Here is a 135957-nt window from a genome sequence, read left to right as displayed (position 1 = left end):
TATGTTTCTCAAAAAATATCATGTAATTTAATTCAATTCAATTCAATTCAACGTTTTATTTCATTTTTCGACAAGAACATATAAACATCAATTCCAAACAATTTTCCATTTGTATCATGTGGAATTGCCAAATGAATGATACGAATAATAATAACACTAAAAAGAAGAAGAAAGACAGGCAATCATTAGAGCTATAAAAAAAATGGGGGGATAATATAAAAGTATATCTTCATAAAAGTATATCTTCATCTTCTTTTGGGCGGTGAGTTGGCTCAGTCGGTAGCGCGTCTGCCTCACGATCACGCGGCCCGGGTTCGAACCCGAGTCTGGACTGAGCAATGTTGTGTGTAAACATACCGTCCCCTCTAGCAAGAGGCAAAACACTCTGTCCCTCGGATAGGACATAAAATGGAGGTCCCGTGTATGAGAGAGTTACCGCTCATGCACGTAAAAGATCCCGCTTCATTCATTCATCGCAAAGAGCAGGGTGTCTAACCCGGTGAAGTGGTCCCACCCCACAACCAACTGGACCCCGTGGAAGACCAGCTTAGTGTAGCTGAATATGGGCTATCCAGCCATCTTCACAGATGGAAAATGAACAACAACAACAACAACAAAATATTTAGACTGCTACAGTTCGACAGGAATGCCCACTGAACCTCAATGGCACAAATACAGGCCATATGCAAAGTTGCAACCCAAGATATAAAACCTTGGCATTTTACGTGGGACGTTGTCGTCATTGTCCTTGGGGGATACAGAGACACCTCGAGTGCTACACGTTTCCAGATACCGGACAATTGGGACAGAGAAGCTTACTCTGATTTGTCAGTTGACATTTGTTCAGTGAACTGTTGCTATTTCTTTCTATGGCTGCTGACTCTTTTTCTTAGTTAAATATGGAAACAGTAACACCGTTTCCACATTTAGCCTTGCCTCATCTGCATTTTCTTCAATATATCACTTCACATGTGACCAACATTCTTTGACCAGTGCTCACCACTGTTTCTCACCTGTTGCAAACATGCACCGCTTAGCGCCATTTTGCATTTTCTTGTTAGCAATAGCATAGACCTAATATACACGGACTGTTCACGGCAGTCTTTCTTTGATGTAATCATTGTCGCCAACACATGATTATGTGCATCTTTTATGAGTAACATTCAGGTGTCTGGACAATAACGATTGTGTGATCATGTATCGTCACTAACAAAAGAATAGTTTCCCTCATTTCAGTCTTGTTTTACTGATGAGCCTTTTTCAGACGTAAATGTCTTTGTCTGGACAATAACGATTGTGTGATCACGTATCGTCACTCACAAAAGAATAGTTTCCCTCATTTCAGTCTTGTTCCACTGATGAGCCTTTTTCAGACGTAAATGTCTTTGAATAAATATAGATGATGAGGAGCAGCAAAACCTGAGAACATGACAAATTTTGTGTCAAAAGATGGGTAATTGCTGATTTGCACATTTTCGCACATGCATAAGACCTTGCATAATGGCAAGATACCTGTTCTCTACCATTACCGTCCCTTTTTGCTCTGGAATAAGCTGTGGAAAAGTGAGATATTGAGATCACAAATGACAATCATTCTCCCAAAATGTTAGCTTTCTTTTACAAACTGCTTCTCCCAAGCGAAATTGTTTGAGGCATGATTTCCTAACATACACCACAACTGCACATTCACTTTACTTTATTTTTGTGAGATATTTTCTTTTGCGCATGTAGTTACTTGTTCTTCTCCCGGGTTGCTGGCGGTGACGATCATGGGATCAAAGCAGTGAAGCATGTTAAAAATGTCTTTGTGGCACTTTCGAGAGTTACAGGTGCATGAATTAATTAACGATACAATGAACGTCCTTAGGCGTTTTCACATCAGCCCGATGTTTCGAAATAGCATGCTATCTTCTGACTTGGGAAATTAACCCGATCACAAAATAGCGTGCTATCTGATGTGAATACAAATTAGCACGCTAATTTTATCGCTCTGATCGAGAAAATTTCTCAAGTCCAACTCGGAAAATTTCCGAAAAAGCGTGATAATTTTCGAACTAGCGCGCTATTTGATAATGTAAAATCGCCTCAAGAAATTAGCGCGATGCATCCCATCATGCCTACCATGTGTGACCCGACCGGAACGCATGCTCAGCTGTCGAATTAGCTCAAAAAAATTTCGAGCTAATTCTCTTCGGGCTGATATGAATAGGAAATGAAATAGTGCGCTAATTTGCGATCGCGAAATATATCTCGAGCTTGGATTTTTATCGGGCTGATGTGAAAACGCCTTGTGATTAGGTCCATGGCAATAGCAAGTAACAGGTTGTTATTAACAAGTGATCAATTCAAGAGTCAGTAACAATACAAGACATTTTTGATTGCAGAACACAAGCAGATATAAGCTTGGAAAGAGTCATGTATGGCAAAGCTTAGGTAAAACATGCACTTTCAAAAAACTGGAATTAAATCAAGTGACTATGATGATGAAAACAGAGTGTCAATAAATTGTTTTCTGATATCAAAGTCACAGGAACAGGACTCTTAGAGGCAGAAAATGTAGTGCCCAAATTCATTTTACTTTGTGAGTTTGGAAAGCAATTCGATCCAATATCTGACACTTGTCCTTCTGAACACAGGTGCATGGAATAAGTAGCAGAAATGGAGGATATGAAAAATATGTCACGGTCTCTGCAAATCTAAAATATCCTCAAACTTTGACACTTAAACATTGTTACACTACAGGTGGCACTGCACTATCCCTACATGGGTACTGCATAGAGGCTGCATACTGATTGCCCAACAATGGGGACCGCACAGTCACCACACCATTCCTTTGCAGTATCTGCATGGAAGATGCAAAGGGCTCAACATATAGTTTCTGTGCCGAGGCTGCGGAGACTGCTACTGCAACCGCACTGAGGTTTGCTCAATTTCATTCCAATCTCCATGCGGCATCTGTATAAAGGTGTTACCACACTCTTACGTCCCTTAGGGGCCATGCAAGAAATGGCACGATGCTCACAGACAATGTGAATACTTGTACCTCCAATACCCGCCCCCCCCCCCCCCAAAAAAAAAAAACAACAACAACAACAACAACAAAGAACAAAAAACACACACCAAAAAAAAAAAAACACACAAAAAAAACCCCACAAAAAATATCAAAAACATGCAGAGAAAGGTAAAAGATATTAGAGCATACTGCCCTGCCCTAAACAGCAAAGTATTTATTTGCAGCCTTCTTTATATTGGTGAAGATGTCTAAAGATCGTGATTACATTTTAACAATGATACATTTGAACAATGATGCACTTTTTGACTGTGACTTTATCATAGCTTCCAAGCATGAAAATGTTTCTGCCATACCCCTCATGGATTCTTTTCCTTCCAATAGCCCTTCCCTCCTGAACCATTCATTGGGATTATGCCAAGAATGCACAATATTATTTTCTCCTTGAACCGTTTTGCAGTACTTGGCCATATCAAAAGCAAGGCATCACACATAGGGAATCAAAAGGAAATAAACTATTACAAGACAAACACACTACAGTGTATGCATTCTTTCAGCAGATGTGGTGAATACACCATGAAAACTTAATTGATATCCCACAGTTGGTTTCATGTAACGCATTCCCCATATTTGCTATTCAACTGGTGTGTATGTGTGTGGAATTCCCAATGAAATGGAAGCCTTCAATATTGTGGCTAAATTCATGGTATGTGTGGTTTGAATATGAGAGCAATTAATGCACACGTTCAATGTACTATGCACCACATGTACTTTCTAATCTCTTCTTTGACGGCAGTTATAATTATGATGCCTGCAGCATCAAGAGTAAGTGCAGCCACATCCCGCAAGTACTTCAGAGTCAACGAGGAAAAGCCCCACGAGTACATCCAATCAATTAATAGGTATTTAGTTAAAAAATCTTTAGGTGAATTCAAATGGAGGTCTGCCCTTTTAGAATATGAAGTATTTAACATGAAAGAGTAAAAATATAAATTAACAAAAACTTAAACCTGGCTTGAGAAGTCTAAAATCCTATCTATTTTGCTTTGTGTTTTTTTTCTCCTCTGATCCCTAGTCTTCTCAAGGATACACTAAATTAATGCAGTCCACAGAAGCAACCAGAATCTCGATACACTTTGGTTTTTCATCACTTGGAAATTGCAAGGCATGTAGTTTGAAATGAAAAACACTTTCTGCAGCATTGTAAAACAGTAAGTTCCCTCAAAAATCCAACACATATCGACTATGTACTCCATTTTAGGAAGGGTTTTGAAAGATTTTGGAACTAGAAAAGCACTCTGAGAGCGCAGACCTCTGCCAAGCAGCTGCTTTTCACCGATGATCTTGCGCTTCCATAGTGATCAGTGATTTCCATCCATTACGTATGCATGCTGAAAATTTGCCATATTTCCCAATATAAAAGCCTTTGTTGCGTCATAAACCCTCTATTGTGTGGCTTGCCTCCCCCTAGCAGAAACTAGAGCACGCACTTTAGTGTGCGTATGAAAACCTCAAACATGCGTACCTGGGACTCCCAAGTTCATTGACCCTACCTGCCAAAATATTGAAAATCCTGCATAAAATCCATAAAAGTTTCCGGAACACTACCAAAATTTAATCATCTGTTCCTTTTGTCATTCTCAACCTTTCCTGCAAGTTTCATCTAAATCCGTTCCCAACTTTTCGAGTTATTTTGCACAAGGACAAACAAATGGTAACGAAAACATAACCTCCCCCTTGGCGGAGGTAATGGATGAGATAAATCTATGAATATGCAAATTCAATCCATAAATATTCTGCCAACGATAAATAATCCATGGATAAATTTCGAACGACATGCATTTACCACTTACTGTGCACGCATACAGCCTGAAGAACTACTTGTGATGCAAAAGAGCTGCTTTAACAAGTTTTGCCTCAGATCTTGATATTACTAATCTTGACTGACATATCATGTCGACCTTGTCCATCTAGCACTTGACTACATTAAATATTCAAAGTCACTTTTGTCAAAACTATTTGTCTGTTGGCCAGCTTTTGGGCTGTTTCCATCGTGTCCCCCCCCCCCTTTTTTTTTTTGGTAACCTTAATGGAGCAAATGAATTAGCATAGTAAAGTGTAGAGTCTGGAAGAATTGTAAAAAATACTGAAGTCATGAAATTGATAATGAGCCATGATTTCATGATGATGGGAATGTACCAGGCATTTCAGAGGATTTTTTTTTTCTTTTTAAGCAATGGTTTGCTATTGGAAGATTCCTCCAATTGCACAGAGACCCAAGATTTAACCCATTGAGGACGAGACCCGTGTATACTCTGGCAAGCGTCTATGGGAAATGCGTGCTGTAGCAAAATCAAACTGTCCTTAACAAGTTAAGAAGCTTTTGCCAACTTGAGGTGGTCAATAGCTGTGTCTGTAAAGTTAAGCTTCTTGATAAATTGATTCATAATTCCTAAAGCTGAAATGTTGGAATGGAAATGCTCAATGAAGACAGCTTTAAAGCATTTAATACATTATGATGATTCACATAGAAACGCCAGAGTTTGAAAAATGTAAAATGACCGAATATGTTTTCATATGTCTCATAATATTTTACGATTAGTCACAGTTTTAGTTTGAGCTTGTATTACTGGAAAAGGGAAAAGACAGGAAATTTCACAATTTTAAAAATTATCTCAAATCCACCCTAATCATCCAAAATAACGAAATTGAAGAAACCACCTCTGTTGCACTTCAAGAATGGAGCTTTGCAAATGGAGCCCTTTGCCTCTGAAAGAAAAAGAGTACATTAGCTGTATTGTGAAAATAAAGAAAGAACAAACCACTATTGAATGAGCACTGGAGTGATTTGTTACAAAGTTTCTGTAAATCCCCTGTATCTCCTTTCAGTCCAATTTCATCTTACTTTAATCTAGGATCTTGAATTATCCTCTTTTATACGGTCGGACATTTATCACCTAAGGCCAAACATCATCAACTGCTGGAAAGATTTAAACCAAACCACGTTATTACATGCTGTCATTGTCAACCAAGGTCCTAGAGGCTTGCCTAGATGCAGCTTACTGCTAAACTGGTACATCTGTCGGTAATGCTCAGGTGGATTTTCGTGTCTGGGAAAGGATAAGTGCCAACATATTGGGGGAAATCTTCTCCTTAAGGAGATAACTTCTGGCAGGTCCACACATGTGAATATTTCTACAAAGAACTACAAGAATGAGGTAATGACCTCTACCATGAACTGAAATGTGCTGACAGGGAAAAATGAAACCTCGTTCTTAACCAGTCAGCATCTTTTTTCTCTTTCTAAAAAGTGAAAACGAATGCCACATTGATATGGACCAAAAACAAGTAACATAACTCCGCCCCCCCCCCAAAAAAAAAAAAAATCCACACACAGACTACACTAGTTTAATAAAAACCAAAACTGAGATACGAAAGTCTTATGAAAGACTGCACAAAATGTTTCAATGTCATATAAAGTGTAGTTACATGTGTTTTGTAAGATGGTAATATTGGCCACAGTCATGTATGCAAATTAACTGCTCAAGGAGATATCATGGCCTTAAAAGTCTCCTGAAGTTTTTGATCCCAATGAAACTTATGAACACACACAGACACATAATCTACATGATAGGGATGAAAATCTGTTATTGCAATGCTGCCCAGTCTCTGGGAAAGCTCACTGGAAAAAAAAAATACTCAGATTTAAAGGAAATTTCCCGGAACATTAAGCATAAGTTTAGATACAGTGAAATACTCAATGAAAGTTTGAGGAATATCAGACAATTTGTTGGAGTTATGTAGCTCTGAAGCTTTGTTGATTCGATATTCCGCACTGTCAAGAAAAAAACTCTAGCACAATTTATGATGCCAGAGTGGTAAAGCAACATCAAGAAAATATAGATCTTTGAAGAATAACAGCTGAAGTGTCCATCATTCCACTAGTTTTTCCATCATCTTGAGTAAATCAAACTTTGAAAAAAATGCTGGCAAAAATTAGTGCTATGTGTTTCACGAAAATGAAACTCTGTGACAGAGATGCCAAGTTCAAAAAACTTTTTTGAGTGAGATTTTTATGACTCGGCGTCTCGACGCTCGCGCGCATGCGCACGCGAACAAGGCTCCCACGGTAAGGAGCTTTTTGAAATTATTATCTCTTCATGATGCGATCTGACCTATACTTAAGTGACTATTTTTTACTAATTTTGAAAGGCAAAAGGGAAATATACCTTCAATTGCAACTATCACTCTAATCCTTTGAGCTATGCTCCTTATTTTTGGCCCAAATTGCAGACTTCACCAGATGCGTGAGAAAAATGGGTGCCATGCGTGAAATCGTGAGACAGACCCTAAATGCTTTAGTCTCACGCAGAATGCGTGAGACTTGGTAGCTCTGCTGTGAATGATTGGATTCGTCAAACTTTAATACTGTAAACATATCTCTGCAAAACAGTACAATGTGATTATCGGTAAACCACTTTTGAAGTGGTTCACCAGCATGGTGTTATTTGTTCATAGATATCTTGATGATAAATATTTTCATGACTTCTGAATGCTTGATTGTTTCCTCACCCATTTCTTCACAATAATTCATTTCAGCAAGGAAAGAACAGACAAACTAATGTATGCCTGAACCATGTGAGCACTCCATCTGTAGTCCCACCTATAAAAGTATCTGTGCAGACTCACTGGTAGCCAGTGAATACATTGGGCATTGCAAAAAAGTCACAGGAATAGGAAAACCAAATTGAAAATATCAGCCCACACTGTGGATAAATATTTCATTAATGTGCAATTCCATACCCTAATCATGTTGGCTGTAACAACTAGAGTAAATCAAATTACGAACATAATGGAAGTTTCCATACATTCCAACATGAAATGAAAAGGTCATGATATTTCAATATCTAATCTGTTTTCACACACACACACACAAAAAAAAAACCTGACGTTCATTGAAACCACATATGGTGATTGGATGAGGATACGGCATCACTGTCTAAAATATTTTTCACTGACATATTAAAACCTCTTTAACTGAATTGGATGAAAAAAAATACATGTGTCCACAGAATTAAACAATTGCTATTTTTGTCATGACTAATGTTAATGAGTTCTGCGGGAGTAAGAATTACCTGGCTACTACATTCATGTACTATCCAACGGGAGACTTGTGACGTACTGCAATCACCACATGTGATTCTCACATGCTTACTTGCTTACATTCTTACGTGCTTACTGCTCTTTCATGGAAATGGTGAAACTGTCCATCCCTCCCCCTCAAGAAAAAAAAGAGCAGAAAATACAGTTGTAAAAAAAAAAAAAAAAAATCCCACTTTTTAAACTCGTTGAGGACGAGTTGCGAGTATACTCAGGCAGGTGTCTAGATGCAAAATATGTGTTGTAGCAAAATCAGCCCATCCTCAAGGGGTTAAAGTCCTATATCATTAGTGATGGTTCTGTTTTTTCTTCTTGAGCTGTGCATTTGATTCTGCTCAATCTATTACAATTCATAACAACTTGAACACGGAGTGGAAAACCCCTTCAGTACTTTCAATATGTGGTCAAATTATAATGACAATATACATGGCTACTTTAGAACATTCAATGAATGAATTTGCTTGATAACCAGAGAGAGAGGAAAAAAAAAATCAAGCCCGGACACAGAACAAGATAGTTCTGCTACTAGTCTAGAGTAAAATGAAAATGGTTCTTATGTTGTGCATTTGCTCGTAGATAGAGTACCACTCATTTGCCTTAATATACGTATCATTATTCCACGTAACTTTGTAAGTAACTGTTTTGTGACAAGATGATAAATTGGCAATTTGGGTGTCAACTAATTCACAGTGATGCTAACACACCTCCATCCACAGCTCCCTTTGCAACCAAGAGCTACAACCTATATGAAAGCTAAAAGAAGATTTCATTATCAAGAAGAATGCAGTGTAGAATCCACACATAGGAATTCCTGAAAGCACCATTACAATTATAAAATCCCAAATCACCAATTGCCTGCCTGTCAGACAGAATCTCTAAATGTCACTCCCACAGTGTGGCATCGTTTGTCGGTAAGACGAGTCAAAGAAATCTATTCTTTTTTTTTTTCATTTCACGTTTTATTCAACGAGACGAGATGAGTCTCATAAAATACTAGCGTCTGAAGAGATTTTGCGGTGGTGCAAACTGAAATCAATCTCAACGTGTTGCATCAACAAGTGATAAAGTGATAAGACAAGGTCAAGGAGGCTTCCTTTATCCAATGCTATCACTCTCCTGCAACATAATGCGGTGGTAAACAAAACTATGACATGAACAAAAAGAAAGAAAGAAACAAGAAAAAGGACACCAGCTCCAACAAGGAGACAAGAGCAAAGCAAATTCTCCAGGGAGGGTAGTCGTAGCACTTGAGGATCCTTGGCAAAAGATATAATGACTGTTGTATTGGACAGGAGAGAATTAAAGGACAAGTTCACCTTCATAAACATAAGGATTGAGAAAATGCAACAATATTGGTATAACACATCAGTGACAGTTTGAGGAAAATTGCACAATCGATGCAAAAGTTATGAATTTTTTAAATTTTTGTGTTGGAACCGCTGGATGAGGAGACTACTACAGCTTGTGAGTCATATGCGTACAACAGTATAAAGAAAATGTAAAAGAAAATTCAACATATTTTCACTTTTTTGGCATAATAAAAGTGCACTTGACTTGCCTCTTTCTAAAGGCAGGGGGAATAATATTACCCATAACATTTGTCGGTAACAAGTCAGGGGAATGTGTACTTTTTTCAAAAGATGGAATTTTGTGAAATTCTCTTAATATTTTCCTTATATTGTTGTACGCATGTGACATCTAAGTTATTCATACACTGGAGTAGTCTTCTCATCCAGCGGGTACTGCACAAAAACTTCAAAAATTCACAACTTTTGAACGGATTGTCTGATTTTCCTCAAACTTTCAATGATGTGTTCTACTAATATTGCTACATTCTCTCAATCCTTATGTTAATGAAGGTGAACTTGTCCTTTAAAGAACTAGAGTGTATCCATTCCTTTAACCCATTGAAGACAAGCTGATTTTGCTGCCGCACACATTTTCCATAGACACTTGCACTGGTATAATAAGATAATAAGTAGAGGAAAATGGCACATACTATACAGAATTGTGATAGCATCAAATGAGACAAAGATATTTAGAAAATTATAGGATTTTGAACATGCTTTTGATATCAAAATAATGATACTGAAAACAAATACACTATTATGCATATTTGACTCTCTGGTCTACTATTGGTTTGTAAACAACAATATCACTGACTCCTTTTGTCAATAATTTATAAGACCCTTAATTTGAATTACATTCGTACATTTACTGTCATAATTTCTGATTTGTTTAAGCTGGAGTACAGTGTGGTGCATTATTTTTTTCTCCTTGAATTCATGTCAATATTAAGGAAAATTTAGTACTTTTTGTGCACAAGTAAATGGGAGTCTTGCTGAGCTGAGACATCGTTGTTTCTACTTTGCCTCTGTTGCTGTGACCCACATCACTACTACTGCTACTTCAAAACTGGAAATTCCTTGACTCTTCCTCATCTTTAGCCTGATTTCATTGAAACCACAATACTCTGTTTTCTTGAGTTTGTTCAGTTTCATCAGTTTCATTTATCCTGTCCGAGTACATTTTGTTCTTCAAGGCCTCATTGAGGCACGCAGCAGCAGGCTCTCACACCCAATCAACCACAGATATCCAGGGAAACACTCTGTTGGCATGCATGCACATGGTTGCCAACATCCACTTCCCACCCCACACTGTTATCAGCTGTGCGCGCTCCACATGCAGGAAGAATTGATTGATTGAACACTGATGCAAGCGGGTGTGTCGGCTGCAGAGAGATCACATAATATCCTTGCACCTCCTCACAACCTACACTTACCCCACATGGTATGAGACCTTCACTAAGTAATGGAAGGATGATTGGTCATCATCAACCTATCGCCTAAAGCTCATGCTTATCTTGTTAGAATATGAGAGCGATGATGAAAGGGTGTGACCATTTCTAGGAAATGTGAATTCCTGTTTCCACCTCTCTTCCCCTCATCCTCCCCCCCCCCCCCATAAGAACAGATTAGCTACAGAGAATAGTGTTCTATCCCCTTCTTCTTCTTCTTCTTATCCGTCTTCTCTTCTTCTTTTTCCCTTTCTTCTTCTTTTCACACAACACACATCAATGGTAAGCTGTGAATACAGGAATTAAGCCTAGAAACTTCTGGGTTACATACTTCAGACACATCAATCACTGAGCCTGCCACCCAAACTTTTCAAATGCATTTCAGCATAATTAGAGAGTCCCATGCTTGCTAGTATTAATGCTGAAGGTTTGAATGTTTTCATGATTTAAGCATATCATCCATGAATTAGTTTCTTTTGTTTAGAACTAGAAGAAACAATCATTTGAGGTATGGAAATCGTGGTCATATGTTTCCAAACGCAATCATTTCATTTAATCCAACAATTATACAAAATTTACTAATGGACACCACTCACTGATTCCATTCTTTCAATGGCATTCCATGGAGTAAAAAAAAAATAATTAATTTGATTTACTTCTAACCCAATTTAGTACAACCAGCCCAAGTCTGACCAGTTGGCTTAAATGATGTTATCATATTGATAATGATTTGGCCATCACACAAAGCACATATGCAGTGTGTCTTTATTGTTAAAGAATCTCTGAACATGCTATTCATGGCTACAATCACACTTACATCAGAGGATAGCACCTGTATTCGGTCATTCTAATTCTTCTACTTCAGTTATTCAGACAAACCGTCAACAGGAACCTCGTTCGACCAAAACAAATGTTAGACAGGACGCAGCCATGACATTTTCAGATCTCAAAAAAACATGCATCTCTCAAGAGGAAAAATACACCCACATAATGATAAAAATCAATTGCTCTTTCTCTATCCAGAAAATCTTGTTTCTTTGAAGTATTTGTCACAAAATGTATTCTATGTAATAAAGCAACACTAAAAGAAACTGGAACAAGACATGTCTTAAACTATTTTCTTTAAATTTTCTTTCTCTCTCTCTTTTTTTTTGGGGGGGGGGTTGGGTGGGAACTGGGAGGGGAGGGCAGGGCAGGGGATACAGCATGAACGTTTCATGTTGCACATAAGATGTTCTCTCTCTCTCTCCCTCTTTGTACATGTGTTTGTATATATTTATAGAATAAATCAACAATTTGCAAATTGTTCTCCTCTTCACCCACTTAATGTCAACTGATGTGCATGGTTAATTAAATGGAAAGGGAAACTCAAATCTAACCTGCCCAGAAACCACATTTCTGTGGATTGGTGCTAAATATATGTATCTTTAATCATGATTTTTGCCAAACACTATATGCATTATTTGTAAGGTAGAGTGAAAAAAAAAAACACCCAACTTTGGTCATTTGAGCCCTTTGTTGTTTAAACAAAGGATCTATACTATCATGGTTATGCGACTGCAACCACTATCACTGTTTTGTAAAATCATATGAAACATTAAAACTTAATGACTTTATTGATATATATGTCCGATACCAAAGACAAGTTTACCAATCTCCTTTAAATTACCAAGACTTTGGAGTAATTTCACTTTAAATCTCGGTAACTACAGCACATTGTTGATTTTTTATTCTTGCTTTGTACATACCATCTTTTTGCTTTTCATTTCAATGCAGACATAAAAAAATACCCAACAAAGTGAAGTCATTTGTAGAAAAACAAAAAGGGCAGTTCACACTCAGATGTAAAATCATGATTTTACTCATGATTTTACTACACAGTGAAAGCTGCTGTGCTTAAAGCCACCTCATCCTCGTGTTAGCAAAATCACACACCATAGTAAGATTTTCTGTTCAATTCATGATTTGCAGATATTTTCATATTTTCACCTAAAAAAAAAACACACACACACACACAAAACAACTTGTGAGTTTTGTTAAAGGGAAGCAGTCCTGAGATTTTCAAAGTAATGATAATTAAGAAGAGTAAAACACATAACCTTTCACCAGTTTATACGCGTGTAAATGAAAAACTGTCTCCGTACGCGATTTTTGAAAAATAATTCCTGCAAGCGATCGTGTAAGAGCCGGCAAAAAGATGCTACGTAGTGCATGCCCTACTCACCAAGTTGACAGCCGTGCCTCTAACAACCAATTTAAGTGTTAAAATGATTAGTTGCAATTTTATCATATAATGTGAAAGTTTGTGGTTTTATTATTTCAAACAAAATATTTCAAGCTTAGATACATAATTCATGAAAAATTGATATTGTTAACATAAATTTATACGTATTTTTAAACCAAATATACCATGAACTTGACATCAAATAGGCACGGTCCTTTTCTAGCTTCCGTCCATGTCGCATACTTCTTAGCGTAGAAACAACTCTCGCGCGCGAATTCTTACCATACTAATGTACACAGTGCTAGTACTCTGTCTAGCTGATTTTGCCGAAGATAACCTGTGCATGAGAGAGTCGAATTCTTCAAAGAAAATATTGTTTGTATCTCAATATTTTTGTAAGTAGTCAGATATCGCCTTTCCTCGACGTGAGCCGGGAAGGGTAAACACAGGGGGTCGTAGGGATATGATTTCGCTCCTTTTTGCCGTGCATGTCCAGTCGGCACTGGCAGCAGCTAGCTCAGTAGCACTGTACTGCAGTCCAACCCCGGCTGCAGCCCAACGGTAAATGAAACATAGCTAGCCACTTTCCTTACCTCTCTACGCTTTTTTCCCTCGGTTCTCTTCGAAGTCGATGCTCGAGGTGTTTCTGTTGTATAACTCATGTGAGCAAATGGTCAGGATTGCATCTGGCTTCAGGAGTTTTCTCGGTTTATAACCGGAGGGCCACAGCCTGCCGGTCCACGTAAAAACATCGCTTCTCAAATGGTCCACGCACAGGTAGGTCACAACACGATATCGAGATTTTGTAGGCCCTATGTTTCTTATGTTCGGCATTGTTGTACCAAGATTTCTCAGCTATACAGCTCACCTTTCACGATACTTTTGTGGGTCTGGGACGGAAAAAAGGATTTTCCTCGGAAATTTTCTGCACGATTCGAGCAAAACTACTGATGTAAGATAGCCTGACCAGACGACGCTGAATGCGGTCGCCCCTATAGTGTACTAGCAGGCCTGTAGCTAGCTGTGTAGCCGTTTCTACCTACAATCTGTACATACTAGAACGTATACATGAGCGGCGACAGGGCTGCAGCTGCGCTTGTGATAGACTGGAAAAGTATGAAGGGCAAACTGCGTACGGGGTACTGTATCTACCGTAGATCTAGTTGTACCGTCCACACGTATACTGTGCGACTATAATACACAATACACACACACACACACACACACACACAACGTAGAAACAATGTCAAATACTACTACACGTAGTAGCCATCGACGTCTTCATGCATCCGGGTAACTAGGGAGCGTACAGATAACGAGCAGAACACGGCTGGGAAGAGTTGTGCATCGGTGACGTCTGACTCTCCGCCAGGATTTGCTCATTAGCATATTCACCATGCAGATTCACACTTTTTCAACCAAAATTTACGAGCTTATTTGGTGATTTGAAAGTTCGGTGAAAGTAGTTCACTGGAGGTACCAACAACAACATATTTTTTTAAATTTCGTGAGGACTGTGTCCTTTTAAGAGTAGCTTCCATCAACTACTTGGTTAACTGCCTACAGCAAAATAGAGCAAATTGTGCATTTCCAGCACTGAAACAAACAAATAATTGTGTTCTCTATAAATTGCAAAGATGCGTTCAGATTGTCAAAAGCATGCACTTTGAGAAGACATGCTTTGGTCCTGATGCCAGAACATCACAATTCTTCTTCTTTTTTTTTGTCACTGTGAAAATTAAGAAACAGCCAATATTATAAACTGTATTGTTGCAGTTTCCAAGTGAGAACTTGCCCGTAGGGAAGAAACTCAACACCTGAGAGTGCACATTCCTGAGATTGAAAGCTTCTTTTATTCCCACATGATCAGATATTTGATTCACCAGGTATGTCTTTTGGGCTTACACTAAACATTAATTACAAATGTGAAGGGACTAAACATCAGGAAAAAAAATAAATGAGTCCAGTAAGCTGAAATGTGTCTTTCCAGGTAAAACTATTTGTTTTCTGAGTGTCATAAGCCTTTGTTTTTATTTCTAATACAGGGTATGAGTATTGTTTTCTTAAAGCATATATAGCACAGAAAGGTTCTAGTTTGTCTTGTTGCATATATAACATATCAAAGAATTGGATTCATGTCTTAACTTTGAGATCTTGATTTTTTTTTTTTCAAGCTGACAATACAGAATGCAATTTGGTCTTAAACCGCAAATGATGAATTATTACCAAGGAAGGAGTTTATGTTTTCATTGGCATTGGTTTGTTTGTTTATTTGTCTGTCTGTCTGTGTGCACAATAACTCAAAAAAGTTAAGGATGGATTTGGATGAGACGTGCAGGAAAAGATGATAATGACACAGGGAACAGATATGATTAAATGTTGGTAGTGATCTGGGAATTTTTATGAATTTTTGAAGGATTTTAATTTTGTTTTTTTGCAGAAAGGGTCAATGAATTGCTCATATTTGAGGTTTGCACAAGCACTCTAGAGCGCATGCTCTGCTCAGGCAAAGCACCGTGCAGCTGGAAGTTGATGACATAAACAAACAGCTTCTATATTGGGAAACTGGATGACTTTTAGCATGTGTGTATGGGTAGAAATTAGCTGCTTGGCGGAGATCTGCGCTTTCAGAGTGCTTTTCTAGTTCTAAATGGGAATGGTGATAATACCTATCATCCTTTGTCTATATTTTTCTGAAGTCAAGAGCTCTTCAAACTGAGAAAGACATCAGCTGGAGATGAGGTGAATTAATTTCAAGTCTCAAGACTTTACAGCTTGCATATGTTTAATGCCAAATAAATACACTATGCATTTGTGTTTCCAAACCAAAGTATTGATACATGTCTTAATGGAAAAAAAAAATCAAATCGAGGAATCAAATTTGATTTTTGAATTGTCTCTCTTTTAAAGCCACCATTTAACATTGGTAGCAGTGATTAAAAAGATATTTGAATAATCACACTTGATGCATATGTATTATAGTTCAGTTGTATCACAAAACACCTTTAATACCATACAAAAATTTGCAATAAAGTTGCAAATATACGGAAATATCATTAAGTTTCTCAATAAACTGTCACAGTGATTGTTTATTATAGAAATGGTTTTTAATAAAACTATTGTTTGCATTTTGTATCTTTAACAATACTTAACACTGATTACACTAATTTACATTTTATTGTTGGTTATTTTAATCCCCAAATCACTGTTATAGAACTTTTTTTTTCATCTACAAATGTTAGCAATGTTAGCATGGGGTTACTTATACCATGGAGCTGTTCCATGCCTAAGCTATGGATTCAGCCATAAAATGAAATTAAAGGGACTGTACAGTACTGGTTTAGGTGGGGATTCATGTTTTGAACATTCCTAAGTAAGGTACTGAGAAACCTCTTATGAAATATGAAAGAGCATGTAATTTTAAGAAATACTCAACGTATATTTGATGTAAATTGGTTTTCAAATGGCTGAGATATCCAGAAAAAGGGATAATAATAAAAGACTACAGGCCACGCCTTTTATTAGGATCTATTTGTTTCACCTTGTTTTTGGATATCTCAGCCATTTCAAAACCGATTTTCATCAAATAAGCTTTTGATACCCCTTAGAATCGCAGTGTCTTTGACATCTCATAGAGTGGTTCCTGAATATGTCGCAAAATGTTAAAAGCTAAATCCTCACCTCGACCAGAACTGTACACACCCTTTAACTGCCAAGATCAGCAGGCACAGACATACACTATATTTTGATTATGAGCAAACATAAATGTGTCACGTCAATGGAGGCAGGGGTTAATGACAGCAGCACATGGAGTGAGGGCTCAAATAAAAAGGTTAGGTCATTTATATCATCTAAAGACAAAAAAGATATTCCCCCCAAAATAGTGAAAGGTCATATGAAAAAAAAAAACTGTGAAAATGTAAATGAATCGAACCAAAGGAGAGAGAGAAAAAAGTTAATGAGAGAAAATTAGTTTCCAAAGTTTTAGCAAAACAGTAATGTCGATCACAATTACATTTGTCAGTTATAAAAGGTGATGATGTCAATATCCCACAAACTCTGCCTTTGGTTTGTACGTGATGGTAAATTAAAAAACTTCTGAATCCATAATTTACAGCTGGCAGTAACTACCCCTGATTAAAGTATTTACATGGAAACGACTAATAACATTAGTTTGATGTACTTGGGATACAAGTTAATTCATTATGTTGAAAACATGTAAATCAAATTAAGATTTGTGTTGGAGACAATAGCTTGTACTTATGATCATGGCCATCATCACTTTAATATCTAATGAAAACAGGAACATTTAGAACTTTGAACCTAACCTTCACTATTTTATTTCTCTGATTATGTACTCTTCATCACAGAGAACTTGAACGATGAGTGGAGTTTATCTCCAATGTCTTAAAACTGTACATTGAAACAGAGAAATGGGTGTTGCCCTGGATACAATCTGCTCCATCCTCCCTATGAAGCAACATCCACAGCCGATCACGGCCAACATCTCTCCGTAACCATGACAGTTTGGACAAACACAAGGGCCTTCAGGAATTGGGCAGCCTTCTCCAGACACATCACGCTGGGAGGTTGTCTTGCAGCATCATCCGGTGCTATGATCTACACCAAGGAACTGGGGCGATCCGCTCAATGATTACCTTTAACAAACACCATCTGTACACATGCCTGTCAGGGAGGCGTGAGGTGATATTGTTACAGTCTCTCTCTCTCTCTCTCTCTTTCTCTCTCCAATGGGACAATGGTTTACTGGGTATTTCATTCCTACAATTGTATCATACATGAAATATTTTCCTTTAGTTATATAAACAACAATATGTTATCCACAGATTAGAAGGAAAGATCAAGTGGGGAAGATGCTTCAAGGGATTATAATGGTCAGAGTAACATTCAAGCATTGTAAGGACATACAAAACCCTTCTTACATCCATAGGATAAGTCAATTGTGGGTTGTTTTTTTTTATGTATACCAACATTTTTCAGACACTCTTCGTATCAATTACAGCATGTATTTCAACGTGGAAGATCCTATCCCTTTTTTCCCACAATTATTCTTTTCCTGCAAATGAAAATCATGCGTAAAATCAAAGCCATGCTTCAAGTACATTTTTTTCACAAATTTGCTTGAGATTGACCCAAACAGTGGAGCTATATGGGTCCCAATCATGTTCAGTGTGAGGTTTGGTCAGAACTGCAGCTGGGGTGAGAGGTCATGGGCAAATTCCAGACCTGCACACACTGTAACTACATGACTACTTAGACCCCGTTTACAGTGCGAGGTGAGGCCGCGGCTCAGACGCGGCCGAGCCCACCTTCATTTCAGTGTAAACACGCAAAAGAAAAGGCCAAATGCGAGACCAAAATTGGCCTCGTATTTGGCCACGCTTTGGAGGTGGTCTTGGCCGCGGCTCAGCCGCGGCCGCCGCCGAGCCCGGCCTTTTCTCAGTGTAAACGCAAACTGGGCCAATTGCGCGTCCAATTTTAGTCTGGCTTCCTAACCCTCTGCCTGTACTATTTCGCTATTCAGGATATTAACCCCCTCAATGTCCAAAACTAGTATAGTTTAAGGTAGTTTTGTCCAGCAAAGGATTTTTTCCTTAGGCAAAGGCCTTTGCCCGAACGGTGACTTTGTCGCCACGGAATTCAGTTGGCAAAGGGTCTGAAAACCAGACGATACCAAATTGCGTTTGTTTACAAGCAGAACGCCACTACGACAAAATATTGAAAGGTTTGAATCAAAAGCGCGGCCGAGCCCGGCAGTGTAAACGGACAAAATTGCGGGGCTCGGTCTGGCAATTGAGGCTGGGCTCGGCTGCGGCTTGGCCGCGGCTCGGCCCAGCCCCCGCACTGTAAACGGGGTCAAAGTTTATTACAGTGACTACAAAGTTATATAACATGGGAGGAGCTATTTTGTGACCAATCACCATTTTATGCTCAATAACATGCAAATCATATTTAACTTGCAAACATTTAGCTTTGACAATGTCTCATTAACCTTCTAGGAGGTTGTAATGAAACGCTCAGGGCGGTGTCAAACTGACCTAAAGATTAAGTCATGAAAGTATACAAAAATACAAAATGTTTCTTATTACCAAGAGGATTTAGTTTTTCCTCCACACTGGAGAATAATTTTGGTATTACAGAAGAGAGAGCAGCTGTTCACTTCTATTGACTAACTGGAAAAATCAATAATGATTGATTGCAAGTCACAACGCTACCAGACAGACAGTGGTAAGATGATCTATTATCATCTCCATCAAATATCAGAAATTTCTGTAACTCGTTTTGTCCTCACTCTTTCTGCACTCAATTTAATCATTTACTGGCAAGACTATCTAATTCCCATAATACTTCTATTTCCTTCTCCCTTTGACACGCAGAATTACAGAGAAAAAAATACAAACATTAACTTTTCCATTTTAGACAGGATGCAACTGAAGTCAATAAAAGTGATATATTGTACATAATTGCACTACCAAGAAAATTACAGTAGAATGTTTTTCCACGCACAAAAAATGGAGGCATACACGAAGGAACACAGTTCATATCTAAGCAAGACAATGATAAAAATGATACCACCATGCCCCCCTCCCCCAAACATACACGAAAATGATGATGATTAACCTTTGGTTTTTACTGATTGCAATGTTAGATGGCATCTGCATCTGCGTCACATGGCAATGGTTGCTGAAACAAGCAAACAAACAACTAAATCATACATACAGGGCCTCTCAACTGATGAGGGTGGGGTCATTACACTAGTTGAGCAGTCAAGCATAAGCCAGCAGCCCAAAACACTGTGGCTGCATCACGGCACATTGCAGCTGAATTCCAGGCAAATGAAAAGTGATTTTCAATTACCGTATGCTTATCAGTGGATCAGTTTGATGTCTGATTCAAACAACTTTTCTTTTTTCTTTCTTTTTTTCTTGATCGTCCTTTCGCAATCCCGGAAAGCTTCAACTGTGGATGGGGTCAGTGCACAGTGGGCAATTTTCAATGCGTGGCGTGAATGCATGATGACTGCCATAAGTGCAGTATGCAAGCTATGCTACGTGTTTCCCACATGTCTGTCAGAATTAGCATACTTTGATATAGTTGCAAGTACATGTATGTACACCATCATCTGCCTCTACACAGTATTCTTATTGGGTAACTGAGATGCCTACATCAAATATTCAAGTGTAACAGCACCCAAGGCAAAGCCATCATCTGGGTCTGTTGCATAAAACTATGGTAACTCTAAAATCAAAAGTAACTCTGCAAATTAATGGTTATCATCAGCAATTACTTGGCTTTGACTGGCAATAAAGTAGTGATGTAATGGCACATGTACAGCATTGTAGGTACCATTGATTTCAGAGTTTAATATAATTGAATTGTAAAATTACCATTATGGTTTTATGCAACGGGGCCCTAGAGTTTACCTGAGTTGGTAGTATCCCTAATTCATGTTAACCCACACCACTTTTGTTTGTTTGTTTGTTTGTTTCTCAGGGAAGGGGGGTGCCAGTTTATTTCTTGCCCTCCACGTGACAGGCTTAACCCTAACTAGGCCGGGGGGGGGGGGGGGGGGGGGGGGGCCTCCGAGGCCCCCCCTCGACGTTCCGCGCGATGTATCGCAATTGCAAAAAGCTATCGCTGCGATGTTTCATGACATTTTTCTTTCGAGTCTCCCGCATCTTTTGACACCAAATTTGCGACGCCCGGGAACGCAGTTCCGAAGTTACGCATAAATATGTACATGCATGTCAGACCAAAATTGCTCAAAAACGTGAATTTGTGTACAAATTCAATGCAAACTATGTTTACAGGCAAATTTCATAAAAGCATGGTTATTTTGGTGTTTTATTGATTAAAATCAATGAATAACATATTTTCTTGTTCGGAGCGATGTCGCGGACAAATTTCATCGAAAAAACAATGAAAAACATGAAGTCGAAAAAACAATAAAATACTTAAGAATTTTTTCTGATATAATAATAATTTTTTTTATTACATTTGCTAAGGACACTAAAAAGAATATTTACACAAAAAATGTGCCTGTTTTGAGCTTTATTTAGTGATTCATACCAAATAGTCTGATTTTATGCATCATCATGCATAAATTAGCATAATTTAGCATAAAAGATGATTATTTGAAAAAAATACCTTCATGGGCGATCGCGCAGCAGCCCCCCCGGCTCTATCAACTACCTAAATAGCCCGGCCTAGTTAGGGTTAAATTGGCGAACAGAGCTAAACTGTGATGAATTGTTTGAACAAAGTAGCTCAAAAAACTGCTTTTGGTCAACTTGGATGCTCATATTTTGTGTCCCATTCTCCAATACAGCGCAGTATGACTGCCCTGTAAACATAACTGCGTAAATACAATGTATGCCATATGAAGCAACATTCACCTTAACATAATTATAGACATTCTTGAATGATGTGAGGGCTGCAGTATGAATGGGGCATAACTGTAACTGGCCATCCCCTTGGGGTCATGCTATCCAATCATCACTGGGATCTGTTCCTGCAGCTTCATTCCCGTTCAAAGCAGGAGATTTATGGGAATATCCAGTGATCCTAATGAATAGAGGCTCCTCGTTGACGAGACATTGATAGTAGAGTTGTGCCATCGCAGGAGATATTGTAGCCATGCACACACGTACTGCATTCAAAGTCAAAGCACAACTGCACAACTGCCATTCCACATCAAATCTTGGCGTTAAACTGAACAGAGCATCACAGCAATCACTTCACACTTGAGGTTTGGGATGGGATGGAGGAGCCATGATCTGGCTCCTGTCGCTATTCTTAAAGGCCTAGTACAACTGCAGGAAATTCTGTTCAAAGTAATACACTGCAAAAACTACTTTTTTGAAGCAGAAATAAGGCATATATGACAATGAATTGTACATAGACCCATTCGGTCACAAACACAATTTAAATTCTGTGGTTTTCAATTCTGTGGTTTTGCACTGAATGTATCAACAAGCTTTTCCTATTGATATTGGCATATTTTGCAACAGGCTTGCTGTCAGGTGGATGTGCTGGCAAGTACCAGTTGAAAGGATTATATGAATTATAGTCTTTATAGCACAGAGGCTTATTTCAGTGAATTTAAGACCCAACATACCTGTTGGTACAAATTACCTTTTTCTGCTCAAGCACAAAATGAAACTCCTTTCTGGCTTTAATATTGGTTTATGGTAATTATTTGACAAACACTGACATGCTTTAGCTTTAATACCATTCCTCCATGACATATGATATTGTGACCTCTAGTGAAAACAGTGTCCTCTTAAAATTCCCAGATTACTAGATGAAGTTATAGGCTATTTCAGTATTACACATGTATACAGTGCATTTTGTTTAAATTTGTATGGCAAGTGTGACAAGTACAGTTATGAGAACTGCAGAGATAATTTTTGCTTCCCATGATGTAAATTTATTTTTTTTTCTACAAAAATGTAGTCTAAAGCAGGTTTTTGTGATTTTGTATCATTTGTATAAAAGCTGGTGGTCATTATGAGGGTAGAGATAAACTGAAAAATGCCTGATTGATCATTTTAGGCAAAAGTGGCCTGTGTATTATGTCTACGGGGATTTCAGAATTCAGTATGGAATGGGTTAATACCATTCCTCCGGTAATGAACAACCATTCTCTCTCTCACAAACACACACACACACATTCTGTATGCTGACAGTTACTTGCTCATATATTCCTGATGAGCAACTTAATGTAATCATGTACATGTCGTGCATTTTCTTGCCACACAAGATGTTTCTAAATATTTTCCCCTTAAGAATAAAATGATATCAGCTTCAATGTAGCTTTTGCAAATTACGCTACATCACTTCTACTGTCCCTAAGCATTTCTTACAAAGCAACACTCCTCATGAAGCTGAGCAGAAAAATTATCCAAAGGTTGTTGGAAACCAGGCAGTCAGTGGCATATTGGGATGTACAGGTGTATTGATAGAAAATATCAATTTTCAATCACATTTTCCAACAGGCTAAATTCAAAAGGTCAATCATTTCTTATCAACTCTTATTCCAGGCAACAATTCTGCCATAAATGTTCATGACACATCATATTGTGACCTCTAGTGAAAACAGTGTCCTCTTAAAATTCCCAAAGTATTAGAAGTTATAGGCTATTTCAGTATTACACATGTATACAGTGCATTTTGTTCAAATTTGTATGGCAAGTGTGACAAGTACTGGTAAGAGAACTGCAGAGATAATTTTAACATCCCATGATGTAAATTCAAATTATTATTACATTTTTTACAAAAATGCAGTCTAAAGCAGGTCTTTGTGATTTTGTATCATTTGTATGAAAGCTGGTGGTCATTATGAGGGTAGAGATAAACTGAAAAATGCTTGATTGATCATTTTAGGCAAAATTAGTGAACTTCAAGCCAGTTTCTAATGACATTCTGCAACTAACTAAACCTTGAGGCTGGAACTGTACATGAGTGTGCTAGCTTGATGTAATTAAAACACTATGCATTGTGCATATATTTACAATCATATCCCAAACATGATGCATGCTTATGACATTCAGAACAATTCAAATTCAATGTTCGCAATGTTGCTAAAAGAGAAAGCTACGTGAACAGCAGCATCCATTTTCATTGTTTGATCCGTTCCGCCCACTTATAGAATGGCATACCAATCCTCATTCAGAACATGGACACACTCACATCATGTGGCGCCAGCAATTACCGCTTGAGAAAAGAAAGAAAATGCTTAATTGTCCAATGGGAAATGGAATCACAGCCCAAGCGTAGTCACAGTTGCCTGAGCTGCCGACACCGGTTTTGGATTCAGACATGTGCAAAATAAGAAAAACCCTCACGGGAACTTCAAATGGGAGGTGATCAGGAAAATGTGAGGAGAAACTACGTCAAAAGAAAAAAAATAGAAGAGATAGCAGTGTTCATGAACATTTTTTATGCATTCCAGGCTGTACTCTCAAAATGAGGAAAACATGGAATGAAAATGACTATTAGAACATTAGGTCGAGTATTTAGGATGAACTTGAGTAGGATGATTGCCTACGTGTAGTCATGCATGAATGCTGAAATAAAATTAAAGTAATAAAAAATTTATTGATTTATTGAACCACATTTTCCTGAATTTAAAGAGCAATTCTGTACACTTCCCATTGATACTGTTTGCTTAATATTATGTATTAAAAAAAAAAAGCCACCTCGAAAACAAAAACAAAGGGGGGAAACAGATTCTGTATCTCCCTTCTTCTTTTTTTTTCTGGGGGAGGGGTGCTCATGTAAGACAGTTCTGATCAGTTCGATGACATTTATTTCCCACAAACATTACACGTAAGTACAAATTACAATGTGATCATTTTGAACAGACTCTATTATCACAGCATTTCTATGAGAACCCCTGTTTTACCCCATGCTTGTTTTGACCATGCCAATGAGTTTTGGTGAAGAATAGTTGGTTTGATGGCAAATTGGCCACAGATATGCATTTGGTTTCTTTTGTTTAAGTGGCTCTATTCTTTAAACTATGGTAACTTTGCAAAGCCCCCCCCCCCCAAAAAAAAAAAAAAAAAAAAAATAGTTCAAAAAATTTCTGAAGCTTTCAGATTATCAAACAGCAATTGAAGTTTGGGTCAATTGGGAATGTAACATGATATCTTTATTGCGCCGAGTTTCAACGACACATTACTTCAGGGCAAATCTTATTATTATTTCTGTATTAAAGAAAGAGCTCTTATGTACTCTTGAAACAGGGATGAAAACCACATGTATCAAAAGCTGAGTTTGTTTATACTGGAACTTAAAATGCCTTAAAGGAGAATGTTCTCCCTAATTGAACAAGAGAAAAAAATATCACTGCAGAATCCTTTTAAGTAATGCCTGTTAAGTAATTGGGAATGTAACATGATATCTTTATTGCGCCGAGTTTCAACAACACATTACTTCAGGGCAAATCTTATTATTATTTCTGTATTAAAGAAAGAGCTCTTATGTACTCTTGAAACAGGGATGAAAACCACATGTATCAAAAGCTGAGTTTGTTTATACTGGAACTTAAAATGCCTTAAAGGAGAATGTTCTCCCTAATTGAACAAGAGAAAAAAATATCACTGCAGAATCCTTTTAAGTAATGTCTACGGATCATTACAGTAAGTAATCACTTATTCCTGGTTGTGGTGTTTATCCATAATATGAGAAAAAGGAGGGAAAGTGTTTAAGTCACATATACTGTTCGACCTTGATTATTCGGCTTCCTTTTATCCGGAAATCTCTGTTATCTGGACGCGTTCATGCAGTGAAGGACTTTTTTTTTTCATCCAAAAATTGAGAAAAAAACAGTGACTTTAAACTCAATTAAAATTTCTACAAAACTCACATATTTACCTACAATTTTCCCGACAGAACTTGCATAAATTCACACCACATTAATCATTGTAAAAGTAAGGGACTACAATTTTGCAAAAGGCTAGCATAGATTACACCACCGTTGCGGGGTACGTTACCTGCATAGCTGCCAGTGCACTGGGACTGCAGCTTGGAAGGCAGCTATACATTATTATAAAATGGGTTCAAGAATGTAGCCAATTGGAAGCGCTGAAATGAGTCACGTGTACATGCATTAATTTCTCACTAACATGCACGGCCTGACGTCACAATGTTTACACTAGCAGTGCGCACTCAATCAGTTGTTACAAAAGCGTCGCGCGCTACTTTACGCGCTGTCAATCCTGTAAACAACTTCTAGTTTGATCGAGCTGCCGGCCGGCCTTTCTTGTGCATAACATGTGTGGCGTACGTATACTTTTATACTTACAGTTCTTATATGTGCGGGATTTCCAAGTGCGACGTGCGTAAATGTTTGGGACGAACATCTTCGGACATCTTGATTCTTGAGCGAGTGCTACATGTAGTTGACTGGTATTGACCCACAAAGGTACGTGAAAAATGCTGTTAGTTTTCGACCCATTTTATAAAACAAATGATGCACAGGATTATTTTGTGGCGTTAGTGGAGATGTAGCGCACTCAAGGGTATTTACAATTGTGAAACATGCACGAGGCGAAGCCGAGTGCATGTTGCACTACATTGTAAATGCCCGTGAGTGAGCTGCATCTCCACTAACGCACTCTATCCTATGCATCATTTGTATAACATTGTGTCTCCCATATCTGGCCAATTCGCTTATCTGGATGAGCGCCGCTTCCGACATGGCCAGATAATCGAGGTCGAACTGTACTGAAGGCTGCGTTTATAATTTTTCCCAAGTTTGAAATGGCTTTCCATACCCACTATCAAAAGTTGTTTCCAAAGTCCTTTACAAACGTCTTCCAAAATACCAGTAAGTTGCATTTATCAACTCATTGCCAATAAGAAAACCGGCCATGTCACTGTGTTGCTGCATTGCGCCATTTGACCTGAGGAGAAGGGGTCATTATACAGCACGCGCAGCACAAAATTGCTTCAGAACGGCTTTGCGTTTCTCTCGGTTCTAGAAAAACGTTTCTGGCTGAAACCTGCTTCGGAAAGCACAACTTTGCGGTTTTCAAAAAGGCTTTCTGAACCCCATAATCAAAACAGCTTTGTGTTTATCATCTCTAAAGATATCCCTGAAAGCTTTTTGGATAACTTGTTTCTGCTGAAAGAAAGAGTTTATAAACAAACCCATAGATTCAGAGTTAGATGGACAAGATATGTCAATATTCTTTGGCCAACAATAGGTACATGGGTAGTTTCATCAGATTCTTCTGATAGTCTGCGTTGAACTTAGTTTTCTGTTGAACATAAATCTCTGATCACTGCAAAGGCTTAAGTCTTTTTATATCACTGATTCTATGCCACAAAGTAAAGTTTTATAGCCAAAAAATGTCGCAGTATTTTGATGAATTAAAATCTGCAATTAAATCACTATGCCATGCTGCAACCTCACTGTTTTTACTCCACATAGTATGGGGCACTGGATACATACTTGCCAACATTTTGAAATCCTGAAGAGGTAGATTTTGCGAGGGAGCGAAGCGACCAAACCCGAGCGCGCTTGCACGCGAGGGTGGGAGGGTGTGGGAGGAGGGTGTCCCCCCTCCCGCGGTGTGGACTTTTTAAGTTTTTCATTATAAAAATATTGGATTTGGTGCATGCTTTTTAACCTTTTTAAAGGATTCTTGGTATTGATAAAAAAACATATAATCCATGTAAATCTATGAACTATTTTGTAGACTATGCATATAAAAATAAAATCAGACATATTGGTAAATAATTTTTGTAGGCTAAGCATATGTGAAAAAGTAATCAAACATATTGTTATCACAAGTTACATAGTTTTATGAAAATACATGTATGTTTAATACAATCACGTACGTACACGGCCGCCTGGGATCATGCACACGTGAGCTACCAAAACATTTCTATTGTGCGTGGTTCTAGCTACACATATACGTGTATAAGTCTTGCACGCACGTAGATATGATAGAGACTACTCAGTGCGCCACTATACAGTGTGCATACATGTGTGCATATTAGAAGGCTGAATACAGCGTTTTTGAGGAACGAGTTCCTGGAAATCACTGTATTAGTATTCTAATTACTAGCTTATATTAGGGAATCAACGCACAATGAAGGGAAGATACGACTTCTATTTCATTTTATGGTAGGTTTGCTACAAAATCGGTAGATCAGAAGAGAAAATCGGTAGCCGGTCAAAACCTCTAAAAAGTGGTAGTCTACCGCCCAAAGCGGTAGAGTTGGCAAGTATGTGGATATCATGCCTAATGTTGTTTTACCTACCTGACCTCACAATTTCACGTAAGTTATGAACAAAAACATAAAACATTACAATCAAAATTAATCAATTACATTAATTTCAGTTGGGAAATGTCCCTAGATTTAATAAATGGCAGGGGGGGGGGGGGGGAAACAAAGGCAATGCAGATGTACTTGGTTCCAAAGACAGCTCTTACATTGTAATACAGTGCTCTTGTTCCCATGTTTGTCAAAGAGTGATCATACAAATTCACAACCACATTTCATAGTAATTTATATGGTGAGTATGATAAAAAGATTTATGCAATACTACCTAACTACTTTAAGTCTGGATCACAGAATGACCCTGATAGCAGACAGATGTAAATATCATGCCTTATTTATGCCCCATGTCATCAACGCCATCTTAGAATCAAGGCAACGGTGAGACCATGAAATGAATTGTTATTACAATCAAATGACATGCAACTATCAATTCACAACTAGTCAATGATGTCTTATTACACATGTCTGCTATCAGCATAAAAGTTTGCAACAGCTATTCCTTCTTTCCAGCCTAGCAAAATCGTTGTTCTGAGGGACCACTCATATTCATATGAAATGTTTATCCTCTCTATATTTTTTCTTCTGGGCAACCATGATATAAAGTGGACAAACTCCAAAGGTAAGACAGCTACAAGTTATTGTACAGTGCCCAGTTACTCTAGGCTGGTATTATTAACCCATTCCTCCCACAATTCAATAGGAACCTTCGATGCCCACAAATGAGATTTTTTTTTTTTTGCCGGTCACCTAAAAATGGACAGGTCAATAATCTGCCTTTGCAAGGCAGTCAAGCAGTACATGGATCCCCTTTCCACAATTAACTGCATGTGCCCGCGAACATTGCAAAACATCGATTGGATGTAGGAAATGAATTAAGCCTGCACAGGGCACTTTTGTTTTAAACACTACATAGAAGTACAAGGGCACCTGAATGGGGTCAGCAAAAGTCAATATATAGTGAGATCAGCCTTGATTGCTATGTACGTCTTCATACGAGTTTTATTGCATGACATCAACCTACACTGGAAAAGGTGAATCAGACAAAAACACACACAGCTTTGATACAGAAAAAAAGGAGAGATATTGAAAGATGAACCTGACCAGTGTAATCTTTTGATCAAAGTCATTCTTCTGGTCAACATAACACAAACATACAATCTCGACCACAGATGAAGACACTCGTGTCTACACTTTGGGAACACCCGTAAGGAATGGGTTAATTGCTGCAAAATTACATTGTGACACCTGTCAAATCTTACTTACCGGTATAGTGATGTTTTATCAGAATTTAAAAAAAAAAAAAAATTGGCAATGCCCATGACTTAATTTTTCAAGAAAGCCATTTGCCTTGATTCATTTTACAAAGGCCACCTCCATGATTAACTTGGGCACTGTAGGCTTGAGTTTAAATAATGGTAATTACCTCCGCCAAGGAAGGAGGAGGTGAAGTGATCAGTGAAATTGGTTTGTCTGTTTGCAAAATAACTCAAAAAGTTGTGACCGGATTTGAACGAAACTTGCAGGAAAAGTTGATAATGACACAAAGAAGTGTTGATTCAGTTTTTGTAGTGATCCAGGAATTTGTATGGATTTTTGAGGGATTTTTACAATCTTTTTGCAGATATGGTCGATGAAGTTAGGAGTTCAAGCTGCGCCGATTTGAGGCTTGAGATGACGTAAACAAAAGGCTTTTACTAGCATATTGGGAAATTCAGCAATTTTCAGCATGCATGTATACATAATAATGAGTGGAAATGAGCTGCTTATTGGCAGAGATCTGCGCTCTATGAGTGCTTTTCTAGTTATGAACAGCAGTGAGGTGATCATAACATATTGGCTACCACTATGACCATATGGGGACCTTCCTACTCATGAGGCTGGACTTTCTTAGTCTTGTGTATGTTTGAGTGCGATGCAATATTGCCACTTGTAAGGTGTAAGGTAAAAATGGTTTTCTTTGATTCTGCTGGCAGCATACTCTCATACATCTACAGACACTGAATTCTTCATTTTCTTTTTATTTGTGACCCTGCATCACAAAACCACAAAAAGTTGCCAGACATAGATTGCTAGAGAAAGGCAGATCTGAAAGAGCAGACTTTATGCTTGAAAATAATGTGTAACTCAATTCAAATGGACTCTCCCAAGCTATGTAAATATCGAAAAGAAAGCCATACTCTGGAAAAGTGTGTACTGAGAAAAGAGGCTTTAAAGTATAGGGTATACTCAAGCATTCAATCTTTAATATCAAGCCCTGCTAGCTGTGCAAAGAATGTGACAAAAGACAGGATACAAAACACCACAGCAAAACAACAATGAAGGAATAATTAGATAATATCTATGAAATAGACAAACACTGTAGTTTTTTATGGGGTGCCAAGTGTCGCATGGCCTATTTCGTTACGAAATCAGTTATTTCGTCAATGAAATGACCATTTCATCAACGAAATGAAGAACTTGACAATTTCTAGCATTTGATACTAAAATTGTCCCTGTAGCTCATATATTTTTTAAATTATTGCTGATTTAGGATTTTTAGGAAAAGTAACATTTTTCACGGAATTGCCCTTAACACGGATTTTTTCCCCATAAAGTCGTATCTGTTTGCAAAGTTTGGTAACCTCAATAAATGGAATTCTCAGTGAATAAACTTTAATGTCCTACAAAACAGCCTTAATTAAAATTGACTTATTCTGCCTGTGTTTGAACTACATATTTATCAAGGCCCATACTGCATCTAAAGGACAGAGCATTCACAAGCTACAAAGAAGTAAAACTGCTAAAATACAAGCAAATTAATTGTGAGAAATTTTAACTGTTGCCATGGTAGATACAATTATCACAGTCTACTCTTACAGCACCAGACCCCTTACAGGGTGGGGCTATGGGTAATTCATGATTGCACGTAATTGTTGGGGGCCCTTGCCACATGCATTATGTCACATGGCGGACGGAGAAGCAGCCAGGTCTACTGTGAATGCTGATGAGTGATGACTGACACAAAATCCAATTCCAAGCTCCAATGCACTTTGAAAATGCAATTCAGTATGATGATGTATACACTCTTCCATGAACAATGCAAGCTGAAATGGTGGATGGAGCCTAATTTGCTCCTCCTCCACAACCTCGCCCCCCCCCCCCCCCCCCCCCCCTTGACATCACCTTGCAATATTACTATCTGAAATAGGGTACTGTTGTCTGCACATCCTAATTGTCAATAACTGTGCAGGTAGCTGATTACTGATTAATGTCTAAATAATTCAAACACACCATACAATCAATGCAGTTTTGAACTTCTAATTTTCAGCAGTCACGAGCACAGCAGCCAACTTCCTTTTGTTTGCACCAATCGCGCAGTTGTATAGGAAACCTAAGACCAGCATGGTTACAATTACACTTGAAACAATTTTGTTATCTACAATGAAATACCCCTACACAACAAAATGGTAAAAATGGTAAAAATGTACAATCCAGACACTAATACTATAATTAAAACTGTGAAGACAAAGGTGATTCATTGATATTTCTTGATTTTGTTGAAGTTTGTAATCTTACAATCAATCAAGTAAACTACAGCTTGAACAATGTACATACTGTAAAACAAGAAATGTTCGCATGCATTTTAATTTCGTGAATTTCGCGAGCGCCAAGATTCGGGAAATTAAAATGCACGCGAAATCTCTTATCTACACTATATGCATTGAACGCAAGAGGCACTTCGCGAAAATTTCTTGCCACGAAAAAGGCCGTCGGCTCCAATTCGCGAAAATTTCGTGCCACGAATATATCATGTTTTACAGTAGCAGGAACAACAACTGCTAACTAAATGAGATCACCCCACTCTCAAGGTAAAAGCCCCTCATGATGTATATCACCAGGGTTACAAATCTGTTACTAGATAATGTGTCACAGGTGTTCACATGACCTCAGTGGTGATTATGTGACCTAATCTTATTGCTCATCTTGCTTAATTCATGGAGGATAGCCATTCCTATGTGAATACACTAAAATAAAAAGGAAGCATTATCTTTATATTCACATTCACAAATCTATGATGTCATCTACTTAGCATTCCATTAGTGATAAATGGAATTTAGATTTGATCAACCCCAAGGTCTATTCCTGGCTCTCTCTCTCTCTCTTGATGTATGAAATACTGTGGCAAGCATTTGATAGGCATTTCTATAAGTTTTGATTCTCTGAATGTAGTTCATGTGTAATTCAATTAATCATCTACGTATGTATATCACAGGATACAGAATGCCACAGAAATTGATTCCAACTGTACTCGTTAGACAGGAGATCTGTGGGTCTCACGCTCACCTTAGGTACCTTATCAGTATCACAAGTTCACCTTCCACGCATTCTTTACACTGGTAAAAATACCTGCAAAGTATACTGTATTTGGAAAATATGACAATGCAGTTTAAAGAAAAAAGAATAAAGTGTAAAAACTGGCCCCTAATTCAGTCCCCGCCCTACCCCTGGACTGATCATAAATAACCCTTGAAAGTACACTTTTAAAACCTAATGTATTTACTCATTTTCAAATTTTCAAACAAGAATTTTCAAACAAGATTTGTGTGAGCGTGTGTTTGTGTGTGTGTGTGTGTGTGTGTGTGTGTGTGTGTGCATGTGTGTGTGTGTGTACGAGTGTGTATGTGTGTGTGTGTGTGTGTGTGTGTGTGCAGGTGTGTGTGTGTGTGTGTGCGTGTGTGTATGTGTGTGTGTGTGTGTATAGATTCCAGGCTAATGCATTTACAAGAAGAAAATAATGAAAACATAAAAATTGGTTCCAGTTTGGTCCTCCCCCATGCCCCAGCCCCCAATCTGCCATGAACAAACTTGAAACTACAGTTAGCAATCTAACTTTTTATGGACCACATTGTAACTCAGCTTTGAATATCGCTTAAGGTTTGATAGAATAATATTTGTAAAGATTCCTTACTTTTGGGGTTTTGTTTGTCTCTTCCCACTATCTGTCCCACCCCAGGACATCATGCTCCATGGGACCCCCAAGTGGGGAATGGTGCCAGTTTGTAGAAAATATCTATTCTATCACCCTAGCGATAACATCTGCCAAGTTTGGAGAAAATTTGACAAGTAGAAGATGAAAATGTACAATTTAGGCCCCAATATGAACCCCCTCACAGGGCCCTAAGGGGGCATCCCCTGGAGCTGCCATGAACAAACTTGAAACTACAGTCATCAATCTACTTACTTCTAGCATTAACTCAGCTCTATCACTTCTGGTTCTAGAGAAGAAGATTTTAAAATATTCCATATTTTCTTGGGGGGGGGGGGGGCTGGGGCCCCATGGGGGAGGGAGCATGGTGCCCATGTGAACAAATTGAGATTCTATCTCCTTACGGTGGGATTTCACAGAACGCGAACGATTTGCGAAGGACGCGAATGACAAAATCCAACATTCGGAAAAGTTTTTCTCCGAATGTATTCCGACAATGATGCCGAAAACTATTCTTGCGCAATTTGTGCGAAGTTTCCACGACGTATGTGCGAACGTCGTGTGTATCATTGCTTAAGTACACGCGACGGAAATGTGAACAACGAAAAATTTTCAATAATCATGGGAGAAAATGTACCCAAGGAGAGGTGGAAGCTGTCTTGAGCTGAATTGTTTTTCTTTCCTCTATTTCTCCTTTCTTTTTCTCTCATTTCTCTATCGTGTGATTGCCTACATTTTTTTTCCTAGAACCTACGTGTATCGCCACTAGTAAAGCATTTGATTTTTTTTTGCAGTTCCTCCAACACATAATCTCTACAGTTCAAATTTTACATACTTTAGATTAATTCTAAGTGTATCTCTGATTTTTTTTTATATTTCTTTCTCTTTGATAGTCTTTAATTACTTTTGTTACTATAGTTGTTAAAAATTTTTTGATGTTTAGATGTATGCTTCGATTTTTATTTGTAGAAAACGTATCGTAGGTCATACATCCCCAAACGTGCGCTAAATGTTCGCGAGAATGTCTCAAAAGGTACAAGAACAGTTTGCGATTGCGTCGTAAAATGATCGGAAAAACTTCGCAGATTTCACGTAACATACGCGAGACATTCTCCAAAGTTTCGGAGTCTGTTTGGGGTTTCACGAACATTTTGCGAACATCGCGCGTGTCTTACGAAGGTCTTGCGCATATGACGAGGCTTTAAAGACACTTTCGAGAACAATTCACGAGCAAATCACGACCAAGTGTGTGGAAAAGGTTCGGAAAAAAATTTCAAACTTTTTTGAAATTTTCGCCGGAGTAAAAACGACATTCGCGAACAACTGACGACGCTTCCGAACCATCACGTTCGACTGGCGATCTTTTGCAGACTAAAATACGACTGCTGGATTTTGCCATTCTCGTCCTTCGCAAATCGTTTGTGTGCTCCGTGAAATCCCATCCTAAGGGATGCTACCTGCCAAGTGTAGTGAAAATCCGTCAAGGGGTTGCCAAGAAGAAAATGAAAAATAATTCAAAAAGTTTACACACAACTGATGCCAGACGATGAGTGATAGAATAGCTCACTTGAGCCTTTGGCTTGGGTGAACTAAAAATGCAAACATAAAATACTAAGATTTGAGATAAAGTTTATTTGGTTGTCCATTGGATGTATCTCCTCTTCATTACCTAACATTACCATCCACACAATGTCAGTAACAAGTTGAAGCAATGTGTCCTTTTTACACAAAATGAAATTTTGATTGCAGGGGACAGCATGACAACACACAACATTGCTTGGCTGAGCATGAACTCAAACTACATTTTTCAAGATAGACACACATCTGACTGTACCATTTTTGGTTACAGCTCGTTATTCTGAAGGTTCGTTATTCCGAAGGCTCTTTATTCCTAAGATTCCTTATTCCGAGGGTTCATTGTTCCGAATTTCATTTTCGGATTAACCAATCTTCGGAATAATGAACCTTCGGAATAGCGCCACAAATTTTCGGATTAACGAACCCTTTTTTATTTTCGGATTAACGAACCTGTAGGTATAGGGAATTTGTGTGTTTCGGATTGACGACCCTTCGGAATAATGAACCTTCGAAATAGCGAACCTTCGGAATAACGAACAGCACCCCCATTTTTTTCCACTGATAAAATGAAATTTTAGTAAAATTCTCACCATGTTTTGCTTTAAATATCATTGTTGTGAACTCTTGCAGTTGTCTCATCCAGCGATGATGGTGCAACAACGACTCAAAACATTCATAACTTTCTGATGGATTTTCCTCACACTTTAAAGATGCATTCTAATTGCTGCATTCACTCGATTGGCATGTATATTTGGGGAAACCTCCCCTTTTAAAGTAGGCTCTTTCATGAACACGAATTGCAGATCCCTGACACACAGGGCTCCATTTCATGTCTAATCTGAGTGGTGCCCACGTTTTGCCTCTCATCACAGGGGACAGCATGACAACACACAACATTGCTTGGCCGAGATTGAACCCAAACTACATTTTGCAGGATAGACACACATCTGCCTACAACACAGGTGCCAATTTGCCAGTCACAATTGTGGCAAAACAATCACTAAAGAGAGAAGGAGAGAGAGAGAAGGAGAGGGCTTGTGGAGCAGGGAGAAACTAGACACCCTATCTTCATTATACATCAAAAACAACTAATTATTGTAATTTCTTTGCATTTTCAATATACCCATTCAGATTGATTTTGATCAGAATGGCAGGGATGTTATTTCATTTTTATGCTATTCTTCAGACTCAGTGAGGGAAAACAGTCATCATGAGACAACAACAGTTTCTTAAAATCATACTTTAATAGTTGTCTGCACTTTTGGTCGCAACAATGAAATCTGGAATATCAGAGATGTTTTTCCTCACTTTTTTCGGAAAAGGAAGCAAAAGGGAGCTGTGCTTTATTGTGCTTCCCAAAATCTGGAGGCATAAGCATTTATCTAAATAAAGGTTAAAACTTGTTCCCACTCAGGTTCACACTTTGCATCACATTCCTATTACCGGCACTTGTGAAGAGTATGCTTGGATCCCTCAGTATCAAATAATATTATAGAGATCATTGACCCGTTGAGGACGAGTCCCGAGTTATACTCGGGCAGGTGTCTATGGGAAATGCGTGTTGGAGCAAAATCAGCCCATCGTCAACGGGTTATGTTCAAATGAAATGTACAATCTTTAAAATATCAATAATGAATAAAAACAACAACCTGCAGAGACAAAAATATTCAACATCGAGACTACGTATTATTGGCAGCTGAATAAAATGCACGATACTGACACCAGAAATATGACCCTAGACAGAAAGACAAGTTTGTATAACATCAATCATCACACAGCCATGAGATGCAGGCAATAACCTGTCTTACTGCGGGGACATGAGGGTGAATTACATGGCAGTATATGTCACTATTATAAAGCTAACATTAAACAGCAGCAATAAGACAGTGGCAGTGGCTCACAAAACAATCATAAAGAAACAAAGTAAAAAAACTACAGCAAGTTACTGCTTGACAATGGTGGCATTACAACGTATACAAATATGTACTTCTCCTGCTCTGTGCATAACTAATTCTGTCATATCTAAGGCCACGACAGAAATAATTATGCAGTGACTGCAGTAACATCAGGTTGTACACTTTATTCATTTTGATAGGCAATTACTTAATTCATGTCATAAGGGCTAGCCTATGTATTTTACTTAAGACTTTATCTAGTGGCACAGCAATAGCCTGTACTTAAAATACATTCCAACTACACAAGCAATGTAAAAGGGAAGTGCCAATAGGGAATCACCATTCACGCATTGTAAAAGTGGATATTTTTCCGTGAGTAATTCTTCAGGCTCGGCTGGGTAAGAAAATTTCACGTTTCTAATTCCGTAGAATCAAGACATTTATTACTGGAATGTATATGTCAAGCAGAAACATTTGCATGCTTTTATTTCTATTTTTTGAAAAATGCTCTTTTTTCACAATAAAATTGTTTTTATACCTATGTGAGTACTTTCGCCTACGACTGGTGGCTTCTTTGGACTGCGTCGTAGATGATGATTGTGAAAAAGGAACGTATTTCTATGAAATCACCAATCAGATGAACCTTTACAATTCAAGCTTGTATTTTTGTCTAGTTTCTGGATGGGCGAAATGAGCAAAGTTTTCACACTGTGAAAATGTCCACTTCTGCAGTAATCACAATACAGGACCACTGTCCCATTTTAGTTTGACCATGTCAGTTAATAAGAATGATCTCAATAACCAGACAACAATTATATCCTGATACAACTATGCCTTCTTCTGGCAAGATAACAACAGTAAGCCCTGGTCTGCTGTGTTGGTTCTTTTTACACTTAACACCCTTCCTCCACCCCACCCTCTCCTCACCTCTCATGCATCCCTTCACCCAATTCCCATCCCATAAAAAGAGCGAGCGAAAGGGAGAGTAGTTACTCTTGCCGTTAACTGCCCCTCTCCACTACTACCATTAAAAAAAAAAAAAAAATCAGTTGGTCAAAATTAGAATGAAATAAAATACAGTCAGACGGAAAGGAGGAGAAAGGTAATAAAAGCAGAGTAGTCTAAAACGTTCATCAGTCTGTCACTTTATTTGAACTCTCACCAAGAGGGTTTGGTTCATATCACTATATTTTGACAGACACCAGATTGCTCTGTGATGTGAGCCCTTGCACAACTTATACATGCCTGAAGAATGACCAGTTATATTATCTGTACTCATAAGATATAAGACAGTAGCTGTCAAATTTCCAGCGTACATCGCATAACAAATTCATCTCCATACTTCTAAATTTGTACATAGTGTTATCCATGTCTCAAACACAGAGCTTGATTTGCAATTCGTTTCTCTTGAGATGGTAGTATCTTGTTCAAGCCAGTGAATTGTACATGTACATCTTGGGCAATTCTCGGTAGGTTGACACTATTAACAAATCACATGAAACTCTTGGCGAGTAGAACAGTCCACCAAGGCAGGGAGACATGTGTGATGCTAGCCTTGCTTTTTACATGAGTCATTACAAATAAAGAAACAAACATACAGACCTACAAACACACACACACACACACACACACACACACGCACACGCACATACATACAAAAAAAAAAAACAGACTTAAACTGAATAACATTTATATGTATGAATACCAAAAAGCTGGCAATCTGTGCAGCTAACAGAATAGCAACAGCAGACTGCTGACTTTTCTCTTAAATCAAAATATAAATGATACTTATTTCATCACATAACTTGTTGTTTTCAATTGTGAAGTTTTCAATTGTGAAGTTAATGCAATGGTCACAAAATATAAAGCATATACAGTATTAGGGACCATGACTGGAAGTCAGGCTGTAAGTTTGGGCAAATACAGATTGCTGAAATGCAGGTAGGTAACCAAATGTGGAAAGAACTGATACATTTTTAAAAATGTTTTGGAGAAAAACTATACCTACTAAAGTGAGGGAAATTAGAAAAAAAAAAAGGAAAAAAGGAAAGAAGAAGAAGCATGATATGTCCTTGGTTCTGCAAGAAAAAGACTTTACGTGCACAGCAAACACCAAACATTTCACCAGATTAACATTTTGTGAATTGGGACTTGCAAGACAATTTCGCAAGTGGTTGGATTCTGATTAAGAATCAGCAACCAAATGAGAATGAGAATATCGCTCTGCAAAAAAAAAATAATAATAATAATAATGATAATGATACATGAATAGATAAAACAGCTAGTAATCTCCCTGGAGACAATTGTTAATCAGTTGCAGTTCTTTTCTATTGAATAGGTGTACTTACTCCTTGAAGAAGTTCTCTGGTCGCTGCGTGAATTCACCGAAGAGCGGGAACAGACCCTTAGTCATGTCAAAATGAATCTGCGCTGCTCCGCCCTCATTGAACTGACTCGTCAAAATTACCTGCCAGTCAACAACACAGAACAATAAGTGACCAACTCCAACATTTCTTGTCCTGTGAATTTGAACACAAGGGACAATGAGCTCCAACATTTGAGTGAACAAGTGATATATGTGACCTTGTATCACAAAACCAACTAAAATTCGCATGTGCTGATTTTGTGTGAGGACTGAAAATAGGTGAAACTGGTCAACCTAGCAAATCTTGAGTCTTTCATATTTTCTGAAAGAGCAAGTCTTCTTCTACATTATGCTAAAGTTTGGGATCACAAAATGAACAAGAAATTGTGTCTTTCACAGGTTTTCTCAAACACTTTTTTTTTTGTAGAATACGGTAATTAGGTGTGTTTTATACTTGTTTAACATCTTGTACACACTCTTCAATTTCAACTCCAATAACTTTAGAAAGGATAATGCTACTGCTTTGAAAGTTGGCATTAATCTTGGACAGAATATGTTGATAAAGCATGCTCAATTTCAGCTTAACCCTATTCTAACTGGGCTATTTGAGACCAAGTTTTTACTGGGGGGGGGGGGTATTTTGACCCCCCTTCAGATCTCGGGCGCCGATCGCGCAATCACCGCGAAATTTTGCCTGAAGATAGAGCTGGATGTCAACTACAAGATTACATGGTCATACAATAGAAAAATATTGGCTTTCTATTTTTAATAAATTAATTATGCAAATTTGTGCATGAAATCATATTTTCACCTATAACACCATTAAAAAGACTGGAGGATTGCTAAATTTTTGTGTCAGAATTCCTCAAGACACATCAAACAATTTTCGTGTAAAAAAATAGCACAATTGAAATCAGTTTCTTTTGTTTTTTATTGTTTTGTTAATTTCTTATATATTTTATTGTTTTTTCGACCTATTGTTTTCTATTGTTTTTTTGCCAAAATTTGTTGCAGGCACTTTTTCAGGCTTATCTACACTAGAATTGATTAATTTCAATGGTTAAAAGTTGAAATAATCTAATTTATATCAATTAAACCAAAAAACACAATTTGCATTGGATTTGCACACGATATCATGAATTTGAGCTGTTTTTTGGTTGACATGCATATGCAAAACATTACGTAACTTCAAAATGGTGTACCCGGACGTCGCAAATTTGGTCTTAAATATGCGGGAGACTTCAATGAAAAAAGTCATGAAACGACGCAGCAAAATTGTGCGCATTGCGAAATCGTGGCGTGAAACGTCGAGGGGTGGTCAAATTGACCCCCCCAGTTAGAATAGGGTTAATCTGATAATCTCTTCATTGTTGTTGCTCCAGTGGTTTACATCCTGTTTTTTGTCCCATTCATCACACAGCTAGCACAGTTTGGTGAAGATTAAGTACTTGAAAAGACTCTGTACTTCAGAGCCTCTTTTCTCGGTTCACACTTTTCTGGAGCGCGTGCTTTCTTTCCGATATTTAGAAAGGTTAGGAGACTCCATTTGAATTGAGGTATACATCATTATAAAGCATAAAGTTTGCTCTTTCAATATCTGCTCTTCAATATAAATCCATGTCTGGCGACTTTTGTTGGTTTTGTGAACAAGTGATATATATATCCATCACTAGGCTTTTTAAGCCTTTGTCTGCCATGGGCTTTAGGCAGTGTGCACACTAAGACAGTGCTATGGGGTTTTCTGTGCCAATCAGCACTCAGAGCACATATAGTCTTATGCCATTGTCTTCTAGAATCTCGTGATTTCCTTTAAAAGATAAAACATGGTTTCCATATGCCTGCAGAAACTGCCAATTTTGCCCTAAAATGGATACAACACAATCACGTATACTGACATGTATGAAATATTACTGTTATAACTTGATTTCAGCACGGTAATGACAAAAATGCAAAATGTTAGCCAAAAAGACATGCAAAAAACATTGCAATATGAGAACATATCCAATCATCATGGTTGTCATGTAACGTTTTATGATCAATTACAAATTGGGCCATACATGTAGCTGTATCCATCAATCTTTGTGTGGGTGTTAATTGCATACAGCTTGTAAGAATATACTACAGCTGCTAGGGCATGATCGATCATCATGTAGTGTTTTATTTTTAATACACAATACTGAACAGGGAGGGTCTGGTACTCTACAGTTATCCGGTAATCTAGATTATTTCACAATTTTTATCTCACAAAATTCAAAACAACTTATCATACGGCAAACTGCATCAACAGCCACAGTCACACTGACAAAAGATCTTTAAGTTTAAGATGACAAAGTCTTCGCAACCTTTTGTCGTCCATTCAGACTGGCAGCCAAACCTCTCGACTTTTGGATCGAGAAGTTTGGGTCACTAGTGTGCGTGTGCAAGAAAAAAGAAAGAATGATTGTGACTGAACAATACACTCCTGTTCCTCACAATGACCGTGGGCTTCAGAGACACCGTCTGCAAAAAGATGGTGGACTGGTCACATGACAAACTTTGCAAAGTTTTAGTTGCTAGCCTTCACACTGGCAAGAGATCAAGAAGTTTGGCAGGGGTGGGGGAAATACCCCCAGTTAGAGTGGGAAGTTTCAGGAGACGTTTAGCGATGAAGTTTGCAGTCACACTGGCAAATCATTGAGATCCTAAAAATAGCAATCTTAAACTTTTGCCAGTGTGACTGCCGCTAGTGAGACAAGTTTCTTAGTAGGACCTTTCTGTATATAGTATTGTATAAAAGAAATTCCCAATGGTGTTAGATTTGGTTTGAGTCCTTCTGAGAACTATATTTTACCTTTAAAGTCTGTGAGGATTCAATATGTCGGAAGGAAGAGGTCATTTTTGTCACTTATAGACATGGACACTGCATGAAAATCCTATCAGAGTTATGGTACAGTTTCATTTTCTTGTGGCCAACTATTGAAGAAAATATGTAATGCCAACTGTACACACATGAACTTGGAGACAAATTGTCACTAACATATAGATGAGATCATTTTCTTTTTTCAAAGAGAAAATCAGAGATTACCATACAAACAATGCTTGGAAAAAGTGAAGCTGACATGAACAAACATACAGTGTTCATCAGCGACAATAACATGGGTTATTTCATTGCCTGTGCTTTCATTTTGCATGTTATTTTTATCACTGCTGATTAGAGCCTCAGTGAACATAAACATTAGCTGAAAGACAGATATTTATAAACTCTTTAATGTGACATAACAAAGGCAACTGATTAGAAAATTGTGCCCTGTTTTTGTCATTTACCCACAATTAGTTGTAATGATTTTGTTTTGACATTTACTTTAGGCACTAAATTTAGATTGGTGGAAGCTATACATGTCCTTCTGAGGCAAAAACAGTAACAAGATGGGGTACTGTAATCATGTTAAAGTAGTCATTAGAATCATTACGAACAAAATATATTATATATAAAATGACGGAAGAAACAAATAAAAGCACTCACATAACAAGCTTGTTTCCACAAGGTCAAAATTGATTTTGTGTCTTTGACACCTTGATAAAGAAGATATGACTTCATATAGTATTGATCAGTGCATCACTTTGACAAACACATTAACACAAAATAGATTTCTATGGCACAGTCTTGTGGCACACTGAGTATAGGCACTTGCATACCAAAGAATAAATTCTGATGCAAACACAGTATTTATCTTTATTGTTTGAAGTAAAAATAACGCCATTTACCTCCTGGAAGATGAATTTGTTTAGTTTGCCAGCGATGCCTTGCCACAACTTGTCGAAGAGATAGAAAGTGAGTTGGTCTCGTATTAGGTGTAGTCTCTCTTTCAGACTCTGCAGCATGTCACAAGCTGTCACAGACAGTGCAGGCAAGATGTAGTCTTTTGCAGAAGGCATGGAAAACCACCTGTTGAAAGAAATTTATAATTCAGTCAAGAACAAGACATTTCTATACCACACCTAAAAAGATTCTAGCTGTCCAATTGGTCAATTGCTAATCATGTGACATGCATTTTTAAGTACCATTGCATACTGCCACTCCTGAGCACGCAATTTTTTTCAAGCAATTTTGGATATTATACGGCCAGAGTCAACAATTTACATTAATTCCTGTTTTAGGATCATGATCAACTCATATTTTTTGCACCATTGGATACCTATGACATCGCAATATACATACCTTTGACGCATGCACTCAACAAGTTTATATACATGTACAAGCGCAAACTCAGTCACTCATTGCTATTTCTGTCAATAACTACTAGTCACAAATATTTCAAAAGCTCACTTTGCACAGAACGGTGCCACAATAAAGTGTATGTTCATCATCTTTCATGTTACATTGTTGCCATTTCTGTGTTATATTCAAGAATCAGTGTGGACCATATCCACTGACATCCGAGGTGTTGCATAATACAATTTATAGTGTATAGAATGAACTCATGCAGTGGAACCAAATTTCACACTTGGTGAAAGATGAACTATCACATGCGTGACCACTCTCTATTTGTATAATATAGAGATATTGAGAGGACTCATACCTAAGTACATCTTTTGTGTTTTCATATTTCTCAAACTGAAGATGTGTCTTTTCATGTACATGCTTTCAAACAACCTATGAATCTTACACTCACAAAGCACCCCCACTGACAAAGAACAACACTTCATAACATACTATAAGTTCTGAGTTTTCCACTGAAGTCTAAATTTCCATATTTTAGGCTTCTCTTTGAATGTGTGCTTTAATACTAGAATGAATCTTTACTGTCAATACAAACTTTACGACGAAGTAATTCTATTCTGAAAAAGAAATTTGACCCTAAAATTCATAAGCTAATCACTGTAAGGCAGAAGATGCATAAATATGTAGTACGTTTCAATATAACTTTAGCCACTTCCGAGATATGGAGGAAAAAACTAGTTCAGCACTTTCACTTGATCTTAGACCTTTTGACCTTTGAGGCAAAAACAAAAGAAAAAAAAAACTTTCCAGAGAATCTCTATTAGGTTAAACATGCATACACCTAGTGTAGAAAAATAATAATCCTGCTGGCATTGCCTAAACATGAGGGAAATAGTAAAATTTTGAAGCATTGCCCTTGACCTTTGACCCTTGACCTTTGACCCCATGATCCCTAAATCCTCTCGATAATCACTGCCAGTCAGTACATGCATATATACTATGTTCCATATGAAGATACCTTGAACAATTTCCAAGTTACGGAGAAAAAAGTGAAGTTTTAATATCTTTACTTGACCTTTCGACCTTTGACCTTTGACCTCATGACCCAAACTTTCACCAGAGAATCCCAATTGGGTAATGCATGTATACACTAAGTTTCAAGAAAATATCTTCAGGCATTGCATAGGTATGGTGGAAATAGTGAAATTTTATGTATTTGACCTTGACCTTTTGACCTTTGACCTTTGACCTCATGACCAAAACTTTCACCAGATAATTTTAATTGGGTAATACATGTATGCAGTAAGTTTCAAGAAAACATCTTCAGGCATTGCACAGATATGATGGAAATAGTGAAGTTTTATGTATTTGACCTTGACCTTTTGACCTTTGACCTTGAGCATGTGCACCCAAAAGTTGATAGGCACAACTTCACCCCCTAATACACATACATGCCAAATTTCATTAGGATACCTCAAAAGGTTTTGATAGTTACCTTGTCCACAAAATTCATTACGGACGGACGGACGGACGGACGGACGGACGGACAACCCGAAAACATAATGCCTCCGGCACCACTTCGTGGCGGAGGCATAAAAAAAAAACTAGAAATGTCGCTATGGCGACTGATGCCTCCGCCATAATGCATGGTTCTCCCAATAGGTGTATAGTACAACGTCTTCACAAAGTGTGATGACAGTTTCACATAACTGCCAAAATATTGAAATGACAGGTTTGTCAGAAATGTCTTGACTGTTCATTTTCCTGAACTGGGTTTGCTATAATTGTCTAAGAGTGCAGGTACACATATTTGGGGAATTGAGAATTTTTACTTGAATTCTGACGGACCCTTTTATAAGTTTATGCATTGAGTAATTGCCAAGGTATGAAGAAAGAGTGTAATTACAGCATAAAATATATATATATATATATTTTTTTTTTTTTGGGGGGGGGGGGAGGGGGGCATTGAAACCTGGCCTTTGACCCTTAACCTTTGACCTTTGACCTTCTGGCTGGAAATTTCCAGGAGAATCTCCATTAGGTAATGCATGTATATATTAAGTTTTAAAACTAATAATGCAAGCATTGCATATACTAGTATATGAGGGAAATAGTAAAATTTTGAGGAGGCCAGTCAGTTCATGCGTATGTACTAAGTTCCATAAAGATACATTGAACCATTTGCGAGAAAAGTCATATTGCAACATTTTCACCCATTTTGACCTTGACCTTTGACCTTTGGCCGATTTCACCCAAAAATTAATCAAATAATTGCCTCATCATACTTTATACTTGGACCAAGTTTGGTAAAATTCCAGTCAATATTACTCAAGTTATCGCGCAAACGAAAGCGGACGGATGTACGTACAGACGTACAGAAGTACGTACGGACGGACGGACAACCCGAAAACATAATGCCTCCGGCACCACTTTGTGGCGGAGGCATAAAAATATGTGATTCAATGTTCTGCAGTTCCACATTCTAACTTTTTCTTTCTCTTTTAACAATTCTCACTAAACTTGTCTCTATCTCTGTCTATCTGTCTCTCTCTCTCTCTCTCTCTCTCTGTGACAAATGTAATAGTAACAACAATAGAGGGCCTCAGTCCCAAAGGCTCATTAGGCAACATTCATATTTGTACCAGTTCTTTTGATCCTTGCAGGAAAATACAATTCCTTTTTTTCACCCCATGTGTGTGTTTACAAATGTACTTGAAGTCATCTACCCCTTCAGAATAAATGAATACACTCTACCAGATTTCTAGCTTGCAATGAGGAGTAGTGAGAATCCTAACCACATTCACTTCTGGAATCTTTACCACTCAAACAAAAGAAAAAAAAACAAAAAAAAAATGGGGGGGGGAGGGCTTATTTGATGGCTCGTTCATGATTTATGCATGTGAAACTCATATTTTAGAAAGTTGAGAAACGAAAAGAAAATTAGACTGAACTGATTTGATTGATTTCATTAGGCCACTATGGAAGCAATGAATGCAACAATGGAACCTACAACTATTTAAAGGGATGGTATAGTTTTGGTTGAGATAGGGGGATTCAGATTTTTAATTTTTGCGAGATGACCAGAGACCACTTACATGAAATACTAAAGAGCAGACAATTCTATGAGGAATTAAAAGTTTACTTGATGAAGATCAGTTTTGAAATGGCTAAAATATCAAAATATAGGATAACAAAGTGGTCCAAACAAAAGGTGTGTCCCCCTTTTATTAGGAGCTCTTTGTTTTTGGATATCTCAGCCATTTCACAACTAATTATCATCAAATAAACTTTGAATTCCTCTTAGAATTGTATGCTCTTCAATATTTCATAATAGGTTTCTCATAATCTCCCTGAAAAGCTGGAAACCTGAAGCCCCATCTCAACCAAAACTATACCATTCCTCTAAGTCCCCTCTGAAGGGCTGGACACCAAAAATAAAGCGCCTTGCCTAGGGCCAGATCCACTGCAGATATGGAACTCACAACAGCACCCTCATGGTTTGACATTCCATGGTCTTATCTCCTGAGCCACAACAGCTCCACACAAGTGGTGTTTATTTTTAAATACCTCCAGTGGCATTCATCTTTAAATACACCGCAAGTGGTATTTATTTTCTCAGCTAAGGACATGATGCTATTATCCCAAATCAGGCCAGTGCACGCATTCTATAATGTGCACAAACAAAGGAGGCCAGCACATTTTCTGGGGTTTTTTTTTTTTTTTTTTTGTTTTTTTTTTTTTTTCATATGAGTGCATTCAAACTGATTGCTGTCAAAAAAACTGCTCCTTGCTGAAAAACATAACATGAAATACGGCAAATTATGTATCATTTTACAAAGGAGAAAAGTGTCTGTATTTACATGATTGTATGAATCACTAGCATTTTATTCATTCAGCAATGACAGCATTCAAAACAATTCTGAAACGAATGGTTGCATGCGCTTTTTAAAACTACGGGATATCCCGTACATGGATTCTGTGATGATTTGCATCAACTTCACCGCACCGTTTCTTAACAGTTGCCAGCCCTGACAAGTTATCAGTCTCTGACGATTACCACAGTAACAGTCAGTGAACAGAGCTTCTCAGCCAATCAAAACCAAGGATTTTACTGAAATTGTAAGAGACAGGCAACTTGTAAGGGTTGACAACTTTCATGAAATGGTGCCCTGGATATTCCACACCAGGCAAAACACATTGTATGACTTAAAGTAGTGAGGTTCTCATAGAAGAAGCCCCTGATCCCACTTACTTCTCTTTTTGGTAGTATCTGGCCTTCTCCTTGATCTCCATGACAACGGTCTTCTCTATGGTGGCAGCCATGTCTTCCCGGAGTAGCTCAAAGAGGGAGAGGATCTCATCAAACACTGTCCCTGACAGTGCCTCAGTGGGACTCTCATCCAGGAGCTACATGTATTAAAGTACAGATTACATCAATAATCATAGGATGATAATACGAATGGTGATAATGATAATTACATCAAAAAATCAAAATTAATATATGTAATGACCATAAAAAATATCAATATCAATAAATGTAATGATCATGGTGATGATGATAATAATCCCAACAATGACAGTAATAACGTAGAAAAACATTATCATGCAAAGATAATAAGTGATATGTAAGAACAATATCAGTAAAATATAATCATTACTTTGTAATCATTTTTTACTATCAATGAAATGACTAAAATCTTCAAAAACAAAACCACTGATAACAAATATTTATTCTACTACATTTCCACCACACTGTATCGATTGAATGCTCTCCAGCGTATTACCTAGGTCACAGGATGTGAACTCAATCAATAACTATCATGTGCGTCGTCTCTTCCAAACATGAAAGGAAGTGACACTGTCTGAAATAACATCTACAGCTGTGCAGATGTAGGACTCCCCTTACCGTGGGCAGACTTGGGGATTTTCCCTCGGCTAGCTGGGCGTTGAGCCTCTCCATGCGAGCCTGCTCTTTGGAAAAGTATTGCAGCTGAAGAAAGAACTAATGGAGAAGGAGGACGAAAGGATGTGGAATGGGTTACAAGGTGACTGTCTGACATTTAAAAAAAAAACTGTGACTTCTTGTTGATGTCATTGAATGGAAACACCATCTCCAACAAAGAAACAACTCATCATGCTACCTACAAGACAGCCCTATTTCCATTACTCTCCATGTGCTTTGTTATCACACAGTATGTACACATGTGTGTACAACAGTTTGCTAAATACGATAATTTGTTCCAGAAGAAGAACAAGAAGAAGATTAATGACTATTGCATAAAATGCAGTGCAATATCACAAACGATTGAATTCATATGAAGTGAGCCAAATGGTAACTGACTCTATCAAGTATGACATGCAAACACATATCGTTCTCCTAAACTTAATGTTATACGAACCATGCAGGCTACATACAGTGTACTCCTGTTAAAATGAATATGGTTATAACAAAATTCCAGTTATAACAAAGTAAATGTTTAGGCTGCAAGATTATCCGCTCTATGTTTTTTATTGTTTATTTCTTCAATTTCAATTTATCTTTGATATACAAAAGACAACTGCCAGTCCCGAGGACTTTGTTATACACGTAATGGGAGTCAACAGTACCAGAAATGGAGATTTTGCCACTACATCTTTCGTTTAAATTTCAAAGCGTAGCAGTGTTTTGAAATACAAACTCTTTCAGTTCATATGAAGCATGTTGCTATAGCGTTTTGAACTGACCGACAGTTTTTCAATGTCAAAATCTCCTGAACGCCTGACCACGTCTAAATATGAAAAATATATACAGTCAAACCTGTCTATAGCGGCCACCCGAGGGAAACGAAAAAAGTGGCCGTTATAGACAGGTGGCCGCTATAGACAGGTAATCCAACTTAATGTGCATTGCCTTTACATGTACATATATCATCGTTGGATACGTCGATAAGTATTTAATGTACATAATGTACTATGCGTAAGTATACACACGTGTATTTCATGCATTGAACAATGCCGGTGTTTATGAAATTGTTGCACAGTAGCATGTGTACAGTCGTGAAGAAAGCTTTACACTAGTGCATTATTATGACTGAGTAAGTGATGAATGCAGCGGTGGCGATCACTGAACGTTGCCCATAAATGTCTGGCACGGCCACAAATCAGAAAAACATGCTGAATTACCGGCTCTGTGGCCGCTATAGACAGGTTAAAATCTACCGCGGGAAACAAAATTTGTGGCCGCTGGCCGCGTTAGACAGGTGGCCGCTATACACAGGGTCTTTAACAGGGCTTTTCTCTCGGGGGGATTTTTCAGTGGCCGCTGTAGACAGGTGGCCGCTATAGACAGGTGGCTGCTAAGACAGGTTTGACTGTATATATATGTGACCCGCTACAACAAAATGGTCCTAAAGTCGCGCACGGTCGAAGCTGTGAAAATCGAGTTTTGAAGTCAGAGCATCAAAATTGGCCAAAACTTACGATTTTCTGAATTTGACATATTATTAAAGTCTGACATGTCTTCTATCATCTGTCTAAATTTTGAAGCAAAATGATGGAAGGAAAGACTAAAAAATAGCGTTTTTCTAGGCCATGTTTTTTTGGCGTTTCAACGAAGCAGAAACTGGTTCGAACATTTGGATTAAGCGCCACACATAGGCTCCGCCCCTAACAACGGCCAGAGTGATCTCATTGGTCAGTTTGCTGCTTGCCGCTAACCGAAGCGTGAAGCTCGCACACTGCCCAGTCGACTGGTGCGTGCTGGCGGGGTGCGCTATGCCCAGCCACTTCTCCTGGCCTCCTGGTCACTGATTGGTCGGTGAGGAGACCGTCGACGCTGTGTTTGAATGAACATTTCGGGGGTTGCTAGGGCTTACCTTCTATTGTCCGGAGGTGAATACTGACTTGTGTGTCCCTTGATCATGATTGCGTCGCAAGGAGAACTTTTAGGGCGCTTTTCTCGAAACAGTGATTTCCCAGACGTCTCGACATGCTCTTTTTTGAAACATCGATATCTCTGCAGCCGATTATTTTTATAAGATGTGTTTAAATATCAATTTAAAGCAGAAAGATTAGGGAATTGTGTCATGCAATTTTCAAATAATCGACCTCGCCCAACTTTAGGATCATTTTGTTGTAGCGGGTCACATATTTTTCAAACTTGTGTTTGTCTGGTGGCCAGCTTATTCCCACTTCTCTGACAGGTTTTTGGAATTAGAGAAGACAAATTATACATTACTTAAAAGCTTACATTCAGGAAAAATTATGGATACCTCAATCAGAAAAGTAATGTAACAAATCACAATGTGGGGTTGAGAGCATGTAAATGCGTAAGAATGCGAGTTGGCACGTCTATCACCGGTAATGTATACATAGCATTAAGTGGGACATTCAGTTTTTATGATATTGCTACCTGTTTGATTCACATGTCTTCATTTGGCCATTGTACACTATATCAACATGATAGATATGGATCTTTATGTGTGTGTATGTCACCAAATTGGTAAATCTAAAATCTCTGTACCAATGACATTTCAAGAAAGTGTGCGTCTGTGTGTCTGTGTGTGTGTGTGTGGTGTTAACAACGGGAAAGTGTGCATGCACATGAATTATGGCCAGAACAAAATAGCGTATGTGTGTGGATAGTGTGCGTTCTGGCAACCAGCTTCAATTTGGGATATTGTAGTGTTTAACTCCAGGTAAGCAGGGAAACATTTCACATCAGGCTTATGTGCCCCTTTGTTTAGAGTATTTAAACCAAATGAAAAAGCATCCTCTTAAGGCCCTACCCCTAGGGGTACATAATTATGTACCTTTATAGGGGTATATAATGCGCCTGCCTGTTCTGCATATAGACGAATAGCACTTCACACTTTTCAAATGAGGAAATGTGACCATTTTTACAAGTTACCTCGATTGTTGTGCATGCACCTATACATTACATGGAGCCTACCTAATTCTTTAAATACTAAACTGAATTTGAATATCATTTTTTTTATGGTTTTCAATTTCATTTATTCAAGTTAGCATAATAGAGAAAAATAATCATTTTCAAAAACAAACAATCATGAAATATGCACTCATACCTTGAAGAAACTATCATATCCTCAGTTGACACATCTTACAAGAATGTGTGTATGTGTGTGTGGGGGAGGAGAGGGGGGGGGGGGGGAGAAGGAAAGGGAGCAAAGGTCATGATGACCTCACCACTTGTTCAGACCACTCGGAGAGCACTGTGATGATGTAGTGCACTCCGTTGAGCATGGCCGTGTAGTGGTCTCCGAGGGGGTTGGAGGCTTCCTGCCTCATGACCTGGAGTAGTCTCACTCGGAAGTCATCCAGGAGCTCAAGCTGCAAGTCCAGGAAGCGGAGGTGGTGGGTGGGGGAGTCGAGAGACCTGTAGCGCTCTAAGGTGTGGTTAAAGAGATGGACAACAGAGACATGATACAAGTTAATATCCTACTGCTAAAGGAGAATGAAACCCCAAAATATACGATGATTAAGGGGATGCAGCAATATTACTGAAACACATTAGCAAAGATTGTTGGAATTGGACAGTCGGTTGAAAAGTTATGAATTTTTAAAGTTTTGGTGTCAGTATTGCTGGCTAAGACTGCAACAGTTTGTGACATCACTACGGGATAAATAGAGAAAATTCAACATATTTTCATTTTACTATCATAATGAAAGAGCACTTGACTTTCCTTCTCTGAGAAAGTAGGGGGAATAATAAAAATACCCTTAAGATGTGTCATTGGCAAGTCGAGAGAACATGTACTTTTCCTTTAAAACATATGTGACCAGCAACAACAGTTTCAGGCAAAAGTCAGGAATTCTGAAAATTCATTTTTTCATCGAATCACATAGCCCATTTCTTCAAGGTCCAGTTTACCTTTGGGAGCAGTCATCTGAAAAATGTTCAAGATAACGCCTCTCATGCATATGTGTAGGTCTCTTGTACCACAAAACACCCTCCCATAAAAAGTTTTGCAATAAAGCCTAAGATATATTAAAGGAAATGTCAGTATTTTTCTCAATAAACCTGAACGGTATACGGTTTAGTCTGGAAACATTTTTATTATAACTATTGTTCACATTTTCTATATTTAACAATACTTAGCATCGATTGTACTGATTCAAATTTTCACAGTGGTTGTTTCTACCCCTAACTCACATTTTAGAACTATTTTAAAGCACTAAATGCTGGGTTCTGTTTCATCTGCAAATGGTAAATTATGCCTTTAAGCTTTGCATTGATGTAAAATACTTGTATTCCTCGGTACTGTAAGTGGGCATATAAAGCGAAATGTAATTCACTTTTTAATTTATTAACCTGACAAAATTGCGAGAAAACAGGCTTTGAAGATTCACCTCTTGCTCAAAGACAATGTCAGAGCGGCGATGCGAGGTGAGAATCACCCACCCGTACGATGGTGCCAATCGAGATTAAGCTCCGCCTCTATCAACCACAGCACCTTCTGATTGGCTCACTAAGAGAGTCAAATTTCCCTAGCACCTTCCTCAGAACTCAGCATGCGGAGCCGAACACAATGGGTTTCTCTCGGGTTTGTTTACCACTACGTCTTTCAAGATGGCAGGTAAGATAATTGCAAACCTGCTGGTGTTTGAGTGTATACGTATGGTGCACACATTACCGAATGGCATCCAAACACCCCGCCTGTGTGTACACATAACAGGAGCAGGTGGCGCATTGTTTTTTTTTTCAAGCCATGCATGTGTAGCACTGTGCGATGGTGTTCATCATAGAAAAAACACACACACACATAACTACTTAGTTTGGCGCAATCTTGACGTTCAGTATCAATATTGGTCATTTATGACTGCTCCTTTTCTCTCCTCTGCTGTCTCTTGTGTCAACCTTCTGTCATAATCATTTACTACGAGAACACATTTTTGAGAATATTGTATGTTTTCTTTTACAAGATTATGTCATTTTGCTGCAATTGAAATGTGAGTTTTCGATCGCATGTTGCACCATTTGTGTGGCGATTTGCGACTCTGATGGGTTCAAACCATGTTCCCCATGTATCTGTTTTTACGTTGGAAGTTAGTGTACATTGTAGCTGTTCACTTTTTGTGTTACTTCCGCTGTCGAACATAGCGGTAGAAAAGCTTGGATAGTAAAAGCCAAAGATCGGACACTGCAGAGCGAGTGTATCTATTGTGGCAACAACAATGGAAGATGCACGCGTGGACAAAACATTCCCGAAACGCTGCGAGACGTGTCTCCGAAAGCCGAACTGTGTAAATGTGTGCGACCCACCAGCCAATCACACGCAACACGCCGCACCGTAGCAACAATGGGCACTTTGGCGCAGCGTTCGAATGAAGATCGAAACTGACAAGTGCGATCCGATATAGGGTGTTTAAAATTCCATTTTCGCTTGGAAAAACTTAATCTTATGCTACGAAATTTAGTGTAGATGTAGAAAACATATCAAGGATTCTATTTCTGCAAAAAAACAAAATCGACAAAAATAAAGGTCAAAATCTTCATACCCGACTAGGAGGGAATTTGCTCTTGCGACTATTGCCTGAAACCGTTGTCGCGGGTCACATATGTATTTTGTGGATTTCTCTCTATATTTTTTTTAACTGTTGTCCTGCAGTGACATCATGCCCTGTAGTAGTCTTCTCATCCAGTCATGGCTGCATCAAAACTTTGAAAATTCATAACTTTTCAAAATAGCGTTTGGTTTTCCTCAAACTTTGCTGATGTGTTCTACTAAACTTGCTGCATTAATTATGTCATTTTTTTGTGGGATACAAATAACCAACCAAATGCATGAACAAATGATCCTATGTGGATGCAGTGGACAAGGCAAATGCACGGTGTCATAACTACACAATGACATACGATGAAGTTTGCAGTTGAAAGGCCACATTCATCACCAGCTCATCTGCTAAATGCTCTGAGAGTAGACGGAGAGCTTATCTAACTAAAAACACAACAACAAACACAAGAATTCAGTGAAATTATTAACCCACACAGCTGGATTAGGGCAATAGGTTGGCATAGAAATGTAACATGGTATGATCAGTGATGGATGCTAAACCTATATATGTGCTCTAACAGCTACTAGTGCTTTACAACCCCATACACCAGTACAAACCACTGCAGGTAGAGAAGCAGCTTGACTAACCTGTAATGACTAACATGAGAGTCATGAATCCCTCTACACACTCAGGAACTTTTGACTCATCAGCCTCCATCATGTCCTTGTACTGGGACACCCAGGCTGATGACGAAGATAGCAACGTCTCCACTTTCCGTACCGCAACTGTGCATGCAGAAAAGACACAGAGAGAATGTGAAATCCAAAGCAAACATGAAAGTTCTGTGACATGGTACAACCACAAAACAATAAAAAAACGTTGTGACATTCTACCAGGGAGAACGGTACATGCCAGGAAGATAGTACTGGTGGCAAATGGTTTAGTTCCAATAAATGTTTGTTTGTTTCACTTCCATTTGAGAAGATGGCTGGATAGCCCATATTCAGGTGCAATAGCTGGTCTCCCATGGGGTCCAGTTGGATGTGAGGCGGACCACTTCACCAGGATCATAAACCCTGCTTTTGCAATGAATGAAGGACCTCCATTTTATGTCCTATCCAAGGACATGTTCCTTTATGTATTTTGCATTCTGTATTATGCCTCTTTATAGGGGATGGTATGATTACACACAATATTGCTCAGATAGACTTGGAAATCAAACCCAGGTCATATGGATTGGGAGGCAGATGCGCTACTGACTGAGCCAAATCACCACCCTATGCAGTGATTTTGTCAAGAATCATTCAGATATCTGAAAAGATATTTCTGTAATACCCACAAATATAGTGATGTCCTAATAATTTGATATAATATCTCTTTGCCCAAGTGGCTTACTCTGTTTTTCAATGCCGATCCACCGATCAAAGCAGGCTGCTTGAGTGAGGACATGCAGACAGCCCGGCTGTGAGGGTGGGTAGTGCGCACTCCGCAGCTCTTTGTCAAAGAGGAGCAATTCATCAATGGTGTGGCACAGGAGCTGCTCATCAAAAAGGAGTTCTGGGATATCATGCTTTAACTTGGCAGCCACCAGGTGCAGTAATCCTCGGATGAATTCCGTCTAGCATTACGAAAACAATAACAAAAAGTCAAAAAAAAAAAAGGAACAAAATGGTTATAAACATTTTACAGGTGAATGCTGTGCAATCCTGGTACCTTGATACACCACCAATGACAAACTGAATAAAAAATGCACACATTTGTGTCTACTGCTACAATTCTGCTTCTTTCTAGTGACATTTGTTTTCTGAATTTTGATTTGATTTGATTCACATATTTTTTCATGGGGACGCTTACGTACTGCAATAGAATGCATACATATTAAAATTATCCTATTTTCGATTTTTGTTCTTTTATCCTTTTAATACTCTTTATGAATGGGCAATGATGTATCATTACTTTCAGCTTTCTAAATTTGGAAGAGAAATAATCTTGAAGTATAGTAGAGTACCGGTTCATACTCAGTAAATGTGATTGGAATCCTCTGACTTGGGTAATTAACTTTTATTCGTTGGCTGTTCCCTCATGATAAGCCCTGTGCTGCAATACATTTCTGTGCTGTTTCGAAAGTCATTAAAGACAGATTAAAGAAAGTACAGGGTACTTCCACAACCTAATATTTTCACAGCCTATTCACTATTTCTACGATGGCATCTACCATATTAACACTCAGTAAGAAATGTCAGCATTACACTTTTCAAGACTGGTGCATTGTAACTTTGGACTGGGGTCTGGTGTGTTTTTGATATCAAAATCGTGATCATCTGTGATGGTCTAGGGGAAGATCAGGTGGCATGGGAGACGGGATGGGAGATTTATGGACTTGTATCATTTATAACTCCCCTTACCCTTGCATCAATTACTGCAGTCCCATCTTCATCCAGGATAGGTTGAATCGTCCGCTCAAGGAATTCTGTGTGGTCTCGTATCCAGTTGAGAATTTGTGTGAAGTACCATTCAGGCTGTAGGCATAATAAATGGAGAGAAATTACACATTTCACTCATCTTTTGCCATCCTGGCAAAAGTCGTCCTACCACTGGTTTCACCACAAGTGTTTAGAATCTCTATACATGTATCATTCATTCCTAAATAATTTTATCTTGTTTCTCCATCTTGCGGGTATCCATGCATCATGTCTCTTGATGGATCTGATGGTTTGGCCCTTATTTAGCCCTTGTTCTGAACCTTGTTTTGGCCTTCTTTTCTTGTCCACAACGTACATCTCCACATGCTTGGCACCATGCATTTGGTCGTAACTTGTCCAGCCACTGATCCCCCCCCCCCCCCCGACTCTCGGCAATAGGTCAGTTTGAACAAACTACTCTAGTAAAAACAATGTGACAGGTATACAAAGGAGCCACTGTGCTACAGTAGAGGTTGGTCACATTTCGGTCCCTAAACACCAACAGCTAATTTGAGGACTTCTGTACTAATTGGCAAAAGAATATAAATCAGCTCATGTGCCAATCAATAAGCAGAGCACATAGAGGGTGAACTTTAGTAAGATTCCTATTAATGTGACAAGTTTTCACATTTCATTCAATGTCAAATCAGGTCTAAGTTGTTGTTACTTGTTTTCTATTTGTTACATGGAACTGTTTCTCACAACTGAAGCTTGATAATCCCTTACAATCCCTCTAGGAATCTTACGTCTTCAGAGTCATCTTCACTTGCTGTGCCATAAACCCATAATTCTCAGGTGATTGATAACTTTTATATGCTGGTCTACTTCTATGGAATAAACTCCCACAAGACATTCATAATCTGTCCTCCCTTACTAAATTTCATTCAAAACCTGGTGATCTAGACAAGCATTTCTGTAAACGTTTCCTTCATCCTATTTCTCAGATCTCTCTTCATGCTTGCAATATGTTTTCTCTGCACCATGAGCATCTATTCACGATGGTTCAATGACATTTGCTCCCGTGACAACTGCTCTCATGAAATACAGTATCTGCATGCAATGCCTAGCAAATTCTACCCTCAAACATAATCTTAACCCTAATCCTAATCCTCACATCAAACTAAACCTAAAACCCTATCACAACCCTAACCATAAGTTCTTGGAGAAAATAAGACAAGAGCAATTGCCACAGGAGCAAATGTTGTGTCACCATTCACGATGAATACTGGCACATTGCAAGCGTTTGTATCATTATCATTTTCACAGGTGGGTCTTTTTTGTTCCCAAAATACTGAATAATTTCCCACTTGGCTACCATTTTCGGTGGCTTTTGAGGCAACAACACACTGACCTTGTCCAAGCTGTTGGTGAGTTTCTTGCCGTAGAAGTGATACTTAAATCTCTTTTTCAGCGGCTGTAGGAGTAGCTGGAGGGGGAGGAGGAGAGGTGTGGAGCCAGGGATGACAAGGTAATCTTGAGATGATTTGTCTTCCGCTGCAAGTGCATCTCTGCATTTAACATGTCAAGGATTTTTACGCAATCTTACATTTTTTCTTCATTATATAAAGGTCAGAACAGTTGTGATATATATATATAACTTTCTTTTAAAACCTTTTATGTGCTCTTGACATCAGCTGTAACTTGTCTGGCATTTCATCAGCATTGATCTATCCCTATCCCTCACCTGATAATCATTTAAGTTACCCCATGCATCAATGCCGAACACTATTTGAACAAAGGCCACTGGAATGCCACAAGGATTACTAATTCTTACTGTCTGACAGTCAATTTTAGAATGTCTGTACACACAAATATGCATTGTTTGTTTTATCATATCATACAATTTGCACATACATTCAGTAATATTCTTTCCAGTGTGTACTTTCTTTATTTTTTGCTTGTACACTTCGTACTACTAGGTATCGTCTTTTGTTTGATGGAAATAAAGAAATTGAATTGAATTGAATTGAATTGAATTGAATTGAATAGTGAAAGAAGCATGCCAGCTGTGATTGGCAAATGATAAACATGAAGGATTAGGGAATTACTCCATCATTCACAACCAACTACATGTAGCTTGGATTTTTGCTAAAACTGAATTGATTTTGCCATGAAAAGAAAGAACTGATAATACTTGAAGTATTTTGAATCTTTTTAAATGAATACTAAATGATTCAAGAGAGTTGACCTTACTACAATGTACATGCTCATACATCTGTTAAAATATTGGTGCAAAGACACACAAGAATAACACTTGCCATGTTTCAGGTACCTGAAAGTTCATTGCTGGGGTTTTGTTGAGCAAGATTAATATAATGGTGGATTTTCTGCACTTATTTGGAGGGACATAAAATTGACATTAACTTTTTTTAACAAATGGAGCAAAGGAATTGCTAAAATGGCTGATGTTCAATGGTAGCTTACTGCAACTTTTGTTTGTACTGCACATATGACCAATTGTTGACAAAGCTCTAATGACATTACAATCAAAAGTTGTGTCACCACAATTTTGTATTCATGCACACAAGATAAATGTTTATAGATGGTGGGCAGCATGCTTTCCAACTTGTATTTCCTTGCTCATAGGAGTTACCAATTATTATCATTATCATTTATCTGCCATTTCAACATAAAATACAAACAGAAAATCATATCACATGATAGAAAGATTGTGGTGATTCTAGGTGCATACTGCTGGTTGCCAGGGGAGGAAAAGGCAAACTTTATCACCGAGGCTCAAGGTCTTTCTCCCCAACCAGTGCATGCAACCAGAATCAGCTATATCAAGGTAACACAGTTACAAACGATATAAAATAACACATTATTAGCTAGAAATGTTGTTATGGCGACTGGTATGCCTCCGCCATAATGCATGGTTCTCCTACAATATGTAATAAGTGCAGTACGTCTTGACAATGTGTGATGACAGCATAATTGTTAAAATATAAAAATAACAGGTTTGTCACAAATGTATGGAATGTTCACTTCCCCTGAATGAAATTCAACTGGATGAATGGCTAGATTGCCTATGAGTGCAGGTAATTGGGGATTTGAGAATTTTTGCTTGACTTTTGACCCTTTTATAAGTTTATGCATCAGAGTAATTTTCAAGGTATGGAGAAAAAGTGTAATTTCAGTACAAATGGTATTAAATAGTAAAATAATGATAGTGTAACCTGGACTTTGACTCTTGACCTTTGACTCTATGGCCATAGAATTCCCAGGAGAATCATTGTCACTCCAGGTAGAACATGCATGTACTAAGTTTCATGATGATACCTTCAGTCACTTTCGAGATATGAAGGAAGTGAAATTTAGCACTTTAACTTGACCTTTGACTTTTGACCTTTAGGCAAGAAACTTCCCTGAGAATCTCTGTTGGGTATTACATATATATATTAAATTTCAACGAAAATGCTGCAGGCAGTGCATAAATATGAGGGGAAATAGTGAAATTTTGAGGAGTTGACCTTGACCTCTGACCTTTGACCCATGCCCCCCAAATTCCCTAGATAATCAATGGCAGTCAGTACAAGCATATATACTAAGTTCTATGAAAATACCTCAAACCATTTGCGAGATATGGAAAAAAAAAAAACTTGTGATATTTTACATTTTCACTCAACCTTTGACCTTTGACCTTTAACCTCATGACCCAAAACTCTTCTTGGAGAATTTTCATTTGGTAATACAACTGTACATGTATACACTAAGTTTCAAGAAAATACCTTTGGGCATTGCATAGATATGGGGAAAATAGTGAAATTTTGAGCATATGACATTGACCTTTTGACCTTTGACCTCGAGCATGTGCATCCTAAAGTAGATAGGCACAACTGCGCCCACTCATAAATATACATGCCAAGTTTCAGTAGGATACCTCAAACAGTTTTTTAGTTACGCTGTCCACAAAATTCATTACAGCTAGGGAAGGACGGGCGGACAGACGGACAACCTGAAAACATAATGCCTCCGCCACAAAATAATTTTTAAAAAAGGGAGAATATGCACTGAATTCAAATACAAATAAATACAGATGACATTATTACATCATTGCTTTAAAAAAAAAAAAAAAAAGATACGGCAGCTGAAGTTTGAGAAGTTGGCGAAGAAGTGTGTTCAGCTTTGTCTTGAGCTCTGCAGTGGTGGTCGATGATGGTGGCATTGGGACAGCAGCAGTCACGAAGGGCCATCCAAGCAACTTTAACACCTCCTCAAACTCTCTGGTGCAAGCAAACAGACAAAAATTGATTGTCACAGCTCACATACTGACACTGACACATTCCTGCTGAAGTAGTATCAGGCATATTTGTTTGTCTTCATTACATTAAACAAACTTTTGGTTTTAAGACTGCACTCATCATGCTTACAATCTTGGGTCTACTTTGCCTTTGGCCATGTTCTTTTTCCTCTAAAAGCCGTAAGTCCAATTTCGAAAGCCCTGACAATTTCTGAGACTTTAAACAAATGCAACTGACACATGGTATGCATATCAGTATTAAAAACAGGATATCAAGTTGTATCCAGTTGAGAAATTACATCAGTTTGTAAAAATCGTTTGTTTGATTTTATTCTACTTCTTTCAGCATTACAAGCAATTTGGGGCCACTTTAGAATACCCATCATAATTTGATGCTTTAAAGATATATCTAGAACCATGGACATGGAATAAAGGTGTTCTTGATATTTCATAAATTGGAGGCTGAAGCACAAAGTGCACTGCATCTGTGTGGCCACTTGATTGATTGATTGATTAAAAGGTCTTTATTCAAATAAAATCTGAGTCGGCGACTCAGCTGCATAAAAAGTATCATTCATTCATGATATCCACCCTCTTCATCGGAGTGCCGTGGTATTCTGCTCTGGACACTTACAGTGTACATGTACATGTACATCAAAAGCTCAAATCCCAATCAGTGCGTACGTTGTGGAAAATTTGCTCTTTCCACAGCATTTCACAAAAGTTGTCACCTCTGACGAGTTGTCAGTCTCTGACAATTTCAGTAGAATCCTTGGTTTTGATTGGCTGTGAAGCTTTGGTCACTGACTGTTACTATGGTGATTGTCAGAGACTGACAACTTTCATGAAACAGTGACCAGGGGGGCGTTTCATCAACGAGTTCGTCGGAGGTTTTCACTGACAAATTTGCTATCAGCCAATCAGACGCAAAGATTTCAGTAGCTTTTAACAGTTGTCAGTGCAAATCACTGACAAAAAGTTTCATGAAACGGTCCCCAGGTGTATATAAAGTGGGTACTTGTATCTAGCACTATGAAGATGATAATAATGGTTGTGCTCTAATGGAGGTCAGAACTAACACCAAAGAGCTAGGCAAAATAGGACAAAAGAAATAATTTACCATTACTACCATGCATACAAGAGTGCAAAAGTTAATAATGCCTCCGGTGACACTTCGTGGCGGAGGCACAAAAATTTGGAAGGATTTACAGTATAGCTACCCAACCCATGTTGTCTAGAGAAAACCAGCCCTAGTTTTATTCCAGAGCTTAAAAGTGTATCAATACCCTGATAATTAACTTTGTCACATGGAAGAGCATTGTTCCAATGTTTTCTGAAAGTGGGATTTGTTACACACGTCTTATAAAATGCATATCTTTGTTACTGTACTAAGGCGAGATGCAATGGAAGCGGATGTATGGTCTGTAGCATGCATGCCGTGTTTAACATTTGCAATTGCACAGCTTGGATTATTTCAAAACAGCTGCAATGAGCAGACACAGACACAAGAAGGGCTTTTATGGAGTTCATCTGGGAACAAACTTACAGGTACTTTGTAACCCATTCTATACAGAAACCTGGTGGCCTGTGTATTAAGTCTATGGGCATTTCAGAATTCAGTATGGAAAAGGTTAATATGTGACATAAAATTGTTTTCTACAAATTATGGAGGAAATTGATAAACAATGAGTATCATATTTGGGATAACTCTTTAGGTGCTCTTTCATGTCATAAAGTTAATTTTTAGGGTAATGCCACACTTCCAATCACTCTCACCCTGCCAGTTTCTCCTTGAGTATCTTGTACCAGAAGAGTACAGTCCTGTCCACAAAGTCCACCAGGTTGTGGCACACTGAGCCCTGTAGGGACTGGCTGACCTGGGCCAGCTTGGCAAAGTGCTCCACGGCACTGGGCATGGCACTGGCCGACAGGGACTGCTGCACGGCGGAACTGTGGAACAAGGCAAATGGGGCTGAGTTGACCAGTAGAGAGCCTTGAATTTCAGTGCTGTTTAGGTGATTGAAGTTGATGAGTGGAGTGGTAGATGGATAGATGGATGGATGGATGGATGGATGGATGGATGAATAAATGAATGTATGGAAGGAAGGAGAGTTGGGTGGTATGGCAATGAGAAGAAAGATTGACGCCTTGTAGAAACAGCACAAAAATAAATCCAGTTACGTCAATGACATTATGTGCGTAAGATTGGGTTAAGGTGAAAATGAAATGACAGATGACATGATAAGGCAAATATTTTGAATTTTGTTGCAAGTAAAGTTTGCAAATTTGTTTCCATTCATGACATCAACACAATACATACAACGTATATGGATAAAAAGACAATACCACATGGTTTATGATATTGAAATAGAACACACATACACAGAGAGTAGTGCATATATCCTCTTCATATAATGGGCAGCAACAAAATTCAGAACATACAATTGTATCATAAAGGGATAACATTACAACACATTAAGGATACCTTTTGTAAAATCAAATTCATGATGTTGACAATCATTTTAATGGTGATTTAATTGCAGCAACATTGAGGACAAGATGCAAAGAATTATTGAGCAAGGAGAGAAAAAGTAGTCTCAAGGCCATGTAGATATTTCAGACATGCAGGACAAGAATACTCGACATTCCATTCAATGGAGAAGAATAACAGCAACACAAACAGAGCGTTGGCAAGAGTGAAGATGAAACGAGGCGAAGAAACAATGCCAGCAGTGATCGATGCATTCCATGGAAGGAAGGGAAGGAGGGAGAGGAAAAAGAGAAGAGAAAACTGTGTTACAAACTTTGTACTTACATACAGAGCATTCTGTACAGATCTACACGAGACAATGTACAAATGCATCACAGGAAACTATGGTCATTCTGGTGATAAGAGCAACTACTTCTATCACACAGACATAGTACAGGTGTCAGAAAGTTGACAAGCAGACATAATCTGGCCCTGTTACACAAATCTAGGTCTGGACTAAAATGGTCAAAACACAGGTCCTATTAGTTATGAAATTACATGACGATATTCCATATTCTTAAATTCAGCTGTGTAGATTATCTTTTCTGGTAAACATATCTCTCTGTCATGCAACAGGGCCCTAATCTAACCCACTGGACAGTTCACAAAGCATGCATTGGTGTGCAATGACATTCATCCTTAAGGTAGTAGTACTATTTGAAGTGATCGACTTTCATATAGGGCATTATGGAAAATTAAACTCAGAGTCATAATCAGTACTTATTGTAGATATACTTGTAGAACATGTCACAGTCTAGAAATATGTGCAAATTTTGTGTTCTGCTTAATTGGCACCAAATGTGAACACAGATATTAAGTTTGGGAGATACTGCAGTATGGACAGAAATATTCTCACCAGTAAAAAAAACAGACAGGCCAAGTTGAAGTTCACAAAGACTGACGTTCATGGCACAAAAATCTAGTGCATAAAAGCTTCCATATTTACGATAAACTAAAAAGTGCTGGGCAGCCAGCACAGTGCAAAAGGATTACTAAAATGTGATGTGTTCATTGACGCCTTTGATGGTGAATCTATGTCTTAGAAATTGACAGTACATTGTAAATGAAGTGTGCATCATAAGAAATGAATGCAGACTAATAGAATACAATATGGATGACATCAATCTCCATTCATGCTCCAATTGTCAATGGAGCTAAAATTTCAGGGGACAAACAAGCTGTTACAATAACTTCCATTTGCATACATAATTGGATTTTTGATGTACTTGAAATCCCCAACCTAGAAGAGAACTGGACAAATACTTATTTATTTTCAAAAGTTATGAAGTTTTAGCTTCAGTACAGCCATTGCTGGATAAGAAAACTCCCAACAATTTGTGATGTCACACATGGACTATGATATAAAGAAAACACAAAGAGAATTTGACATATTTTCATTTTTTTAGCATATTGAACAAGCACTTGGCAGGGCGAATAGTATTACCATCAACATATATCAGCAACAAATGAGAGGGATGTGTACCTTTCATAAAAAATGAACTTTTGTAGAATTTTCTTTATACTTTCTGTACATATACATTGTAATTGTCCTGCCGTGATGGCTTCACACAGTGAAAGTGACATCACTTGAAAAATCTGTATGAAATATCACTCAGTTGGGTCTGCTATGCTGTACAGTGGTAAAGGTAGTGACTATATGTGCTGATATAGTCAAACATGGCTTGGTAACTAACTGGAGGGGAGGGGGTGGATGGAGGAGGTACTAGTACATGTATTTACAACTTGGACCTGTGCACAAACACTACTTGCTCACAATGGCAGTGTCTTCTGCATCCCTAAAGTAGTTTTGTAGAGGTCTGAATGTATCAACACTTTCAGAAGAAAAAGTCATAATTTTGTATAGTGCTAACCTTAACTCTTCCACCATTGCCATCCATTTCATGTACTCAAGGCACCGCTCCAGAGCCTGCACCTGTCTGGTCAGACCAGCGAAGTGGGTCACCATGGGCTCTGCTTGGGTCAGATGACTGGTGACCGACCGCCTGGTTTGCTTGTAGTCTGATGACAGTTTGTCCAGTTGCTCTGTTGCCGTGGTGGCTTCAAGGAGGGCGGTCTGTATTCTAGACGGAGCCTCAGTGTTGGCTGTGGACAGCTGTGATGGAAACAACATCATTCATAGCAGGCAATACTTAACATCTGTCCTATATACACTTTCTCCCTTGCTAAACATATGTGACCCACTACAACAAAAGAATCCGAAAGTCGAGGGAGGTCGATTTTCTGAAAATAGCATGCCATTATTCCCTTACTCTTCCACTTTAATTTCATACTATGTAAAGCACGACTCATAAAAGTACTTGGTTGTGGAGATATTGATGATTTATGAGACCATGTTGAGTGGTCTAGGAAATCAGTGTTTTCAGAAAACTGCCTTTAAAGTTTTCTTGCTGACGCAATCTCTTTCTGAGGTTGTTTTTCCTACGTAATTGTTGAGGGATGCTACAACATACTTAGACAGAAAGATCCGTCTGTCCGGAGGACTCTTTTTATATTTTGCCATTAACGCTGTCCTCCGTAGACAGACGGAAGGTTGCAGTACCCATTGCTGTGTGGATGTTCTTAACCACTGTCTCTATGGAAAATTGGGTGAGGTACCTCACCCTTCTCGATTGCGTCTAATTCACGGCCCTAGGTCGGCAAATTTAAGCTTGTATAGTGAAATTAGCTTTTTAAGAATACATTATACTCACCAGATTAATGAATAATCCAACATTTTAGTAGAATTTTCAACGTAAAACACAGCCTGTCGCGTCGTCACGTTCAAACTGCAGAAACATACACTAATATCACTATGAATCTATTAGCCAATCACATGCGAGTTAGTTTCTACGTGTTTGTTTTACTAAAACATGTACCTCGCATGTGATTGGCTTACAGATTCAAAATGGCGACTTACAGCTTGCGAACGGCGATGTTGCGATATCGATAAAATTTCTGCGTTATACCCGAGTTTATGTAAGTATTTCGATTGCACAATTGAGAAATGTATCCCAAATATTGCTGCATAATGTGTCATGTCATGTCAAACTTGTTTGAATGTAAAAAAGCTGTCTGAAATTTGGTTTATCGTAACGTTTGATCTGTGCGCGACTGCTCCACACAGGAGCCGCAATCATTGACTTCGGTCTGTATACGGAGGGGATCCGTGAAGCCAGACGCAGTCTCCGCGGAACATTCCCCGACGGACAGATACAGACCGATCTTTCGGTCAACAACATACTCTGCATGCACTGACGAAAAATAAACAGGAGTGAATGAAGGGAGCGGTGGTTGGTGATTTCTAACAATACATTAGGTTCTAACGTTAGGCATATTAAAATTAGAATGCGTGGGTAATACAATGGTAAGCATAGGCCCACATGAATCAATAGGCATGGGACTACATAATGTATGAAATTGATATCAAGTAACAAATATACCTCCTGTTCGATTCGTTTCTTCTCTTCCCGGGCATTTTGCAACAGCTCCTCCACTAAAGAGAGTTTCTTGACGTCATTTCCTAGCTGCACATCTAGCATTCGACATATTTCGTCGGTAAATTGAGGAGATACGCTAGAAACTCCGTCACCCATATTTGCGTTGCAGAAATCTACGTAACGTATTCTATGGTATCTGCAAGGTGCGCTCAGATTCATCTAAAACGAGGTTTACCGTTTTGAAGTACTGTACAACTATATTCCGGACAGTTTTGTTGGTTCGTTTGTTTCGCATCTTTATAGTTGTCTGATTTTTTTTTTTCAATGGCTATGTCTACATTCCACTCTATATAATTTTTACTTGCTGTATGGAATCAAATTTTTGCTAAAAGAGTTTTCCTTGCATAATGCATGGAAAAGAATCGTAATTCGTTATTTCACTCAAGTCATAATTCCAATATATAGGCCAAGCTTGATTTCGAGAGAAAATAAATAAAATGGATATCGATAAGAATAATTATCTTTTCCATGAATATATTGTAAGACGAATGAGAACATAACTCCCTGTCATGATAGAGAAACAATAACCTTGACCGTAAAGTGCTGTTTATGTTTGTTTTTGTTTTGTTTTGTTTTGTGTTTTTATGATGATGATGCCTGCTGCTGCTGCTGCTGCTGATGATGATGATGATGACAATTATTTGTTAATGAGGTCAAATATCAAGGGTTTGGGGTCGGGGGGAAATCCAGGAATCTGCTGGTCGATGTTTAAGCTGCATTCTTTCCTCATGCTTTGAAATTGTTTGATACACGAATGTATCTAGTTGAATTGGATTTTATGTATGTATCATTGCATATTTATTTCATAAGGAGTGATCTGTTTTCGGAAATTGTTGCAGCGCCATCTGTGGGAACATTCCGTGACCGACTGACGGTTGATCACAGGGGCTAGTCTTTGTTCTTCATATTTGTTATGTGTATCTGTAGATAAACTGTATTATAATGTAATTAACACAGTCTGCAAGAATCTTCAGCTTATTGAAGGAGGCAGACTTAATCAAAAGAAGAAGAAGAAAAAGAAGAAGAAGAAAAAGAAGACCTTGGCCATAAATGGAGTCAATGGTTTAATGCTTATGTTAGAAGTTTGATATTGTGTTTTTCATGTTTTGAAAATATATGTATCAGTGGCGGATTCAGAGGGGGCCGCAAGGGGCGCACGCCCCCCCCTTTATTTATCATAAAAAACAAAAGAAATAAAAAGAAAAAAATGAAATGAAACCCGCAAGTGGCACCAAAAATTAGTTACGCCCCCTTTACAATATTCCTGGATCCGCCCCTGTGTATGTAGTCTGGAATAATGTAAATCGCTGTATACAGTGGTAACTAGGATGATGACGGATAGAAATGGAAGAAACAAAAAAGACTCCACGTTGAATAATCACTGATCTCATGAGAATACCCCCCCCCCCACACACACACACACACACCCACACACAAAATAGTAAAGTGAAATTGACACTTATTGAGAAATCCTGCGCATGCTTTCTGAAGAAAAAAAAAGAGAAAGAGGGAAAGAAAGGATGAAAAAAAAAGAGAAGAAACACATGATGAAGGTAAAGATAATAATTTTCATTTTTAGGTGTAGTGGAACCTGTTTTGTAATGGATTAAAAAATCCATCAATTATTTGTTACGAAGGGAAACTACATGCAGCGAAAAAAAAAAAACAGAAATCCTGAATGCGGCTGAAAAATAATAAGACACCTTTCAACCAGAATAGATGCATCAAGGCGGAAAATTAAGGAATAGTAAGCAAAAAAAAAAAAAAAAGACAGTTGAAAGGGAAAAAGCAAAGAGAGTTTGACCCGAGAAAGTGAGATAAAAAGTCAAACATTAAGCATTTCCAAGTCTATGTATCCCTCTTAAGTGTTCACCTGCAAGCGTTAACGTCTATTAAGCCGGTGATTAGCTGTAATGAAGCCCGCTTGATACCAGTCACCATTGTTCATCTTGGCATCAGCCGGCGTGGTAATCTCTTCATCCACGGCAGGTGTGCCCCCGTCGCCAAATCTGGCCCCTTGCCTGACGCACCCTTCCGACTGTTTGCACGCCTGATTTCTCATTAGCCGGATGAATTTATGATGAGTCCTAGACAGCATACTCCTGAACTTGCAAAAATGTGCTCACACACCGGCGTGAATTGAGCACGTCAAGCGAATGGAAGTTTATTATAAACGAAGAATTCGCAGACACATGCCGCAAATTATAGTGTATCAAAACTGCAATACTGTAGCAACTGCAATAATGGAGATCTTATTCATCTTTTTTTATTATTATTACGCAGTGACGTGAAGTGCATAATTGTGTAGGACCACTTCTTCCGTCCTCAGAATTTGAGCCACTTGCCATGGTTCCATATCAAAATTTTCGGGAATGAAAATACATACCAACCTTCGTTCTTCGAGCTTCAATTGTGGTAACCTATCATATCTATTATTTAGGCCTATATAGGCCTATAGCCCGAAGTGTATAAAATTATTATTACTATTAAAACAAGTCATTTGAAATTCACTAACTCAGCTTTAAGAGCTAAACTGCTAGATTCACTTTAAGTAAACAGTGGTGATGAAGCAGACAAATAGGGGAAAATCATAATTATAACTAAGAGAAAACAACAGCGCAATTTTTCTTTCTTTCTTCTTCTTGACCTTTTGTCTTTCTGTGAGGAGAAGCTGTCGTCTTTTAGCAATAAAAGTGTGTGCCGATGTGTTACGTTAATAGGCCTATATAATTTCAATCGAGACCTCAGAAAACTGTACCAATGAAACCAGGAAGGACACCGAATGACCAACACCATTTTGGATCCGATATTTCCTGGTGTCAGATCTATCGTAAACGACGGAGCAGTATTTCTCCTTTTGATAACAAGAAAAAAACAACTTTGAAGATAGCGACCTTTCCATGATAGATGATTTGTCGCCTGCGGCATCAATACGATAAAGATGAATTGTACGCTTGCTATCGCACTTGGACACTTAATATCACACCTGTGATAGCCCTTTGGGCTGTTGTGATTCCTATTAAAATCGTATCACACACATTGAAATGATTGTATCGTTAATGGTTTTTTTACGGGTCATGACAACGACTGAAATTGATTTTATGTAGTGTTATTTTCAGGCTTGAGCATTAGTCTTGGAAATTGTTGTATTGACTGGTAAAGTACACGAGTAATAGATCCTTTAAGCATGTTAAGTCGATTTAATCTTCATCTGTGTAAAGATATATGTATAAGTAAACTAGCAAGGTTTGTGATCAAAAGTGTGTGAAACCTTCGATAAAGTTGAAAATAAAGTTGAATTGAATTGAATTGAATTGAATTGAATTGAATTGAATTGAATAAGGTTTGGCACGGCAAAAGACGATTGCTACAGGGCCGGCGGAGCGTTTTCAAAAGTGTGTGTGTGTGGGGGGGGGGGGGGATCTTCCGGGTTTCATGAGCTACTTCCGGGTTTCTTCAGCTGACAAGCAAAAAAAAAAGGGGGGGTCTTCAGCGCAAAAACATAACCTTCAAGATCTCTATCTATTTCTTTTTAGTGCCACTTACGTACTTCCGGGGTAAAAAAGTGGGGGGCCCAAATAAAGTGATGACACCTTATGTATTCCTTTGTAAGGTGCAAACAAGTGGGGGGGGGGGGGGGGCGAGCCTCCCCCCCCCCCGGTTCCGCCGGCCGTGTGCTATATATACCTACACCATTTTCATCAAAGCGTTAATACAGAGTTGAGACTGGCACTGTTATTGATTTCATAATTTCTGTAACTAAGCTTTAAAAAATAATCAGAAATTACAATTAAAAAAGAACAAAAAAGAATGATGATCAGCAAAGAGGGCAAAACAAAACAGAAATTGATAAGGAGCGAAACAAGTAGGAAAGAAGATAAAAATCACAAGATCTCTGGGAAAGATGGAAAATTCATCATTACAACCTTTGAGAAAGAAGGAAGAGCATCATAAAAAAAAATTCTGGGAGAGAAGGAAAAGCATCATACGAATTTCTAGGAGAGATAGGAGAGCATTATAAGAATTATATCCTTACGATGCTTTTCTTCTTTCTAAGAGATCTTATCATTTCATCTTTCTTCCTCTATCTTCTTTTTTAATCATTTTTTGTTCTCGTATAAGTTTTGTCAGAAGACTCGCGAAAACACAGGTTCTAGCAGACACCCATGCATCGATGCACCTGCGCACAATATAATTATTATTATTGTTGAGGTCAAATCTAACAATCTATCTCCCTTCGAAGAACGCAAATGGATTCAAAAGGAGGGTTAATGAAATTATCGACCTGTCGTCATAATGGCATTTGGCGGGTGGTTACGGTGACCGAGTCGATATCTATATAGGGTTATAAATTACCATTATTACACTATATGTTATAAAACAAATGCCAACGTATGCCAACGAACATCCATGGTGTTGTATTGTATTACGTATGCGAGGGTTTTGTTTTTTTTATAGAGAGAGAATCGTCTTTTTTTTCTCTCTTACTCTGTCTCTCCGTCTGTCTGTCTTTGTCTGTCTTTCTGTTTGTCTATTTGTCTATCTGTCTGTATCTCCATACCTCCCCTCTCTCCCCCCCCCCCCCCTCTCTCTCTCTCTCTCTCTCTCTCTCGTCTGTTTCAGAACCTGTGCTGTCGAAAGGTTGCTAAAGAGCGCATTCATTCAGTGGGAACGCTGTGGTATGGGGGATAAGACTCCCGACTCCCAATCGGAGAACCCGAATTCGATTCCCGCCCAGTGCTTACGCCCTTGGACGAGGAGTTTTTACCCACATTGTCCCTCTCGAACAAGTGTATAAATGGGTACCTGGCAACGTGCCAGGGTAATAATAATGGCAGGGCCCTCTGGTAGAGCAGTGGCAACGTTTGAAACTGAAGAGGCTATACTGGATAAAGAAGACCTTATAATTACCATCATTATTATCTAGAATTACAAAAGGCTAGTGATTGCTAAAGAATTGAATGCATACATTAGATACTAGTACTCGTTGTGAAATAAAGCTATAGAATGTGGAAACGGATATATTATATCAGCAGAGATTAACCCAACACGTCTAAGCCATAATATGAAGCTTCATTTTAATATTTCACTCTAATCATTAACAAAGATTCTTGATCGCCATGTTGTGATCAGTGGCGTGATGTGCTTTAACCAATTCAATTCAATTCATTTACATTCATTCTTTTTTCCAGCAAAACATAACACCATCCTTCTGGCTTGTATACGGCATATACGAAAAGAGTAAGTATTCTTCTACAAGCGATGACTTTGTCGCGTACCTTGCAATTTTGAGTCCTTCTGTTGATCCAAAGGTTTGAGAATTATGCCAGTGACATTTCCCTCATTGAAAGGCCTACTCAAAACATATAAATCCAAACAAAGTCCCACTGCATTCTATCAAGACATTAGTATAGATATGCAATAGTTTCATCATTCACCATATTCTAAGCAAGAAAAGAACAGAATTGGGGGGACGTTATGTACTTAGAAATGTAATATGTAAGTATGAAAGACACTTAGTAATATGTAATAATTATGTAGAATTATTACATTAATGGGATAAATGTAATGATTTACTGGAATGACATTTGGCACTTATCCAAAAAAGTGTATAAGTTAGTCAAATTGGATTGGCACTCGGATACTTGGAAATGCATGTATCCCGGACAAATATAATGATTTATTCGAATTTCATTTGATTAGTTAGAAAATGTGATGGAGCATCCTTGACAAAATAACGAAATGAGTCATTGGTTATTGACACTTAAACACTCAAAATTGTGTAATATGTATTAAAGAAAATATAAAATTAGTACAGTTGATAAACACTTCAGCAATCAGGAATGTAATATAGTGTATGTGTACTGCGTGGGGAAATGTACGGTGACGAATTAATTTTGTGTGATTGTTGTCAACCTCACAAATCTGTTGTAAATATAACTATATTGTTATATGTTCACTGTAAGTATTTGTAAGTGTGTCATTACCTGCTATATGTGTCCAGAATGGGACCGTGGACCTGGTATATATGTCAACATGTCCTTTGTTTTTACTTATCAATAAAGACATGATTACAACAACATTCGAATCCGTCAATGATTTAAATGCTCTTGAACGGTAAAACTAAACGTAAATAAAAAGTGATGATGCAGTAACATATATATTTTCAATAAGTTCAAATGATTGTTTTCTCGGTCTCTTATTGACTTTAATATCCGAAAATAAGCTAGAATGTAAAACGCCCTCTGTGATAAATCATTATGTTGTGATCAGACACATTTCGTACACTGATATATAGGAAAAATCAACAACGATCAGTGATTCCATATAGAGAGTGTAGTAGAATTGTCGTCGCTGTACGTTAGTTGGCGCTGTGCGATTTCAAAGGCATGTGAATCTAACACTACGATGTTATTGATAGAACTATATATATATAATTTATTTTGATATATACATTGTTTTGATTGAATTGACTTGATGGAAATGAAATCAATGAAATAATCAAAATGAAATCAAATTAGACGAAAGTGAAATAAAGCGCAAAATGTGGATAGCAAATGGTAATGAAAATATTTAATTCTCTTCATTATCGTATTTTCAAAACTTGTGTGATTCGAAGGAACGATGCAGATGACAAGAGCGACTGGTATGGTAATCAACTTTTAAAGTTCAGCGATGATCGAGTCTGCATTGCCTTTGGTTTCATAATTAAATCGTCGTGTTTTCGTCTATCAATGCCGCCGTTGCAAACAATTTTACGTCATAACCGTCAAGAAACAACGGTAATTTCGAACACATTGATTAAAAAGCGGCGACCTTTCTATAAGAGGAATGGCGCTTTTTCAACGTGCTAGATTTTTTAGTAGAAAAAGGTAAACGTAATTTGTGCGTGTGCATTTCAAAAACATAATTGTAATTTTGTGTTGAGTTTGATGTTTGTTTGTTTGTTGTTGTTTTTTCGTCAGTAAAGTTTACCTCAACCAGAGAATGACCAACAACTTTCAAGCTTCATTCCATTACAGATCTCCATCATCTTCTCCTATCCTTCAGGCGTAAAGCTGACGAACGTATGTACGTTTAAAGGGGATGGCTATAACTGATCAGTGGGAATCATTGGGAATGCTGGGGGATGATTGTTCCAATCCATGTGGGATTCATTTAAGAGTACATTATATATCTATTGTTGTGTGAAAATTATTTGCTTCAGAATTGTCTTATATTCAAGTAATGTGCAGATTAATGTTCCGTCACTGACCAGGCACGCTAACCTGGAAACATTAAAATGCACATTACTTGAATATGAGACCATGCAGAAGCAAATAATTTTCAAACAACAATAGATACATAACGTACTTTTAAATGAATCCCACAAGGATTGGAACAATCATCCCACAGCATTCCCACTGATTCCCACTGATCAGTTACTAGCCATCCCCTTTAAGGAAAGGATCAAACATGTACCACATCTTCAAGATCTGCCAGTCCACTAATGGTTCAACCAGTCCCATACATACCAGCCCAGATGACTGACACGACAAGATGCAATCTGTATACTGTGCTTTCCCACCCTATCTTACATGATTGTGAAGTTTACAAGCATGCATTTATGAAGTATACATTACTGGTTCAACAAATTTGAAACCTATGACTTGAAATGATGACGTCACGATCATCAAGTTAGGGTAAGATTGTTGAAATTTTTGTAGATGATTAAAATGATCTCTGAAAATGTAAAGAAATAATAGAATTAGAACAGAAAAGAAATTAAAAAAATAGCCGTATCTTGGTAATGTGGTACGAAGTTGAGTGCTGGAAATGCGAATGTGTATTCTTGAAAACGAAATTGAGCTAAATTGTTTCTATGACGTTATCATGACCTGAAATTGCGACAGGTGAGAAGTTGACTAGAGGTATTGTGCCACGAAATAGAATTAATCTGTCATTAAGTTGAATGATGATGTCGAAAATGATTATCTTTTACATTGACAAACTTGAGGCTTCTTAATAGCAACTTTAAACTAAAGCAAAAGGCGAGTGAGGTGAATCATAAAAGTGCTTGTTAGCGAATTCGAGTGAAATGTTTATCCAACTGGGTGGCGGAACCTGTAGTGGCAGTAGTTGTTGTTGTTGTTGTTGTTATCAGTGCTATATACTACCACTATTACAGCTACTACTACTACTACTACTACTACTACTACTACTACTACTACTACTACTAACCATAATAACAATAATAATACCAGAAGTAATAAAGGTTTTCCTAGCCAATTTCGGAAATTTGTCATTCATTTTCATTTTATGTGCATTCAAATTCGCATGTTTGAAGCTGCTGAGTGAATCGGGTCAAGCGATTTCATGCTTTCAAATTCGTTTTTAGGCACCCGAATCTATGGTCACAAATTAAGTTCGGATGTAAGCACTCAATTTCGTGTTTACGCATGTATTTCCAACTTTGTACACTCATATTAGTGAGATGGGCTCGATAAGAACTTTGCAGGACGTTCAGTTTCACTTTTAACATGTTTAAGCAAGCATTTTTCACATAAGCATTCAAGACTTTCAATTTCGTTATGCACGTACACTTATAGACAAGCAAGATAGATTATGTCCAGCTATTCATTGAATGTGACTTTTATTTTTTATCTGTAATTTCATCATCATGATCAGCATTATTTTGTTTAATAACACATCCAGACTTTTTTCTTTTGTTACGTAAGTTATGTAAACCTCAGTATAACATCTTCATTTTGTCATGTCATCATGGCTTTCTTTATCTCTAATTTACGTCTCTATTTTAATTAAGATTATCATATCCTGTCTATAACCTTCATTTAACAGCTTTATTTTGATATGATTATCATAATATTTATACATATACTGCTTTGTGATCTTTATTTTGCATAATCTTATTTGCATCATTATGACTTTGTATGTGTGTCATGTTGCATGGATGATGTCAGATATAGGCATTATCAGAACTAATAAAGTGAATGTTGTTAGAAGACACCTCGAACTCTTTGAGCTGTCTTTCTCTTTGATGTGCCAATTCAATTTGACCCAGAAGGGTGATGCCTTATAGTTTTCAGAGTGTTAAAGAAATCACTTCATATGGAGGCAATTACGCTGTGTCATTTTGAGGGGTACACGTCACTAGTTCGACACCCACAAATCATACAGCCAAAGAGTCATACAGCCAAAGAGTTTTACAGCGAACGAGTCATACACCCCATGAGTTCGACACTAAGCAAATAAGGCCCACGAGCCCGACACTAGGCAAACAACATCCACGAGTCCGACATTATTGATAAAGAAGGCCAGCGAGACCGACGCACACTGATTAAGCAAGCCCCGTGATATAACGTCGAATTCGTAGGTTTTTTTTTACCTAGGGTTGAACTCTTCAACCTTTCTTTTTGCTTTACAGTGTCGTACTCGTGGGCCTTGTTTGCCTATTGTATCGGACTCATGAACCTTATATGCTTGTAGTGTCGAACTCATGGGCTTATAGTGATTAGTGGGCAGTATGACTCATGAACCTTTATTCAATGTCGAACTCGTGGGACGTACGGGGGCCGTACGACTCATGGACATTTTATTCATTGTAGGACTCGTTGGCCGTATGACTCGTGGGTGTCGGTCTCGTGGGATTACCCCTATTGTTAGAGCATTAGAGAGAATGTTATCAGGTGAGTTGCTTTGTCTGAGGACTTATTTGATATTCGATGTTGCCCACAGAGTAGGACAGAACTTTGATTTGAATACTGTAATTCTTTGCTGTGTTTCGCTCATTCATTATTACCGCATTCACGTGTCGTTGAAGGAAAAGACGGACTCATTAGACCGACACGATCGATTGATTAAAATGCACACGCAGCTACTTTATTGGTTAGCCTTCGACTGTCTCGGTTGTGTTGATATATTGAGTTATGATGTCCAAGAAATCGGGCTCGTATTGCCATGGGATGCTATAACGGGGCTCGTTATCTTCGCTTCGAGATTTGAACTATCGTTTTGGGCCCGAAGATCTATACGTGATGCGTAAATGAGGTAATCACTACCAATAAAATTCTCCTCGAATTTCGCGGCGGGTTACTTCACAGTCTTCGTGCATACGATTATCAGAGTCTCTGGTTCATTGAATCTTTATGAAAATGTAAAGAGACGTGTCTTTATGCGTGGGGTGCGTGGTTTCAAGTCAGAAGACGGAACAGAATTCATTTCTGTCTTTAATAGTCACAAGGATGAACGACCTGCTCGTTCTGTTTCATTTTCTTCCTCATTACTTGACTAGAAGAATAAACTCTGTTCCTCGTTCGACTGCTCAAAAAGGAGAACAAAATTTCGTGCACATGAACAACAGAAACATACATCTTGGGCATGAAGCTTGAAGAGGACAATTAATTTTATATGCGAAAGTTACAATCTTCAACGTACAAAGTGTATCATGGAAGATTTGCACCAGAATAAGAAGTACTATCGGAAGTATATCCAAAGAAGACTTGCATATTAGTCTCCTTAATGGCATTTGGCGTGTGGCCACAGCGAAAGGGAAACAATATATTCGAAATGGCCGCAAGAAGTCCAAGTATCATTTTGAAGAAAAAAGTCAAGAAATACTGTCTGTGTTTGTGTGTCTTTGCGTTTGTGTACAAAATGTGTGCACATGCATGTGTGAATGCAGGCTAGTTTAATGTATATCTTAGTCTAAAATGTCTTAGTCTAAACATATTTATGTTTCTATGCGATTCATAAATGCGACATAAAGAAAAAGTACAGAAGAAACACGAGAATTTGCACAAAAAACCTCTGTAATCATTTCAGTCTTTGAACAGAAACAATAGGCCTAAAGTGGAAAAAAGTTTGTGATCAACAACAAACAACGCAATAATATTATATACCATGAAATGTTGCCGAAGTTGTAATTATGATCGATGGTTTCGTGTGATGTTAAGTTAAGAGGCGTTAGGTTTACACTCCATTAGAATTAGCCCGTTAGCTCCAAGGATAAGATGCTTCCGCATAGTTTTGATATAGATATGACAAACCTGTTTCCAGCAAACAAAGGATTTAAATCAGCAAAGTTTGCAATTATATTCATTAACCGAACGTTGTCATCTGCGGACTGCAACATGTAAGTGGTCATTACTATTTGTTGAGTGAGCTATTTCGATAATTGAAGCAAAGCTTCTTTTCAGCCTGTTTTGTCGAACCGAAGACGAGGAATTAAGATTGATAACCCTCATTCCAAGAGATGATCTGTCCATTTAGATCAATGCTGATTGCATGGCGATCAACAAGCCTCGACTCGGGTAAAGCAATGGTAACAGATCACCCCGGGAGAACGAAGTACGGCTTTGCGACCCAGATTTTCGCGCCTAACGGCAGCAAGTTATCAGCGGGACCAGCCGAGTAAAACGACTTGGCTAAGCACTTGCGCCAGTTCTTTCATCCTCCAACACGCGCCACATTTTGACGAGGCATCGCTTCTCAGAGCAGTCAGTCGCAGACGGTCGAGCGAAGTCGAGAGCAGCGTGCCGCTGATAAGCTCGTGGGCGCGCAGACAAAATAAGCCGTTGACACATGAACTACCCGATTAGTGGCCCTCTCGGAATTCATCGCGCTAAGATCGCAATTAAAGTGGAAATGCCTGGGTAGCCTGCTGAGTTTATCCAGCCTGTTCGAGTGCATGGAATGATGAAGGAGTCATAAAAAATATTGCCAGAGCGTGAGAAGGCAATGCGGTGAAGATAAGCATCATTAACGTGAGGAGAGGGTAAGAATTTTTTTTTATTAAACGCTAAATTCCTGGTTGCCAACCAATGTGGATGTACTTGACATTTTATGAGCTAGATATGTACTAGGCCATAATGCTTTGACATTCGTTTCATATTTCTTTTATATTACAAAAAGTGTTTTATTACCCTGTAGTAGAACGTAATATGCGTGAAATGCATGACTACATCTGAAGTCTATTCAGGTTCAAGTCAGTGTGAGGTGAAACCATGGAAACCTTGAGCTGTTTATATTCTAAGTTTTCGAGAGAATTGCTGTTTGTTAACTTTCCCATGGAAGGTTTGATGGACGATGGGAAAAAGATGGAAATGTGACAAATCTGAAGTCATCTGACTCCTTTCATATTTGTCTGTTTGAAACAGAGCGTCCTCATATCACCAAGTTTGGAATGTTGTTGATTTGTTGAACATTAACGAGTAGAAAATATATATTCAAGTTAATGACATACGTGAAGAAAAGCATTCGTAAACAATGGTAAATCTGTCTCGGAATAAAAAAGGCATTTTTTTAAAGAAGGCTGTGCACATTAGAATGACCGATTGCCACTGTGGACTACAATCGTCATTGCATAGTCTCTCCTCTTCGTTTAATGAAAATTGTGGGGGATTTCAATTTGTAAATCATACATCATATCGCTATGAATATGAATTCATACTCATCGGTCTGGGAGGGAACGGGAAGGTTGTAGATCGTATACTTCTGTTAAGTTCTGTTAAGCTATATGTTTTCCACCAGTGCAGCCAAGAATGTAGTATGTGAAATTACGGATTGGTTGTGGTTGTAAACATTTTGTGTGTCATTTATGAAAATGTCGACAGAATGGATATGATAACATTCATAACGATGATACCAATGGTAATAATAACCAATTCAATGTGTGTGTGATTTTTTTTTGCCTTTTCATAAGAAGTGATCGAAATAGAAGCTACTAGAATAACGGAGTCGGGAAACAAAAAGTCAACGACATTTTTCAGAGCAGACACACAATGATACACCACTTGTCACTCAAGTCATTACGCAGTGAATCTACTGGCAGCCCAATTTATTTCAAATAATGTTTTCTATCTTGTTTCAGGAAACTGTTAAGTTTATCGTGTCTGTCTGCATATATAAGTCATGAACTAGAGGTCCTTTATCATTATTATTACAACTCTATTCATTATCGTCATCACTATGATTATAATTACTGTTGTTAGTATCTGTGTTAATAATGTCGTTATCTTCATCACTTTATCATTATTGTCATTAGATTCAGTAGTAGATGTAGCAGTAGTGGTAGAATAGTTCGCATCGTTTTCATTATCATTACAATGATTTTCATTATACCAACCACACGTGAACAAATGGCCATATAGACTTATACACCTGTTCCCTGCTTGGTTGACTGTGGGAGGAGCCTATACCAGAGCCGATTGGACATGTTATTGGTGGCCATTGGTGTTTACAAAATGATTGATAGATCACGACTTAACAGACCTTAAAATTTGGTACTATTCCAATCTTTTGTGTAGTCTCTCATACTGTTCATTCAAAGCACGTGACCATTTTCAGAAATGAAATAAAATGGAAGAATTGATCATAGTCTGTACTTGCGAACTGCTGGTTTGTCCATCTTGTAAATCGCATATTGAGATATTAAACACCAAAGCTAGCACACCTGTTAAAGTAAGTTAGAACCTATTCTACTAAGGATTCTTGTATCACAGGTGTGTGTTATGTCCAGTCACGATTACAACATACCGAACTATTTGCCTAAACCTACTTTCTGCCTTAATCTCACAACTCTTGCTTTAAAAAAAACAAACAAACAATGCCGTTTGATCTTTTTTGAAAAAAAACAACAACCTTAAGCTCAAGCTATTTCCCCAGATTTACATTGTAAATGGCAAATATAACACACTGCAAGTCATTTACTGTTAGCTGACTGATGATTGAATATATAGATTTGCCTGTATCATCTAAACTGGTAAACAATGTATGAACAAACACGTATCTACACACACACCTTCACACACACACACACACACACACACACACACACACACACACACACACACACAAATCCAAACACACAAATACGCACACTCATATGTCGTAACTGTCAATCAACGCTTCTTCTAGCATGGGTATCTAGGGTCAAGATGGTGTAAGTGACAATAGAGTGTCATGTAAAGTAAATAAAAAAAAAGTAAGAATGCTCGTGGGGAAACGGATGTTTACATCCTGCTTTGGTTTCAATATTGCTCGAATCCACTTCGCCTTATTCTCTATCCAGAACAAGGAGACTAGATAACAGGGGAGGGGTTGCTAGAGACCAGATTTCCGTAAGGGGTAACAGAGCTGTGGGCTTTTTAATCAATAGCTCGTTCTTGACATGAAATTATGTATTCATGGCAGAGCGAGAGAGGACAAACCCTCGATCCATACCTCTAAGGGGAAGCCGTGTCAATTTGACTGTGGTCGATAGTCAGCTCAGATGGCTCGATTGTTAGTGAGCAGGTAAACCCACGGTCAATAAAGTTATATTAATAGGTCCCGAAGTGGGAGCGTACGCGTTGATCGTCTGCCTGTCCTCTGAAAATGGCGGCAAATCATCTATCGCACCTCTAATGACGGATGCCCTCTCCCAGTCATCAACCACGGTGCCGGGCTTGGGGTAGATTTTCAGCCAGAGATGAGGGGTCCTGATATGACACTGACCTACCTTTGCAAGAAGCACATGAAACAAAATCGACAACAGCAGAAGCAGCACCAACAGTGATAGCAACAAAAGCAAGAGCAACAACAGCAACACTGAATATCGATAGCATAGGACGATCGCCGGTGGCGTAGGTATCACCTTTAAGTGGTGAGATGAGATTACCAGAGTACCTAGGGGCCATCACCGTGACGCCATGTCATGTGACCAGCTGTGCCTAAAAATACAAATAACGATTTTAGTAAATGGAGAGGTTTTTGCTCTCCAGTTATCCCATACGTCCATCATCCTGATTTCTAGAGCGCGGGGGATCGCTGTCACAAAGTGGATTGTGCTTTTATCGCCTTCCGTTTCTCTATGTTCCTTCGTCTCCAACATTTGGCACATTATTTTCTTGTAGTGTGAGTAGGAAGATCGTAGCAAGATGACATGCTCAAGGTGAAGATATGTAAGAAATAGAGCGTGAGGTAAACTAACCTATTTGAACTCGTCATCTACACTGATTACACGAGTTGAAGTGAACAGGGCCTAAAAGCATGATGTTATCTCGGTGTCGCACTCCTCCCAGGTCTTTTCAACTAGCTGTGACAAAATGGCCGAATTGATGCCGACACTCAAGCCTGGTTGATACTCCATCGATCAAGCCTTCCTTGAGGCTGCACGGTAAAGTGGTCTAGGTGCTTGACAGGATTTAAGAATACTTAGTCTGTGGACACACAATTTGTTTACAGGTCTGGCGCGGTGACATACGACACTTCTCTACACCTCAGACCTACGTCCTATGAAGCGGCTAGCGTCGAAGTGCTCTCGTTTGTTGCAGCCACATTGTTTTAGACCTGATAATCTCAAAACGTTGCATTTACTTCCAGTAAGCTCAGCCATTTCTAAAAAAACAAAAGCTATGACAAACGTTTGAAAAATGTAACTCTGCAAGATTCAGTCGTAATCATGATTTACAGTGTTAAAATCCTGGTATGACAAATCATATTTGTTTCGAGCTGTATACAAAGTAAGATAAGATGCAAATAATCCTGCAGCTTCTGCATTTTCACACAACTATTAGTCATGATGTGACTTTGAAAGGGAGACATGATAAAAAGGAGACAAAACAAACAGAAATGATCTGACAGCGACTGGAAAGTTAATGATGTCTGGCTTCAAGTAATACTGTAAGCGTGAGAACAAATTCAATTTCAATTTATTTCATTTTCTCAGAACAAAACATAATTCCTTCTCAGTTAGTTTCCTTCTCGAGAAGACGTTTCATCACTGATTTTAAACGAGAAATCTCCACGGATGAGAAATTTATCTTGAACGGAAAACTGTGATTGGACGCAGCAGACTTATGGCAGTCCTTTAAGAAGTTGTGAAATAATGCTTCGCAGCATCTTCAAAAGGACGGGGCGTCCCCTCTCATGGCGTCTATTTGGCAGTTGACGCAATGAAGCATTCGTCGTTGCGTAGCCATTAACTACATGTACCAATTAACTACCAGTACAGTCACTGAAAAAAATAATATGAGATTCTTTTCACAAATTTTAATACTGATATAAAGTCTTTTACAATGAAAGGAGTATTTTAAGGTAAAAACACACAATGGACGATATTGCTCTGCAGACTCGTGGAAAAGTATCTTTTTTTTCTTTTTCTGTTTTTTTTTTAGAAATGTGTAAAGACGCTTACATTTGCTGCTATGGCAACTTAAAAGATGCCCGTAAAATACCAAATTGATTATTGATATTCAATAATTCAGAGTGTAAGTCTTCTACTCCGTCTGATCCACTAGAAGTCTATTTGTGATTTCTTTTTGTTTTTGTCATTTACTGCTCCAATTCCAGAGAGCGTTTTTAGACCAGTATAGACATTCTCGATTCGCCCTATATAGAGCTGTGCACCATTGTGCAAACAGCTGCCTCTTGGTGGTAAGATCACTCGTAACATTCATCCAAACGCGCCCATCGAACCTCTTGGAGTAAATTATTGATGTAATTTATCGGCATATAGTTCGCGACGTGCCAGAACTGATCATGCGAAGATCCATTCCGCATGACGACTAAAGAGAATTATGAAAGTATAAACCCCTAGAGGTAGGGCGATCATTAAGTTACTAGATGATAGTCTTATAGGGGGAACAGCAAGATAGTTCCTTAAACCCATCATTTTCTGAATTTCAAGAAGTGCATTAAAGTTACATATGTGGTTTTCAGACTCTTGAGTGGTTGGTATCATTGCATGAGAGTCGTCGCCATTTGATAGGCTTCATAGGAGCATATCAAAATTGCCTTTTCTCTCTTGATTCTTGAGTGCGGTCCACACTCGGTACATTTCGCATCGGTTTATGAGAACATGAGAGGGTAATTGTAGAGATTGCGTCGCATGGTATGCACACCGAGAGCCGTCTGTAACGAAGTATGCAATGATCCGAGTTCTCAGCGGGCTTTGCAGGCCACATCCCCTCCGGTTTTCTCTTCCCTCGTCGCGTTTAAACAAATTGCGGCGGTCCGCTTCTTTCCCCGCGCTTTATATATTTACCCTGACGTTGGGGTTGCGAGAGGACCTATTAAGGTGAGTGTATAGACACACTGGAGAGGCAGACCGTGAACCCATCCAACATTTCCTTTGCGCTGAGACTCCAGAGTGCGTTCACGTCTCCCTTAGAGAACCTTTCACATTTCATCCGAGTGCGGCGTCTGGCAAAAATCGAAATTGACGTCATGTCATGTCTGAAATGCATAGATGCCGACTGCTCGCTTGAAGAAAAGTGTCCTTGCGTTTCTTTCTCAAATGAAAAGGATCGGACCGAAGTAGACGTCTGGTTGCGACTTGTCCTGTCTCGTTTAAAATCGCATCTAATAGATAGTATATTGGGCTAAAGGTGTGTTACCTTACCTCAGCGTCGATTTACAATTACCCCTAGGCAGTCATTTGATCCAGTTCTATCACAAATCATCAACTCGCGAAGGCATTCAAGCATACAGAGCTGAATTTAAGGCGTTTACAAACTGCGTTCGCTACTCCTACCCTTTCCTGTCCATTTCAAGCTAAAGGCATGAGCTAATTTGCATATAAAAGCTCATTTGCATGATCTATCTGTGTGTAATTATTTCTGGCTATCGCTTAATGCATCAATAACGGTGTAAATCACATATTTCGTAGAACTGGAAGAACGACTCGATTTCATTCTAAGAATCACAGTATAGTTTTCGGCATAAAGTGGAAGATGGATTCATACTGCATGTATGAACTTCAAGATTACTTTCATGAGCTGTATGTTACCGAGAAATAATCATGATTGTAGTTAGCAATGTGAACGATATTTCCTAGAAAGGTCGTGTGTCGAAGACGAAACGATGGATTTAAAATGAATTGAAAATGAAAAGAAAATTATATTAAAACAAACTAAGAGATAGCTCGTTATACTGTCCGCATTACTGTATAATTGCAAGGAAGCTCTTTTTCAATTATACATAATTCCATATTTGATATGTTGCCGCAGCAACATATTACGTGCGGTTATTCGTAATACTTTCATTATTCTCTGATAACTCTCATGTTATAGAACACTATTATACCGTCTACATCATATTCAAAATGATAAGATACCTTGACCATTTTCAGCTAATTTCTCTTGGTATATCTATTCAAAACACAATTACGCGAATGAAGGTTTTATTGATTATTTCAAGTGATGATCACAACAGTCAATTACACCTGTCGAATTATTCATATATGCAGTGGTACAGCTGATTGAGACAATGCTACTAGAAGCACACGATCGTAAGATGATTCAATTATGTTGGGGCATACGGATTAGGGTATTCCATGGATTGTAGATCGAACGTTAAACCTGCCTTTGCCCTCAGTAAACACACACAAGATAAATAATGTATAGGTTACAATCCCAGTGAGTGTTCGATTTGTGTCATGAAAATGCGTGATTTACCTTTTTTACCTATTGTAATATTGTTTCATTACTCTAACTATTCTAAACTTTATCACCGAGATAGCGAAGTTTACGTAATGAGGTTTGCTCCCCGAAATTCCCTAGACTTTGCTCATGAGCAACCAATGAAAGTTCCGGTACAGGTAATAGAGTATGTACGAGGGCATTCCGCACAGTGTTTGTAAGAGTACTGGAGTACCATTACTATGAGTAATGATAAAGATAACAGTGATAAATTATATAGACGGTAACACTAGTGAAAGAAGTAAATATCATACACACACATACATACATACATACATACGTACATACATACATTCATAGACAGATAAATGGATATCATAAACATAATGCCTTATGTCACCTTAGCAAACATGCTTAAAAAACCCACACAAAACATAAACGCCCAGCTGCGCCTACTGGGGACCCGCCAACACCCATTAGTCTCGCAACGAAGGGCGTTGGAAAATATTTTGTTCATAGGACATTCTTTGCAGCGTCATCAGGTCAAGGGGTCGGAGTATGTTACTTTCTTATCGAAAGGGCAGTTCGTGATCCACAGAATGACGAAGCGTCTATACAACTTTAATACGCAGTTTGTGTATGTTTAAGCGGTTGTTCAAACTTGACATGATTCAATCATAACATCAACACGGTAACCTTGTTCCTTTGAACTCTCATCAGTGCTACTAACGTTTTCTCTTTCGGTTTACAGGTCGAAACTTATTTAAGATCAACCCTGACCAGTAGAGACTTGCCGAATAACGGAATAACACGGAATATTATACCATCATGGAGCAGACGATAGTGATGAGCACGAGCATTCTGGAGTCGGAGCTGAATACTCCCGCCAAAAACTGCTACCGACTCGTCATTCTTGGCTCGTCCAAAGTGGGCAAGACGTCGATCGTCAGGCGATTCCTGTCGGGAGAGTTCGTGGAACAATACACGCCGACCATCGAGGATTTCCACCGGAAAATCTACAAGATTCGCGGAGAAGTGTATCGACTGGATATACTAGACACATCGGGCAATAACCCGTTTCCCGCCATGAATCGCCTATCGATACTGACAGGTGAGTAACAATCAAGATTTTGGTTTTGGTTTTGGTTTTGGGTTTGGTTTATTTCTGCATTCAAGCAAATGCAAACTCAACACTAATTCCAAATATACAAGTTCAATGTAATGATTAATCGTATAACAAAATATTACAAAAGTAGATAAACACAGTCAATAATGTTGTACAATAAACATAATCATTATCCAAAATATTTAACTAGGATGAGAATGTAATAAATATTTTTCCAATAAGTGAGAGAGTTAACGAAACGCAGTAGACCACCAACAGTTAGGCTGAAATTGGATAGGGCCTCATCATTGTCATGGTTAGTTGATAATGAATCACGTACACTGGAACAATGGGAGAGTTTTGTTTATTTAGTGTACTTTATCTCTTCATGTTTGCTAGTCAGGCAGGATAGCTCACCTGTTGTGTATTCCTCATCGGTATCTTTAGAGGTGCCATCCTTTAACGCTGTCACTGCTATTTACAACTTGTTTCTACACAATGCCAAAGACGTTTTCTTGTGGCGGTCCTAATGCACAGGGTTAAATAACTTGTGGTTGGTATGCGGCAGATGATGCTCGTTACTGCAGAATGAAACGTCATCCTATTTCTTAGGGAAAATATCGCATCTTCGGATCATGCAGATAGGCTTTTGGTCGTAAGACTTGGCCGGCGGAACGAAATGCTTTCTGTACTTAAGCTACAATCTAAGATTCTCGAGTCACTCAAATGATATTGAAGAAAGGAATAAAAATCTTTCATTGGTTGTTCATTTTCTGAATAATTTGACTCCACTTTTCCTTGGAGAACATAACTAATAAAACCGGTATACACGGGTTAAAATGCTGGGCCTGTGACATCCAAACGAATTGTGACTTTAATGACTGAAACCTTCTCCGATTCTCTGCAACCCCCTACCACGTGACTCACTCGAAGACGACAGCCCTGAGACGACGTCACCGGGTTTGATTTTGCCACTTTTCAAGTTTGCTAACGAAGGTCGTGAAATTCACCCTCACCCCGCCCCCAGTACGCACTTTAGGCTCCCCTCAAAGTAGAAATAAAAGGAAAAAAAGGCCGTTAAAACGGAAAAAATACCCAACGACATACCTTTAAGCCCTGTTTGAACAAAAAAACACCCTCACAAACCCAATGAGACACGATTTTTCCAGAAGTTTCGACCATGGGGGAAGGAGAAGGGGTACCCTCTGGACCTCCTCCCATTAATCATTCAAAACGGTCAGGTAAGTGTGCCTTAGAGGCAACTTAAATTTTCAGATGTGCCCCACCTCTCCCTCCGCTCCCCTGAAGACACTGTGTCTATCGAGTTCATGCAGAAGGGGTCACCATGCATGTATTATACTTATGGATTACCAATTTTGTTGGGGAACTGAGAGATACCGTGGAGAATATTGTGGATCCTTTCACAGGTGCATGTGAGTTCGATTTCCAGCAGGTGCATTTATCCCTGGACAAGGTGTGCTCACCCATTACATGGTGTCTCTCGACGCAGCAGACAATGCTGCTGCTCAAGAAGAGCAGTGATATCGCTGATTGCCCTCTATATCAATTAGATAAATGATATGAACAAGACCACAATCGTTTTCAAAGAAAGATAATAACAATGATAATTGCAATAATGATAACAATAAGAGTAATTGTTAATATCATTAGTATATTTATTATCATTTATCATAACTAGTATCATTATATTATCATTACTACTACTACTACTACTACTGCTACTATTATATTACTATTACTATTACTATTACTATTACTTTCATTATTATTAATACTATCTTCATTGCTACTGTCAATATTATCATTTCATCATCAACATCGTCGCCAGTGATATCATTGAATAGTGTGTCTATATACGGCTGGGTGTTTGGAGGGTAATGATATGCATTGAACTATTGTTCCGAATTGTCGCTTCAGACCCGCCAAAAAAGTGTACACAGTCACTTGTTCGTCGCTGGGTACATGCAATCATTCATGATGATAATTATCATCCATGCAAGCATCAATGTTGAGCAAATATTGGCAACTTTTGATCATTTGACATTTTAGGAAATTGGACACTCTCTATTGTAACTCGCCTGCACGAAGCCAAAATGAACCCCTGCAAAGGTAAAGTAAAGCAAAGTAATTTTGCTAAAAAGCTAGACATGGGTTATTTGTTTAAAAGATCAAACCACCCCAGTTTTCCGACACATGTTCACTTTGGTGTTTCGAATTGCCTAATCTCCCACACGTGTGCTACATGACTAATGCAGGGTCATTTTAATTTATCTTTTTATCTTTTTTTGTCTTCTGCGGAGAGAGTGTGCAATTATCAATAAATGTATTTGTTGTACCTGCGACAATAAAGCTTACAAAACGCTAACCTAGACACCTACACGGCACTGTAATACAAATATTTGTTCACTTTAATGAAGGAAACGTTCATCTCGAACCCACCAGGCATCATTAAAATCCATCTATAGACACACACGAATTCCACTAGGAGGATGGCGTGAAAAGAAGGGTGAGAACAGTAATATTCAATCCTCTAGGGAGAAGGGCTTTCATTCCGGGTGTCTCATAGCAGTCAAAGAAGCTTTCATATCACGTGACATTCGGCAAAAATGTGAAAACGAGACAAACAATAGCGTGGAGACGGTCGTTGCCTGGGCTGATCCACTGGGAGTATAGCGTGTCATTCGCGCAATCAAAGACGTCAAGTTCGTGTTCGTTAGAACGAGACAATAGAACACCATAGTGGAACTAGTCTGGACTCCACACGCTCTCAGACCTCTAACCTGTTTCTATGGTCAAAAGCAGCTAGTGCAAAGGACCATTCACGATGTCATACGCGTAACATAAATTATGCTTCCTCTCCTAAATAACCGTCTTAATATTAAAATCATATGTTTCCTATAGCTTAAAATCAATCTTCTAACACAAAGAACTTGATCTTGCAATTCCAGATGTTTAATGAAGTATGTCAACGCAAAACTTTCGGAATAAGTGGTACTCTGTTTCCTGGCAGCAGTCAATTTTAGAGTTCGTTCTGCTAATAATCCGTCAGCCAAGTTCGGTGTCTTTTTGTTCGTTTTAGTATGACAGGCGTTAAATGGTATCAGGTTGACACCAAAGGTATTTTAAGAGTCTAATATCTACAGACTAATGGAAATTCGCCTGGGGAGCTCGAAGTTTTAGAGAGGGCGAAGAAAGGCTCTGTTACAAGAATTGTAGACTGTGGAAGAGAATTGTGGAGACGAAGGGGATAAAAGACAAAACACACTACCAAAGCAACAATAAAGCTTTCCATAGAAATGGCTCTCTCTCGCTGTCACATCAAACCGTCTGAGTTGGCTGTCATTCAATATTTATCACTTATATGTCGATGATATTATTTCCGCACAATGTCGTGAATATTCCTTTCTCCGAAGTGACATAATCGGAAACAAACGTTGATAGGCTGAACTGAATTCTTGTCAGTCACCTGCTTTCACGCTCTTGGTTTTAAAAGAGCTATAAATTTCATTTGGAGAGATTATTAGAATGGATGAGGGAAGCAGAGTGAATGATTACCGGCATTATTGAGTCAAAATCGAATTAGGTTTCATAGGGATGCTGCATGGAGATGGTCAAATGCACTGAAGTCTCCCGGAATAGCACCTCTGAAATCATATATATATATATATATATATATATATATATATATATATATATATATATAATTATGTATACGTATGATTTATGATTAATATGAATGATCTAAGATGTGACAACAGAATAAAAGTTATACGAGTTGGCGGCGTTGTGTTGCATAAGCTCCTTTAATGAGCTTTCGGCAATTCGGGCCTCGTCAGATCTAGATGCATTAATGCAAGTACATAAGTGATTGCACGTTTCAAGCAAATTTAACGGTATATACTGTATATATGATTATGTATCTAGCGCATTAAGTGTCATACTTATATAGGCATATAACCTCAATAGTATATTATCGGATCAGAGTGTGCATAAATCACATAATATTCGTAGGTCTGTATGTGTATAAATTCATTTCAATACATGAATGAATTATACACGCAAGGGTAACACGTGATGGTAACGATGATACTATTGTGGGTGTTGCCACCTCATACAAAGTTAAGATACCATACCTGCTGGCATTGTATAATATCGGCTAAAAGTCATTCCGATCGTCGAAAACGCAAACTCATAAGTATGTATATGGGTATACGTTATATACAAGAGGGAGCAAGTAAATATATATATATATATATATATATATATATATATATATATATATGTACATGTTGGAATTTTCCACATGTTGGACTTCGAATGTTATCACAAGAAGAAGAAGAAGGACTCTAGAATACGCCATTTGTTGTTCCAACAAGAAGGTTTTTATTCACTAAATTTTATATATACATGCTAACATGTATGACTTGAGGTGCTTGTGTCTGAGGATTCTTCTGAGTGGATCCTCAGAGGAAGAGTATTGCAAAGAAATGGCTCTGCAGAACTAAAAGGTGTTTTTTTTTCGAAAAGTTGAGATATTCATGTAGCCTGTTAGTTATACTGTGCCTGTGTATGTGTGTGTGTGTGTGTGTGTATGTGTGTTTGTGTCTTCAATACTATTTGGGATGATTTATAATTGCTCAACAACGAATGTTAGTGGAATGCAGACCTCGTCGTGTAGGCAGCACCTTTTCATCTGCATTAGTTTCTGTACGTGTGCCCCCAGACGATAATGGCGTAAATATTGAGAGGCGCATGTTGTTAATTTTCGATACATGACAATGTCTTATGTGCAGTCATATTGAAAACATAATTGATTGATTTGTAGCGAGATGATTTTTTTGGTGTGTTGCCTATGACGCGCGTGTGTATTGAGCCCTAAAAGTCAACGACCAATAATTCGAAGTTGTTTAGCGCTTCCGTTCAGCGGCAATTCGCGCCGCTCAGGGTTACCGAGCTGGTTGATTATTCTCAGCGCTGTTAATGTACCATGACGTCAGAACTCTATCGATCAAGCCAACTGACTCATGTAAAGCGGGACACGAGGGAGGCGGTTCCATCGTACGTGGTCATCCCTGTTAATTGTGACAACAACAAAAAAAAAAACAGAAGACAACAACAACAACAACAGCAACCAGGCTTTCCCAAAGCAAAGCCAATATCTTTGCTAATTAGGAGCACTTCACCAGGGGCTGCTTTAGTGGATTACGCGTTCCTTTAAGGCTCCAAGCCGTATAATGTATCGGGGTATCCTACACTTGAAATCCACACGTCGTGTAATCGACGTGGTGGCCTGTACAGACATGTAATGGCACAGGACGTACCCATCCGTAGCACCTGTTCCGTATATATCCAATGGGTAATGATGTTAATGTTTTAAAGCAGGTTATTTCTGCTGTCCAATCATGACGTAACATATCACGTGTGTTCCTGCGTCTGCGATTCTCTGACCAATCAAAGCCGAAAGACAAAACTTTAACATCAAAAAGGGACTTAATATTTTTATTCACGAAAGGTAACATTACAAATCTTGTAATAAAACTTACATCTAAATGAACCACACACATTCCTTTATCACTGTTGCAAATAGGTGGCAAGTTTCCAAAATACAAAGTTTCTTGTTGAGACCATATTATTTTGTCACACAACATTCATTGGTCATGACCCCAAATTGTTGATTAGCGCAAGATGTCAGAAGATGTTCTCATACCAGTTTCATTAAATTTCAAGTCAATAATGTAGGCATTTGTCGAATGTAAAGGGAAGGGTACATCGTCTTTGGAGTACATATTGAAATGCTTGGCTCATCAAATTCATTCTGTTCCTACTTTTAGTTCTCCCTCTCGACTTGGCGTGAAAAATGTAAATCTCATCATCTTCCTTGTGCTCAGCCCTGAAACAAGAAGCGCATGGCCACTGAAACTGAAACTAAACTAGATGTGACGATGAGATGAGATGACCACATAAAAAAACAAGAAACGAACACAATGCATACTGTTTGTAAATCATTGAATAATAAAGCTAGCTAGCTAGCTAGCTAGCTAGATAGATAGATAGATAGATAGATAGATATAGAAAGATAGATAAGTACATGGATAGATAGATATGTAGACAGACAGATGGAAAGATAGATAGAGACAGACAGATAGAAAGAAAGAAAGAAAGATAGAAAGAAAGATAGATAGATAGATAGATAGATAGATAGATATCGTCATCATATTTTGAGCCAGTTGGCTGGTGGCATACGGAAATCATTTGCTGAAAACAATGCGCTCTAATGACTTCACAGATGCGCAGATATTTGCGATGTAGCCATTTCTATTCATTCACCTTTCGAATGGTAACCAGAAGGACCAAATCATCTCATACCCTCTTAGATCTAGATCATTGAGAATGCGCGGTAAGAGTCTTTTGGCAGTGTCTACAATCCTCGTACTTAAACGTACAACCCATACAGTGATATCTAGAAATGACGTCACAGGTTTCCAAGCAAAATACTGGTATTAAGCTGAATGTTAGAAGCTTGAATTCTCTTTTAAGATGTTTATATTCAATACACACTTGATGTTTTGCAGACACTGAATGTTTGCTGTTTTGAAGCTTCACTGCGTGTGTGTTTCTTTGTTGCTTTTTTAGGTGGTCTCATGAAACGATATCTATGATTAATGCACAGCAAAGGAAATTCCATCACGGATGACATCCATATCATCATATATTATATACGCTAGGGCAAGAGTACGCTTCCCGATATGAAAACACAGACATTGCGATAAAATGCCAAACGTCCGTCAGGTTTGCCCGGGTTTGCTCTTTTAAACGATTACTGACAGCGAGTATCTCGCTCGACGATATCTTGGATGCATTTAGCCACGGGGCACACCTTTAAAAAACCCGAGCAGTGCATGTTGACACATTAATCCGATTCTTCAACTCTTTTTCGCTGACTGTCTGCCCTGCAGTTCTTCTCACTTCTTTTTGAAAGAGAAGACACGAACATCACAGAATTAAAGACGTCCAGACTATGTACAGAATAAATCTCTTCTTAATTCTCCCCTTTACCGACGCCCATCATAGCTGGTTGTTTACATTCAAATGCAAGAACTATTCTGCAGCGAAGGTTTATAAGATTAAGAGAACGAACGATATTTTGCTTTCAATGTTCATCGCCTTTCAACGCTCGACAGTAAAATACGACAAAAGAAAGAAAGAAGAAAGAGAACAAGAACAAGAACAAGAAGAAAAGAAGACGAAGAAGAATAGGACGAAGAGTAAAGAAGAAGCAGAAAAAACTAAAAAGAGAAAAAAAGGGAGGAAAAGAAGACGAAGAAGAATAGGATGAAGAGAAAAGAATTTTCTATTGTGACTTGGCAAATGTGGGAAATTCAAACACTGTCATTGTCTGATTATGGACGGAGTCTCATATGGGCCTACTCATTATTGTCATGTGTTCACTCACGATGAATAAGCTCTTTTTCATGAAGTATTCAATGTTATGCTGCATTCCCTTCAAATGGGTTACTGCAAATGCAGATAATCAGGGGGGGGGGGGACCTGCACACTTTCTGCATCGTTGCCTTGGTGAATTAATAGATTGGCGTGACACTTGAAAATTAATCAAAGTCAGGGGTGCAGGAAATATGAAACCTGCAGCGTGAGAGATCCTTTCAGTATATCTATTTCCGTTGTACATTTATCATCCACACCAAGCTATATGTATCTCTTTCACTCTCTCTTCCCATTGTGCGTTCCATATATGCCATGCTTGTGTGTGTTGAGATGAATCAAATCAACTCTGTGCAATATGGATCATCTCTCTTTTCACATATCACTCGCCATTAGTCAATTATAATCAAGTAAGCTATAGGGGTTTCCAGCTAGGAAATATCGTTATTTTTTTTAATGCATTTCTGGAGACGTGTTATTATAAATTTTCTTTAGGATAATCATCTTTTAAAATAATTATTCAATTCAATTCAATAGTTTATTTTTTCCATAAAAAATACATGATACAACACGTATAATACGACTTTAAGTCTGTGATGACGTCATGATTTCAATTTTCCAACCTGCATGCTGTTTGAAATGGCATTTTGTGTGGATTAATACTATTACCACTGGAGTAGGAGGAGCCATAGCCACGAAAATTAATTACGATTAGAAGTACCAGTATCAAGATGATAATGGAAATGGGGTATATAATCACGAACTGTGATGTTACTATTTTCTGTAAGTAATAGATCATGATGATGCTACCATTGATATCAACTGTGATAATAAAGTCGATATAGTAATAGTTATTTTTTATAATGATGCAGTATCAGCAGCGGCAACAACAAGGTCGTCGACAATATTGTTGTTTTTATGATTGCTGTTGGTTGCTTTAACTATGACAGTGACAGCAATATCGATGATTCATTGTTACTGGTAGCCGGTGACCATTACGGGTAAAAGATGAAGAAGTATGTATTTCGTAATTAAACAGTGATCGTTTTAAGGAGTCTTTGTTTTCTTCATGAAGTATAATACTGGAATGCACTGCAAGCTTATACCCTCATAGCTTCACCTAAACTCAATGTAACCAAGGAGCTACAACACACACACACACATATATATATACACACACACGCACACACACACACACACACACACACACACACACACACACACACACCCACACACAAACACACACACTCAAAGCCATGATACTGGAACAAGACATGGACGATGTGTAGGTCTCAAATTACGCCAGTGAAGGCAAGTATTACGCTCCGGTGTTAGACAGTGGGCTGATGAGTGACTTAATCAAGTTACCAGTCTCTTTTACTGTGGTAGATAATAGATGCCGGATCCTACATAGAATGTCACAAACGGGTCAGATTAAAATCATGTAATACAGACACGCTACCTATAAATGTCTCGTGACATCATTTCTGTCGTGCAAGGATATTGATGAAATTTTGAAAGATTTATGTTTCAAACGGATCGATAACATCTCCTAATTGGCTTCGACGAAATAAAGCTTTAAAATGCGTGGGATTATTAAGGTGAAGAATCACAATATAACTTGTATAGAAGTGTATTCAGGAAGACTACACGTAAAAAGGTATGCAGATTGGTTTGTTTTATAGTAGGGGAAACGGAAACGTAAACAGCAAACGGGTAGGGATGGGTAAGATATGTGTTCCAAGATTATGAGTGCAGCAATCTTTACGGAGGACGGTATGAACACCTGGGTTACCAAGGCAACGATATTCCAAGCGTGAAAGTCATGATTTGTTAAGTCTGGCGTGACCGAACGAACATGCATTCCAATCACTGCATAGGGTGCATCTCTACCCCCTCCCTCTCCCTCTCTCATATAACAGAGGGCATAACAGAATTGTAGTATAAGGTTATGAATTAGTCAACAAAGTTATGAGATATCATGAAATCATATTTAGATTTGGATCCATGTTGCGCATGCAATTGTTTATGCGTAAATTTGTACTATAAGGGCAAAGTACTTGCCAAATTAGTCACAAAATATTAAGCATCTTTGCAACTTCAGGCTTTTGCGCAAATGAATTCGTCGCCTAAATATCTTTTACTACTGCTGAGATGCAGCAGAGTCCAAAGACTCCCGTCACACAGTACGCTTTATTGCCACGAGGGAGGATATAGTTTATGACAAGTGCTTCACGTTGCGACAGGGTTGTCCAAACATCAATAAAACCTCGTGCACGTTAATCAACACGCCATTCGTCAACACAGCTCCTAGGGGCGGTTGGTTGGGCGCGTGCCTCCGTGTATTAGAGTAAATTACCATATCATTGTCACGTTTGGCTCTGGCGCCAGTATAGTCATTGGCAGGGATCACGTGACCCTGAGAGACCTCGTGTTCTTTGAATGGGCAATGAATGTTGATTGGTCAATCACAAAGTCCTTTTGCCGCTTTTAGATATGTGAGAAATATCACAATAGGTTGTGACATACAGCGGGTCTACGCTCTATAATCTAGTTTTAGATTAGAGTTAAATTTCTATGCCCCCCTATAAACAAAAAGAAATCATGATTAGCTTACCAATTTCCTTATTCCAAGATTATATTTTGCAGTTCACATTGTAAAGGTTGCCTGTCGAGAAGCCTCGTACAATATCTTGGGTGGGCATGAAAATCTTTCGCTATGATTATGCTCATTTGAATACATAATGTAACTAATTAGCGTTTTGCTTATTGTCACTACTTATTAGCATTACGTATTAGCATTATGGAACTTATTAGCGTTACCGTGAGCAAAGTCTATCCGTTGGTAATGATAATGCGATATTGCGAAGATTACTTGTCAACTCTCGTTATTGCATCATTACTGTTAGGTTGATCATTAACAAGAAATACAGAAAAATTGGAATACTTTGGATCCGCCAAAATAAAACCCGACAGTTTAAAGACCAATTAATACGCTGGATAAAGTTTTCTCAACCCATTAAATCTGATGAGTGAAGGAAGATTTTCATGAGCAAAGTTTGTTTACTTTATATTTTCACAAGTTCACTGTTCAGATGCATAAGTTCCATATTTTTTAAATGGCAACATGTATTCATATATGGATATACATATATATATATATATATATGTATATATATATATATATATATATATATATATATATACCAAAATTAGTGCACGGTAGGCTTGTCCTCTATAATTTGCAAGTATATTTGCACAAATTTTATAAAGATGCATAATATATTCTCTCTCTCTCTCTCTAAGATGCATTAGCGTCCCGATGTGAGATTATGGGATTTTGCTGTTATGAAGCAATTAGCTTGAAATGGATTTCTTGCTTTCGATGAGGAAGACATGGCAGTTGGGTGAGCTCTTAATCCGAGCAGAAGTAATTCGATTGTATTCCATTAATCATGATAAAAAAAAAGGAAAAAGAAGCGATCTCAAATGTCTGTATCATCTCCGGTAACATGCTGTCGGTGATGCCGCTGCAACTTAAATTTCCTCGTCATGCTGTTACAAAATATGTCCCATAAGCCCGTCAATTTGTCTGACAGTAATATTATGTATCAAATTGCCAAAATGTATCCATCAATTATAGTCCTACGGATTAAATCGATGCAACCACCATTTACTCAGCATATCAGTTCTTATGTGTTTTCATGGTGATACATGGAGCTGTTAACACATTGACCAAAAGCATGAAAATCGTAACTAATAACATGATTTTGAACAGTGGTTATGATTTGAAGGGAAGAAAATCTAAGAAAGAAATAAACATCCAGATGAAAATAGACACATTCATGGCAAAATAGGGAAGATGTAAATTTCGAGAGGAAATATGATCATAATACGCAGATAATTATGTAACATTATCATACATATGTATATATTTATATATATATAGTGTGTGTGTGTGTGTGTGTCTGTGTCTGTGTAATATGTCCTTCATCATTCATATCGTTGCAAGGAAGATGAGTACTATTTTAACTTTAAACTCCATCGTGCATTTTTTCAACATGTTCAATAGATTCGTTGAATTTGTGCATTCTGCAAGTAACGTCATCAAAATTTAGGAAACACGAAAATAAAAGATATTAATTTTTTGTTTTTTTTCGGCAAAGCACAGCAATGATGACAAAATATCTAACCCAAGACAAAAACAGTCTCTCTGTGTATGTGTATCACCCCCTGCCTAAACGATCAGTGTGAGCTAGCGGAGTGTGAGTGATATCATCCTTATCGGCTTCAAGACTCTTCAAACGTAAACGTTGAGTCAGGTGTCAATACATCTGGTCGCTCCACCTTGTTCTGGCAATGTAAATCATTGTCATGACTGTGAATGCTAGCAATTACAACTCAACAGCACTTGGCTCAAGCGATGTGACAGCCATATACAAGTGACGTCATAATATGGAGAACAAGGAGAATATCTCTCCTCATTCACTCTGCATAAGCAGCATGGGTGTGTACGCCATGTTGTACGGGGCATGATCTATATTCTGGAGTATGGTGTATGTTACGCGCATGGTGTCTGTTGAGTGTTCGTTTTGTTGTGTATTTTATTTTCATTACAGTATTGAAATGAATAAAACCAACTTTAATCGTTGATTCTAAAAAGAGAAAAGTGCTGATTAATTTTGTGCTGAAGAAATCCCATTGAATAGGAAGCCTCATTCAATAGGAGATTCATGCTTCTACCAACCTTTAGTGATTTGTTGGCTAGCTTTCATCCACTCCTGTGTACTTCTTCAGGCCAAGTGATTGTACCGTTTCTCTCGCACTGCCTGCTTGTTTCTTGATCATTGGACTATCTAAGATCCGTGATAAGCTATATCCGGAATCCCTATTGCGAGTGGTTTTGATTTGTTTTTTATCCAGATGGACTCTTTTACTTTTTCTACCTACAAAATAATTTGTGAGTTAGAAAATTCATGATATTGTCTTAATTGAGAGCAAAAGCATGGCACATAGGAAAAAAAGTTCAATCGTTCTCTATAATTATACACACAAACATGCACAATTACATAACAGTAACGTAATGAAATAAAGAAGTATATATATATATATATATATATATATATATATGATTATACGTGTTAATACGATAAGATTAATTATAGGTTAGTTGTAGGTCTTTTTGTCTTTGATTCTTTTGTTTGTTCCACCTTTTTACGCATATCAGTCAATCGATCATATAATTTGTTGTATTACGTGTGGGGAATGCACCCTACAAGCACTGCTTTTTAGCATTCCTCCCCATTTCCAGCATTTCCGTATACTTACAATATTCTGTAAACTTATCCTTTATCTTGTATTATGCTGAAATCTATGCATTAAATTGCTGTAATATATGTATATGTTTCTGTTGGAAATGGAAAAAATAAATGAATGAATGATAAATGAAGATAAAAAAAGAGCGGGTGTATAATCAAATATGTAGCTGCATATGACGAAAACAAAAAATCACTACCTTACCCGCCTCCCGAGTAAAATCTGATTTGTCTCTCGCAAAGGGTGATTGTGAGGAAGTTCACAAGTGTTTTGATAAATGTGTGTAAATTGCTAGCAGTGTTTATTTTTGCGTTCAAGATTAAAGATATATCCAATACGCTATATGTTCCGATGTGGGATAGAAATTCATAAACATTCCATATACATTTCTCTGTCATGTCATAGTGTTTCTGACTTGTACATGATAAGAGAATCATATAGCCACTGGATACAAAATAGGGAGAGTCCGCTACGCTCTGTCGTGTATTAAACACAATTCACCGCAACTGCCCATTGAAAAATTATGCCTGATGATGTATACGTATATGCAAACTGACAAATGAAAATACAACGCGAGTACCTATATAATACCCATTGCTGCGCGTAATTGCGTTACGAGTTTTTCATAGATCCACAATAAAAGCCCTTTGTACGTTAGGCCCGCTCTGAAAAGGGAAGAAAAAAAAAACACACACACATAATACACCCTGAAATCTGTGCTCCGTTTTACCATGTGCAATCCATTAGGGGATCGTGACTGAACCAGTGCAGTGTACAGACACACAATGAGAGAACGAGAGAGAGAAAAAAAATGTACGTGATCAGATAGTGTGAAAGAGGGGCAACGTTATTCCATTATCATTCCGTAATTGTATCAAGCAGCTATCCAAGGGAGATGCCACGATGACTTTGACAGATGACGCAAGAACATGGTGTATTATCTACCTCCTGGTATAATCCTATATTTCACGCCTCGCATGAGCCGTCGCACGCATACAGCCTACTAAAAATAAAATGCTCTTCGGAGCAGTGGCATAACCTCATGTGTAGGCAACCCACCTTCCTATAACTCTCTCCTTCTCTCCCTCTCTCTCATGTTTGTGTTTATCCTTTACTCATTTGAGTTTTTAATTGTGTGTGTGTGTGTGTATGCGTTGAATGCAGAGTAAACGCGTTTCTGACCACTGTCCCTAGCTTTTTCTGCAAGGAAAGGAAAAAGAATAAAACTAGGCAGTATTTCACAATCCTCCGGATGATATCATAGCGAGTGACGTATTAGTTTGATGTATATTGATATGATCCCTCTTAACATGGCGATATACTTATATATCACTATGGTTTTAGGAGTGTGTCAACTACTGAGTCGAGATAACACACTCATAAGAAGCCCGATATTATAATGACATAGTGAATGAGACGCTGACTTTAGAATTACCCTCGAAATTGAAAGTGTGCTAGATCTTTGTCAATACATTGCCAGCTTTGAACAATTTAGATTTCAATTAATATTTTCCCATATACACACAAAACCGCTCACACCCTCATAGTCCATCCCTCTCTCTTTTGTGTTCCATTTTTATATCCTTTATTTCTCTTGTCTAAATCATGTGTGTGTGTGTGTGTGTGTGTGTGAGTTAGTGTAACAGCCTGTGTTTGACTTTTTTGGGGGACCTACTCTCACAAGCAACTGCTTCTTCAGTACGTTCCCACCGTACATAATTTTATTCATCCGTCATGAATGTAATGTACTTGAAATTGATTTCAATTGATTTTGTGTCACATAAATGTTATTATAGTCTGTATAATATTATACTGAACTTATAATTTATGTGTTACTTTACATTGTCATGGACGGATGTTGCAAATACAATTATCCGTATATTCTTCAAATAACAATGCTGAAGTTGCGTTTTACAAAGGAGAATCAGGAGATTACGGCCACTGCAAGGAAAGAAAATCTGATTCCTCCGATCAGCTTCAAAAACAGAAATCATTCCAAGTCTTTTCATACATGCCTGAATAACTGATTCTACGCTAGAGCTGTCGTGGTTACATTACTCTGACGACTATACCGTATATCTTGATCCCCAATTAGTCGTGATACCGAATTCCACAGTGATATTCAAATTGCCACATATTTTTAGTGCTTCTCTGATTTCGCTCTTGCTTTTACTCATCTCTTGCTTCAGCTCCAACTATCGAAGTCCTATTTGTCTTTCCTTTTAGGTGGCACATATCCCATGAAGTCGTATGTGATATGATCGGTTGTTCCCTTACATCATGCCTGAGACACGCAAAACTTAGGATTAAAGGGCAAATGTAACCCTCCTCACATGCTGGCATGATTAAGATAATGGACATCGTATGTCCGCTGCGAATTGCTGGTGTGTACTGCCAATTAACAATGTCATCACATCCTTAACTGAAATCTTGTATATGGAACTCAGCTTGACACTCCTGGTTTAAAATTTGGCAAATTTTAAACAGATTTACATAGGAGTAATCATCATCCTCTTTTTTGAAGTGGTAAAGAAAAGATATAAAAAGAAAAACACGATGGTCTTTTACAGATATATGCTGCCATTTGCTTTTTAGACCATGACTGCATTATCAAGAGTATCAGGCAGACGGCAGCGGGGTGATAGTGGTAACATAATAGCCTCCTCGAAGACTGTATTGCATTAATAATTATGGACATTAAAAATATCATATCCTTGACTTTATGTACAGGATAATCCAACGTTGACCAGATGACCATGACTTTACAGAAAGATAAATATTTACAACGAATTACCACTCGAGCGAAGCTCATTCACTCTATAGCGCCTACAGCGTCTTGTCTGCTGGTAGGCAAAGCTCATTAATGCCCCTCGGAAGTCATTAGGAACGACATGTAGTTTATGGCAGAAATATGGCAATAGAAACGAGTAAAATGGAGTCTCCCGAGGCAGCCAGTAAGCCGTAAAATACACGCATTGCCGAAAGCGGGTCAAGGCGATACACAGCTTACGGCTTGAATCAGTTAATATCTACTTTAGATAGCAGCGCTGTGGTCATGTGTATTTGTCTGTGTGTGTGTGTGTGTGTGTGTGTGTGTGTGTGTACGTGTGTATGTGTCTGTGTCTGCTGGTGTGAGTGTGTGTGCGCGTATGTGTGTCTGTCTGTGTGTCTGTCTGTGTGTGTGTGTGTGTGTGTGTGTGTGTGTGTTTATCTTTCGTTTGCCTGCCGGCGTACGTTTCTGTGGTCCGTTTTCCCTGTGTCTACAAATTTAAAACCGAAAAGTTTAATTTGCCAAAGTCTATGGTGGCATAACAAGCAAAACGTTTATGTCTAAATGATTCTCTGAAAAATGTTCTTTCTTTTCGAAACTGCAATTCGGTAGCTAGGCCTATTAGGTGAAGCGCACGTTGAATTAATGGACGATCCCAGAAGAGCAAGTACATTACTCACATATTGCTTACTAGTCTATTCTTAAAGTAGGATATAGTTAAAGCAATATAGCAACCGACCTTGGGTTGGGGATATTCATAAAGCAGTACAAGTCTACACAGATATGACTTTGTGACTCTGGTAATGTTGATGCTGTATTGATATTGCAATCTTTACCAGGCCAGTCCTTCATCCACATTGATTTCTGCAACGCTGCATATGGTCTGTAATCAACCTGAGTTCAAAGTAAAGTATACGGTTTTATGCAGAGTGTTTTTAGCATTTTAAGACGGTCCATTAAGGCCGTTGTGTAGACAGAGTATAACTGGCTGTCGAAATCGTGGACGTCCGCGAACTTTGGAATGGACTCGTAAAAGAGTGACATGAAAACAAACAAAGTGCGTCCTGTTTAAACTGATGATCGTATATTACACGGCTTGTCAGACGGAAGGAGCAAGAGGCGCGTAGGACGGTAGGAGTCTGGTGGTTGTAGACAGAAGTGTGGCACCCCGCGCGGGAGACGTAGCGTAAAGTGACATGACAAACATTGCACCGTGATTTTTCCGTCAAACGAGTGCCCAAGAATCCTAGCGATCAATCTACAACTCATGCTCGGAATACTTCTGTGCCCATTCATCAAAGCCATTTTAGTTTAGGGGTGTTTAGACAAAGAGTAGGAGGAAGGGGAAAAAAGAAATAGCAAGCACCTTGTATACCCTCCAAGAATGACACCCTTTCATGTAGAACTCACACTAACCAACATCACGAACTCGTTATTTCACGCTCTCCCAATATACTTTACCCCTGCTTTTAAATTCACTTAGCATTGAATTCTTGTATAGTTGTGTGCTTTATCGTGCTTATGCCATAATTTAGTCATCACCCCATCTCTTTCTTTCTCAACCCCTGCCCCCCCCCCCTCAATTTTCACCTCCCTTGTCTTTAACTCTTTGTTATCCTATATTTGAGGTATTAAAAACATCCATCATTTGCACACAAAAAAAGTAATAATGATAATAACAGTTCGCAGGCAGAAGTTTCCCTAGTACAGATTTATGCTTAAGTTGATTGAAACGTTTAATCTACGGTCCATAGAAAAATTAGCACTCGATTAAATTGTAAAAGAATTCTAATTTCTTCCACAAATCTATAACAAACAAACACGCACGCACAGACTGGTAATTTCCATGGGCATAAAATTAATGTGACACAGAGTGAGATGAATTAATTACACCGTGTTCGTAAAATTCCTTGGCGTTCTACTTCGAAAAATATTTTTATACGATTAAGGGGTCTATAGTAAAATATTCCGTCCGTCATTCTAATCATTATTCTTATTCTGATAAGCAAAACTGTGCGTCAGCTATTTATTTGTTATCCACTGACAGTTCGAGTGGTTTCAAACTTCGTCACTTAATTCATAACAGATTGAAGTATGTGTAAGCGTTTTTTTCTTGCGTCGTCTTTTTGTAGCGTTAAAAGAGCATCATTGTGGTATTTCAACGAGTGTTATTAGAGTTTGCGAGTCAATCGTTCAACATCCTCAGCGTTGTCATTGTTAATTTCGCAAAGCATCCTTCTGGGCTGGTACAAGGTTTGTAGTGAAGCATCTTGCAAAGATGTTATCATTAGTGGGTGTCGTGGTGCCGATGATGTAGGTTCCGAGAGTCGGAAGATCAAATCGAGTAAGACGTAACACCTGAGCAACTCTGCTTTGCCCTAAAGAGTTGAAACAATTAGAAATTTACAACGCTGTTTATCATTTGGTTCATTGACCTTGAAGCAGATGTGAATGCAAGATAATCACAATGACAACGAAACTTTGTCTCCGTTGATTATCATCCGATAGCAACTGCATTGTCCTAATTCGAAGTCGATGATAATTTGCTTCCACCTGCTGTTTGAAGTTCCGGAACTTCAGTGAGAGAAGAACGTGTTTTCATTGTACCATGTTGGCTTGATTAGCCCTTGGCGCTTCTGTTCGTTGATTGATTGTCTCGCGTGTTACGTAACAATATTATAAGAAGGGATTGTTGTTTAAGCCTTATGAAGCAGAAATCCCGCTGATGACTATTGATTGATCTCGGTCATTAAGCACTGTAAAGTCATTCTTATCTCTCCATGATCAATCGTCATTGCATACATGTTACTTAGTCAGCGGTGGATGTACTTCATAATAAAATACCATGCCGGATATGTTCTGCTTCGAAATGACGCCACCATCAAGAGATCAAAGGATTTAATCATTGAACACGTTTGGGTGCAGAAGTTTCTCTTTCCAAAAAAGAAAAAGTACAAAAATGTGTTTGGTCCTAACCGGGTCCTTTCTCGGACGTGTGGGAGGCACTTCTGGTTCCCAGATGGCGCGATACTTCAACTCTTGTCAATCTCGGCAGCAACCATCACTGCTTACTGTACGCGGTGTATTTTGAATGTAATATTATCCATGTCCTCATTGCCTGCAATGTGATATGTCGCAATGATTCCCAGGTACGCTCAGGAAAGTGGAGCAAAATATGCACTCAACATCATTACCACCCTGTGTAAAGGCATTTCCCCTTTTAAAATGAAAACCAAGTAGGTAAAAATGTAGGTAAATATGAGTTGTGTGATAACATTAAAGATAAAAGCGTTCTGTCTAATGAATTAAGAAGTAAACGTTACTAAATTGATTATTTTGGCTTTATATGTTCTTTTGATTTGATATGCGTAGAGCAGAATAATGCCTTTACTACGGTCTAGTGTACGTCAAATGTATTGTTGCATTTTTTCCTTCAGTCAATCTTTCAATTTAATATTAAAAGACAAAAAAAATCCTAACATGCAGTACTGTGTATAGGAAGTACATTATGACCTAGAAATTTGTGGCTCGCCATTGCTACTAAATGCTAGCATTTATGAATATATAGTCCTATCTATATATGTGTGTATATATATATATATATATATATATATGTGTATATATAATATATATATATGTGTATATATAATATATATATATATATATGTGAATATAATATATATATATATATATATGTGTGTGTGTGTGTGTATATATATGTATATATAAATGTTCATCGCGGAATTTTCCACGAGTTGGACTTCGAATGTTATTATTATAAGAAGGAGTCTCAAATACGCCATCTGTAGATCCAACAAGAAGGTTTTAATTCACAAAATTTTCAACCCGCCTCGGGCCTTCGTCAGTGTAGTGTATATAGAGATGGGGTATTTGAGACTCCTTCTTCTTATATAAATAAATAAATAAATATATATATATATATATATATATATATATATATATATATATAATGGTATTATTATCCGCGTGTTGGAATAAGAGCATGAAGACGATGAAGACAAACAAGTTGACATAATGCATTATATTCCATAATGCATTCTACAAATAAATGAAGTTGGAATCTAATGCATTATGTCAACTTGTTTGTCTTCATCGTCTATATATATATATATATATATATGTGTGTGTGTGTGTGTGTGTGTGTGTGTGTGTGTTTGTGTGTGCGTATAGTGAGAATACATTTCTAAACCTTATTAGTATTCTATTCTGTTAATTAGCCATGAACCAACACATGGACATGATTGATGTGTATTTTTATATCTGGTCTTCTCTCTTTGTCTCTGTCTTTCTCCCCCCCCCCCCCCGTCTCTCTTTCTAATCTGAAAACGTATGACCCCCATGGAAGCATTCCCTTAGCCAATCAAACCTCTCGACATCGGCACGGCTGGAATTACCTTTCTATCTATCAGGCCATCCTTGATAGTCGGGGAAGGACACGAAGCAATATCCGAGTCAAGGGCAACGGCACGCGCGCTGATGATGAATTCAGCCATGAAAATTGTAATGATAACAATTATCGTATTACGTCTTGAAAAATGCTGTCCTTTCATTCGTTCATCAGCCGCACAATGCCTTAATTTCTCCAGTGCTAATCTCCTTCAATCTTTGCAAACCAATCGGAGAGGGGAAAATTGATGGCGAAAAAATAATTTCACGAACGATTAGATTTTCTAAATAGAGAAATACCTGTACATCTGGCGGACCAGCATATAATTCATATAAGGCGGGTATAACGCAGAGAACCTGTATTCAAGTTTTGGCAATGTTTATAAGGGATTTTCCTTACTGTTCTTGTTTTCGTTACAAGTTTCAATACAGTTTTGTGATTTTGTGATTGCATCGTTTTATTGATGCTTAAATAACATCTTTATTTTCATCGCGATCAACATAATGTTTTGAGACCTACATTTTACATCTTCATTTTCATCATGATTATCGAAGCTGTGATTGGAATTTTTCATTTTACATCTTTATTTCAATCATCGTGTGTGATCCACATATAGTTCTCAAGTTCATATTTCATGGGTTCGCGTGCCAAGCACTTCTCCATGCAGGCCTGGGTATGACCGTACCATTGGTTACATTTCTCTTGGGTGATGTTATCGATGCTGTTGTGTCAAATCAATACTGAAAGAAGTTTTACTTTTGATACAAGTTGATATTTTTTTTTTACATACACTGGAAGCATTCCGCTTTCGCACCGTCAATACACTTCTCTGAGATAAATGATTGTATTACTTTCTCTGTTTCAACTTATTACATTGCTTTACTACCACGGTCTCTCGCTGAGCCATTCTACGGAATTTTATCCTCTGATAGCCATGTTTTACTGTCGTGTTATATTTTGTTTTCCTTCAAGCTGTTGTTTCTTTATATCAACTGACTGTCAAAATCATCTTTCGTTTCTTTATACCTAACAATCTTACAGCGCGTAGATGGTTCACGTCTGATTGTTTGCCATACAGCTGCCGTTGATTCGCGATTATTCTTAAACCAGTTTGTGGAGTCGCGATCCGTTACATGTTATATCTCCACCAAACTTATAGAAAGTAATGTGCCCAAGTGATCTAGTTTGTAAAGTCATCCTCTTCTATGCCTTCGGTCTATGAATTAGCGTCCATCAAATCCGTTTGCCTTTTTCTGCTAAAGAAGCAAAGTAATAAGCCTATTAATCATCCACGAACCAAGTATGACGTGGAGACTACTTTAGGTGCAAGAGGCAAAGTGGTCAGTAAGTAAGTGTTAATCATCATAGAAAACTCTGCGAAAAACAAACAAAAAACAAACAAACTAGCTGCCAAATGGTGGTCATACTGCAATGGACATAATTACCATCGCGCGGTTGTCAACATATTGCAATCTGTCACTGTAAACGTGTCATAATATTAGCACAAATGAAGAGCATAGCGCAGACTGATTCTCGTTCCAAGTCAAGCCATCGGTCAATAGAGCTCATTAAGAAGGCAGCTAAACATGCTTACCAACAACGATTTGTCAGTCCATTTCATGCATGCCGAGTGATTAGTCCGCGCTGCAGCGCAAATAAATACGTCGTACTTTACTTCCGCTAACTAGTTCCGATCGATACACTAACGTCGTGATCAAAACTGTCAAGAAAAAAAAAAGTGGAAATTCGAATAGGAGCCTTATAGAACGAGCTGAAGATTTGATGAAAAACCGTAAAATTACACTCGTCATTTCTACGTTTGCCTCAAAATCCACACTTTATCAGAGAGAAGTGTATTTTTTGACGCCATGAGCAATATTGCGCACAGTTTATATTATTAAGATGCTATAGCATGGAACGAGATTGAGGAGACGGTATATCAATACACGCTTTCATTTCCGTACCTTCATGGCTAGAGGAGAAAAATCTTAGGGAAATAATACACAGAACTCGTCTGAATTCTTGATTTCAGATCATGTAATAAATGATAAAAAAGGTTCACCTTAATGTTTTCTTATAAGATGTGACCTCAAACCATTCTAAATTGTTATTAGTTACTTCTTGCTAGACACAGAAATTCACAAGTTTTCTCATCAGACAGAAACAGCGATTCTCTCATCATTGGCTACAGATAAGAGACCGTCCTACCCTGATAGCCAGTGCCAGTCAGATAAGTATGAGCCTGCGTCATAAATAACCTTTGATAACCATCGATTTGTTCTAGTCGTGAATGAGTACTTATAGACTCATTTCATTTTAACTGGTTTTAAAGCCACTGAATTGCTAAAGATAGTTACATTACAATAAGTTGAGAAAAGGACAAAGGCGGAAGCAACCGTAAGTTGGCATGGCCTCTCGTATATGTTTCTAAAAAGAAATGCATGTCCCGTCTTTCATGAAAGAAAAAAAAAATACTGACTTCAGGTCTGTTCTTTTGATCAATTAGAGGGAGCATCTGTTGGTTCTAAATCCTTGATTCATTAGCAACACGTCAAGGGCATAGACTTAATATGGGGACTGGTCGTGAGTAACTTCAAGTTTTATACCATGATACACAGAGGTAATAGAGAAAAATCGAACATCCCCATACTCACACACACATTCGTATCAAGAGGTTCGTACAGCATATACACCCACATGCACGCAGATATTTCGATTTCTTGCCCATTTTTGCCTATTTACATCATTCAAGCAGAGGTCTTATATCATTTATTTTACCAGCTCAGACAATGATAGATACAGTATGGAGCGAGCGATAGCAGTTGGAAATAGGTGGAATTTTCAATTCTAACTTAAGGAATCTAATCTTTCAGAGGATACTGCAAACTCTCAGGCAGTTCACACAATTGTGAAATTCAGACATACAAAATCCTCCAATATATGATTCTTTAAATTTGACCTGCCCTTTACGATCAATTATTGATGTGTGGCAACGATGAATACATTGCTAAATGCGCCCAATTCGAGTTAATCAAGCCAAGGTTGCTCAAAATTGGCGCGAGAAACATTAACACTCAGTTGTCATGGCAACGTGCCTTATGTCTAGGGCAATCTCGAAAGGCATGCGTGACGACAGTGAAGTTCCATTGCAAATTTTCATGTACTGATTTCAATAGTAATAGAGTGAAATTACACACACACAACAAGTAACTAAGTGGAAGAAGTTTCATTAAAATCGGACCGCAAAATGAAAAATTAACGAGACATAGCTCACATTTCTCACGCGACATTTCTTGCAACCGCCACACTTGCAGACATCCTCACTAATTTCAGGTTTTTTTTTCATCTCTGTCATGAAATCAACAAGAAAATATATGAATGCTTCACATGAAATTGTGTTGCTTAAATCACTGAACAATACCAAGTTTCAGGGGAGAAAATTGCTGAAATCCTCAACCACAACCATGACTTTTATGATCTATTCTGGAAGAGAGAGAGAGAGAGTTCTGCGAGCAAGGACACATTACCTCATCTAGTTTGCTTTTGTGCTTGCGAACGATATTACTGTTCATTCTGTGAAAAGGTGTGAACCTTAAGGGACAAGACTATAGTTTACCACATCAAGTATACGTGGATTGAGTGAGTGCGGCAATATAAGTAAAATACATCAGTTATGACAGTGTCAGGGAAAGTTTGAGGAAAATCGGACAATCAGTTCAAAAGTTATGAATTTTTAAAGTTTCAGTGCCGCCATTGCTGGATAAGGAGACTACTATACAGTTCATGACGTCAATATGGACAACAATATAAACACAATATAAAGAAAATTAAACATAGCGTCTTTTCAAAGTTCTAGCAAAATCAAAGAGCACTTGGTTTACCTCTTTCCGGAAGCAGAGGAGACATTACCCTTAACTAACAAGTTGAGGGAGTGTGTAATTTTCATTAAGAAAAAGTGAAATTTGGTGTAAAAATCGCTTTAAGTATCTTCTTAATCGTGTTAATGTCGTTGTCCTGCATGCAGTGATGTCACCAGCTTGTTATAAGTCTTCTCATCCATCATCCAGCGATAGCTACACTGAAATTTAACTTTAAAAGTCCATAATTTTTGAACGGAATGTCCGGTTTTCCTCATATTTCACCAACGCGTTCTACTACTATGGCTGCGTTCACTCAATCCACACTTTTTATTTGGGTGAACTTGTCCTATATTAAAGACACAAACAAAAGCTTCTACCGTCCAGTTTGTTTGAAAGTTACTCATTTCATTGGGGTCGACTTGAAAGTGGCGTGACGTTGCATTTTATGTACGTTAGTCCGAGCGCTCGTGGTTTCGCGCGGAACGTCCCGGCATTGCACGGAGGCACGGCTCGATATTTTTTGAGATCCAACGCGCCAATGCCTTACTTACTGTCTTGCTGTCTGCATTATCTTATTTTGATTGAACTGCAGGGGGAATTATGCCACTAAAAGACTACAAATACAAACAATTCTCCAAAGTCTTATGTGCAACTGTAAGTGGAAGGACTGGTCTGATATTTTAGATACACACGCACGGCAACTCAGGTTTCAAGGTGAAATGATTGGATCCTACGGAATGTAATGTAATGTAAGTAATTGCTAAACGCATAGTCTGTTTTTGAGACCCTACTTTAACTATTCGTCATGACAAAATGCCCAGACCTAAACGGTTTCCAGGAATAGCAGAAAAAAAAGTTTATGCAATTTAGACGTGACACTCAGCAATTGATACGACAGGATGTCACGAAATACTCCTTTATTTGTGACATATCATTACTATCTTTTTAATCAGTAGCATCTGTTGGCAGTAGACTATTCCAGCTCCCAAAAGCAACATTGGTAATCTACGGTGGATGTCGATTGGTCTGCATTGCCGTTGGGTGTGAGCGGAGAGCAACGTGTGTGAGAGAGAGCGTGTGTGTTGTGTGTTAGAGAAAATAACGTAGCTCTCAAAGTGTATTCGTTCGTTGGACGTAGCGTAAAGTGGCAGCAGACAGTACGTAACGCATTGGTCGCTTTATGCTGCAAGAGTCCGGAGTCCTTCAGAAGTTGATTGATGCGTTTGATCATCTTCGGGAGGACTTTTATTTTGTATAAACACACTAACGTGCTGAAAAACCCTTCACCTTTCTCTTAATTTAGGGAATTATAACTTTTTTCAACACAGTGAGACATAAATCTCCGGTGTGCTATTACTATGTGGTCAAAAGCAAACTAAATTCAAATGACAAAGGTAAAAAACAAAACCTATGGTAATGTATCAAAGTTTATCACATTGAGAAGGAAAAACAAAAGCATAACGCAGGAGCCGCGGAGCTAGAGCAGTAGAGGCTGAGGGATGCACTACCATCTCCCTTTCTTGTTTTTCTTGGCTCATCAAAATGAAAAATGAATATTAAAAAACAAATCGTAACAAAACATCACAACACCTATGAAATTCCAAAGGTTCCGTCCTCACATTTCTCGAGTCTAAGCGGGGATGGGGGACTACTGAACTTTAACCCCCCTGCCCCGCTCCCGCAGTTAAAAAATAAACAAAACTAAACTAAACAAAACAAAAGTCGAAAGAGTGGTGAGGAAAGTTGTGTCTATAATTCATGTGTATAATACTTATGTCCGATTGCAATTACAGTTCTTATTATTCGCTTCCTATTAGATTTCGTTTGTTTGTTTGTTTATTTTTTAGGGGATGACAGGATAGGGGTTATTGAAACATATTTGATTTGACCGGAATACTGTATTTTTACACAAGCTATCAGATGAATCTTTTCAAGGGTTTATGGCAAGGGGACACGCGCAATATGTGTCGCATTTCAGGCAAATTACGCATTAAACGGGGCTGGTACATCCCACCCCGCAGAGTGGTATCGGCTTTCCTCCGTTTAGTACGCTGACATGGACTCACACGTATACCCAAAACAACAACAGCAACAGCACACGCACACACACACACACACACACACACACACACACACACACACACACACAAACGCACACGCACACACATACACAGAGAGCCTAGATATGGCAGTATCAAATATCGCTTCGTCGCTCGCCCTTCGTCACCAGCTGATGGCGAAACACGAAGCGTCCACGGTTGGTGAATCCCAAGGGGAACGGATATACGAGAAATAGAGGAGGAAAGAGGATGGTTTTCACCAAAATCTTCTCTCGTCACTTAATTCATGTATTCGCATTTTCAAACCTTGGGGAATTAATATTGGGTCATGCCCTTGATATTTTCTCTTGTCACGGTAAGCTCGAAGATTAGTTAGTTACCATGGTTACCAATAAATACATATACTGGAAAGTTTGATAATAGTAATTACGTATTTAACATTTCATCAACATTAATACGGATATTGTCTAAACAGGATTTCAAATTGACAATGAACATTGTGGTACTCAATATAGCATAAATGTCTCTTACATTTCCCATGTAAAACAAGGTAACAAAAAATGCAGTTGCGAACAATTGATGGATGCTTCCCAAAAACCAAAAACCAAAAAAAAACCAAAAACCCAAAACAATAGCAACAAAAGACATGTGACTGACCGCATTCAGCACATTACATTTTTATCCATTAGAAAGGCCTATTTCGGGATGAAACCTTTCGGAATGGTTTACCTGCATAAATGGGGCACTGTGGCATAGTGGATAAGGCTCCTGACTTTCAATCAGAGGACCCGAGTTCGAATCCCGTCCATATAGCATATACATGTACGTCCTTGGACAAGATATTTTTACCCATCATATCCCTCTCGACCCAAGGTACCTAGTAACGCTAGGGTATAATGATACTGGAAGCGCCGTCTAGTCTCTGGTTGAACAGTGTCAACATTGAAGAGGCTACCCTGGATAAAGAAGACCATAATGTCATCATAATGATATTTAAAATATTTTTGTAGTGGGAACACAATTTTCATTCCTTGTTTGCTTGTTTGTATGCTTCAGTGTTTTTCGTTGATTCTAAAGTATTGTAAAATTGTAAATCTCAATCGGGAAAGTTCTAGAATGTTTCTGAATTGAGTTTCTGTAGTCATAACAGCTAGTTTAACTAAATTCCTCAGAGTTTCAAATTCTCTAAGTCTTACATATTAGAATTACTTAGCGCATGTCTTTTGTAATTTTTGCCTCAATCATTAATTATGGTCTGAATAGATCCCTTGCTCCATATTTCTCTATGCCTGATCTTATTCTGAGACTTACGACTGAACAAGCTTGCTTGTATGAAGGCCCCGTCATATTTCTCCTATAAACTTTGTAAGATTGTAGTAAAAAATACTGCTGTTACCAGACCATTATGTTTATTTTAATGTCGAGAGAGTTGTTGACATTCAAGTGATGGTTACACTTTTGTAATTTTTGTATTGTATAATTGTTTTTTTTAATGATATTTACTTTAGAAATATGAAAATAAATAGAAAAATATTCAAAAATATCATACATTACCATTAAAGATTCCATCATTACAAGCACGGGCCTTCCAAAAAGACGCCATGTGCACAGAGTGCATTACTTTGTTGAGAAGGTCAGTGTTTTGCAAAAGTGCAGTTTTATCTATGAAGCCACTCGTTCTAAACAAGTGGCCAATCCCCTATACTATCGTCATGTCGTCACACTTGGCTATCTGAGTGAACTCTTCGAACAGACGTCAATGAAACTCTACGAAAGACCCCCATCAGTGGGCAGGTTCAAGAGGGGTGTACATCTTGGTACTACGATCTCGAGAGTGCGTCGTTAAAAGGCGTCCCTTCTACTTTATCAGAGCACTTGACAAGCAGAACGACTCTTATTCCCCCCCCCCCCCCCCCTGCACCGCTCGGGCAGTGGAGGACTGGGTGGGGGGGGGGGTATGAAGAAGGCCCGCTAAAGATTATTTGATAACACATATTTCTTCATTCTTGAGCTTGCGCCACAATGCTTAGATTTGCTTGCACGATTTACTTTGTTTACCAAATATCGTTTTTCATATCTTTTTGTTTTCTTCAGTGATGATAATTACGGAGTTCCGCAGCTGTACTGCTTTGCACGATAAGTACTGCTCTATACACAGACTAATTGTGGCTACGCAGGGCGGGGTTCTGCAATTTTTGTTGGAAGACATCAGTTGCTATTGACATGACTGATGACGAATTTAAGGGCTATCGAGTACGCAGAGACTCTGAAGGCACCGATCAGTCAACCATTATCCTTCATTTTATCTTTCTGTGAGGCGTCGCTTCCAGGAAGTTTTCTGTGTGCAAGAGCCCCAGTCACATAATCCTCTGCGTCCGGCGTTACGTCCAAAAAAAGTCATTTTTTTGCGGAATCCCGCGAATCATTTGCCGTCACTAGAAAATTTATTCAAAATATACCGGGAAAAATGCGGGCGATACGGACAAATACGACCAGATGCGAATAGTTGCGGCCATTTGCGGATATTCCTACGAATTGGCACATAACAGTTCTGAACACTTGCGGAGAGTTGCGGATATTTTTGGATAGTTACAGACAGTTACAAATTGTTATAAATAATTATGGACAGTATTGTTTTCTGTGACGATCCCTGCTAAGTCAGTGTATTATGACGGCAATGTTATCACATATTGGACTGTCTTACATTCTACACTGGCATGACTGGGGAAAACTGAAATTGAATTACGTACAAGTTGTGAAAAAAAAAATCGTAATCGTTTAATTTGCTTTACAGTGATAAAAGATTTATGAAATTTTGAATTTGAGGTTTGAATTTTATTTGTGCAACTCAAATATGAATAAACTTCATAAATGTAAAGAATACATAACATAATTATACCACAAATTTAATTATAGATCGATAAGTTAAACATTAGAGTAAGAAAATTATTACTCACAGTCATGGAATAGACAAACTGTGGTTACGTTGTCGTTGTGCTGCGATATTCTTGACTTATTGGGTTATGTTAAGGAGATTTTTATAATAAAACAATGCTTATTAAATTTCCAGAGAAAAAAAGACATCAAGACTTCAAACACCCCTCCCACACCCAAGTACAATATACAAAAAATGTAATACGATTCCATGGAGCGTAAAATGGGAAAGACTATACAGAAAAATTCGTTCTCAGTTTTCAAGTTGATTTATGTCACTTCCAACTAACAAAATAATTAGAAATACAATGAAACACTCGAATACACAGGTGTCAGGAAATCAGTACCACAATGCGATGAACAGAATAACATCGTAAAAGAGATACAGGTAAATTATCAACAGAGATACAAATAACTGTTACGTCACTGTTGTGAATGCATAAACAATATTGCTGGAAATGGAGGGGACTGCTAAAAAGCAGGGCTTGTAGAATGCAGTCCCCTCATACAAAAAAAATATAATTGCAAAAAACAACAACAACAACAACAATTTCCCTAAACGGTAGTAAAAAAAAAGACAGAGTAATACACACATATATGCACACATACCAACGCACATTAAAAAACACAAAGCGGCTCTCTTATATGGAAAGATTGATGAGAGGATAGAAAGATAGTAAGGAAGGTAGAAGGTCCGAGGTGGAAAGGGCGGAGGAGAGGGAAATGGTGGGTCATAACCAGGGCACTGGAGGCACAGAAGCACGAGCTCGCTGATAAACAAAAAGAGTAGTGAGGTTACCGACGCAACAACGATTTTGAAAATCAAAAGTGAAAAAAAATAATGAATTATTTTTCTGCATACCGTGTCTTTAAATAATTCTTCAACTTTAAAGAAAATGTATTAAAACTTAAAGCTTCTTTTATATTATTGTCAAGAGAATTCTAGAATTTTGGTCTAGAAAATGAGAATAAAGATTTTGTAAAAACCGTCCTAGTCAAAGGCAAATGATATTCATGGGATTGACGGGTTGGATATGCATGAACAGTTTCATTCTTTAAGAACATGGAATCAATCACAAGGGGGAGAGAATGGTTAATGAGTTTGTACATGAATTGTCCTAAATGCAAACGATTAAGGTCAAAAATTTGCAAAATATTATTTTCGTGAAGTAAATTATTAGTATGACTTCTCCACGATTCGTGAAAAATGATACGAAGAGCTTTTTTCTGTAATAATAATATTTCTCGGTAAATTTTCCGGCGAATTACTGAACAGCATGCATTATTTTCTTCATTTTTTTTTACAAATTTATTGACAGTTTGTTCGCTCTTATCCAATGGAGTAACTTCGTTAATTCACCGTTTAAAGTATCAATAATCGATCAGAATCAGAATCAGATAAACCACAGTATTATCATCCGCAAACAATAAGAAAGAGAGGATGTTTGAAGAATTTGACATATCATTGATATACAGAATTTTGACATATCATTGACAGAGAATTTTCTATCGCTGTCACACACCTTTCCCGGCCAGAAAAGTGAATGAAATGCTGTCAACCCATCCCCATACCCAAAATATTGCCTTTTCGTAAACAATATACATTCAAAGAGTGCAAGAAAAAAAGTTTAGCACAAAGGGTCAACCGATGTCATGAGTATATGGGTGCCACCTAAAATGACCATTTTGTGGGAGAAATGTCATAATTTGACCATGCGGTTCTGCCTCTCCACTGCTCCGACTGTGTTGTAGCATTCCTTCAGGTAAATGCGCTGCAGCTTGGCAACACGAGTTATGTGGCTTCCCACGAGTCTCTGTGTTCCCATGCCAGTGGAAACCGGAAAACGTCGAAGGACGTAATCGTCCGCAGCATCCGTAACTGTCCTCAAATATCCGTAAGCGGACAAAAGTGTTGAGATACGTTAACTTGCGGTTACTTTCGGATACTTCCGATGGACGTAAACGAACGCAAACGGACGGGAGGTAAAATTTCTTGCGGATGGTCTGCGTCCAGGCTACGGATAGTTACGTTCAGTTACGGAAAATTACGTTTGGTTGCGGTTACTTGCGTAAGTCTGCATCCGTAGAATCCCTCTGCGAAATTTTGAACATTTCAAAATTTCGCAGGCTTGGCGCCGTCATTGTACGTTTCTTTACGGATGAGTTACGGACAGATACGTCTACATACGTCCCTGCGGATGCCTGCGTCCACCCTGCGTCCCGCTGCGTTCACTCATTTGTATCTATCCGCGGCGGACGTAACCCATCGCAAAGCACTGTGTGACTGGGGCAAAAATTCGTTGTGTACGAGGGTTTCTTCTGATGTCCCATATTCTTTACTGCGTATCTGTCATCTCCTGGTTTATTTTCAGGCTTTCTGAAATCTGTTTACGACAATATGTTTTTCTTCACTTTCGTCACTTGTATGATATGGTATTGCTACGTCACTATCAATACAAGGGAATGCATTTTATTTGTGGATGTTCAGTCGATGTTTTCAATGACAAAATGCAAATAGCATGAAATTTTTCGTGTATGCCCTGAAGTACAATGGCTTTCTCATGTTTGTTTGTTGGTTGGTTGGTCAGTATGATAACATTGATATCTTATTAACATTTCATTTGCTTGGAGAGGAAAGTAGAAAAAACACTACTCAGAAAATAATGGGAATTATTCGTGCATCTGTATGTCATTGGTAAATAATGATTTTTATTGTGATATGCCAGCTTAACACGCTTATATATAAGTCTTTTGTTTATGTGAGAAAAAAGAAAAAATTGAGAAACAATGTGGAACTTTGTCAAAGGAATTGCAGTATTCATTTTTATTATATCAGAAATTACTGAGATAGTATTTTGGAATATAATTGTTCAAAGAGTAATTCGAATACCATCCCCATTTCCAAATATCATGTGTTTACGGAGGAATCTAACAAGTAAAAAAGAAAAGAAAACAAAACAAAACAAAACAAAAACAAAACAAAAAACAATAACAATTCTCTGAAATTGATTACGGTCTCCTCCACCCGTACCTTAAGATACTATAAAATGTATCTTCGTGTATATATGTAATTATACCTACTTAATTTCAGTACTCCTTAATAAGTACTCTTATTTATATCTCGATGGGTACCCTGTCGTTATGATTTCATTCATACAAATAGAGAAATAAAACAAACTGAAAGGTAAACAGACTTCAGAGCATGAGTTCAAAATATTGAAATAGAAATTCCCTGTCAAAAAGTCTGCTTTATCAAGATATCACTGGTGGCTGTTTAACTAACTAATGCCACTGATGCATCGCTGTGCGATAACGGACGGATGGCTGAATAACGCACTATTATTGTCAGTGGTTTGAGGAGTAGAAGATAGCTGTGTGTGCGTGTCTCGGAATCAGAGCCAAATTATCTGCTTGCCCGCGAGCGGACGATGTGCACTCTGTGTACCGCTGGGGATGGCTGGAGATGCTGGCAGAAATCCGCCGGAAGTGGGATGATTGATTTGCTGCAAAATCATCATCATTGATCCTGGCCCACGCGTCCTGTGGAGGCCTTTTCCAGTGATTAGATTTATAGCTCCATGATGATTGTGTCTGCTTGCCTGCAGGCTCTAAATCACGAGCAAGAAGTTATGGAAGGTACCAGTAAAAAATATGAATATTGTATGCCATATCTCTTCGTGCCATAATACTCGGAAAGATGTATGTATTATATATATATATATATATATATATATATATATATATATATATATATATATGTATATATATATGTGTGTGTGTGTGTGTGTGTGTGTGTGTGTGTGTGTACACTTGTGTATATTTAATGTATTCAATGCACTGGTTAGTTCCACTCCTTGTTTGTTTCATGATAAAACATGCGTTTCATTGTCACTGATTATATTTGTATATTACAGTATACACCCTTGCAGCTCTTTCTTTCAACGTGATATACATCTGAAAACAGCAACAAGAAATGTAGTATGCGTTACATTATCACGAAGAGCTTATCTTTTATTTTGTAGCTACATGAAATAAAATAACAATTTTTCCAACATTTTTCTCTCTTACTTCCCAATCAAAGTTGTAGTGAATGCGATACGTGTGCCTATCAATTATGTTAATGGTAATTATGATAAGTTACATTGATAGTGCGCTTAATACGTTTCTAAACGCATACAGAACAAAGAACTTTAATTGAAGTACAGAATGTAGTTACGAACATTGTGGTATGTATGACGCAAAGGAAAATAAAAATATTACGACTGATTGAATAAGTGAATTTTGAACAATGATTTGAATTTGTCCATAAGCTGTTATACTTCCTTCTCTTTCGATCGTATTTCTTTCAACGAGATATATATCCCCTGAAAACAAAAATAGTAAGAAAGGAAGCATATGAATTTCATGGACCCAAATCTGCAAGTCTGATCAGGAGGATATATGGAGGCACTGTTTCTCTTCTTCTGCTTCCTCGCTTAGTCCCGATGTGAGGGATTAAGGGCGTAATGTAATATTTCGGGAAACGAGATTCGTCCGAGAATAGTTCTCTCGAGACCGGTGCGGAGATATGTGGGCAGATACGGTTCCTCCGCTGCATGATGGCAGAGAGACATGAGGCTGCAATTAGTTTCCGAGGGCCCTTCGTGGTGATTGTTAGTTCAAACCGCGGGGAGTTCCGGCTAAAGAGGGCAATGGTCCTGCCGATAGGTTTAGCTTGCAAATGCGATAACTAGTCCCCAAATCTCCCTCCCCTCTCCCTTCCTTTCTCACTCTCTCTTCCTTTCTTCTAGCATATTTTTTTTTGTTCTCTCTTTTTCTTTCTGTTGCTCGTCTCTGCTGTGTTCATCTTCTCTTCTCTTATTGCATCTTCATTTTCTCTGTGGTCATCATGACTGAGTTTTACTCATAACTACTGAGTTATACTGAGTCTGCCTCATGATCCAAAGGACCCAGGTTCGATACCCGGGTCCCACTGAGCAATGTTGTGCGTAATCATACCGTTCCCTCTAGTAAGAGGTAGAACACTCTGTACCTCGGATAGGACATAAAATGGAGGTCCCGTGTGTGAGAGAGTCACAACTCATGCACGTAAAAGATCCCGCTTCATTTAACCGGGTGAAGTGGTCCCGCTTAATATCCAACTGGACCCCATGGAAGACCAGCTAGTGCAGCTGAATATGGGCTATCCAGCCATCTTGTCAGATGGAAATGACACAAACAGTCAAACTCTGATCTTAATCTTGCCCCTCTCATTTTAAGCTTCTGACAATATTTCCTTCTTCTTTATACTAATGTTTCAGAGTATTGGTTTTTTGTTTGTTTGTTTGTTTGTTTTTCGTTCTTACAATTACGTGTTTGACGCGGATACTCTGTGTGTCTGTACAGAACTGCAAAGTTTGCGTGGTATGTCAAGCGTCCATATAACGTGCATTTTGTCCACACACTCGTATTTGTCTTACAACTAATAATAATAATAATAATAATAATAATAATAATAATAATAATATAATAATAATAATAATAACAATAATAATAATAATAATAATAATAATAATGATAATAATAATAACAATAATAATAATAATACAGGGTACTTATAATGCGCCAATTCCACATAACTAATGTGCTCAAGGCGCAGTAGAAAAAGTGAGTATTACGCAAACATGCACATGAAAATGAATGCCACAATGATGACGATGGAAAAAAATCATAACATACAATTCTACTTGAAAACGGTTACGTACAAATGAGTCTTGAAGGCAGCTTTAAAGGAGTCAACATTCGAAATGTAACGGATAGCTTGAGGCAACTGATTCCACAAGTAAGGTCCAGCATGTGCAAATGACCGATCCCCCCATGATTTCTTCGTTTTTGGAACAACAAGCAATCTACAATCGGATGACCTTAAACATCTGGGAGGATTATAAAATGTCAGCAAATTAATATTATACTCTGGGGCAGATCCGTGTATGCAATGAAAAACAAACAATAATAATTTAAATACAATGCGAGATTCAACGGGTAACCAATGCAATGAGGACAAAAACAGGGGTAATGTGAGTATTTCTTCTGGTAAGGGTAACAACACGAGCTGCTGAATTTTGCAATTTTTGTAACCGTGAAAGTTGAGATTGTGGTAGCTGAAATAGGAGTGCATTACCAAAGTCAAGTCGGGACGATATAAGAGCATGAACTATTTTTTCTGTGGCTGAACGAGTTAAATACTTGCGAATAATGCCCAAATTGCGTAACTGATACCTCACGGATTTATAGACAGCAGAGATCTGAACAGACATAGACATTGTAGAATCAAATAATACTCCACTGAGATTTCTACACGATTTAGATGGAGCAATAACCACATCATTGTCAACCGTTAAAGAAGGAAGACTGACCTTGTCAAGCAGAACTTTGGAGCCAATAAATAACAACTCTGACTTTTCCTGATTTAACTTCAATGAATGAGAGCTCATCCACTTTTTGACATCATGGATACAAGCCTCAAGTTTCTGAATGATGTCAACGACATTGGTTTGGGTAGGTAGAAATGATGTATATATCGGGATATCATCAGCATAACAATGATAGTTAAAAGAGTGACAATGTAAAATCTCTTTCAAACCAGTCAGATAAATCTAGAAAAGGGTTGGCCCCCAACAGAGCCTTGTGGGACACCACAGTCTAATGGAGCAGGATCAGATTTTGCATTATTAACACAAACAACCTGAAGCCTGTCAGATAAGTATGACTTGAACCACTCAAGAGCTTTACCATCATCACCTAATGACTTCAAAGTATTCACCAGACTCGTATGATTAACAGTATCAAAATTAATGCTGATGATAAATCAAGCAGTACCAGAACAGTAATCTTTCCCTCATCCATATCTCTCATAATATCATTGGCTAAGTTAATTTGTAAGGTCTCAACACTATGATGCGGCCGATATGCTGACTGACGGTTATCTAAGAGATTATTCTCCAGCAGATAGTCTGATAATCGTGAAAAGACAACACGCTCAAGAATTTCGACAAAAATGGAAAGTTCGATACAGGCCGGTAATTCTGCAGAGCCTCAGGATCAAGGGATGGCTTCTTAGACAAAGGGTGAATGTATGCTAGCTTCAATGAGACTGGGACTGATGCCTGTTTAAGACTCAAATTAACAATGTTGGCTATTATAGGTGCAAAAACTGCACATGGTACACTCTTTCACTAAGATGGTAGGAATAGGATCTAACTCGCAGGATTTCGATGATATGTTGCGAAGAAGTTTCTCAATCTCAGCTGGAGTGGTAGATTCAAATGATAACAAGGATTCACTGGTATGCAAGGGTGGTTGAGGGGTGACATCTACATGAAAATTATGTTACTAATCTTTGACTTGAAGAACTGGATGAAGAGCTGTGCCAACTGCCAAGGATTGAGCATTCACATGGGCTGGAAGGGGTGATGACTTCTTACGATGCAGGAGACGATTAGCCACACTGAATAGAAGCTTCGAATCTGATCCGCAGTCTTCAATGAGACAAACATAGTAGTTACGCTTAGCCTTGCGAACAAGGGAATGAACAATCTGTCTCTGATGGAAGTACAGCTGCCGATCTATCTCCAGTTTGCCTTTGGTACGCCATTTCCATTCAGCTTTTCGACAGCTACGCTTAGCAAGGATGATCTCATGATTATACCACGGACTTGTGGACTGATCACATCTTAGCAGGTGCGACAGTGTCGAGAATGGTGCCTAGATGTGAGTTATAATTGACTATGAAATATTAATGACAAACAATCTAACAAGTTATGAATATTCACTGATAGCTGTTTTGAGAGTCATCTACACTCGGGACAAATAATGAGAGAGAAATTGTGGGAACTACCAGGAAAAAAATTAATATCGTAATGTTTCATCTCTTGTGTCACAATACGTGGAAAGTTACATTTTTTTATTAAATATTAATATATGGGGCTCGACATTAGCGTTAGTCCGATCGTGCCACCAAAAATGTGTGAGTGTGTAGATTGTTTTTATATGTTTATCTCACTCAGAAAAGGGGGAAAATAAGTCGTGACTCAGTGCTTCATAATTGCAGCCATTTCAGCAGGTAGTCGTCAGGCCGAACTCAGTATATTTCATGGCCAATTTCGGCCGAATCAATTTTTTCTATCTTTTATATTTCCAATGGCAGATATTGTAAGTATATCCCTAAATACTGATATGATAATATTTTCATGAATATGTGGTGTCGTGGAAAATTATGTTTATGGCTCAATTCAATATTACGTATGCAGTAGACTTAAATATCTATATCCTCTTTCATATATACCTGCCAGTGTCACATAACAATCAAGGTTTATGATAATAAACAAGGTTCATAATCATTTTAGTGTCTTATTAAATGATTTGATGAAATGAAGTGATGAAGACTAAAAACTCGTCGTCGATATATTCCGCCGACACTACTTCATCCCAACTACTGTGAAAAAGTCCATAGTGTAAAACCAGCTTACCCTTTATTGGTGAGCTTTACGACTTTCAAACGCCTTGTTGAATATATCGATGCATTTTTCATTACAGCAGCTTGCCTAAGGATGAAGATGTTGTGCGGATTAAACTTTCCGTGTAGGGATTCAGATAAATCGACCAGAATGAAAAATACTGCCTGTAAACATCTTCGTTCTACTGATTTTGTGTTACAGGGAAAATCCTTATTTATTAACACATTCTACCTTTCCTCTCCCGGCGATTGCAACCAGCACACGCAGTCAAGATACTGTCAGACAAAAAGCATTGTCACGTTCGTGCAAAGACGGCCCCTAGTATCAAGTGTTGTACCAAGGTGCACACGGGTTTTTACTATTCCCCACTGAAACAGACACCATGAAGCTAAAATGTCAGCTGTAGTGTTTGTTTTTTTTTTTTTGTTTACGTTCAAGTAATTTTTGCTCTTGGGTCAAGAAGTTCGTTTACCATAGTCATCATCATCTGCATGCACAGACAAACTTTTAATGGGAAAATGTATGAATGTATGTATTTTTTTTTTTTTTGATAATGGTGATTTGTCATCTTTGTTGTTAGGCAAACAGCATTGACCGTGGTACTGTGAGTTTCGGCAGCAACAACCCACCCATTTTACACTGAACAACAGGAAAACATCGCATTCGTTTCATTGCAACATTTTTTTTTTGGTCTAAATACAAGATGAAAGGTATCAATGTTGCCTTCATTGTCATTCAATCGTCTTCGAACAAATTGGTCTCTGTAGACTACTTCATAACATTTTCTGTCAATCAACCACGAGTCTGTAGTTAATCATTTCAATTCTGAGGGGATCGCTCCATCAGTAAGATTCTGCCCACATGCAACGTCCTTTGATGACCCTATAAATCTACATCTATACTTCCATCTGTCGTTTAAAGAGAGGAAATGAATTTGAGATACACAGACACCTTTTACGCGTGTGAGGGTCTGAAGAGATGAGGTCGAAAGAATGTGATAACATTGATGCATGTACTAATTTGGCATTTGTATAATATAGTTCAATATAATCCACGTTGTTGTAATCGCCCATGTCGATTACAGTTTTAGCTTGATGTTATGAGAGGGGAGACAGTTTGTATACTCTTTCTTTATAGAACCACATTTTCATAAAGATCATGATCGTGCATCATGTTTCGCCATTTTTCACAGGCTGTTACATACTTGCCGAGCACTATTCTTTTGCTAGTTATACGACTTCATAATCCCGTGAAGAATATAAAAGGGACGTATCAATTCGTGAGTTGGGTGAGAGAACGGAGTCATCCCACAAGACTGACATGCATGAGTCATACAATCCACGAGTTTGACATAGAAAAAAGGTCCACGAGTCACACATCCCACAAGTCATGCAGCCCATGAGTTCGACACTATTAAACTAAAAACAACCCTCGAGTTCGACATTACAACACGGGACTAAATGTGGTGGTCTCGTGAGGCCTTGGTTGCTTAGTGTCGAACCCATGGGCTGTATGACTCGTGGGCTGTATGACTCGTGGGCTGTATGATTCGTGGGTGTCAAACTTGCGACGTGCACTCGAGAGAATATACCCCACACCAGATAGATAGCAAAATTTGGCAAAGCGTCTTTGATCGAGGAGGGGTGCTTCTAACTGACGATAATCTCACAGACTTATTTTGAAATAATAATCAGACCATGCAGGTGTGTTTACACTCGTCGAGAAAGCATGTATAAAGTGGTTAGAGAATTAATGTGTTTTTGTTCAGTCATGCTCATCGAAGAACGGTTTTATGTATTTTCTTTCCTTTTCTGGGTTCCCGCTGTCGTGCGATTGGCCGTTAGTAGCTGATCGTGGAATTTTTGTTTGTGTCAATCATAATTTGCGTCATTGTTGAAATCATGGTCTTAATCGTTGTGTAGTCATGGTGATCTCTTCAGACCTTGAGGTCAGTCAAGGCAATCGCATTGATCGTAGGCAAGTCTTAGACGGTTGAAAAATTCTCTACGATCAATGCAATTGCCACAGCTGACCTCAAAATCCGATAAGATGTGATAAGATCACCACGACGATTCCACGTTTTTAAAATCACGATTTCAAAAGTGGCATAAATTGTGATTTACACAAACAAAAATTCTGCGATCAGATACTTATAGGGACGCTCTTCCGGAACACAAGAAGTCTAGAGAATATTCGAGTGAATAAGCCAATCCTTCCTTTGTGTGAACCTTACCTAGCCAGTCGTAAAGGCAGCATGGACATGATACTTGTCAGCCAAGCTCTATACGCGAATTCCTGTCTGCGAACTCTTTCGGATCATTGATGAATTGACGAAAATTATGCCAATCTTCCGGCTAAGTGGAATCCAATGAACAGTATACCTCCACATTACATATCAGACCCTTTTGCAAAAGAAGGCAGAAAATTTGTCTTCATACCATGCTATATATAGCGCGATATTTTTACTTCGAGGGTAAGCCACATACGAGCGACTCTGAAAACTCGTAACTTTCTTATTATGGTGGGGACAGGATGAATTGGAATCAAATAGACTATCTATGTGTGGTTTACTTTTCTCATCGATTTTTCCTGAATTTGGACTTGCTATTCTGATCGCGAATGAAATCATTTCAGCTGATGCACCCATACTCACCTATGCACCTAATTTTAATGCTATAACGTGTGACGAATACTGATCCCCTGTTTATGACAATGTGCTATGTTTGTTCAGTTGATAAAGTGTGGTGTCGATGAGAATACCATCAGGCACTCCTGTACTCCCCCCCCCCCCTCCCCAAAAAAGAGAAAAATAATGATAAATATTAGAGAGAATAGCAGTCCATGAAAGGGGCATTGCATGTTTAGATAATTAGGTTGCAAACCAGTCCGCAATCTAAAGCAAAATAATTGGTTTTCAGCGGCTGCTTCGAATTATACTGAAGAAAGGGAACGCTCATGCGCAATGTAGCGCTTTGCCACGGATAAAATCACAATGATAAATACTATTACATGTTATAATTGATATCTAATATGCACCCCTGAAAGAACACTGTCTTCGGTCAAATAGCAAGCTTCCGATTCGACCCGGTTGGCAGCTTGGACCCTCGACCCTGGGCGAGAAGTTCATTGCCTTTGAACCCGGACCTTTGGATAGCTTCAACTGTTAGCCAAAAGGATTAATAAAAAAAGAACAGTGAAAATGCCCCTTTGAAACAGCATTGTTTAGCTTGAGCTGTAACCTTAAGTTAAAAAACTCTGGGTATACCGTATTGTTCGAACTGAAACACAGCTATCGGCTAGTTGTAGAATTGAAGCTATAGAGTAGGTTAGCAAGACAAGACTAACGTCTTCATAGCTTGCCTCAGACGTTGGTAGACGGCGTGCACACTTCTCTTTATTTGTTTTGTTTTGTTTTGTTTTCACACGTGTGTTTTGTGTAAATGGCACCGGTGTCGATAGGGCCAGAACAAACCGATATCTGTCGTCTCGGGTGACCGTAAATCCGGCGCTGAAAACGGCACGCTCAGTTTGAACAGTTGCAGGCAGCGCAAGGCTGGTTCAACGCTCCTCTTTGCTTGTCAAATCACATGTGGTTCATACGAGCACCGGCATGCCGCAGTGCGTAACCTGAAATGTCATGCTTCGACTGGCATGAGACATTTCAGAGATGAATGCTAATAATAGCGCATACCCCAGTTTTCTTTTACTCTTCTTTTTTCTCTCTCCCCTCTCTTTTTTTTTTCTCTCTCTCTATCCTTTCCCACCTTAATACAGTAAACCTGCATGTATATATTGCGGACGTCCACAGGAGACGAAAAAAGTTGCCGTTATAGACAGGTAGAGCGGGGTCTCTAACATGGTTTTTCTTGGGTTTTTTGTGTGTGGTCGTATAGGGCAGGTGGCCACTCGGGCAGGTTTGACTGTACATGTTGATACACATACTGCATGATTATTTCGTGCATGTATGTCTATAGCGGCCACCCAAGTGAGAAAAAAAGTGGCCGTTGTGGACAGGTGGCCACAGTATACAGGGTTTTAACGTGGCTTTTCTCTAGGGGGACTTGTTCTTTAGTGGTCGTATAAGGCAGGTGGCAGCTAAGTAAATTTCTCCCCCCCCCCCCCCCCCCCCGGTGTCCCTCCTCAATGGGATTATTACAGTCAACATTCTTCTGAAGAGTTCCTTGATCACTAATACAAATAAAAATCTTAAACTCTGACAGATTCCTAGATTACGAAACATATTTACGTTGCGTTGACTCTTTAGAACCCTGAACGACCATATTATGCAGACTTATGCAAGTGTTATGAGGACTTATGCCACGAAGGGAAAGCACGACAGAGTGTCCTTTTAAAGCTGTGTGATGAATAGCAACGCTGCCCGTAACAAGGCTGTCCCTGCGAAATGTACGTTAAAAATGATTAGTGGGTAATCTGAATTCTTCATGAGCGATATTGCACTATCTCTAATCACATTGCAATATGGAAAGGCAAATAAATGGATTTTCGCTCCCATAACTGGCAGTGAAATACGATTACGTACATCGCTACGAGGGACTGACGCATATTATAAGGCAACGCGAAGCGCGTTGAAATAATGCAACGACTGTGTTAGATATAACATTATGAAGAGGGTTTAAAGGGAGTATCATCCTATCCAAAGGGTTTAAAGGGAGTGTCATCCCACCTACAGCAATGTAAAGGGTTTTAAGGGAGTTTTGCCTCACCTAAAGGGTTCGCACATATAGGGATTGGCTGTGGTCTCTCTCTCTCTCTCAAAAAAAAAAAAAACCCAACAAACAAACAAACAAACAAACAAACAAACAAACAAACAAACAAACAAAAAGGACTCAAACGCTAATTGCCCCGTAAGTGAATTCTTCAAAAAGTCCTGCTCGGAGCTTATCCACTTGAAGCACTGGAGAATAAAACAACAAAATTGAATTAACGGGTAATTTTTCTTTGTGTCATATGTAATGACATCCGATGGTTGAAGAACCTCGAAGAAGTATGTATGTGTTATTATCCAATTTCAAACACGAGTGCAAAACATGTACTGAAAAGTAAGTATCAATTACAATATTTGACATGTGACTACATCTCTCACGGTGAATGCTTTCGTTCCTATTTTCCTTATTTGTAAGGAAGAATAGATCTTTTTTGTTCCTATATCAGAATAGTTTGTTGTTGTTGTAGTTGCAGTTCAAGATTTTCGTGTTATTCTTGTTCATGTTATTACGAGCTCCATTATGATACTTCAGCAATGGTACGGATGATGGACTATATCCTATTGAAATGTTAGAAATATACAACGACACTGCAAATTACCATCATTCCACGATAGTGAAAATTACGATCAGATGATAAAAGGATACTTGATATGAATGTAGGATAATGAAGAAATTCATATAGCAAGTCATCTGGGTGTCAGATGTTGATAAGCTTACTACTTCATGGGTGCAATAGCGATATATTTCAGATGTCCCTGGGTTCTTTTCAGAGTAACAGAACGTAATGATATAGGTGGTGCTCCTGCTAGCATTGACAAACTAGAAATGTCGCTACAGCGACTGGTTATACCTCCGCCAAACAACATTTCATAAGCTTTGGTCAAAACAACATTTCATAAGCTTTGGTCAAAAAACTGAGGAAGTAGTTAAATCCGCAAGATCTTTCCTTGATCTTCTGCCATTAATATGCCGTTACCATGGCAACGTACTTTCGGGTACTGTCGAAAAATGCATCTTGCACATCTACAACCAAAGGCTCACATCTGTACCAAGTTTCATGGAAATTGGGCAAAAACTGAGGAAGTAGTTTGCAACACATAATTTTCCATCATTTTGGCTCATAATATGTGAGCTGTTACCATAGCAACATACTTTTTGTCACTGTCAAGAAATGTGTCATGCTGACCTATATCCTAAGACAAACATTCAATATGAATTCCATGAGAATTGGAAGAACACTGATGAAGCAGTTTTGCCATGAAGCATTTTGCCCTATATTTTACCAATAACATGCCGTTACCATGGCAACGCACTTTTTGCCACTGCGGAAATATGTGTCTTGCACATTAACATATTCAGATGAACATCTGTACCTAATTTCATAAAAATTGATCAAAAACTGTGGGAGGAGTTCGCGACGCAAGATTTGTACCCATTTTTGCCCATAATATGCCGTTACCATGGCAACGTACTTTTGGGTACTGTCAAAAAAATACGTCTTGCACATCTACAACCCAAGGCACACATCTGTGCCAAGTTTTATGGGAATCGGTTGAAAACTGAGGAAGTAGTTCGCGACGCAAGATTTGCAACGGACCGACCGCCCGACCGCCCGACCGCCCGACCGCCCGACCGCCCGACCGTCCGCTGATTCCTATATACCCCCTTCAAACTTCGTTTGGCGGGGGTATAAAAAAAAATGTTTTAACATCTACTGCCGATGTGAGCGTATATATGCAATTTTGTAACAGTCTGAAGGAAAATTCGCCGATAGTGAGCATAAATAAGATTACATCACAAACTCGAATTATCTGCTCCGTGTTTTCACTTCAAACTATAAAAAACAAAAGGCATGTTTTTATTTCTTGAGGGCATTTGAGTAATCTACGATGTACAAAACATAATTACCAATTCGGTGGAAGATGTTGCAGTGGAATACACACACACACACACACACACACGCACACACGCAGACACACACATAGACACACTACACACACATAACGCACACACACACGCACACACACACACACATACACACACAAACACACACACAAATCAATAACAACGCGTGATGTGGCAGTAAATAATAAATTTAATATAAGTCAATAAGCACGCATTCCCAGAACAATCCCTAGAAAAGAATCAAAAATATATTACGCAATCTATAATATCACCATGTGTAATTAAACCACGGATCGAGGTGGGAGCATGTTTATCACAGGTGCAACAGTCTGTAGACAATATCTGTCAAAAAGTCAAAGCGAAGTTCTCATATAATGCCACCGTGTCTAGCATCGCTTGTTTATTTTGTTATTTTTGCCGAACATGTCGGCCAAAATATATGACAACTGTGAAATCCATAGGTATAACGCCATAAGGGTGTGAGATCTAATCTGTATTTGAATATCACAGTTCTCTTCCTGTTCATGAATATGCGCATCCAGCATATCACCAGCATCTCTACGGAGATGATTGTGATGATGATTATAATCATATTATCTCTTATCAAAACCACCCTTGTTCTGTTGTTGGTCACTCTTGTCACAAACATTGCCTGCGGTATCATCACTTCTCGTGACAGATTGATATCAGAGTAATCATTTGCATCACAACAATTCGGGCTTCAACATTCTAACTCACCATGAATAGTAATTTAACGATTTCAAAGTGAATGATCTAATACAAGGAGTATCTCGATGTACATCATGAACATGAGAGAGTTAGTTCGTTTTAGTGTACGAGCAATGTCCTCACGTTCAACAAAACACATGCACAACAACAGAACAGTGTCTATTAGCACCCAGTTGTGTAAAATGCTTGGAGCAACTTTCACCTACGATGACCTCTAGAGGTTTGTTTGTTTCTTCTCTTCGAACTGCGTGATTCAAAGCAACACTACCCCCTTGTGTGGCACCGACGCAATATTCTCCTTTTGTTCTTTATCCTGCTTATCTTATGGCGCCATCTGTAGATATGATATCAAATTGAATGGGGGGGGGGGGAGGTGTCACAACGTTCCGGCAGCATTAAGCAATCAAGTTCATTTCTACAATCAGTCAGCCAAGTGAGATTGTTTTCAGCCATAACCCACATCACAGTATAGTATCATCTACATACGAGCGATGGGTCATTATCCCACACGGGATTACTGACACTATAGTATCACAATAGTTTCATTTCTTGACCACGTGACTTTTTGGTGTCTCGATTCCCTCGTCAGTGAATGACACAAAACCTGATTCGATTAACCTCATTTGCGCCCATTTGTGACGTGCCAGCCACTTGCATAGTCCAGAACGATGGGATCAATAGTTCTCGTATCCCAGGGCAACAGGAGGCGGGTGGATGTAGCGGGAGCAAAGTTGGAGGAACAGCGCACTCCTAACTTTAGCGAGACGGAGCAACAGCAAACATGATTTGTTTTTCCAACTGCCCCTCGCTGATTGAACTTTGCCGAGCAAAATGGCTTTTCTCGCTGCGCTGTCTGATTAAGAAGAGTTCTGGTGTTTTGTCCGTATTATGAGATCTTCACCTGGTCTTGCCGACACCAATAGTAAGTGCATCTCCCTTACATGACCGAGGGATTTGAGCGCGGAAAATAAAGCAGCTTTTTTGGTTCTTTCTGCCCTAGATGTCCTGACTGAATAGTACATTCCATCTTAGAGAAGAAAGAAACTGAAATAATGTCAGTCGCGAAATCGGAGACCCGTTCATACTGCAAAAAGCTTGACACGGTCTTTTGGTAATTATTAGATATTTTTGTTTAGAGATGGGTCAACAGAGTAAAGTAGTCCTCATTTTTATGGTATGAAAAGCAGGCACTAAAGTAAACTCTTATCACAATGTCCACGTTCTATGTGGAGTTTGAGAGTCAGAAGCAGGAAAGAATGCCAAGAACATTTATACTCAATTCTTTTTAAGTGTCAAGGAATAGTGGTGTTGCAAAGAAAAAAATACCGAAGATGCGACGCACGAGTCAATGAACTGTTTAAGTATACTGCAGCAAAAGAAAAAAAAATAATCGATTTATCTCTAGATTGAAATGAAAGACTAGCAAATCCAGGTGCTGAACATCGATTCGAGTCGTCAAGACAGGTGCCTCATATTGAAATAATGGTGGTAGCCCCCCCCCCTTTTTTTTTCTATCTCCTGATAACCTGTTACTTCCGAAATCATTAGTTCCCTGTGAATTCGATGAAGGAATTACCAGAAAAACATTCGTTTGAGAACTCGCGTGTTTTGTTAATTGAAATAACGCATAACCACCAAATTGTTTTCGTCAATTCTTACAGTTCACATGTGGACATTTTTTTTTTATCTGGCTGCAAGAGATCAAAAGCTTCCATAATCATGTTTCCAACTATCTTTGAAACTCAATGTTTGAGTCAATGTAGGATTAAACTGTGGTATTTATCACCCAACCGCCTCTGCTGCATCATGAATCACATTTCTTGTCTCTACGGCACCTGAGGTGCCATTCCTAGCCTCAAACAGGTTTTATTCTTTATTCTGCCTTCATTCAAAGTATTGCCCCTCCGGACGCTCAAAAATGAGAGAGGGACAAGTACTTTTTTAAAACAACTCTTCACGGTCTCTTCAAGCACTTTGAGCGACTCTTTGAGACTCATGGAAACGGATAAATCAGTGCACGTTAGGGGACAAAAATATGGCAAAATTCATTCTAAATGCAACGACAACATACCATTATAGCTACTCTAATCACATTCCTGTTGCGCAATTATCTTTTCTCGCTTGGGGGAGTATACAGCGATTGACATGACTTTTTCACAGTTTTACGGTTGTACACAAGTACACAAAATACTGATAGATGATTTTACCTTTTAATTCTGTGTCGCCCAGCTGCTTCTTTCCACCAAAATAAATTCATTCAAATCATTGCACCTACATCTGTCTATCGACACATTACCAATGAAATGATTGTTTGCATCCGTTTAACAACATTGTCTGTGGAGTCACATACTAACATCCTGGCTGAAGTCACAATCTTTATACAACTTATTTTGCAATGTTTGGTTGCTATAGTTACAGAAATAATTATCATAAACCAGACATAGCTTTCAATAATATAAAACTTGAGGTTGATCATTATTTGCCCATTTTCCATAACTGCTTTAGTTGTTCTGTTATTTTCTTACTGTTACTTATCTTATTGTCAGTTATTCGTTCAACACCAAAAAAAAAAGAAAGAATATCCTGGTTTCGCGCATACGTTGACGCGGTAACACCCAATTGAACAAAACGCCCGCTACGTCAGCACCTCAACATCTGAAATGCACAATATTACATTATAGAGTTCTTTGTTTCAGACAAGTTTAAATTCTTACGAATAATCTGGATTAATAACATCCCACTAATGAGAAGTTTAATCATGCTTTAATACTCTACGGAGAAGTTAGTCAATAAAAGGGTTTTCATCTTTCTGAGTAAAATCTTAGATATTTTTATTTTATAATTCTTTTATATCATCAAAACCATTCATCTCCAGTGATGGGTATGTGGGTGAGAGAAGTGTGTCTTGGGTGTCTTTTGATGGGAGTAACATAGTCTGATGTTTAAGTGTTTATTGAGCACACCTGTTAAAGTTATTGAAATACGTACGGGTCACGTTGTTATACTGAAACACCTTGCCTCAATGAATTGTCAGTTTAGTTATGTTTCGTTACTTACAGAAAGTCTGATTTATAAAATAATGCCATTTTTCGTACTTTAAGCATATGCATATTGTGCAGACATCATTACTAATCAAGCAAATTCAGGTGTTAAAAACTACACTCTTCTCTAATCAGTGAGATAAGTGACTTGTGGCTTATTTAGCTACGTGAAAAAGCGTGATGCTGCATGATTTACCTATTTGGTAACGCTGTTCGGTACTTAATTTGATTTACTTCGATGAGAAGTAACCTTGCATTGAAGTGAAGAGTAAACTTAATTTATCTCATTTAATTCATAAACAATGTTGTTAATGTGGTTGTACGTCATATTCATCCTTGTTTTACTGTGTAATACACTCTAAGAACAAAAAGAAAAAGGTTCAACTTTGCACCTTTACCAGTGTCACACTGGGAGCACCTTTACGGGTGCAACTTTGCACCTTTCAGACCAGCGTCACAGTGAGAGCACCTTCGAGGGTGCAAGTTTGCACCTTTCTGGTCTGAAAAGTGCAAAGTTGCAACATGTGAAGGTGCGAAATTGAGCCTATTTTTCTCCGGATATGATAATGTAGCATCTCATTAGAGTACGAGGAAATATAAAATGCTCTAGACCCGGTCTTCCCTATTATTTTTGTCACTCCAATTTGACATATGGCATTTGTTTTGTTGTATCATTTTTATATAGGAGACGCCTTCATGTTAGTGTATTCTATCGACAACAAAGAAACTTTTCAAGAGGTGCTACGACTACGTCAGCATATCATCGACACCAAAAGAGCCAAGGGTATCAAATCGACACCAATGGTTCTCGCCGGAAATAAGATCGACCGCGACGACTTCCGTGAGATCGACTTCGACGACGCGCGTAGGGCAGTGTCTTCCGCCAAGCGATGTTCGTGTCTGGAGGTCAGCGCGAAGGACAGCGTCAACATCGACTGTTTGTTTCATGCTCTTTTCGAGCATGCCCGACTTCCGAGCGAGATGACGCCATCCTTACATAGGAAACTAGGTGGCGATCCTAACGCGCCGCCAGATCTTTCACCTAAGACTAACCCAAGGATAATGCTACGGAAGCGCATCAGCGACGCGTGCGGAGTGATATCGCCGAACGCACGGCGTCCGAGTCTGCGCAGTGACCTCCTGCAGGTGCGCAATAACGCACTGCGCAGCGTGAAGCGCGGGGACGATGACGAGGAGGAAGAGCAGACGGGCGAAGGGACGGGCTTTCGCAAGAAACGTGGCTGTGTGCTACAATGATGACATCCTCCTCGATACCCGAAGTGCTTGAACAAAACACTATTATGCTGATCAGACCAGATGGCTTTCGTTCGATGATTTGACTTCATATTGCCTCCTGCATGTATAAAAAAGAGAAAATCTTCCAGGCGTTCCATTTGCGTGATATAATTGGCAAAGCGATTTTTATATGTTTTCATCAATCTTTATATTTCATAAGCCAATGTTATCGAAATGATAGTTGTTTGATTATTAAGTGTTTGCTGACTGTGTTGTCGGTGTTAATTATCTAACAAAGGATCTGCAAAAATGCAATATCATTGTATCATGAGTCATTCAAACTCATTTGGCAAATTGCTAATTGTGCCACTTGGTTACCGTCAATGTTTAGATATCATACAATTATGAACTTTTCGTTGATAATCTTTTACTAGTAGTCTAGCTCAAACATCCCACACAGATTACAGGCTACAAAGTGTACACATCTTCTTCTTTTTTCCACAGTCAATAAAAGCAAATAATATCGGCCATCGATGCAAACCATGATTCCATGATGACTGTACAGTCTGTATTCAGCTGGTATTAGAAAGCGTTCCAAAATTGTGGAGGAGCCTGTATAGCATGCGTGTGTGCGTGTGTGAGTGTCTGGGCGAGGGTGTGTGTGTGTGTATGTGTGTATGTGGGTGATGTGCGTTTGTTCTTTCACTCTCTTTGCAAGTGTGTGTTTTGTAAGTATGCCTAACTTTTGCTCTGGTTATCTGTGCAATTTTGGCAGGTACTATTTTTGAAGCATTTATAGTCACCTGGACAATGGGCAAAGCAATGAAAGTGTAATATCTACAAAAGTACACCAAGGTTGAACATACTTTACGTGATATAGACTCTAGTAGATTTGGAGATGCGTGACAGTGTTTAGTAGAAACAGGCCGCACAAGTTGGGCGAAATTACGCTTAACGAAAGTTTGATTTGTCCTTTTATGGCCGAGCACCTGTGCCTCACTTTCAATATCAACGAAGTCAGGGAATCAAATCGGACTCTTGGTAAAATAATGAAAAATCAAAGCGGTGCCGTGAAAGAGGAATGGAAGATCTGGGTATTGTGTATTCATGGAATTGCATCGCGCTATCAAAATCAGATCTCTGACGCATTTACCAAAGGAACGACACTTTCTCAAATAGATACGGTTCAAAGCGGACAATAATGTCCCAAGCAATATATAACTGTGCCATCACAAATAGTGTGAAGACACCTCTTCATAGCTTTGTAACTTTA

General features: G+C 38.4%; 2 protein-coding genes across 3 annotated transcripts; one reads left to right on the top strand and one right to left on the bottom strand.

The window, feature by feature from the left end:
• Positions 1–38794: 38794 nt before the first annotated feature.
• LOC139733465 (RAD50-interacting protein 1-like) lies at positions 38795–66341 on the bottom strand. 2 transcript variants are annotated; one of them, XM_071644280.1, is made up of 13 exons: positions 66183–66341; positions 64614–64855; positions 61989–62219; positions 60055–60195; positions 57324–57480; positions 55916–56029; positions 54906–55128; positions 54158–54295; positions 51201–51400; positions 47923–48018; positions 47269–47423; positions 42560–42740; positions 38795–38917 (listed from the first exon to the last, which is right to left on the bottom strand). In XM_071644280.1, exons 1-13 carry the CDS (start codon positions 66333–66335, stop codon positions 38795–38797), a joined length of 2154 nt encoding a protein of 717 aa, XP_071500381.1. In that variant the 5' UTR covers positions 66336–66341. The 2 variants fall into 2 exon arrangements, with proteins under 2 accessions (XP_071500381.1, XP_071500382.1); XM_071644281.1 differs by having other exon boundaries at positions 61989–62162.
• Positions 66342–85703: 19362 nt separating this feature from the next.
• Positions 85704–134705, top strand: LOC139733464 (GTP-binding protein Rhes-like). Its single transcript, XM_071644279.1, has 2 exons — positions 85704–85748; positions 134134–134705. The coding sequence occupies exons 1-2, from the start codon at positions 85724–85726 to the stop codon at positions 134703–134705; spliced, it is 597 nt and encodes a 198-aa protein (XP_071500380.1). The 5' UTR covers positions 85704–85723.
• Positions 134706–135957: the final 1252 nt, after the last annotated feature.

Source organism: Diadema antillarum, unplaced genomic scaffold (assembly GCF_040938485.1).
Source record: "Diadema antillarum isolate AM-2024a unplaced genomic scaffold, OU_Dant_1.0 seq00000477_RagTag, whole genome shotgun sequence".
NCBI lineage: Eukaryota > Metazoa > Echinodermata > Echinoidea > Diadematoida > Diadematidae > Diadema > Diadema antillarum.
The sequence above is the reverse complement of the archived record's forward strand: the minus strand, read 5'-3'. Positions and strand labels throughout refer to the sequence as shown.

What these genes read in the sequence shown, in the direction of transcription:
- LOC139733464 (XM_071644279.1), top strand. Translation starts at nt 85,724, where the DNA reads ATGAATCGCCTATCGATACTGACAG. An exon ending in TCGCCTATCGATACTGACAG is followed by an intron (nt 85,749 to 134,133) that starts GTGAGTAACAAT and finishes ATTTTTATATAG; the next exon opens with GAGACGCCTTCATGTTAGTG.
- LOC139733465 (XM_071644280.1), bottom strand. Translation starts at nt 66,335, where the DNA reads ATGGGTGACGGAGTTTCTAGCGTATCTCCTCAATTTACCGACGAAATA. An exon ending in CTTCTCAAACTTCAGCTGCC is followed by an intron (nt 57,481 to 60,054) that starts GTATCTTTTTTT and finishes TGTTAAATGCAG; the next exon opens with AGATGCACTTGCAGCGGAAG. An exon ending in AGATACTACCAAAAAGAGAA is followed by an intron (nt 42,741 to 47,268) that starts GTAAGTGGGATC and finishes TTCTTTCAACAG; the next exon opens with GTGGTTTTCCATGCCTTCTG.